General features: G+C 49.2%; 2 protein-coding genes across 2 annotated transcripts; one reads left to right on the plus strand and one right to left on the minus strand.

Annotated features, from left to right (window-relative positions):
- Positions 1-22,387: 22,387 nt before the first annotated feature.
- On the minus strand, positions 22,388-43,691 carry FAM167A (family with sequence similarity 167 member A). The gene is made up of 3 exons (XM_063423253.1): positions 43,489-43,691; positions 35,596-36,139; positions 22,388-25,636 (listed from the first exon to the last, which is right to left on the minus strand). The coding sequence occupies exons 2-3, from the start codon at positions 35,971-35,973 to the stop codon at positions 25,373-25,375; spliced, it is 642 nt and encodes a 213-aa protein (XP_063279323.1). The 5' UTR covers positions 35,974-36,139; positions 43,489-43,691; the 3' UTR covers positions 22,388-25,372.
- A 6,457-nt stretch (positions 43,692-50,148) lies between these two features.
- Positions 50,149-100,221, plus strand: BLK (BLK proto-oncogene, Src family tyrosine kinase). Its single transcript, XM_063423267.1, has 13 exons — positions 50,149-50,449; positions 68,740-68,839; positions 71,101-71,149; positions 78,059-78,152; positions 79,131-79,229; positions 80,323-80,426; positions 86,903-87,052; positions 87,681-87,833; positions 88,720-88,899; positions 89,435-89,511; positions 92,612-92,762; positions 96,461-96,592; positions 98,051-100,221. Exons 2-13 carry the CDS (start codon positions 68,741-68,743, stop codon positions 98,257-98,259), a joined length of 1,497 nt encoding a protein of 498 aa, XP_063279337.1. The 5' UTR covers positions 50,149-50,449; position 68,740; the 3' UTR covers positions 98,260-100,221.
- The last annotated feature ends 41,785 nt before the right edge of the window (positions 100,222-142,006 follow it).

The following is a 142,006-nucleotide window of genomic DNA, read 5'->3' on the forward strand; positions in this document are numbered from 1 at the left end:
GGGCTGTGCTCCTGCTCTGCACCTGCTCACCCCGAGCTTTTGGCAGAGCTTTGGCCAGGATGAATCCCACTCACCCAAACACTCACTTTATATTTGCAAAAGGGGGTGGTGGACTGAAAATAATGGGGGTTTAGGGGAAAAGGAGGATTTTCCTGATGACACCTGCAGAGTGTCAGGGTGGAGATTAAGAATTTTCATAAAACCTGTGGCTGCCCCATCCCTGGAAGTGTCCAAGGCGAGGTTGGATGGGGCTTGGAGCACCCTGGAATACTGGAAGGTGTCCCTGTCTATGGCAGGGGGTGGAATGAGATGAGCTTTAAGGTCCCTTCCAACCCAAACCATTCTGTGATCCTCTCTCTACATCACAAGCATCCTCCTGGGGTGAAAATTCAAAGATAAGGATGTGCAGCCATGTAGCCAAGCAGGGCTAAAGAGGATTCTTCAGCCTGTGGCATAGGAAACCCAGGGCAGCTGGGGCAGAAGGTGAGGGGCACAATGTGGGTGTGGTACTGGAGACCCTCACGTGGATGTTGCCAGCTTGGATTTATGTGTAATTTCTGCTCCCTCAGGGCAGGGAAACAATCAGAAAAGCCTCTCAAGGCACTTTGCAGATCTCTTTATCTGCATTTCTGAAGAGCCCAGCAAGCCTGCTAACCCACAGGCTGACCCTGCCTTCCACTCAGCCAGGCAAAAACCCAGAGATGAGTGGATAAGGGAGCAGAGGGGGAGACTGAAGCTCAGGGCACAGGTCATGGGAGCCCATAACAAATAAACAAGGCTTGTTTAGGAGATGATTTATGCTGCACTAACATTGTCCCCAGTCTCCCACTCATCACTGAGCTAATTACCTTTCCTGGAGCCATCAGACTTCCCTTTGCATTTCCATGTGCTGTGCAAAGGCCTGGACATGACCTGGCAGCTGGGGGCTGGGGCTGACCTTTCTGTTTCGGTTTCTTTCAGCTTTTCTGCTATAATTGGTCCCGCAGTTCCACACCAGTGAACTGTGTCCTGGCCTCTGAGGAGCTCTGAGTCCCTGCCACGCTTCCTTCAGAGAACGTGGGCTTGACAGGAGGTGAAGTCCCATACAAATCTTCTATATCTGTGCAAATGGACTGAAGTGGGATTCATTATTGTGTTTGTGTCAGCAGAGAGGGCTCCTGCAGGCTGGGTGAGGGATGTGGTGGACCACAGACATCTCCAGCTGGGTTGTGATACTTCCTCACATGGTTTTGGTCCCACTGCTTGCAAAATAAAGGGGCTTTGCATCAAATCCTGAAGGGAAGGATGGTAGAGTGTAGGAGAAGGGAATACAGGTGACCTCACCCCTGATAAGTCAGAGCTGTGTTAATTACCCAATACAGCCTTGCCCCTGGTGAGTCACAGCTCTGCCCAATGAGGATGAGTGAGATAAAAGAGGAGGTGAGCTGGGAAGGGGAGGATTATCATGGAGGAGGAACCTTGGGGAGTGTGAAGGAGAGACTGATGAAGCAGGATCCTGGGGAGAGAGAATCATTGCTGTGAGGTCAGTCTGGGTCTGCAGTCAGAGCCTGTTTGGAACCTGCAGTCACAGCCTGCAGACTCCTGCCTGCAGTCAGAGTTCAGCTGGAAATAACCAGCAGTGAGAGGCTGCAAAGGAAGCCTCCAGCAGGAGCTTGCTGCAGCCAGAGTCAGGGAATTTTTGGAGCTAAGATGCCTGAGCTGTAAAGATGAGTAAACCAGGATCCATTTTATGCTGTATTTACAAGAAGTCTGTGCCTCAGCTCATTTTTACCCTCTAATAAGAGAGCTGCTGCAACAGTGGAGAGTCTGGAACTGGGACTCCTTCCCCATGGATGGTCTGTGTGGTGTCTCAGATGTGGAGCTCCGTCTGCCAAGCCAGGACCTCACAGAGTCACAGCGTGGCTTGGACTGGAAAGGACCTTGAAAGTCCTTTATTCCAAGCCCCTGCCATGAGCAGGGACACCTTCAACGAGACCAGGACCTGCCTGAGGACAGACACATTTTGTGATGGAGAGCAGCAATCCTCACTGTTTGCTCTCTTTGCCCTTTAACTTGGTCCAAGCCCAGGGCTCCTTCGGCCACGTTTGCCATGTGGTGTCATGGCATGGAAGGTGGGAACCTGAGCAGGGAAGGGTCTGCTTCATGTCAGGCTTCCATCAGATGGGACCAGTGGGCCAAATTCCCCCCCAAAATCCGTCCCATTGGAAAAGGTCCCCCTTTCTGACCTTAACAACACCCCATAGCTTTAAAAGCTTGATTTCCACCAACCCACCATGGTCCCAGGGCCAAAGACTCCTGAAAGCTTGCAGGAAACACAAAATTCACAGAGTTTTTCTGTGTCTGCAGCTGAGAGTGGTTGATTTTGGGTGCTGGAGGGGCAGCCCTGACCCACCTCACTGATGTGGCTGCAAGGTATGACTGGAGGAGAGGAGCTTGCACCAACCTGGAGAACATCCTTGCTAATCCCAGGGATGTGTTTAGCCCTGAGCAGAGGACATTGGAGGATTGTAAATATAATCCCAACCTCAGTTTAGCCCCAGTGCAAAGATTTACTTAGAGCAGAGCAGGGCAGATGGAGATCAGGTGCATGGAGACATGGACGAGGCTGGTTTCCTTTGTGGTGGGATACCAGGAGGAGGCACTGGAGTCTCTGGAGTTGCATGAACTGATCTCACCACTCCCAGGGAAAAGCTGGAGCCAAGCACAACTGAGAGCATTCAAATGTCTCATTTGGGAGAAATTATCCTTATAAAGACAAACCACAAAGCCTTGTTAATAAGAACAGACCAGGCAAGGAGTAAAGGGCTAGAGAGTTGTGGAATCATGGAATAGTTTGGATGTGAAGGGATGACCCTTTTAAAGGTGATCCTGCCCAAAAACCTTGCCATGGGCAGGGACAGATTCCAGATTGTTCTGAGCCCTTTCCAGCCTGGCCTTGGACACTTCCAGGGATGGGGCAGCCACAGCTTCTCACCTTTGCCAGTGTTTTACAGCCCTCATTGTGTACAAAATCTGTCTTTATCTTATCTAAATCAACCCTTCTTCACCTTAAACTCATCACCTCTTGTTCTGTCACAACAGGATGAGGCAAAACTAAAATACCCTTCACCGAGAAGGGTTTGGCTGTGCCTCAGAATATTCCAGAATTTATCTGTTGTTTTTGTCTGCTCATTTACCAACACTGATGTTCACTGGCACAAAATAATCCTGCATCCCAACAATTTCATATCAGCTTTCAGCAGGAGCAGCACCTTGCAGCAGGGAGCTGCCACATTTCTGGGAAAGTGAGTCCATTTCTAAGCACTTCCCCAGCTGAGTTGAGCCTGGGTGGAGAAGAGGGTTCCAGTCAGTCTCTGGGAAATACTGACACCTCCTCCAACTTCTGGACACAGCGTTGGCTTCTGTCCCTCGAAAATGCTGCTGCCTCTGAAGCAAGGATGGGGACAACAGATCCTTTCATACTTCAGAGGAGAAGGAAGCAGGGCCACAATGCAAAACACCCAGATTTTCCACATTTCTGGGCCAGACAGGTGGAAAACAGGACTGCCAGCAAAGCAAGGAGGGAAACACAAACACCTTGGGTGCAGCATTTCATGGTGCTCCAGCCAAATTTGAAATTCTTGCCCCTGAAGTTTTTAAAATTGCTCTTCCTGAGGCTGAAGATTGATGGGTTCATTCCCCTTCTCAAATGTAATTTCTCTTATTCTGACCCTATTGTAGCAGCTCCAAGTGTTTAATGTCTGGGATATTTTCCAGGTAGTTTAAACATCAGCTTCAAGGGCTGCCTTGATGGTTTCCTGCTTCAGTTCATGCTGCAGGAATGGATGCAGGTGATTTCTGTCTGCATTTCTCCACAGACCAAGAGGTTTCCATGGAAAGATGTGAATTTGCCCCTCTTCAGAATCCACTTTACCCTTTCCACCTGTAACACCTGCTTTGCTTTTGGAAAATTGCTCCAGTATGAAAATTGCTCCAGTATTGCTGAATCTGAACAGCTCCCATGAGATCTCATTCCCACCTTTGCAGAGCCTCCTGCAAGGCTTTGCCAGGGCCTTTCGGGGTGAGTGGTTCCCATTTATTCCAGGTATTGGTGTCACTGATGTTCAAAAATGATCTGGAAAAGTTTATCCTAAAAAGGAAACCAATCAGATGTAGCCCCTGGGGGTGGAACTTTTTCCTGGCCTGCTGACTGGTAGTAGTTATTTCATTAATACAAACCATAGCAGCAATTTAAAATCATGGAATAATTCAGGTTGGAATGAATTCATGGAGCTCATCTTATTCCACCCCTTGATCAGTGCAGGTCTAATTAAATCAGATCACTGAGGGCTGTGTCCAGGTGTGTTTTAAACACCTGCAAGGCCATGAAGGAGGATGAACAAGGGCCTGGCCATGTTGTGTGAAGCTTTGGGGAAGGATGGATGCCTGTTCCCCATGTCTGGCACAGTCTCCCTGGTTTAACATGGAGCCAGGCAGGGGCAGTGGTGAATAAATGCAGCTCTGCAGCTGAGGCACTCCTGGAATGGGCAGGGAACAGTAATTTCCATGCTCTTCACAGTCCTGGGCTTTGGAGACTTGTCCTGAGAGAGCTGGGGGTGTTCACCTGGAGAAGAGAAGGATCCAGGGAGAGCTCAGAGCCCCTTCCAGAGCCTAAAGGGGCTCCAGGAGAGCTGGAGAGGGACTGGGGACAAGGGATGGAGGGACAGGACACAGGGAATGGCTTCCCACTGCCACAGGGATGGGATATTGGGAAGGAATTCCTGGCTGTGAGGGTGGGGAGGCCCTGGCACAGGGTGCCCAGAGCAGCTGTGGCTGTCCCTGGATCCCTGGAAGTGTCCAAGGCCAGGCTGGATGGGATTTGGAGCACTCTGGGATAGTGGAAGGTGTCCCAGCCTGTGGGAGAGGGTAGAACTGGATGAGATTTAAGGTCTCTCCCAACCCAAAACATGTTGGAATCAGACCCCACGGGACTCCTATTCCTGATGGGAAATATCCCCTGGTGTTTGGCCGTGCAGGCACCCTGGGGCTGGACAGGCTGTCCCAGAGCTCTCTCTGGCAGGATTGATTTCCAAGGCCTGTGGCACAGGAAGGGGTGTGAGCTGCATGTGCTGGATGGGAGCCACCAGCCTCCAGCCAAAGGACACGTTCTGCTTCACCAATCTGTTCCCTATTTTTCCTCATTAATGCTACTTCCCTGCTCCACAGTTGTGATTGGAATAATTTGGACTGATTAGTGTTTACACAGCAACATTGGGAGGAAATGAAACCACACCAGAGCCAGCAGCCAACTCAGGGCTCTGAGACACCATTTTTGGGGGGTTTCTAAAGAAAAGGGCCCACATGACCTGCAGACCTTGGTCACTTGCTTGCCTGCAAGTTTGGTCACCTGAAATAGGTGACAAATCACAGCCATGTCTGATCTGGGGGTGCAGCACTCAAGGACAGGCAGTTTTTGGAAGGTTTTAAGTAAAACTGGTTGCTGGCTGAAGGACAGGAGATGTTTCACTGTTGGCACTGAAGGAAGGATGGGGATGGCAGTGCCTGAAATTGTTTATATTCCTTAAAGCACAGATCCAGCAACCAGGATGTGCCTCTGCCCTCTTGCTCAGCACCTGGAACATTCCAACAAGGCCAGGACAGGGGATATCCACAGCCAGGAGAGCAAGGATGGGCAGCAGACAGGGTCAGAGGAGAGAAATCAGGGGAGAATTGAACCTGGCAGATGAAACGGACTTGAGCAGAAAAGATAAAGGTTAAGGGAATATCTTGGAGTCTTGTGTGAATGGATAAAAGCAGCCTTGGAGCTGTGGGACACAAACGTGAGCTATGTAGAGAGTCACCCATTTCATGGAGGTCTTTTTGCCTTTTTCCTGATCAGAGGCCATTTTTCAAAGGTTGCTGGGGATGCAGAAACCCTTTCAGTGAATCCTCTGCCTTCCTCCATCTCTGCAGGCAGAGAGGTCTTATCAGACCTTCCCTTGGAATGGATGTCCTGCTCCCATCTCCAAAGGTGCTGCTGGGAACTGTGATCCTTGAAAATGTTGAGTGCAAAGCCAGGAAGGTTCTTCCTTCTTGCTCTGCTTTTGGCACTGGCCACTTCTGCTTTTTCCTGGTTTTCTTGGGGTTCAGCACTTGGTTTGAGCTCACTCGGGTGATCCCACAAGTGTCCCTGTAGATCCAAATTGGGGGTTTTCACTTGGAGAAGGATCCAGGGAGAGCTCAGAGCCCCTTCCAGGGACTAAAGAGGTTCCAGGAGAGCTGGAGAGGGACTGGGGACAAGGTCTTGAAGGCACAGGACACAGGGAATGGCTTCCCACTGCCAGAGGGTAGGGATGGATGGGATATTGGGAAGGAATTCCTGGCTGTGAGGGTGGTGAGGCCCTGGCACAGGTTTTCCAGAGAAGCTGTGGCTGCTGCTGGATCCCTGGAAGTGTCCAAGGCCAGGCTGGACAGAACTTGGATCCACCTGGGATCCAAGGTGTCCCTGCCCCTGGCAGAGGGTGGCCCTGGATGAGATTTAAGGTCCCTTCCAACCCAAACCCTTCCATGGCTCTGTGAAACTCTCAGGGAACACTTGCAGGGGGGGAATATTTCAAAGCTGGGAGGAGAATCTGAATAACCTCAATGGAGCTTTTGAGCTCCAGCAGTTCACTCAGTTTGAGCTCTGGGTACAGCAGCTCTGGTGAGATTCCCTGCACAGGATTCCCCCCACAGAGGGATGGGGTGAACACGAAGATTTGGGGATCTTTTGTGCTTTGATTCCTGTTGTATTTTCTCCTCCAAATCTACCCTGCAACCACTGACATTCACCTGATGAGAGCATTTCCCACCACCCTCCCTCTCCTGTAAGCTCCAAAGCAAGCAGGAAAAGGAGAGGATTTAACAGAAACTGAAATCATCAAACCCCAAAATCCTCCAAAGCTGGTATTTTACCTGAGGAAGGGAGCAGCTCCCGAGCCCCCTCAGTGCCTGCTGGGAGGGTGATCCAAGCACTGATATTATCCAGGGGATGTTCTGATCTCTGTCAGTGAGCTGAGGGCAAAACTCCGGGAGAACTAAAGAAACCTCCCTGTATTTATTTATTTATCTGACACTGCGTGCATGGGCAGGTTTGTTTGTGTGTGTAGTGATTTCTGAGGGAACACAGTCTTAGATTTCCTTGCTGGCTCTGTTTGTTTTTCTTGGAGGTTTTTTTTTGTTTGATTTTCTTTGAAAAGAAGAAATCAGACTTCACACTCTGATTTAGGAAGATCTGAGTGTTGCCAGTGACCAGAACCTCCCCCAGTTGCTTCCTCAGTGTCCCCGTGGATGGCTGAACAGCCTCTGGCTATGGCTGCATGTCCAGGTCCTCTCTAAATGAGGGAAGAGCCAAAATTCCTGCCTTTTCCTCTCCTGCCAGCACACGATACTGCCAAGGAAATGCAAAATCATCCCTTCCTGGCTGCAAGGATTAATAACCAGCTCATTGAGACAAACTACATCAGGCTCTGCCTGGTCATGGCTCAGTGAACACCGGCGCTCCGCACGTGATGCAGACGGAGCTGGAATGCTGCTCCCTGGGGAAATTCTCATCCCTGTGAGATCTCAGCTTCCTCAGTTTTCCAAGGTCTCCTGTCAGAGTCCAGGACATCCCTCTGGCTACCCTGGAGGGTTTGGAGACTGGACAGGGGGATTTGGGATCTGTATAAGGGGGTCAGCCAGCCTCACACAGAGCCCAGGAGGACACTGCTCTGATCCCTGGCCATGGGAGTGAATGGCCACATGTATGAAGAATCACAGCTGAAAGAATTTTAAATAAGTAATAGCTAGTTTATCACAGAGAGTAAATGTAGAATCCGGGATTTTTAGTATATGGGCTTGAAGAGGCAAGATGGAGGAATTGGGGAGTGGCCCCTGTGCTCCTTGTTCTTGCTCTCGTCCCCCATCTTTTGCTGAGTTGGATTTTAAGGATTGGTTTAGAGTAGACATGACATGTTAACATGGGTAGTAGGTATTGGCAAAATTCTGTAAATAAAAAGTTTGTTTTGGACGGTGGTTGGGTCAAGGGTACCGTACATAAGGTCCGGGACCCTCTGATCCACCCAGTCTGCCGCGTGTCCTGCTCTGCTGGGGACGCCTGGCAAAGCTGGGAGAGAACTGAGATAATGAAGAATAAACAACCTTGGAAACACGGACTGGCAGACTCAGCTTGTCTTCTCTGGCTCCGGTGTGGAATCTTTAGGGCTAGAGAAGCCTGAAAACCTTATTACCTTGGGGAACAGCAACCCCGAGGAGAATCTCAGGGAACAGCAACCCTGAGAGTCTCCCTCCCTGCAGGATTTCTGGGCACTGTGAGGTGCCTTTGCCTTGCCCCATCTGCCTCTTGAATGGACTGTGGGGTCCCTCAGGATGGGATTCCACGGCGGTTTGGGCAGAGGGGCATCAGCCCCCAGAGGGACTGACGGTGAGGATCAGGGTGGTGCAGGCAGGAGTGGGTGTAGGGAATCTCTCCAGGGTCACAGCACTGTCCCTGGAGCCCACACTGGCCAAAGAGATGCTTTTTATGGTGATTTTGTTAATCCATGGGCAGGAGCTCTCCATGGGCCCATCCCTGAGTGCTTCCTTAGCCTCCTCATCCCTGGAGTTAGGGATACCAGGGAGGACACCCCAGCCTGGTCTCTAACATTCATTCATGGTCTTGTTGCTATTTCTCACCCTTTCCCCAACATCCTTATATTTTCTGATGCCCACTGTGCCAAGAGCTAATTTGTGTTACTGATTTTGAACTGATTCCCTGGGGGTTTCATCCCTCGCTTCCCAGGATTTGGGGAAAGATGGGTCTGTAGTTATCGTACCCAGCTCCTTCATGACCCCTTGACACAGCCAGGGGACAAATCCTGCCACTGGTCAGTTCACTGGTGTGGTCGTAGTCTGCGTCCAGCCTGTGTTAGATCCTCAAAACATGGAATATTTTGGATTGGAAGGGAAAATAAAGATTGTCTCTATATAACCCCCTGACATGGGCAGGGACACCTTCCACTGTCCCAGGTTGCTCCAAGCCCTGTCCAACCTGACCTTGGACACTTCTGGGTTGGGGCATCCAACTCTTCTCTGGGAAACCTGTGCCAGGGCTTCTCTCACAGGGAAGAATTTCTTCCCCACATCCCACCCAAATTTCCCCTTTTCCAGTTTAAACCCATCCCCCTCTGCCCTGTCCCTCCAGGCCCTTGTCCCAAGTCCCTCCCCAGCTCTCCTTCAGCCTTTTTAGGCTCTGGAAGGGGCTCTGAGTTCTCCCTGAAGCCTTCTCCTCTCCAGGCTGAACAACCCAACCCTCTCAGTCTCTTCTGGATAAGTGCACTGACGGAAAAGCACTTGAGAAACGTTTGTGGGAATGTGACATCTCCGAGGTTCACTGCTCCATCAAATCTGGCCGGGATGAGGAGGTTCCAGAGTTGTTTGGGGAGAGAGGGGGTGGGTGACAGCAGGATGCACAATCAGCATCATTCTCAAGTGTCTCAGGAATAAAACAAACACTCTGAAAGCAGCTTGTACATCAGAAATCCAAACTGATACCAGGAGAAGGGGAATCAGGACAAGTGGGAAAATTCTACAAGGCGCAATTAATCAGATCCAAAAAAATAAACCACAGCTCTGCGTCTGAGGAAGCTAGAGAAGCAGAAAACAAGGCTGAGCCTCTCCCTCTCCCCACACCCAGCATGCAAATCCATCCTGAGCAATTTCTGGAGCAGCAGAAGGTCAGTAATTGATTTGGAGACCCGAATTCCTGACGACATCACCATGCAGATGTGCTTCCCAGCCCGGCTGGCGGCTGTGCAGCTCCCACTGCAGCAAATGAGCTCGGAATACCAATGCAGAGGGGAAGGAGCACTCTCTTCCCTTGACAGGGGAGCAGGCAAAAACCTTTCCATGCTGAATTAACCCAGTTTTGTCTGGTTGCAACCCCCCTTCCCTTCCTCCTTCCACTCCTCAGAGCAAAATGCCAATTCAGGGTTCCCTTGCTGGGGTAAAAGGGAACTGGGAATGCTGGAGGAGAAGAAGAAGGAGCAGGGGATTCACCTGGGGTTGTTTTTAACTTAGCCTGGAAGCTGCTGGCCTTGGAAATGATGGTGCTGTTTCCCTCTTCTCAGCCCCACAGCTCAGGCATCCTCAGGGAAGCACTGGGGGTACAGTGAACCTCATTCCAGGGATGAGTCCGGGGTGCTGTTGGGGGGAATGGCTGCTCCTGGCTGTGAAGGCTGAGCACTGGCCCAAGAGTCTCATCTGCCAGCCTGAATTTGAGCAAAAGCCTTGAAAACCTCCTCCTGCCTCCTGGACAGCTGCATCCTCGCCAGGGTTGTGGAGATTCAAGGAAGGGGTGAGAGAAGTTCATGCAGGGTTGGACTATCCAGAGGAATTGAACGAAATCTTACTCAGGAAAACCTCACACTGATGTCAGAAGCTTAAAAGTGGGACTCAGGGTGAAGATGACATCCTCCAAAATGAGATCCTGGGGAGGCACGATGCCTTCATCCCTTCCCACTGAAATCCTGTGCCTGCTTGGCCTTTGCCATGAGAAGGATTACCCCAGCTGATGGGCCAGTAAAGGCTCTTGGGATGCTGCCACTCATCTTGCAGGACCTGGATGGAGAACCATGGATTCGTGCAGGGTGATCCAAACCTCTGGGTTTTGGCCTTTGGCACCTGAACTCCACAACCTCAGAGTGCAAAGCAGCTGCCCACGGAAGTGACGGTGTTGGGAGATTTTGCTGCAGTTTCAATAAGTTCAGAGGGCCTCTAAGCCCAGCTTTGTGGGTTTTAAGCCCAGCCTGGCTCGTTACCAGCTCTGGATTGTGCAGAATTGAAGGAGTATCTCAAGAGCCATTATGGAAAATCCAGGAATAAAAAGGAATGTGGTGCTCAGAAGAGCTTTGGGCAGTGTAGTCTCCAGCCCTCACCAGCCTTGCAGTGCCAAAATCAGCTCTTGCTTGCTGCAGGCTTGGAGTTGGCATGTCTGTGGTGCTCCAAACCCCACAGCAGCCAAGAGGGATTTCCTGGGATACAGCCAGTGCAGGATGAGCACTAAATGGAGCAGAGAAATATCTGGGAACACAACTCAACAGCAGAGCAAGACCAGCACAGCTATTCTTTATTTCTTCCTTAATTATGTCCTTTCTTTTAAAGAGACCCACAGTGATACAGGGGACAGATGGGCTGGGCGAGCTGAGACCATTCTCTACTCCCCCTCATCCTTGTCTGTACAAAGAGATGCTGCAGGGAAAGGCAAATATTTGACTGTGTGGGATGCTGAGGAAAGAGAATTTGGAACGTGAGCCAGCAAGCAGCTCCTTACTCAAGCAGAGCTTGCTGTGGCATGGATACAGCCCTCAGAGGGGCTGGAGCAGGGGGTCCTGGAGGCAGGGGCAAGGCAGGATGGAAAAAGGATATCTGCATCCTTTTCAAGCCTGTGCCCTTATCTCAATCCCACAGCTCAGGGTGTTTCAGAGGAAAAATGGTGCTGGAGGGGGTGCTTGGGAGGGGAGAGGAGGAAACCTCCCTGGGAGACAACAGTGCAAAGGAATAGGCTTGGAATGCTGGTGTAAAAGGGATTTGGGAACGAAATAAGCCACGAGGATCCATCCTCTGACAGTGGTGTTATTTCAGTGCCAGAGAGATGCCCTTCACCTGCTGTCCCCAAGGACAGCCAGCACAGATCTCCTCCCTGCAGCCTGCCTGTGCTGGCACAGGCTCCCGGGAGCAGCGGGGTTGTCCCCTGTCCCTGTTGGACTGCTGGAACCCTGGAGGCTGAGAATTTCAGGCTTTGTGTGCTAAAAGGTGCTGACGCTCAAGCAAGCACCACATTTGACTTGAGGCCTTGGAACAGGCTCCGGAGATTGAGTGATAGCACAGGGGTTGTGGGTGTGTGGTTTAAACAGTATTGTGTGATCTCACAGCGTGAAAAACTTAGATTTAAGATTTTAGTATATAGTAATACATGTGAGTCAAGATGGAGGACTTTGGGTATTGTCCGGGTTCTTCTTCCTAATCTTCTTCCTTCTTCTTCATGGGTTTGGGTGGTTTTCTGTAACTGGGTGAAAAAGGTCTGCATTGCAGGCCTTGGGTGGTCATTACTGGGTCAAAATATAAATAATATAGGTGTCATCTCATTATTGGGTAATTAGCACTTAAATAACCTTGGAAAGGGTCAGAGGTGCTCCATTTTACCTCACCTCTCCAATGTGCTAGTTAGAGCTCACGGCTCATGAGTCTGTAAATAGATTAGAAACAATAAACATCCAACTCCGAACACAAAGTCTTCCTTCCTTATTCATCCTGACCTTGGCAGAGGAAAAGAAGCCAGAGCTGTCACAGGGACAAGGTGGCTGAAGGTCACAGACACACTAGACAGCCCACGGGGGACAGGTGCCCAGCCCCACCCCAGAGTGTGGACACGAAATCACAGAATCTTCCAATTATTTAGGGTGGGAAAGACCTTTGAAATCATCGAGTTCCCCCAGCACTACTGAACCCACCACTAACCCATGTCCCCAAATGTCACATCCACACGGCTTTTGGACACATCCAGGAATGGTGACTCCACCCCTTGGAAGTCTGTTCCAATTCTTCTCACAGAATCTCCGTGCATGTCAACAGATGTCCCAAAAAGTGCTCCAGGGAGAGAGGGAGGGTTACAGGCTATTGAGAAATTTGTGTATTTTATATTTTTCAAGGCTACTGGGTAGCTTGTCTATTTTCTGTTTTTCATGTTATCTGGATTGTAAGGATTTGTGGTTTGTTTGTTGTTTGTGTTTGGGTGGGTTTTTTAATATATAAATCCATGTCTAAGAGACTGCAAACATGAAAAGGCACTCTGAAGTGGATGAATATTGGAAATAATTTATGTTGAAAAAGAGCTTTAAAATCTTTGAGCCCAACCATTCCTCCAGCACTGCCAAGGCCACCACTTACCCGTGTCCCCAAGTGTCACATCCATCTTTTAAATATCTCCAGGGCTGGGGACATCAGCACTGCCCTGGGCAGCCTGTTCCGATGTCTGACCACAGTGACAATTTCTAAATGTCTAATTTCAGTGGAGAAATCATTCCTAATGTTCAATGCAAACCTCCCCTGGTTCACGTTCAGCTCCAGAGCCTGGCTCTGCCTCTCTGGCCTGTTCCAGGAAACATCCTGAGAATGGAAATGGAATGTTGTGGGGAGCCCCAGGCATGGCGCCAGCCCCACACAGGGGCACAGCGAAGCACACACGGCTTTCCACACCCAGTGCACACTGACAGGAGGGCTTTGGAGGCTGATCTGGGCTCTGGAGGGGTCCCACAGCTCACACAGGCACCCCAAAATCCTGCCCCTGCCGTCCTGTGCTGTGAATTTCCCCTTTCCAGTACCCACAGCCCAAGTGTGGCACGATCCGGGCAGCCCTGCAGGAGAGCACGGCCAGGTCCGAGCCACAGCCAGGGACATCACCTCCCAAAATATCCTGTACCAGCCAATCTTGGCCCTGTGCTCTGGCACATCCGCTGGGCAGATGGTGGCAGGACACGGCTCAGGTAGGGAGGCAGCTCCTGCATGCTCAAAATCCTCCCTTTTCCCTCTGCTTCCCGGCAAGAAAGGGGCTGATTAGCACAAAATCCATGGCAACCCGGCCAGCAGCCTCAGAACCAGCTCCCCGCTCCCTCCCCTGCTCGGAAAGCTTTTGTCTGCTGCTGGCACATCTCTCAAGCCCTCACTTTTTGCTCTCCTGGATTTTGGAGGGAGCAGCCTCGCTCTTTTCTTCCCCTCTGGGCAGAGCTGGCTGGGGAACAGAAGATTCAGGTTTCCCCCTTACCTGTAAGGGATACTTTTACTCCATTTCCTATTCCTAGGGATTTTCTGAGGAAGCCAGGCAAAGTATGTGCCCTCAGGATTCAGGCTTGTCCTAGAGATGGGTAAATACCCTGGGCTGATGCCCCTAAGGAGATGATTTCCACCTACAAACAGCACAGGGGAAAAAAAAATCACTGTGACAGCAGAAGTGTTTTCAACAACCACCTGGCAATTACAGATCAGGGTGTTCCCCTGAGGAAAGACCCTACAATAACAGTCACGTGTGGCCTCCTCTGGGGTTCAGGGCATTCTTGGAGCAGGGAAGCAGCATTTTTTCCCTCTGGAACTCTCAGAGCATCCTGGCTAAAACCAGCCTGGAGTCCGGTCCGTGCCTTGCCTGAATCTGAGGATCAGATTCTATATCTGAAAGTGCAGCCTGCTGAGGATAAATAGGAAGAGGGGAATTTTCCTTTCCAAGCAAAGCCAGGCTAGAGGGAATCCTCCAGACCCTCTCTGATCCCTCTCACCAAGCCCACTCCACACATGAAATCCATTTTAAAAGCAGCCCTTGAATCCACCCACGTCCTTCCTGGAGGGAATCAGCCCCTGCAGTGCACGGAGCCCTCCAGGTACCCGGAGGGGTGAATTGACCCTTTACATCCCACACGGACAGAGATTCCTGCTGTTCCCCCTGCTGGCAATCACTCCAGGAGACCGGGGTGAGCCCCCGAGGAATCCTGAGCTGGCAAGAACTTCCCAAATCCTGGCCAAGCAGCCCAACATCCCCTGGCTGGAGCCAGGAAGGGATGGCAGATGACCACAGCAGCACAGGAGCATCGTCCCCTCAGCAACTTTGGGTGAAAACATGGAAAAATGGGCAATTCTTGGCAGCGGGGACTGGGGCAGGGAATTTTTTGAGTGCTGCAGGAGGGCCTCGGATGCCTGGCACGATCCACTCAGCGTTCGAGTGGTCCTGCTGAAGCCTCTAAAGCTGGCTCTGCCTAAAGATAAGGCTGAGCCTGCAGCTCGGGCTGGCTGGAGCCCAGGCCGGCACAAAGAGGGCTTTGTGCGGGCGGGATGCTCAAGGGGATGGGGCAGAGCTGCTCTCAGGGGATATTGAGGGCCCGGAGACAAAACGGGGAGAAGCTCAAAAGGGACCTTTCTTTCTTTGCAGTCCGGGAGGTGGAAGGGAGCCGCAGATCGGGATTAAAAAGCCGCAGGTGATCAAACCCCCGCAGCCGCGGAGCGGTGAAAGGGGAACAAAGGGGCGCAGGGAGGGAGTGGGGCAGGCAGAGCAAACACTCCACAGGGATGTGATGGGAAAGAAAGGAGCTGGGAGGCTGAGCAGCCACGGCCCCTCTCGGATCTGCCAGGCCCGAGCTCGTTAAGAGCCGTGTTTCCTCTGGGGATGCCAGGCTGGAGATTGTTATAAATGCCAATACAATATTCCAATTAAAATTATAATTTTGGTTTATTAACAAAAGGATCGAATTACAGAATTTCGGCAAAACCACCTGCAGCGGAGATACTTGACTATTTTTACCCGGGAAAATGTCAAGGGTGAACCGGGACGCAGTACCTGGCCGTCACCCCTAGGTTCATGAATTGGCTTTGTTTGGGGTTTAGTTTTTATACACTTTATTCCGCCTCTGGCAAAAATTTCCTCATAGTCCCTTTGTGTCCAAGCTAGTTATTCAAATTCATAGTTGTCTCTGGCTTAGCTGAAAAGAGTTCCTCCTCTCCTGCGAGGTGACAATTTCTGGTTTCCCATGAGTGTATTGACGCCCAGTTTGATGAATGGTAAAAGTTCATCTCTGGAGATGTGGGTGATGGTGGTCCTCCAATGGTGGTGTTCCAATGTTCGGATGAGGGTGTTGGCTGATGATGATGACTCTGCCATCCAGGGAGGAGAAGACTGATATTTTATCTTAATGTGTCCTCTCCTGATGCTGAGGAGATGGCCGGTTTCCCGTAAGTCCTTTGTCTCCTTTCTAAATGTTAAATTCCAGGGTGGTGCCTGCTTTTTGTTTAACAGATTTTCAAGGCAGACTGAAACTTACATTCTCATATAACACATATATACAGTGATTTTCATAGTTTTAATATGTCATAACCTATAAGAACATGAAATAACATCCCATATTTTTCACAAGATGATGAAGGATGAGAGCGGGGCGGGAGGAAGGCAGGGGGATAGCAGGGAGAAGTGTCCCTGTGTCCTTGGCAGGCTGGGATGGGTAGGAGCACGGGGTGAGCTGGGGTGGGCAGAGGGGCCGGCTGAAGGTCCCCGTGTCACCAGCGCCGGCTGAAGGATTGCAGCCAAACTTCGGGCAAGTGCAAGAGCCCGGCTTCGGGTCACAACCACAGAGGGGTTTGGGCTGGAAGGGACACTGGGAGTCAGCTAGTCTGAGGTTCCACCAGAGCAGCTTCCTCAGAGTTGTGTCCAGATGGCTTTTAAAAATCTCCAGGGAAGAATAAACCCAGAACCTGATGTCAAAATAAATCCAGAATCCAGAATGTCAGAATGGTTTGGGTTGGAAGGGACCCTAAAGTTCATCCAGTTCTACCTCCTGCCATGAGCAGGGACATTTTCCACTATCCCAGGTTGCTCCAAGCCCCTTCCAGCCTGGTCTTGGACACTTCCATGGATCCAGGGGCAGCCGCAGCTTCTTTGGGCAACCTGTGCCAGGGCCTCCCCACCCTCACTGGGAAGAGTTTCTTCCTAAAATCTAATCTAAATATCCCCTCTTCTAGTTTAAAACTGCTCCCTGTGTCCTGTTACTCTCTGCCAGTGTAAAAAGTTGTTCATCCTCATTTTTTTATGAGCCCTTTTAGGCTCTGGAAGGGGCTCTGAGCTCTCCCTGGATCCTTCTCTTCTCCAGGTGAACACCCCCAGCTCTCCCAGCCTGGCTCCAGAGCAGAGGGGCTCCAGGCCTGGAGCATCTCCGTGGCCTCCTCTGGACCTGCTCCGATGATTCCATGTCCTTGTGCTGAGACTCCAGAGGTGGATTCAGCACTCCAGGCTGGACATCACAAGGGCAGAGTACAGGGAGAGAGTCCTTGGTCAGTTCCTGCCCACATCCAGCAGAGAGACCTGCTGTTCATGAAGGAGGAAGAGCAGAGGACAGCTGGGGTCAGGGGTGGCAGGTGGGGCTCTCAGAGCTGTGAAATAACTGGGCTTGCCTGGACAGAGAAGCTCTAAACTGAGGGCTTTGGATTTCAGGAGAGTTGACTTCAGCTTTTTGAGGAACTCTGAGGTTGTTATGAAGGGGAGAAGGTGTCCAAGACAGCTGGCTGATTTATTTTTAAAGAAAACCCATTCAGAGCTTGGGAACAAACCCTGCTTTTGCTCATGAAAATCAGGAATTTCAGCACAAAGCCTCCTTGGCTAATTAAGACACTTCTTAGCGAGCTGAGCTGTTAAAAGGGAGCATACAAGAAATGGAAATAAGGAGGGGAAGTGAAAGAAGAGTGCAAATGCAAGGCTGGGGTACTTAGGGATGAAAGCTGGAGGGCTGAGAACCAGCTGGAGCACAGAGCGGCCAGGGATGCTGAGAGTGACAAAAAGGGAGGCTGCAAAGTGTTTTAACAGCACACTCCAGGGAAAATGTGTGTGGGTTGTTGGATGGGAGGACAGCCTAACAAAGGGTGATTTTGGCAAAGGTTGAATGCCCTTCTTTGCCTCAGTTTCTGTAGGTCAGATTTGTTCCAAGCTTCTGCACACAACAGCAGTGTTTGGGAAGGAGAATAACCAGCAGCTGGGGAAATAAAATTTTAGGGGCTGTTTAGTGAAATTACATGTATTTACATCCATGAGACTGGATGAGAGTGCTCTAACAGAACTCTGTGGTGGAACTGTGGAGCCTGTCATCTATAAAATCTCCTGGTGTCTGATCTCTGTCCACACTCAGGTGCCTCCAAGGTTTATACACTCCTTAAAAAAGGGGAAAAAGGAGGATTTGGAGAGCTCTAGAAGTCAACCCCACCTTAGACCCTATAAAAACCATGGAACGTGTCCTCTGGGAATTAATTTCTGGACATGAGAAGAACAGAACTCACAGACTCCAGGCTTAGTTCTCTGGAGGCTGGTGCATAAGGTGCTCTGCAGAAATGGAATTCCAGGTGAGAGGAGGCACACAGAGCAATCAGCCTTTCTTCTTCTGTGGCAATAGCTCTGAACTGGGCCCAGCAGGAAGGCTGGCATTTTGAGGATGTGAAGAAACCCCTTATGAATCAAGTCCTGGTGCTAAATCCTTTCCTTCCCTGCCAGAAGTGGGAAGAAATCAGGAACAATAAAGCGAATTTCAGCTCACCCCATGGCACGTGATGAATCTCAAGGTTTGCACCAAGATCAGTCCCTGTCATTGCTCATTCTGAAGCTGGGGTGGGAAAATGGTGAAAAACTCCAAAAAGGGCTTTTCCCAGGAAATTTGGCCAGGTATATACAGACAGCCCCTGGCCTGAAGTGTCCCTTATAGCTCAGGGCAGGGGCTCAGTCTGGCCTTGTGTGACATCCTGCTTTTCCCCACCCAGGGGACACACAGAGGATTGTTTGGTGGCTGTTTTTTGCCCAAAAGAGGATTTTTCAGGAGCACCACAGCCTGTCATGCTTCACAGGGGTGCTGGAGACTGCAGCTCCTCCCAGCAGAGCCCTTGGGACATCCTGCCTCTGCCATCCTCTCCTCCTGCATGGCAAGGAACTCTGATAAATAATTCCCTTTTTATTTGGCTGATTGCATGCTGTTACTAGGAAGCCTCCTGGCATCCCTGGGACTGTAACTCGGAGCAGGCTGGCAGCTAATGGAGATAATTAAGATTTTATAGCCACCTTCCTGAACGAGCTGGTCACCCCTTCCTGTGGGGGTCTCAGAGGGTTAGGATCCTCTTTCTGTGCTGAGTGGGCTTGGAAGAGGCCCATGGAAGGAAAAATAACTTCTTCAGGACTTTGCTGGTGTCAGTGCTGGGGCTGTACTGGGGCTGGGAGCAAACCAAAAAGCTGAGGAGCATTTCCAGGTGCTGGATTTCAATGGCCATCACAGTCGTGGGTTAGGCATGGCCAACAAACCCCAGGCAAAGCTTTCATGGGTCAGAGACATTCCTAAGATGTAGTTTGGTGTGGCTGCTGTTGTGTAATTAATAATATGGACTTGATCAGATTGGGCACCTGGCCTTAGGCCAGAGGATGGGTCCTGGCTGCTGGTGAAGACACAGCTCCTTCTGTTCCCATCCAAATGAGTAATTCCACTACTGGGGGAGAGGTCTGTGTGTCACGAGTCAAGAAAACTTTGTCCCTGCAGCCTGGGCTTAAAAATGCACTGGGGAATTGTCCCTTTGCAAGACTTCTGAGTCCTCAGTGATTGCTCTCTGTCAGGAAGGATATTGCACTCTGTCCTGGCTGAGTTTCCTCAGCTCTGTGGGTCACTCCTGTGCCCAGGAGGGCAAAATTCCAGCTGGCACAGCCCAGACAGTTGGTATGGTTAAACCCTCCTACCCCCAAAGAGGCAGCAGCACCCAGGATGGCAGTTTGGGATGATCCCTGGCTCCCACAACTCCTGAACCCAAACCTGCTGCTTGTTGGAGTCAGTGCTGGTTGGGCTGGACCCACACCATGCCAGGAACCTCGTGGAGCAGGCAGAGCCCACCCTTGGCAAGCCACGTGCCAAAGGCACCGAAGCTTTGGCTGGAATTGGCAGCCTGGGAAGGGGACAGCACGCTCTGAAAGGCTGCTGCCTTCACAGGGTGAGTTTGAGAGAATTAAGAACTCGATCCCTCTGATCTGGTTAGAAGCCTTGCAACAGGCTTTGAGTTTTAATTCATCTGCAGGACAAGATTTTCTCCAAAATCCCAGTCCCAGCAGCTTCCAGGGTGGGATGTGCTGAGGTGTTCACAGCCGGGAGTCCAGGAGGTGCTCAGCTGCCTCTCTGAGCACCCACAGCGTGGGCCACCCCATATCTCATTTCCCACCTTATAATCACAGGATAATCCCTGGAGTCATCTTCCTGGAGTAGCAGGAAGGAGCTGACCTTTGCAGATCTCCACAGGGCACTGTCAGCAGCATTCCTGCTTCCCACTGAGCTGCCTCCTTGGCTACCCAGGCTGGGAGCTGAAGCAGGGGAGGGCAACTCCCTCTGCCCCCCTCTCCCCATCCAGGAGAGATCCCCTGGTAGCTCACGGCATTTCTGCAGCAGCTCCTTGCTACCCCCATTGTTCCTGGGAAAAGCAGACAATGATCTAAGAATGCAAAACTCCTGAAACCCCTCCAGAAAGCCGAAATTTATGAGCAGCCTGTTCCAACTGGCAGAGGGAAGCTGTCAGTGGAACAAAAACATTGTGTAATAACCTCCCTCCTCCCCCTCGTCCCCCTCTGGGGGGAGCTGAGACAGCCTCAAGGGAGAGGGGGGGTTGGGGAAGGATTGGGTTGGAAGGGAAAATAAAGATTATCTCGTGCCAACTTCCACCTTCCACTAGCCCAGGCTGCTTCAAGCCCTGTCCAGCCTGGCCTTGGACACTCCCAGGGATGGGACAGCCACAGCTTTGGCACTGCAGACCCCTCACAGTGGCTGCCCCAGAATATTTTAAAGCACATTTAGGTGCTGTCAGCTACAGTGACCAGAATGGTTTGTCTGACCACAAGGACTCTGTAATATTCACCTTTTGTGTAACATCCACCACACCCCAAGCATGGAGTCGTGGTCCAGGTCTTGTCTGCTCTGAATGATGGGTGGGTGAAGGTGGTTTCTTGATCCTTCTTCATAAAATAGTTTGAAAAGATAGGAGAAGAAAGGCTGAAATCAGGAGTTTTCCCCATATTTGATCAATTACCTTAAATGCCACATTTGCATTTCACCTTCACTTCCCAACCATTGGAACCTGGGGCTCCCAGGAGTGAGTGTGATCATCCAGGACTCAGGAATGTCCTGTGCCTGGAGAGGAGAGGGCAGTGCTGGTGCCAATCAGCTTCCCAGATTTCCCAGGTCACACGGAGATGAGCGAGGGTTTTAGGAGTGGTTTGCACACCTTTGGGTGCTGCTGCAGGGCTCCTCTGGCCAGCACCTGGTTTATGAGTGATGCCAGAGGGTGGTTTCTCCCGGGATTTTGGGATGTCTCACTCCCGTGTGTGCATCCCCTCAGACTCAACGCTTGGTTGTAAAATGTGCAGCGGGGGAAGCGAGTCTGGCTCCGGCTCTGCTGTGGAGCCTGCCACCTCCTCCTTGCAATCCCTTGTTTTCCCCTTCCCCCTCCTCCTGTCTGCCTTGATCTGAAGGAAAACCCACTCAGCAGACAGCGTCAGGCTGTGAAATAAACCCACGAGGTGCTGGGAAGCTCCAGCTGGGATTTTTTTCTCAATACATATCCATATCTACATCTATAAAAAAGGTTAAAATGTGATGGTTGAAATCCTGTGTAGCAGAGTCAATCTGAAAACTCAGTCTTTAAGTCCTTCACTGTGTCATTCCTTGGCTTTCCTGGTGGAAGGAGACACAGTGTGGCACTTCTGTGACCGAATTTAATTAAGGTTTTATGGGGGTGACTGTGGGAGACCTCGAATCACTCACTGATTATGGGATAGCACTTCCCAGTGCCAAAAGTGTGAGGAATGAGACACTTTCCTGGGAACAATGACCCTTTTCATCATTTCTGCTTGGGGCTTTGACAGAGGAGCAAGGTCCTGTCCATTACTAGGTCGTGGGGCAGCCCATGCCAGGGAGAGCAGCCAGCTGATTGTGAAGTAAAATGTACAAAATTGCTTTGTGCTTCCTCTTAATTGAACCAAAGGAAGTAAAAAGAAAAAAGAAAGCTGGGCCAATTAATTTTTAACTGATTTTTTCATGGTAAAAATGTAGAGCTTTGGAGTGACTAAAACTTCAGGGATTGGGTCTAGCTGGAAAAGAGAAAGTGGAAAAGTTTTATTAAGGCTCCTTTCAAGGAAAAATTTTTAACAGTTAATAGCAAGACAATGTTTGAATGAAAATGAAGTGTTAATGTCTCAGCTGTAATTTAAAAATTTTAGAACTATTTTTGCAGAATCCCAGAATAGTTTAGGTTGGAAGGGATCTTAATAATTAATCAGTTCCAACACCTAGCCATGGACAGAGACACCTCCCACTATTCCAGGTTGATCCAAGACCTGTCCAACCTGGCCTTGGACACTTCCAGGGATCCAGGGGCAGCCACAGCTTTTCTGGGCACCCTGTGCCAGGGCCTCACTGCCCTCACACTGAAGAATTTCTTCCTAAGCAAAGAATTTTAAGCAAAGTGTTTACATTGTGAGTAAAAGCAAAATTTATCCAATTAAAATGCTAGACTGACCCCCTCCCCCAACCCTTAAAATTTGCATTGAGCTTTTGGGGGCAAGGAAAAATAATCGGAAATTTTATCTTCCAGTTAGCCTGGAAAAATCCACGGTTGTCCAGCCTGCCCACCTAAATTAAAAATGCAGTTAATTATCCCCATGGATTAGTCTCAAACTGGCTCTTTCACTTCATGGGGAACGTGTCTCACTGCTGGATGGGTGAGGACAACACTGGAATCTGTGCCCAGAAGATTCCTGCTTCCAAGAGATGTAGCAGCAGCCACTGGTGCTGCTCCAGATGGAGATGCAGCTTTGATTTGTTGGTCCACAAAAAAGCATCTTTAGGATGGACTTCAGCAGGACCAGCCTTGATTTCCACCAGATTTTCTCTCCAGACATCTGGGAAAGGGAATGTGGCTCCAAGCCACAGGAGAGGGACCAGCACACGAGGGTTTGAATCCTCTCCCTGTGGACAGCTGAGACCTGCAGGCTCCTCTCTGGGAATTTTGTGGTGGGAGCAATGAGTTGTCCTGTTTCTTGAATTTAACCCAACATTTGGATGACTTTTTATTTTAAGCAAAATTCAGCAAAAATCAGACTTATTTTTATTTATTTATCCTCCCTAACCTGATATATTTGAAGTGCCTGGACCCACTTTTCACTCAGTGGCAAACTAACATAAAAATATTTTTTATTTTAGTTGCTTTCTTTCCCATGTGTTTTTGTCCAAATACACCATAAGTGCTCCCACCTTATTTTCCTCCCATCTCTCCTGGATTGCCAGGTGGAGCTGATGGGTGTGAGTGGATACAAAAACCTGCCAGGAAAAAACCTGGCACACCTGTAATCCTGGAGCACACCATCCTGCAGCTTCCCCAACACAGTGAGAGACCAGAGGCAAAAATCAATACAGACAGAGGTTTTATAATTAAAAAAATTGTGCATTTTGACAAACAGCTGGCAGTTACACCCATCCGTTGTCCCCCTTAATGCAGAAAATACATGTTTGGAGCCCAGACATCCGATTTTCTGATGCCACGTGTAATGACTCACTAAGACTGTATTTGAATTAACCTCCTGCTTTTGGCTACCAGACAAGAGCCCACTCTGTACTCGACTCCAGCTGACCCTAGAGAGAAGGAATCCCCCTTTCCAAGGCATTATTTTCATGGAAAAACCATCATTTCTATCTTCTGATTGAAAACGCCTCTGAAAATCAACATGTGAGACACAAACTGATTTATTTTTATGAAAAAAGTAAACAAAGAAGAATTTTAATGAAATGAGTTTCTTTTTTTTTTCCAAGATGTCCATGGGGAAATAAGGCTGCTCCTAGTAAACTGAACGGCACTGTGGCTGGTTGTCTTGTCCAGAGGCCAAGTGACGGTCTGGTCACAATCCAAAATAAACTTTCCTCACCTGGGGAGCACAAGATTCAGCACCCAGGCATGGTGCTGACGGTGTAGATAAAGCTCTGGTGCCTAAAATTCCTCCTTCCTTGGCAGAAGGAAAAGATCAGGGAGCTTTGGAGTTGATGGGGAGGCATCACCCAGGGGCTGTGGGGGATGGAGTCTCAGCTCCAAGTCCCCACATGTCTGTGAACCCCTTAATTTGTCCCAACCCCGCACACCAGTGGAGGCACATGAATTATTTGTCCTCTCTGCACCAACCCCACACTCCCAGTGGAGCCCCAGGCCTGGAAGCCCCCTTGCATCTTCCCAGGGGCGTCGGGGTCTGGCCGGATCCCGTTTCCCGTCACGTTTTGGGGCAAACCCAGCCCGGAGCCTCCCGGGAGAGGCACGATGCACACACACAGCGAGTGACACACACACACACAGAGCTCACAGACAGCTACAGGCACATCGACACGTTCCAGAGCAGCGGGATTGCTGCTCCTGCTCCTTGCCAGGCTGACACAGCCAGGCCTGCTCAGCCAAGAGCTGCTCCTGCTGGGGCACGTGGTGAGGAGCAGAGTTGGGCTGAGATCGTGGAATGGTTTGGGTCGGACAGGACTGTAAAAATCGTCTGGTTCCAACCCTCCTGCCACGGGCAGGGTCACCATGAGCAGGATTGTTCCACTCTGACAGGGTCAGGAGCGGTGTGGGCACAGGAGGGAGAGCCTGAAGGCATCCACGCTTGATCTGTACTGTCTTGGGTGCTAGGTGTCCCCAAATTGCCATGGCGAGACCCCTGGAGTCCCTTGCTGGGCCTCTGCCCCCGTGCCAGGTACAGGCAGCTGTGTGCACTGAAAGGCAAGAAAATACAGCATCCATCTCACATTCTGCTGGGCAGGGAGGGAACCCCCTGTGTTGCTGCAGGTCCAAAGCTCATCATAGCAATTTCTCCCTCTAATTTTAAGTCCCACTTTGAGTTCATTACCCAAAAGTCCCCTTTCTCCTCTTGAAGTTCCTCTCTCTGATGTGTGTTGCTTCAAAGTATCCAGGGTTTGCTGGTGCTGCTGCTGGGGGTGTCAGCCTGGGGATCTCTCTGACAGGAGATGCTTTGGGTACAACACTTCCTTGTCTGCAGGGTGAACAACAGAGTGTCTTGTGGCTGACAACGGGATCCAACAGGATCAGAAATGTGTATTGCTCTGGGCATGACTTCCAGGAGACTTCTGGTCAGCTGGAATCTCTGTGCCCATGGAGAATCCATAATCTATATCACAGGCAAAATGAAGCTGTAGTGCCCTGGACTCTATGGAGCAATCCAACAAACACATCTTCTCATCACTTCTTGGGGCTGATACCATTTAACCCACAGTCCTTTGCTTGCTGGGAGGCCTCTTTCCCACTGGAAATCAACTTCCCACCCGAAACAGCCCCATGGATCCCTCACTTGGAGCAGCAGAGGCTGAGGGTTGGTGCCCAAGGGGACATCCATGGAGGTTGTTGCTCCAGCCTGGGAGGAGGGGAAGGGGAAGGGAAGAGGGATTTCGCTTTGTGGCTGATTTTTGACCCCTCCTTTGATTTTTGAGCACAACCACCCACACCGAGCTGCGTCCTGTGGGAGGCAGAGGAGGAGAAGGGACTTGGCAAAGGATCTGAGTGATGTGTTGGGTCTGGATGCTCCCCAGGCTCCTCCCATGCAGGTCCTGCCTTCCCCACGAGCATCCCCGGGCCGCTCCAGTGCCCACCTCTACGCTGCCACCAACACCAGCGGCAGGCTCCCTGTTTTCTCCCCTTCCCTCTGCTCCTCGTTGGCCTCTCCTCACCCAGCCACGAGGCAGAGGGAGCCCTTTCCCTCTTTCTCCCCCATCCTTCCCTCTCCGTCCCGCCTCGTTCAGCACAGCGAGAACCGGCGGGAGTTGATGTTCATCTTGGTGACCCCGATGAGCTTGAGGGGCGTGGAGAGGCTGAAGGAGCTCACGAGGGGGAAGTCGCAGAAGAGGTCGGCGAGCTCGTCCCTCTCCTCCAGCTCGTAGGTGGCGTCGTTGAGCATGCGCTGGTGCAGGTGGCACGTCTGCTCGATCTTCAGCTTGTTGATGTCGCTGCGCAGCCGCATCAGCTGCCGGGCCAGCTGCTGGTCCTGCAGGCGCATTTCTGCCTGCAGTGGGGAGGGAAGAGGGGGTTTAGTGGCAAGTTCTCTGTGGACGGGTGTCTAGGGTTGAGAAATGTAACCAAAAATGTGTATTCTATTTTCATCTGTTGAAACTGGTTGGGAGATATTGTTCTTTATCTCTTGTAATTCTAGGGGGGAAAGAGGGCAGATGCCTTCTGTTAATGGGACACCTGATAACACCAGATAAGGCAGGGCCTCCTTATCTCTTTCACTGACTTTTTCTCCCTCTCTGGGGGATATCTGCTGTTAATGGGCCATTGAGGCTCACCAGTGCCACCACACATTCCATCATCCCACTGTGAGATGCTCCAGCCAGTGGGGAGGAGCCAGTCATTCCCTACCCAGATAAAATGGGGACACAGGGACTCCAGAGCAGCCTGTTTCCACTGGATTCCCAGAGGAAGATTGGACCCTTTTCTTGAAGATCATCTCTACTCCAACAGAGCCACATCTGTCACTCTGGAAGGACTTAATTCAGGCTGCTTCCAACACCCTGACCAACAGGGTGTCAGGTTTGCATTCTGACTCTGTCAGTGGTCCTTTGTACTATTGATTTTATTTTATTTTATTTTATTTTATTTTATTTTATTTTATTTTATTTTATTTTATTTTATTTTATTTTATTTTATTTTATTTTATTTTACTTTACTCTATTTTATTTTACTTTACTCTATTTTACACTATTTTACTTTATTTTACTTTATTTTATTTTACTTTACTTTATTTTACTTTACTTTACTTTGCTTTGCTTTACTTTATTTTATTTTTACCTTTCTTGTTGTTTGTTCTTCTCTCTCTATTAAATTGTATTTCTGACTTGGAGTCTCACTAGTTTTGCTTTCAAACCAGTACAACATGGGACAGAGAGTCAAACAGACTTAATTAGCACATCTGGTTTGATAACCAAGATGCCATGGCAGGAACAAACAGAGCTTTGAAGATTACAGAGGACGGGATTAAAACCTGCTAACGGGAAGAGAGGAGGTTCAACCCAACTTCTGCAAACAAAAGATGTATGAGTTGTCTGTATGATCTGTAAGCTGGTTATTGCAGTAGAAAATGATTAGCCTTCCTGAAATGGTATATAAGCTTTTGGAAAATCTGAGTAAAATTGAGTTCTGATCACTGAATCAGTGTTCCCTTCTCTCTATCAATTGTCAATAGTTTGCTGCCTCCCTGCCCGAGGCTGCTCCAGACCATGGGGAATGGGAGGGTGTTTTGGTGCTTGAACGTGTCCAGAGAAGGGTGATGAGGCTGGGAAAGAGTCTGGAGCACTGTGAGGAGTGGCTAAAGGAGCTGGGAAAGGGGCTCAGCCTGGAGAAAAGGAGGCTCAGGGGAGACCTCATCACTCTCCACAACTCCCTGACAGGAGGGTGCAGCCAGGTGGGGGTAGGGTTCTGCTGCCAGGGAAGCAGCAACAGGATGAGGGGACACTGCCTTAATCTGCTCCAGAGGAAGTTTAGGCTGGGCATTAGGGAAAAGTTCTTCACAGAAAGAGTGATTGGGCATGGAATGGGCATTGTGGAGTCACCATCCCTGGAGGTGTTTAAAAAGGCTGAATGTGTCATGGTCTGGTGGACAAGGTGGTGTTAGTTCATAGGTTGGGCTCAATCTCAAAGGTCTTTTCCAACCTAGCTGATTCTGTGAACTCATCTAGAGGTGCTCGATCTGTGAGGGAGACAGGGATCTGCCAAGCCAGCAATGCATCCCAAAAAAAAATACCAGCTTCGAGGGGGAATTTTAAACAATCGAGAAATCCCATGCCTGCTCGTGTTTTCAGGAACACCAGGAAACTGGAATTAAATCAGTGCCAAAGCTGTTGGCTTGGGTATCTGTCAGGCTTCAGAGCCTCCATCTCAACATTAAACAAAGCCCAAATTAATTTTGCTCATAAGGCAGCAGCCACAGGGACACAGAGCAATTAGAGGTGGAAAGGACCAATTAAAAGAACACCAAATAACTGATCCCCAAATACTCAGCCTGGGTTTCCAGCCTGCATAAATCAGAGCTGGTCCATGACAGACTCCACCTTCCCTGTGGTTTATTTTATCTCGGTGATTTGAAGTGGCTCTCAGGATGGGACCTCCATGGTTTCCCAGAGGACAGAGAACTACAACCTCCAAGCTAATGACCTAAGTGTTTTGGTGGTATTTTTTGCTCCCCTGGATGTGCCTTGGGAAGGTGGAAGATTCAGAAGTAATGAAATGAAAGAGGTCTTTTATTTAAAAAAAAAAAAAATCCAACTCATAATTAAGAAAATTCATTGCCACAGGATGCTGTGGGTAGTGAAGGAAAGAGGTGAACCCTTGGTATGGGAATCAGCCTGGCAAACAGGAGCAGGCAGGGCTGGAAAGGCAGATCAAGCCAATTCCCACTTCCCACCCCACCTCCCTCCTCACAGAAAAGCAACAAAACCACAAAAGTTACAAAGAAAAGAAGCTCAACGGGCTCACCAGAAGGGGTTTGGCACAGGATGATCTCCAAGGTCCCTTCCAACTTAGCCAGTGCTAGGACTCTGTGAGTCTACATTTTGGGATAAACTTCCCTTTCCTGGATTTCAGCAGCATGGATGTGGTCAGACCATATCAGTTTCCAGGCCTGAAAATGAGCTGCTCAATTTCTGGGTACAGATGTAGCTCCCAGGGAAGGGAGTAAATTATTCCTGGCCTGGTGGTTTGTGCATGAAGATGCACAAGGGAAAGGAGGAGGGAAAGTTCCCCTTGAGAGACCCCACAGAGACCCTGATATTCCTACATGAGACCTTTCCCTGCCTGACACAAGGGCTGCTGCAAGGAGGCTGTGAACCAAAGCAGCCTCGGGGTTGCTTTATCTTGTGCCATAATCCCTCCTCCTCCAGGCAATCAGAGAATCTCAGAATGGTTTGGGCTGAAAGAGATCCTAAAAATCATCCAGTTCCACCCCCTGCCATGGGCAGGGACATCTTCCACCATCCCAGGTGCTCCAAGCCCTGTCCAACCTGGCCTTGGACACTTCCAGGGATAGGAACCTGTCCCAGGACCTCACCACTCTCACAGGGAAGAATTATTTTCTAGTATCTAAGTCCCTGCAAACCCAAGCCATTCTGATTCTCTGACACTACAGAGGCATCCTGGAGGAGCTTCCCTGATGCTCCCAGCCAGCAATAAGACTCCAGCTTGGCTGTCTGAAGAGGATTAAATCACCTTTGTACCAATCTCTGAGTGAATCTCTCTCTCTCTCTCTCTCTCTCTCTCTCTCTCAGGAAATCTCTCTCAAATTGCTGTCAGGCTTGTGGTCATTTACCTTTATCAAAAACCCCCACTATTTCCTCTCAGACCTGTGCCCCCAGCAAAGCAATGCCACTTGGCAGGTTTTTATGCTCCCACCTGAGTCACAATAATAATAAAAAAAAATCACTCTGTTCATATTTTTCCCTGTCTCACAACAAATGCTGCCTTTTTATCAGGGAGGTGATCACAGGTGTTATTGAAGTGACCCTGGGTCATTCTTTCTTCTTGGTGTATCAAGTTACCTAAGAAATGGCATCAAAGGCTTTCACTGAATATTTGGAGGAATGTAGGATTAAAAAAGCCTCTGCTGCCAAAAAAAAAAAGACATTCAAAAGAGAATTGTGAGGCCATTGTGCAGAGGGGTGTGAATTATAGGTGCTTTTTTTCTCTTGCAGACCAGCTTTAGGTTTTTTTGACTGGTCCTTGTTTTCCTTCTCTTTTGAGGAATCAGTTTGATTTCCTGTAAGCTGGAAGGCAAAGACCTCCAGAAAATAAATATAAGGAACCAAGCCTGGCAATGGTTGACTAAAACCATGTGGATGTGGCACTTGGGGACACGGTTTAGTGGTGGCCTTGGCAGTGCTGGGTTAACAATTGGACTGGATGCTCTTCGAGGGCTTTCCCAACCTTAACAATTCCATGTTTCTATGAGAGGATGATGCACACCAGGAGGAGATGGAAGATGGGCTGAGGGCTGTCACGGCCTGTGCTCCTTGGAAGGCTGCCTTGTCTTCCCACGGGCTTGGGAGTTCCTTGCCTGGTGACAGGTCCTGTGGAGCCAGCTCTGTGAGGTGACAGCCGGGCTGAGGGTGGAGCATGAAAGCTGAGCTGCTCTGCAGGGCACGAACTCTTACTCCCCACACTCATCCCTGGGGCTTGGCTTGAGATGCAAACCCCTGCCCTGCTTCCATGGAGTTGTCCCATTGAACACTGCCCTGTTCAAACCCTTCCAGAACCCAGAAATCCTCACTCTCCTTCCCTTTCCCAGAGGCTCTCCACAAATACTAAAACCATTCCCCCCATCCCATGCTGAGGACCAAACAATTGCTGGAAAGGATGAGTGATGTCCCTTTAAAAGCAGCACTCTCGGGCCAGCAGAGCTCCACAAAGCTGCCTGGGAATGAATAATGGGATTACAGGGGCCACATCACGGGAAGCTGTGGGGTTTTGGTTTGCAGAGCTCACCCACGGGGCCATCACCACGAGGTAATTCCACACTCCAGTTTATCTGTGTGAGGTGCCAGCAGGATCCCACACGGGCAGCATCCAGCAGAAGCCAGGCTTTTGGTTTCCTTTGATCCTCTCACAGCCAGGGCAGGAAGAGCCTTAGGTACATCTTGCTGATAAAAACCAACATTTTAACCCATTCTGCCTCTCTCTGCACACCCAGCCCCAGCTGTTTCTCACCAGCATGGTTGGGGAATGTTGGGATGGACAGGAGGCTGGGTTGAACTTCCCAGGCTGGAAGGGGGCACCAAACACAGGTTCACTTCCTAGCAGTGAAGCAACTGCTGGATTGAAATGCAAAGCTGGACCACCAGATCTTATGAACCTCGGGAGGATTTTCTGCTTGGATGGAGCCTCAGAGTCTTTCAGGGATGTTTAATATGGGTGAGAAAGAAAAAGCTTTGCGTGCATCCTTTCCTGTTTTCCAGTCTAGGTGGCTCATCCTTAATAGCTACAAGCAGTGGCCTTCAATTTTGCCTTCAACAGGCAGGAAGGCCAATAATTTTCCCATTTCCAGCAGTCCATCTTTTCTCTGCATTGCTTTTGGGGGATTTTCAGCAGACAGCACCTCAAGGCATGGACACGAGGAGCTCTTTGAGATTTCCCTCTCTTCTAAAAAGAGAAGAGTCCCATGGATAAGGTCCCAGCCTGGTCCATGAAGCTCAGGGGGATGCTCTGTGGAGAGGCAGCTGGTCCCACAGGGCCAGCTCTTTTTATTTCCAAAAGATCAAAAGGAACTGAAATGTGAATTGGCACTTTCCTGAGTGCAGCCACTTGGATTCAAGCACAAAGAAGCACAGGCCGCTTGTCAGATCCCTGCCAAACCTTTCAGACAAGTCCACACTGTCTGTGTGTTGGTTTGGGGCTTCTTCAAAGCTGCTCCCACACCACCCTGTCATGGCTCATTTTAGGTGCTCCCACCCTTGTGGTGCAACCCACAGCCCCAGATGTGTTATCCCAGATCCTTCTGGAGCACCTGGGAGTTACCCACCACCAAATCCCAAGAGATCTTTGCCAGCTGGACCATGCAAAGCCTGTCACGGATCCCAAACCTCACTCTTCCTCAGAGCTGTTTAGGCTGTGTTGTCTCTCTCTCTCCCCAGAACAGGGTGGCTGCACCCAAATGGACCCTTAGGGATCATCCTGTTCCATAATAAATCCTGAACTCCTTCCCTTAAATTTCAGCAATTTAACAGTAGAGGTCACAGAGTCACAGAATGGTTTGGGTTGAAAAGGACCTTAAAACTCATCCCATTCCACCCCCTGCCATGGGGTTCCACTATCCCAGGCTGCTCCAAGCCCTGTCCAACCTGGTCTTGGACACTGTCAGGAATCCAGGGGCAGCCACAGCTTCTCTGGGCACCCTGTGCCAGGGCCTCCCCACCCTCATAATGAAGAAATTTGGTGCTGCATCATTGTTTAAATTCACTCAAGCACTTATTCAGCCAGTATGAGTATCCCAAATGGAAATAAAGGCACTTAATATTTAATAAAAAATAATCTGACCAACAGGACACGGGTGTTTAATGATTTCCCAGGAGGGATCATCAGACATTTGTGTTCCTTTTCAAGTCTTTCCTGCATTCTGGCTCACACCCCTCAGATTTCAGTGCCAAACTGGTGAATTTGAGGTAGTAAACTTGTTTTTCCTAAAAGGACAAAGAACTGTTCTAAGATGTCCCTGTTCATAGGGTTGTACTTTAGCCATACTTAGGAGGGAGAGGACTTTGAGTGCTTAACTTTATAACTGGTAAAACCTGGCAAATTTCAAAAACAAAGAGCAAAGTGTGACCCCTCCAGCCCTTGAGTCTGTCACCCTCCCTGGGCTGGTGACGTTTTTGCCCTCAGCACAGACGAGGAGCTGCCACACTTGACAGTGCAAAGGCAAACACAAGGGCAAAGAAGAGGCAGGAGGAGCTGGGGAGGGAAACGCTCCAGCCCTGGGGCAGCTCAGCACACGCTGAGAGCTGCAATTTGCTCCTACACCTCCACAGAGCCTCCCAGCACACAAAAACAAGAGCAGTCTGCGTGTCTGAATAAATCAGCTTCTCAGGGCCAGGTCCTCAGCAGGGCCCCGCTGACGTGGCTGAGGCTCTGTGGGGTTTTGTCAGCCCTACAAACCCGGGGCAGGGCCTGGAGTGCAGAACCAGGGGCTGGGACAGGTCACCTGAGATGACAGGCCCAGAAAAGCAGATGGACAATAAAGCCTTGGGTTTGTATTTTTTTTTCACCTCTCAACATGAGCAGCCTGAACCTGGCTTGAGCCAAATCAGGGCAGACTCTGGAGACAAAGAGGAAAATTTCTTGCAGTGTCAGATGATGACTTCTGTGCAGATTGGGAGTAACAAGAGATAGGGCAAGAGGAAATGGCCTCAGGTTACACCAAGAGAGATTTAAATTGGATATTAGGAAAAAATTCTGCAGCAAAAAGATTGCCAGCCTGGCACAGCTGCCCAGGACAGCAGAATCCCTGTTCCTGGAGGAATTTGGAAGCTGTGTGGATGTGGCTTGGGGACTCAGTTTAGTGCTGGCCTTGGTAGTGCTGGGGAGTGGTTGGACTCAATGATCTGAGAGGGCTTTCCCAACCTAACCCCTTCTGTGACAGTACCAAATTTACCCTCTCCTGCCTCTGCTGCTTTTGGCTGGGATAGGGTTAAATCCAAAACTGGGTGGTCCTGTACCAACTGCCTGTTGGGAACAGTCCCCAGCGTGTGCAAACTCCTGAAGCTCCAAGTGCTTGGCAGGATTCTCCCTGGGACAAGCCAGAACCATTCCAGGGTGATGCTGTTGAAACAGCCTGAACACGCTGGGAGCTGTGCTGAGGGCTGGGGGTGATGGAGCTGCATTTCATCCCGTAAGGACAGGGCTGCTGCACTTCTTCCCTGCGTGGAAAGAATCCCACATTCACCAGCTTTTGCCCTTTCATTGGATAGGTGAATCTTCCAGACCCTAAATAACCACATCAAGGAGTCACAGAATTGTGGAATGTTTTGGGTTGGAAGGGACTTTAAAGATCATCCTGTTCCTTCCTGCCATGGGCAGGGACACCTTCCACTAGCCCAGGTTGTTCCAAGCCTTGTCCAACCTGGCCTTGGACATTTCCAGGAATCCAGGGGCAGCCACAGCTGCTCTGGGTGCCCTGACCACCCTCACAGGGAACAATTCCTTCCCAATATCCCATCTATCCCTGCCCTCTGGCAGTGGGAAGCTATTGCCCCTTGTCCTGTCCCTCCAGGGTCTTGTCCAAAATCCATCCCTATCTTTCTTATAGGCTCCTTCAGGAGCTGGAAGAGCACAATTAGCTCATCCCAAAGCCTTCTCCAGGCTGAACACTCCCAATCCTCTCAGTCTTTCCCACAGCAGAGCTGCTCCATCCCTCTGATCACCCTGGTGCCTCCTCTGGATCTTTCCAGAAGCTCCAGGTCCTTCCTGTGCTGGGTCACAGCTCTGCAGGTGGGGCAGAGAGAGGCAGAGGGGCAGAATCCCCCCTCCCCTGCTGCCCACACTGGGGCATCAGCCCAGGATCTGGTTGGTTTCTGGTCTTCCTGATGGCTTTGCTACCACAACATGAGGAAAAGCAAGGAAAAATCTTGTCTGAGTTGGGATGTTTGGAAGCTTGTTCCTTTATTTCACAAGAAACTGGATTTCACCCTTGAAATGTAATGTGAAATGCACCTTTTGGTTCCAGCACCGTGTGATGGGCTGGCCTGGCTGTGCTCCCTCTGCCTGCTGGCAGCTCTTACCCACACTCGTGCCTCCAGCACAGCTATTTCACCCTGTGGTCAGTCAAAACTTTGCTCTCTCTTTTTGGGAAATTGTTCTAAATTACCAGTCACATCCAGATCCAGCAAGGACCCGTATAATTAAGTGGCTGAGAAATGGAAAGTGAGGAACAATTAGGGTTTGCTTGGCCTTTTCTCATCTTTAATTTAAACTTTCAGGTTTTGACAGATGGTGGTTTAGATACCACACCCCCCGTCTGAGGGGTAGAATCAGACTCTAAGAAAATTTGTACTTCCATCATGGGCAGGGATTGAAAGAAAACCCCAAATCTTTTAAAATCCAGTGTTATGAGAAGGAAAATCTGCTTCTTACTCTCTTTGATCATCTTGAGATTCAGGGTTTACATCAAGTGTGGATTTAAGATTGCACCCAGATTCAGGTCACAGATCTGGAGCTGAGGTTCTCCAGAGCACTGAGGGGTTGTAGGGGATCATCTCAAAGCTGTTCCTAATGGTCCTGAATTCCTGAAAGCCACAATCCTGAGAAACAAAGTCACCAAAGTGCAATATCCAGAACCACCTCTGTAAATAAATCCTCAGGGGATCAGGGAGTAGGGTGAATGCAGCAACAGAGAGTTGACAAATCAACATTATCTGAGGCAAAGTCACAAAGAAACCTTTAAAACTGTTATTCAAATTTGTCAAAAGTTTTCACCAAAGATTTCAGTGCTTCTCAAAAACAAAGAGTCTGCACAGGAACATTTTCACAAGTTTTGGCTAAAAGTGATGTCCCAGCCCCCGCTGCAAATATTCCTGCTGGGACTCACAGGCAAAATTCCAACTGGGCAACAGAAACAAAGCCACGTGTCATGAGTCACTTCCAGTGATTTGGGCCAAATAATAAAGACTTTTCATGCCAGGGAGGAGAAGGGAAGGATCACTGGGAAGTGTGCTTTTGGTGTCTGATTGCTTCTGCTCTTGTGAAGAGCACCTGAACTCAGTCTCCAGCTCTGACTTCAGCTGCCCTGACAGGGACATATCCATCCTATCGACCTCCAGAAAATCACAGAAAATCACCCTGAGCTGGAAGGGACCCACAAGGAACATTGAATCCAACTCCTGGCCCTGCACAGGACAACCCCAAAATCACTCTGTGTGCCTGAGAAGGTTTTCCAAACATTTCTTGAACTCTGTCAGGCTTGGTGCATCCTCCTGGGAATTATCCCCTGGCTGTGCTGACTCCTGAGCTTGGCTGGGAGCTGGGTCAGGCCCAGGAAAAAATTGTGATAGCAAATTTTTGATAGCAAAGTGACAGAGAAAAGGTGAATTCCAGTCCTGTGCCCTGGCTTTCTGGATTTTTCTAGTACAAAAAAGACAAAGCATTTTTGTCCTCTCCTTCTCTGTGAAATGTCCAGCAGAAATAAACAGATGTGTGAGACAGGGCCCAAGGCTGGGATGGGAGGATGACTGAAATGTGGACTGGATTTGAAGAAAAAGAAAAAGGTAACAAAGAAGAAAGAGGTAACAGAAAAAGAAAAAAGTAACCTGGAAGAGCCAGGTGTGGAAAAACACAACGATGGAAAACACAATGAGTGATGGAAAATACAATGAGTGATTGCTGCCTTTCCACCTGGGGCTGAAGGCAGGTAGGAACAAGGAGCTTCCCCACTCCTTCTTTTTTATCCCCCTTGAAAATCTGTGCTAAGAGGGACAGGCAATCACTTACCAGCTCCTTCCTGAGCCACGTCAGAGCTTCGTCGATGCTCTCAAAGCCGCCTACCCTCCCTGAGGTGACAGTCCCCTGGTCCTGGGCAGGGCTCCCGTTGAGGTGCAGCTGCACCTTCCTCATGGGGACAGTCTCCCCCGGGCTCTTTTTGGCCTTGGTGGCCTCGTCTTCCCCGTCTCCCTCAGGCTGGGGGCTCTTCCAAGCCTGCTCCTCCAGCTTTGCCTTCCATTCCAAGTAGGAAGGGCGCCTGGTCTCCAGTCTCAGCTTCTCTGTCAATGCCTTGAGGGTCCTCAGGTGATCATCTGGAGGAGGAACCCCCCCAGAGCCAGCATCCGTGCTGTCCAGAGCCTCTTCTATTTGGATTTGGGGCACAGACATCCTCCCTGGGGGTCCAAAGGCATAGAGGTGGGCTGGAAAGGACCAAGGATGGAGATGAGAACCCTCAAGGTTTGACCAGGTGGCACGAGGTGCTCAACACAGCTCCCTGGAGGACAGCTGGGGTGTGGGCCCCTGCTCAAGCACCAAACCAGCCTTGGATGAACACCTAAAAAGAAAAAAAAAAAAATATTGGTTTTGAGAAGGAAAAGGGAGTGAGGAAAGAGAGACAGCTCTTGCTGGAGCAGGGGAGTGAGGTTTTTGGGAGAGGCTCAGTGCCAAGGTGCTGCTGGGGAGGGTGGCCTCACCTCAGTTATCTGAGTGCTCTGGGGCAGGAACAGACAAGCTCTGGCTTTTAGCAAAGCTCTGGTTACCTACACCTCCAATCTTAACCCAAGAGGCCACAGAGGGCTTGCCAAGAAGGCCAGGACACATTCCCAGACCCCAACGTCCTCTGGAGACAGCAGGGGTTGATGCTGGATGTTGGGCTGTCTGGTTTTGCTGATTTTTGGCCTGGCAAACCCACATTTCACCATTTGGGCAAATCAGGTCCAGATGAATAAGGACAACCTGAAAGAGGGGAAGTTTGGATTAAACATTAGGGAGAAATTCTACCCTGTGAAAGTGAGGAGGCCCTGGCACAGGTTTCCCAGAGAAGCTGTGGCTGCCCCTGGATCTCTGGAAGTGTCCAAGGCCAGGCTGGACAGGGCTTGGAGCATCCTGGGATAGTGGAAGGTGTCCCTGCCCATGGCAGGAGGTGGAATGAGATGAGCTTTAAGGTCCCTTCCAATTCAAAATATTCTGTGATTCTGTGAAGCCAAACTTCTCCCAAGAGTTTGAGTCAAAAGGAGAACAGGAAAGAGGGACTTATCCTTCCCCACACCACACCCCCCTCCAGTCTTACAGGTCTGGACTTAGTTCTGGGTTTGCTAAAGCTGCGGCCTGAGGATTCAGCTCCCTCCTGCCCCTCTGGCTCCAGTCAGGAACATGGTCCCAGCCATGTCAGGAACCAGCTGGGGTGGTGGCAGGTTTGGGTTCAGACACCCAGGGAGACTCAGATTTGTGGTCTCCATCACTGGCCACGTCCAGTTTGTCCAGTGGGAATGGTCCCTTGTAAACACCCCTTAGGAGCAGCAGCACAGAGAAGCCAGGAGCTTCCTCCCCTCTTCTCCTCCTGTCAGCACTCATGGAAGCTGTGCCCAAAGCTGATCTGACAAACCCTGGAGGGGCAGAGGACTCAACTCTTCAAGAGTTAAGCTCAGGCAGATTCTGTATTCATTTGCCAGCAGGATCAGACAAGAGACATTCTCAAGGTCGTGTGCTCATCTATAGCTGAGCTAGGAATAGATCCAGAGCTCTCCTCTGAACGTCAGGCACAAAACAAAACGCTTTTCTGCCTGCCTGGTGAGATGCCTGGAAAACCAGGCAGGATGTGTGCAGCTTCCTAGAGTTACTCAGCCATTCTTCTCCCTGCCATTTCCACAGAGGCATGTGCAGCTCTGAAATCCAGACCATAATTATACCTCTCCAACATTTTCAGTAAGAAGATTCAATTTAAAATAAACACTGAGTGAGAGCAAGACTTATCCCAACAATTGTGTGGGGGCACATGAGCTGAAGGAGGAGCTGATAGTGTACACACAGACAGTGTGGGGGTGGAGAATTAGTCATCTTGTGGTCTCCTTCCTGCTCCTATTTATGTTAATGAGAGTTTTACGGGGAGAGGGAGCACTCACAGGCTCTGTCAGGTTGAAGCCAACAGCTCTCGTGCCTGGAACAGCAACAATTTTCCTTCTTCTGTTGAAAAAGAGAGGGGAAAGCCGTGGGTTGCCCTGTTGGAGGGGTGCTCTGAAGGGCTCAGGGCATGTCGATGAATTCACCTTTCTTCCACCTTTCCTCGCCCACTCCAGCCTCCCCAAATCAATAAAGGGAAACAAGTAATGACTTTAAAAACACTGTTTCTGAGCGTTTTGGTTTTTTTTTTTCTGTCCTATGAGACCTCTGTGGAGATTGCTGGGGGTGGCCCAAACCCGGCAGTGCAGGAGTCTGCTGCAGTTCCACACTGGGCTGCTGGATTTGCCAATCCCCAGCAAAGATCATATTTTTATGGTTTTCTGAATGCCACAGCTACAAAACAGAGCCCCACACAAACTCTTTTGTCCTGTTCCTCAGCGTGTATGGAATCCTCAGGGTGGGAATGGCCCCTGGTGTTTGAGCACTGGGCACAGCTCAGTTAACATTTAGAGCATTGGACCATGAAAACAGGACAGCAGCTTGGAGCATCCCCTTTGTCACAACCCTGCTGTCATTCCCCCCTCCCTGTCATCACAGCTCCCAGCAGCTTTGGAGGAGATTTGGTTTTTCTGCCCTAAAAGCAGCATTGATCCAGCCCATCCTTCACTTTCTGGTGGAACATGAATGGTCTCGTTCGCCCTGCAGGGACACCCCCTAAAGTGGCAGCTCTCTTCCCCAGCCTGTCCCAGCTCTGAAGTGACAGAAGGGAGCCACCTCTAATTTCCTATCAATGTCTTGGACTTGGATCAAAGACCACTGTGGAGAAAGAGATCTGAAAGCTGTGAGTGTGTGAAAAATGTCCTTGTGCTGTAACACAAACCCTTTGGTGCCTGAGAGTTACCCAGTTCCCAGGAACAAACCTGCTTCTGGCTCAAATCCACATACTCCCAGTCTCCCCCTGGGCTGGCCTGTGTGAGGGGATTTAAGTGATTAATCCTTGATTTGTCTCATTATCACACTTGCCACAGGGAGTTCCTGCCACCCCTCATTAGGGGTAAGGAGTTCAGCCCCAAAACAGGGTGAGGCTTTGCTCACACTCCACTAAAAACCTCTGCTCAGGGGTTCCCCCCTCCCCTTAGATGAATCCTGAAAGCACAGAACACAACAGATCACTGAGAGAACAACAAAAAAACCCCTTTTAATTTCTTTCTTGGGTTAAGTTTCCCTTGGAGAAGTCAACTGACCTACCCCAAGGGATCAGCAGAAGCACAAGTCTGGGATGGAGAAATAAGAGGAATGTTAAACTGGGAGTTCAACAATTAGCCAAGGTGGAGGTGTGGGGAGCAAATTACTCTTCTTCCTTCACTATTCCTGTTGTACTGTGGATTTCTGTAACACCATTTGGGGAGCAGCAGTGACTTCAGGAGCCTGTGTTAGAGGAATTCTGCTCCTCTGGAGGCTGAGAAGAAAAAAAGCCTCGATATGAGACAAAAACTCAGCTGACAGAAGCCCTTTTGCCTGCACAGATCATGGATGACATTTCTGGCATGGAGCAAACAGGGCAGAGGCAGTGGTTCAGCCTGTGCATGACCTTCAAACAGCACCTCAACCCCTTTGTGCCTCAGTTTCCCTCTCACTGAGAAGTCAGTCCGTGCAACTGGCCTTCAGGGAAAAAGCTCTGAGGATTTCCAGAGATGTACAGAATCCACCTCTGGTGTCTCCAGGTCCAATCTGGGTGCCCACACTCTCACCCCACCCGGTGCAGGGACACCCCTATGATCCATGGAGTTTGGGATGGGGTTCCCCTGATCATTGGCTCTGGAGGTTTGCACAGGGATCACCCTGGACTGTGCAGATACCCCCTGATCCTACAGAGGAAATCCCTGGGGTAAATCCAACCTGCCAACACCACCATCCAGCTCTGCAGCCCCCAGCAGCAGGGGAGGACCCCGAGCCTGGAAAGGTGGGATGAAGGAACACCGAGGTGGAGCGAGGGGTGGGGGACAGTGCCTTGTGTGCAGGGAGAGCTGTGTTTGCCTCCCTCCTTGCACAGCAGAGACACAGGGATGGGGTGGGGGTGACTGACCTCCTCCCCCAGAGGTCTCTGACCCCCCCCCTGGGTGTCTGCTGCAGATTGGGAGAGGGGCAGAGAGGAGGAGATGCCTGTGAGAAGGGGTTGCCATAGCAATGGAGTAAGGACTCCAGCTGCTCACGGAGGTGGATGGATGTTCCGGAGCATCCTCAGGGCAGCAGAGACTCAGAGGCCTCAGGAATGGGGTGAGGGAAGGAGAGACCCACCAGGATCAACATGCAGCTCCCTGGGGCTGGTGGTTCCCTTTCAGGGTGGTTGCACATCACTCACTCCTTTTCCCAGAACGAGCTCTGTCAGGACAGGAGCTGCTGTGCTGGGTGCATTTGGTGAGCTGGGGGCTTCCTCAGACTGCCAGAGCCCCCCCATCCTGCTGCTCTGCACAGGGATCCTGCAGAGAGAACAAATCCCCGGCCATGCCACGCTGGTTCCCCTGGATTTTATAATTCAGTGTTTACCCACCCAATCCTTTTCTATAGCAGCTGAAATCCTCTCCTGCAGAAAACCAGCCTGGTCCCAAAGTGACCTTCAGCTTCCCTCCCTTCAAAAGGACAAAACTCCAGCACCATGAAGAGCTGTCTGAGCCCAAAGCCAGGCCAGGTTCCAGGGCTGGAATTGGTGCTGTCAGGATCAGGAGCTCCCTGCCTGCTCAGGAGGGGCAGGACAGGATGGAAAGGGCTCTGCCCATGCTGGAGGAGTCACAGCAGAGCCCTCAGTGACACTGAACACAGTCCACATGGATACCTTCCAGCCACCCTCCTGTCTGAGAGCTTGCTCCTTTCTCCATTGAAAAATGACAGCACTGACGAGATCAAAATGGGCATTACAAGCATAGATGTGGACATGGCATCCACAGGAAAATGGGGAAAAGGGAAAAAGAGGGGATTTCCATTCACATATGGCCTGGAGAAAGATGAGGGTTTGCTGTGGCTCATCCTCCTGCTCAAATGCCTCCAGAAAGAGCCCTGAACACTGCAAGGGAGGAGGGGGAGCAGTGAGGGCTGCAGGAAATCCATCAGAGGAGTGAAGGGATAGGGAGATGGCTGCCCCATTCCTGGAAGTGTCCAAGGCCAGGCTGGATGGGGCTTGGAGTGACCTGGGATGGTGGAAGGGGGTGGATGAGCTTTATGGAAGGGACCTCCCTTCCAGCCCAAACCATTCTGTGATTCTGTGAGATCAGAGGGGACCAGTTCGCACTCCCTGCCCCAAGGCGCTTCTCCCTGGCTGATTTCCAGCATCACCGGCAGAGTCAGAACCTGTTTCAATAAACACATCTGCACCTTCCTGCCCGACTACACCTCATCCCTCCACACAGCTCCTAGCAGGCTCCTGCCGAGGCAGCAGGGCTGAGGCTGCTGCCTGCTTCAGATGGACCCTTGCAGCTCCATTTTCAGGCCAGTTAGGCTCCCCTCCATCAGCAGATCTCCAGGCTTTGTGTGGAAATCCTGCATGAAGAAGTATTTGGCATTCCAGCAAACCAGTCTTCCAGTCAGCTGGAAGTAGCTGCAAACTGGGGAGCTGAACGGGGTCAGTGCTTTCAACCCATCAGCCCAAACCAGGTAGGATTCCTCTTGGGAGGAAAAGGATTAAGGAGCAGAAGCAAAGGCAAGTTTTCAGGCTCTTGGTGAAGTCACCATGTTCACCCTCGGTTGTTCTTCTGTGGATTCATGGATTATGGGCATGGGTTTCCTCTCCACACTCTCCTCAGGCTCCCAGCAGGTTCTGGAGCTAATCCCAGAGGTGGCACAGCTAGCCTGTTCCCAAAAATGCCCCCAAAGGACTCGTGGTGTGGCACAGGAGGTTGTTCCCCTTTTTTCCTGCTGCCACTCCAAGCACGGCTGAGTTTCAGTGAGGAGAGGGGGGACCTCTGTTCCCGTGTGCCCAGGGTAATGAAAAGGGCTGGGATTCCTTGGGAATGAGCCAGGACAGGCTGAGAAATGCTCTCTTCCCAGGAGACTAGGATGGGGAGTTATTTTTTCCCCAAATGCAGCATGCAAGGGTGTGTTTTCAGAAAGCAAAAAATAAAACCTAACCTTTTTATTTTTGTTTTGTTGAGCTGCAATCTGCCCAGCACCGAGCTCAGCCCCTGAAGGGACAACGCCAGGGCCAGCTCTCGCTGGAGACCCCCAGGCTCCAAGTTAACATGATCAGGGGAGTGGGGTCAGCCCCTCAGTGACCTCCTAATCCCCTTTACATGCCCCCTGTCCCATCCAATTATCCAAACCGTGATCATCCAGCCTCTGTCCTCAGACCTGTCTTCTCCCAGTGCTGAGCTGCACTGTGGGATTTAAAATCATTTAAAATCTGCTGGCTGCAAACAGACCCTCCTCTCCCTCCCCCTAGAAGGGCTACACTGCTCTGAGCCTGATTATTTTTATATTTCTTTTTTTTTCTTCTTCCCTGCAGTGTCTCTGCTACATTTTGCAAACACCTAATGGCTGCAGGGCTGTTGCAAGCCCGGAGCCCGGCAGAAGCTGGATTCCTCCCGTTCTGCTGGATTTTTGTGGTGCACAGACCACCCCCCCCCGAAGGATGGAGGGGACTCTGATGGGCATCTGAAAGCAGAGAAGAGCTGGGATGCAAAAACCAGCAGCAGCTCCCGTGAGCTGAAATGATGGCTGGCACAGAGCAAACACACAGCAGCCAAAACAGGCTCGTTCCCGCTGGAAAGTGGGGAGTTCCTCGGATACAGGCGATGAGCAGACAAAGCCACAGGGATCACTGGGCACAGCTCCTAGCTGGGAGCCACAACTTGGTTTTCATCCATTTCCCCCCCTTTTCATCATCCCCCTCCTCCCTCTGCTGAGGTCCCCGATGTAGAAAAGCTCCGGAGGGTGCAGGATTGTGGAATAACAGGGGGAGCATCGCAGGGAAACAGGGAGGGGTGTCCTCAGAGAGGTGTCAGCCTGCCCGGGTCCGGGCTGCAGGATGGGGATGGTGCCCTGGTGTGCAACACCCCGGGGCGTTCGGGCTGGGCTTGCACAAACACTCGTGCTGCGAGGGGTGTGGGCCGGCGCTATTATTTTAACAATTAGCCCCAAGCTGTTATAAAAGGCTCTGAAGAAGTTCTGGCTGGGTGGTTTTGTTTTTCCACCCCCCTCTCCTTGGTGTAAACGTGAGCTGCGAGGGCCAGACCCGAGCAGGTGGAAACCTGCTCTGCTCAGCACACGGTGCCTGCTTCAAAAACCCGAGGTAGCAACGCCCTGCGAGGCCACCGCGCTCATCCCACCATGTCTGCACTGCACAGCCCCACAAACCTTTCCGGGGCTCCTCTCTCGGGCTGGGGGCTGAGGGAGCAACAGGTGACTGTCCCGAAACCCGGGCAGCCTCTTCCCTGCTACACCCAGGGCGGAAAAATCCTCCTGGAGCGGGCGGGTGAGAAGCCCCACGCTGCTCCCAGCTGGGAGCAAAATCCACCAACATCATCGGAAAGGAGGATTCAGGCATTCCCAGTCAATGGGGAGCCACTGTGCCGGCCATCCCCAGGGAATGTCGGCGAGATTGCGGCAGGGGGGGAACACTTTGCAAAGCCCAGAATCAGCAGGAGCAGCACGGCAGTGCCGAGCTGGTGCCCGGTGGGGTCCCCATCACCCCTCGCTGCTGCTCCCCACGTTCGTGGGTCCCCCCACAGCTCCCGTGCCCGGTGTCCCCGGGGCGGCTCTGTCCCCCCAAGCCACCCCGAGCACGGAACTCACCGGGGCTGGGGTCACAGAGGGGATCGCACGGACATCTTGGCTCCCTCCTCGCACCTCGGGTCCCCAAGTTGGTGTTAGTGGAGCGGTGTCACCAGTTCCTCCCGGAGTCTGGCTCATCCTCCTCCTCTCTGTCTCGCTTCAGAAATCTGTGTGTGTGGTGGTTGGTTTGTTGGTTTGGGGTTTGATTTTTTTTTTTTTTTTCATTTAAGGGACTTTTTTATTTTTTTTTTCCCCAGCGGTTGCGTCAGGGCTGTTGCCTGGAGACAGGCGAGCTATTCCAGTTTGAGCTTTTCAGTGCCGATTTCCTCTCTCTCTTTCATTCATACCACCGAGCCCTGAACCTACCTCCCACCAAGCAATAACCCTGGAGAGACCTGAAAGGGAGGAGCTGCGCAGCCTGGGTCCTAAACATCCTCCGGCACCCAGGAGAGGGAGGAACATCGGCGATGCTTTCGGCGTGGCGAGCAGGGATGGAGCGCTCCGGTGCAGGGCAGGTACCCTCAAGGCTTGCAGGAGATGCCCGGAGAGCTGCTGTGCTCCCGAAGGATGCAAGGATGCAGCAGCGTCTCTGGGAAAGCTTCAGGGAGGTGTCTCGCGGCATCCTGGCTGGTACCATCCATCCCCGGGCAGGAACCAGCTTAGGAACCAGCCTGTGCCTGAATTTTGTGCTGGGGGAGCTCCTGTTGCTTCCACAGCTGCCCCAGTGGGGCCAGGAACCATTTGAGCTGCTTCTGAGGAGGGACTGAGAGAGGCAGCGCCCCGGCTGCCGGCTGAGTGGGGTCCAGGATCAAAGGACGGGGACAGAGGGGGTTTCCTTCCTTCCTTCACCACAAGTTGGAGGTTAACCCCTCAAAACCTGGGGACCGCTCTCCAAAGCGCCACACACATCACGCACACATCTGGGGGCTCAGAGCCACCACCCGTGCAAAGCTGGGGCTGCGAAGGGTTAAACCTTGGCCGGCGACCCCCAACCATCCAGGCCCCTTCCCACATTCCCACATTCAGCTTTTGTGAGAGAAACCCCTTCACAGCCTTTTATTTTCTTTTTTTTCACCCTTTTTTTCCTTCTCCTGCCTGAAGTATCCCTCCTCCCCCACCGCGGGCAACAGGGAGAGATTTACAGCCCCTTCCTGAGCTCCAGCATGGAAGGGCTGGGAATTCCCACCTCCCTTGGAATGCCCTTGGTACCCCAGACCCCCACAGCAATTTAGAGGCTGTGCCTGCACAGGGTTTGGAAGTTTGGAGTACAGAGAAAGGAGGTGCAGCGATGCAGACTCGAACAGCAGCATTTCCACGTTTCTGATGAGAGCGCAATTTTGATTTTTTTTTTTTTTTTGCCAGCATCCATTTTTTGTCAAATCTCAGCTCTTCATATGCAAACTCAGCCTGGTGATCAGCTCTCGCTGTGCTGCAGGGAGGCACCTGAAGGCTGCTGATGATGGAGAGGCACCGAGGGACATGGAAGAGCTGTTGGCTGCATGTTAAAACTGTCTGAGCAAGAACTACAGGAGCTTTCAGCAGCAAAAGGAATCCCAGAATCCCGAGATGGGTCAGGTTGGAAGGGATCACAGTGGGTCAACTGGTGCCACCTCCCTGCTCCAGCAGGGCCATCCCAGAGCACAGGGCACAGGGTTCTGTCCAGATAATTCTGGAATATCCCCAGTGAGGAGACTCCACAGCCTCTCTGGACAATCTGTTTAAGGCTTGGTCACTGCACAGGAAAGTTCTTCCCCATGTTCAGGTGGAATTCCTTGGGCATCAGTTCCTGCCCATTCCTGTTATCCCAACTGTTGCTGGGTTCCACAAAGCAGAGCCTGGTCCATAAAGCACGTGGAGATTCAACATTTTCAGCAGCCTCTCATCCAAATCAAAACTGTGCCTGTGCCCATGAACCAAACAGCACCAGGGAACAGACAGGCACAGGGTGAAACAGCCCCTGGCCTGGTTTTGGTGTGGGATGAGCAATCCCAGAACATGACTTGGGAATGACCAAGACTGGGGCCCCTTCCTGACAAACAAGTTGGATTCAGCCACCCAAATTTGACAGCCAGGAGCGCTGAATCACAGGGACGTGGCCAGACAGGGTCAGCTGGCCTCAGGGCCAGAGCCCAGGTCTAGCAGGATGAGTTTACAGCAGAGGTGCTGCTCTCCAGGCTGGATGTCTGTCTGTCTGTCTCCTCACAGGAACAGACCACACACTGCCACACGCTCCCTCTTCTGTAAATGTTTATTTTTAATTCGGTTGCGTAATGGATTTCAAATGAGCTGCCACAAGATAGCAGTGAAAGGCTGCAGCCACGTCCCTCTGAAGCCAGTCCATGGGGTTTGAATGTTTTTTGGCCTGGATTTATCTTGGATAAATTGTCTTCATCCAAAAAAAAACCAAAAAAAACCCAAAAAAACAAAAACCAAAAAACAAACAAACCCAAAAACTGGTGGGGAGCTGCTGAAGAAGAGTGGTGCTCCCACTGGTGATGCTCGAACATCCACCACCAGCTGTGGACACTGAAATTTGGTGTGATCAGACAAAATAAACCTGTGCAATGCCAGCACTGTCCACGCCTATGGCTCAAGGTTTTTTTTTCTTTTCCTCTGACACAAGGAATCCTTTCTGTTTCCCACAGAGCTCCAGAGAATGCGAGTTCCCACAGCATCCCTGGGCACAGGACCTTTTCCAGAGGACTGCTGAATCCTTGGGAACACCCAGATGCCAGCCTGAATTTTTGCTGGGATGAGGTTTTGCAAAGCCCAAGCTGGAAATTGCTTGCTGTAGTGGTATTTTGTAGAATCATGGAAGGGTTGGGGCTTGAAGGGATCTTACAGATCATCCAGTTCCACCCCTGCCACAGGCAGGGACACCTTCTACTATCTCAGGTTGATCCAAGCCTTGCCCAACCTGGCCTTGAACATTTCCAGGGATGGGGCAGCCAGACTTCCTTGGGATCCCCTGTACTGATCTGAACACCACAAACTCTGTCAGGTGCCTTAGAGCCCCCTAAATCTTGAGTTGAGCTGCCTCTTAACACCCAAAATGGGCAGAAATGACCATTCCTTTATCACTACAGCAGCAGCTCAATTCGATTTGGATTTAAACCTTCTGCTTCTTGCTCTTTCTGCTGGATTTGGGTGATTTCTGCATGCAGGTATCCTGCTAACAAAGCATGGAGAAACTGGATATCCTGGCAGGGTTGTGTGGCCATTCTGTGGGACCAGTGCCGGAATATTGCAAGAGCATCAATGGTTTCTTCTCAGCTGGTCCCCAAAAAAAGGTTTTTCTCCTAAAGCAAAGTCCCTCTAAAGAAAAGTTCCAGAATTACCTGAAGGGAACATACAGGAAAGCTGGGACAAGAACATGGAGCAACAGGACAAAGGGGAAAGGGTTCAAATTGAAAGAGGTTGTCTTTAGATGAGATATTAGGAAGAATTTCTTCCATACGAGGGAGGAGAGGCCCTGGCACAGGTTGGGCAGAGAAGCTGTGGCTGCCCCCAGATCCCTGGAAGTGTCCAAGGTCAGGCTGGACAGGGCTTGGAGCAACCTGGGATAGTGGCAGGTGTCCCTGCCCATGGCAGGGGGTGGAACAGGATGGTCTTTAAGGTCCTTTCCACCCCAAATCTTTCTGTGATCCTACGGTTCTTTGGGGCTCAGCCTTCCAAGGATGGGAAAAGGAGGCTGTGGTGTTCCCAGCCATCATCATCCCATCCCAGCCAGGAGCAGCCTCCACACCCTCCACAGGGACTTGTACCAGGAAAATCCTCTGGCATGGCTGGAGGAACACCTGGGAGCAAACCAACCTGGAAGGGTGGCAGAGGCACCTCCAGAGGGCAGCAGGTCTCCAGGTGATGCTGTCCCCTGCTGTCCCCAGGGGCTGCAGAGGCCAGCTGTGGTCACCTGGCTGCTGCTCATCTCCATGGATCACTGGGGGACCTGGCACTGGCCTGTTTCAGTCCTCACAGAATCACTGAATGGTTTGGGTTGGAAGGGACCTTAAAGATCATCTCATTCCAGTCCCTTGCCACGGACACCTTCCACTAGATCAGGTTTCTCCCTTGGGTTTTCTACTTTATTTTCTCTGTGGGTTTGTCCCAGGTGAGTCAAACATCAAAGACCAAACAAAGGACAATTGTGCCTGAAATCCTACCAGTCACAGAGGCAATTTTCACCCCTTTTTTTTTTCAAAGATAAAAGCAGATCCATTAGATGATTCCATAACTAACTTTGTAAATGTGTGTATTGAGTTAGTGAATTATCCTCCTATCAACTCAAAAAAATTCCCAAGACCTAGAATTTATTTCCAAATAAAATCCAGGCCCTTTCCAAAGATTTTGACTGATTTGTAATGGCTTTCCTTTAATAAACCTACTAACACAATTCATTGCAGCAATCCATGAAATAAAAAGCATATAAAATCTCAGGACTGATACATGTTTTTTCCACCTCTCTTTTTTGCTGGAAAGAAGGGATTTCACTTTTTCCACTCAAAATATTTGTTGTAAATTAATCCCAGAAGTGTTAGTGAATAAAAATTCCTCCTCCAGTCTTACCTGTCCACCCAGTAAAGCTTCATCACCAAAACCCACAGGACTGGAGGGGTCTTTAAAAATGCTGTAATTGCCCTGGACTAATTTCCTAGGCTTTGTGAGGAAGGGAAAGGTAAGAAAACCTCATCTCAGACTTCTGCTTTAAGTTGGGGTGACTGAAGGGTGGAGTCCAAGCTGCAGCTTCCCTTCCTTGCCACCCCAGAATCACTTCCTGCTCACTCCTGCAGCAAGAGCTGGGTGGAATTCCCTGAATTTGTAACTGATTTTCAGGGAACACAGCTCTACTTCAGCAATTAGTGGAGTGACAAACTGAATCTGGACAATCTCCTCAACCCAGGACAAAAGAATGAAAGACCGGTAATTGGATTTTTTTTTTCTTTCATCTGAGCTGTTGTAATTTTTTTTTTCTATTTCTGAACCAAACTGACTCTTTTGGGGACATTAAAATGTGAACAGCACTTGAAATGTGTTGGCTAGTTAGATTCCTCTGTTTTGCTGTTTGTTCAAACTGATAAAATCAAATGCTTGCAACACTCCTGATGTCCACTATTCCAGAGAGATCCATACTTTGGAATCTGCCTCCAGACAACTTCCCCTGCAGAAATCCATCAGAAGAAGGGTGTTATCTCAGCCAGTGGTGATCCTTGAAACTGCAGGACCAAGAGTGAAGTTCCAACCTTCTCTTAAATAATATTTTCATCCCTCATCTCAGAAAAAAGCTGATCAGCATCCCATTGCTCAGCCAGTCTCAGCCAGGATCCCTGGTGTCCTGTTTGAGGAACCTTTGGCTGGTTTTCCTTTCTCCTTGTCTCAACATGCAGCGGCTTTATCCAGAATCCAGCAGGATCAGGAGGTGACACTCATCAGCTTCCTGGCCTTCAGAGGAGTTGGTGGGTCTGGAACAAAAGGAATGAGCGTGAAAATGAGGATGATGGAGCTTCACAGCATTGCACGGTAAAACAGGAAGGACCTGGAGCTTCTGGAGTGATTCCAGAGGAAGCCACGGAGATGCTCCAAGGGCTGGAGCCCCTCTGCTCTGGAGCCAGGCTGGGAGAGCTGGGGGTGCTCACCTGGAGAAGAGAAGGATCCAGGGAGAGCTCAGAACCCCTTGCAGAGCCTAAAGGGGCTCCAGGAGAGCTGAAGAGGGACTTGGGACAAAGGATGGAAGGACAGGACAAAGGGAATGGTTTCCCACTGCCAGAGGGCAGCAATAGATGGGATATTGGGAAGGAATTCCTGGCTGTGAGGATGGTGAGGCCCTGGCACAGGGTGCCCAGAGAAGCTGTGGCTGCCCCTGGATCCCTGGAAGTGTCCAAGGCCAGGTTGGATGGGCTTGGAGCACCCTGGGATGGTGGAAGGTGTCCCTGCCCATGGCAGAAGATGGAACAAGATGAGCTTTATTTTCCCTTCCCACCCAAACCATTCTGTGATTCTCTGGTGCCCAAAGACCCTTTGGAATGGAAGGCACTGAAATCCTCCAGTGCAGGGAGATCTGAGCTGGGCCTCTCCCCCAGCAGCTCCAGATGGGCCCTGGGTGCTCAGCACAGGCAGAGCTTTGTGCACTACCACAAGAGTTAATTGCACAAAACAGAGGGAAGGCATATCTCACAAAATCTCATGCACAAGTGATAAAGAGATACCAGGATGTGCTGCCAGCTCTCTCCTGTGCTGTTCCTCCTATGCCCTAAATGGCATCAGCTGTCTTTACTTGTTGAAGAAAGGAGGAAGAACATGACCAGTCTCTAGGTGAGGTCTGAAGCGGAAACAGAACCTCAAATGGAAAGTGAGTGAAGTTAGAGCCCCGTAACCCAGCTGATTACAAAAAAAGAAACTTCTCAGACTCGAACCTGACTGGTGATAAGCTCTCTGAAAGTCAAGTGCATGCAATAAATAACCCCACCCCTTCCATTGGCCCAGACTGCTCCGAGCTGTGAATGGGCCAATTTAGACAGCTCCAGACCCATATTTCTCCTCCCATTTTCAGACCAGCCTTATACCCTGAGGCTCCAGGGGACGACTTTCAGCTCACCCCAGCCTGAATGAGGGCAATTCGGGGCCCTGTTTGCAGCAGGACCAGACTTCTTGAGGAGCCTTTGTGGGTTCTTCTAAGGTAGACGCCGTTCTAATATTAGTAGTGTGTGAGAAGTGTGGTCACACTGCCGGCCCTGCACTGCTATAAGTGTAACAAACCAGCTCCATCTGCCATTCAGCTGCTGACAACAGGAAACCACCAACAGCAACTCAACACACACACACGACAACAAGAAGAATTAGGGTTTTCTCTGTCTGCGTGCTCCAAGGATTGGAACTCACCAAACGGAGCTGATGGTCCCGAGCTGATGGTCTGGAAGGGGATTTTCAGCTCTGGTGGACAGCTAAGATTGAGTGGGATATGATTTAATCTGAACACAGGACCCTCAAGGTAAGTGCAAATGATTTTCCAGCAGTTTTCCCTCCTTCCTGCTGCCTGTTTGTTGTCTGGTGCTCCGCTGGGCATATTCCCTTAGGGTATTTAAAGCTTTAAAGGTCCATCTGTGGACCAGTGATTATTAAAGCCTTTAGGGTGGGATGTCCAATGAGCCAAACTGCTGTTGTGGACCAGGAGAGGGGGTGTGTCTGTCTTTCCTTCTGGCAGCTTCCCAGTGCTGGGATTGGGAATTCTCTGAGGTGGGACTGATGCTCCAAGGCGGAGGCTCACCCAGTGCATTCTCTCTCAGGCACAAGTCAACTTTTTTTTTCTCTTAAAAATCGTGAAAGTAGATGACAGCCAGGAGTGAATGAGTTTCATCCAACTGCATTTCTTGGAAACGAGAGTGACAGGAGAAAGTGAAATCAGGGACCCAGTTCTGAAGCTGACGGGAGGTGGAAGTTTGGGTGCTCAACCTTTGGGTGCTGCGGACAGTGTGGGGAAGAGTTGAATCTTCAATTCCCCATTTGTAGAGATGAGCATTTGGGAGTTTTGAGAGTTTTTGCCTTCTTCCACCCCACAGATGGTTTAAATGGTCTCACTGGGTGCAATATTTTGTTTTCAGCAGCTCCTCCACTGAATCTGGTAAAACCACTGCAAAGTTAACGCTGTTTGCAGACAAAGCTTCTGGCAAAGTTGGAAATCTCCAACGGAGCTATAGGAAGAGTGGACTTGCTTCATCTACCCTGGTCACTTCCCAGGATCTGCACTAAGCCTATAAATTTCATTCCTGATTAAAATTTAGGTCAGGCTCAAAACTCCAGAGCTTTAAGTTGGAGCATGGATATTTCAAGATATCCGTGCTTGCTGTAGCACTTTTGGGAGGGAATAGCATTTGCTGTCTTGTAGGGTATTTGCATCTCAGACCTCCTCAGGTGTTTCCTCAGGGCTTTGTGGCCCATTGTGCCCCACTGAATGCTCTTCAAAGTGTTTTAGTTACCCCAGTCATGATTTGAGGCTATTTCTTGCCTCTCATGACGGGCTGCTCTGATATTTAATAGAACTTTAACACTGCCAGCAGTGAGGGTTCCTGCTGCATGCAGAGCACATGCACATGGTCCCAGCTTGGGTACGTGCTGGAGATGGAGAAGGCAGATGGAAACGAGGAATAAAAAAAAGGACAGCTGCAGGGCAGCCCAGGCACCCTCATTAATATGCTCGGTCAGTCATTCTGTCAAGGTTTAGGTCATTTTTATCAGAAGATTTGAGGGCTGCAGAGCTTGTGGTTTCTCATTCATATTCTGCTTTCTTCTCCCAGACCTCCTGCAGCGCTTTCATTATAATGGTACCCAAAAATCAGTGAAAAAAAACCCTTCTGGCCCATTCTTGTTTTGTTCTGCCAATACAGGGCTATTGCTGCCCCGTGAGGATTGCAAAATCAAAACCTGAATTTTCTTGTGGAGGAAGAAAGACCCAAGGCATATTTAAGTGAAAATTTTGCAAAGGTGCTGCTGATTATTCCTCATCTTCTTTTCCAGTGAATTCCCGTGTTCGGTTTAATCAGCGTGGGGTGTTCTGGGATGCTGTAATACCCCAGGCTTTCAGCTGAGATGGTGTGCTCCCAGCTCCTCTTAACTAAACCCACAATAACCCAGGATGGGCATCCCATTCCCTCCTAATTTGGGCTGTGTGTCCCTTTCAAACACAGCTACCAGCTCCTTTATTTCTGCTTTGGGACTTTCCTCCTGACTGACCTTTCAACCTTTAATTCTCTGTGGCGCCTTGATGGGCACATCAGCATCCCAAAAGGCCTTGAGGACATTTTCAGGAACAGCTCAGGTTTTCTGTCATCTCAAGCAGGTGTGGAAAGGGGGGGTTCACACGGATGGATTTCACAGGGATCACAGGGATGTGCTGAGCAGAGTAGGAGTAAATCCTGGGCACAGTTACTTCATCATTATTCGCCGTCCTTCTTTCCCCTCATTCTTTCCATTCCATCTGTGTTAAAAAAGGAGTTTCCTCACTGCTCCTCCTCGGTTCATGAGCCTCTGGAGGCAAGCAAGCGTTGCCTCCATGTGGGTGAGTTCCCTTGTAGCCAAACATTTCCTCCTGGGGTTCTATCACGGGCAAAAAAATCTTTCAGGACACCCGGGGCTAAATCCTACAGGAATCCTGACCAGCCCCGAAGTTTCCATCCATGTCTTAATCCCGTGTGGTGCAAGTCAGCTTTTTTCATTAGGCTGACACCGCGTTGCAAGATCAGAAGTAGCTGTGGGGGGTAAAAAAGGATGAAATTCCCCCTTGCAGAGGTCTTGGCAACAAATTAAAGCCCCGGGGTCCTGATGCTGCTTGTGGAAGGAGCAGTTGCACCACTGGACATCACTGGACAAAACAGGCTATGCAGGGTCACAGTTCTTGCTTAAAAATAAATAGGAATGTAAACCAGAATTCCAGTGTTTCATGCTGGACAAGACATTTGCTTCTCAGAGGTCAGCCCGTTTTCCATATCAGGTTTAAATCCATCAAAATGTCCAGACAAAAAATCTCCCCCACCACCAAAAACCAAGATGAAAGCACAGCAGCGCCTTGTTTAGTAGTAAAAAAAAGAGGTTTAATTACAATTTTTTCCAAGAAAAGGTTGCAACTGAGCAGTGTTCCTGTGGTTTTACGGAGCAATTTTGTCTTTGTTAATACTGGCAAGTTTTAATTTCAAAAGCGTTGTGGCCTTGCCTATTCAAACTTCCAAACCCAGTGATAAATGCCTGAAGGAGAGGGACACAGTTGAGCAAAGGTGTGGGAAGTGTGAACTGTGTGGAATTACTGCAAGAAATGATGTTGCTTCATTTGCTGGAGAGACAGCAAAGAGGGAGGGAATAAACTTGCTGTCCTCGATGGAATCATGGAATGGTTTGTGTTGGAAGAGACCTTAACACTTAAGGATCAGCTCATTCGAACTTCCTGGTATGGTCAGGGACACCTTCTACCCAAAAATCCCAGGTTTTTCCAAGCCCTGTCCACCCTAGACTTGAACACTTCCAGGGATGGGACATCCACCACGGGCAGGACAGGCAGTCATGAGTCTTTCAGTGAAGGAAATTAGTGGTGGTCATCAGGAAGTCATTTTAAGGCTATGGGAATTGGAGGGCTGGGATAGACTGATAGGAAGCAGTGGGAATTTCCATCACTGAAAGCTTTGAAGTACAAGTTAGGGGGGGTCTCTGAGATTAATGACTTCCGTGGTGCCAGTCCCACATTTCTGCCACCCTGTGAAACACAAGCGGCTTCTGAACTGGAATGTGCTTTTCAAACTCATCCCCCTGCATTTCTCCCTCTTTATTTGTTTGCTTACATACTTAGAAAATAGTTTTCCAAATCTGACCCAACCTCACTGACCATTTCTGCTCCTCTGGAAGCCGTGGAATGTGTTACTGATCAAAAAGCAGCGAGCAGCACCCCTGGGGTCCTGTGTGTCAGGCACGTAGGACACACAGCAGAAATAATAAACACATGGCTCACAAATGAATTCTTTGCTACTTAACGAGCAGAGAAGAATGAAAAATTACTCAGTGTCTGAGATGTCTGGTCTGCCTTGGTGATGGCAGAACAGGGAATGATTTTGGTGGATGAAGGTTGGGTGAAAAACTCTTTGTCCCTTGATAAAGGGACCTTACAGCCAAGAGGAAAAAGAGGAGCTTGGCTCCATGCCCAGGCCCCCATGGTCCCAATTTACTACAGGATGGTGTTTCCTCCTTCATGGAAGGTCCCTCTTCTCCATGAAACCTGGGCTGGGAAAGAAAAACCATAACAAAATTCCTGGTGCAGAGGAGCTGCTGGACTTCTTCCAGCCCAGACAGTTCTGTGCCCAGCACCTGAGCCATGGTGGGATCCAGGATTATGTGAGTGACTTGGAACCCCGAAATTTGGGGCAGAACATCTCAAAATGTGTCTGTGGGAGGATGGTGCTTGAGAATTGGGCTTTGAATAGAGGCTGTGGAAAAATCAAGATGCCACCTGCAATGAGTGATTGAAAGAGGGAGAAGTGATGTCGTGCTAAGCATGTAGAGAAGTTGATAGAAAAGCTTTAAATTGACTTTTATCTCGACATTTTTTCCTGGCTGTCTCTTGCATATTTGGCCTTGACCATTTTAGAAGCAGAGGAAGAAGAGCACAGCTGCTTGAGGCATTAACAGAGCAAACTTGCACAATTATTATTCTTTTTTTCCAGTGAAAGGTGCCAATATTTGTGGTGTTTCTGTGACAGAACCTCTTGAAAAGTGGTGATTTCCTATGGAATGCTTTTCTCCCCCTGAAAATTGTGGTGAAAAAGTTGGAAAAAAGCATTCTAAAAGTCACTGAGTGGTCTGCCAAGGAATAATAACTGTGAGTGGAAGGGAATTGTGAATGTGGGACTCTGTGCAAGACTGGTCCTAACCAGGTGAGAAAAATTCTGGTTGTTTTAGTGCAGTACTGCTGATGCCAGGCAAAGCATGGACACTGGCAAAGCAAGAAACTTTAGGAAATAAGATTTATTCTGGCTCTACAGCAATAAATTAGGTCCAGATCAAATGTGGTGTAACCTGAGAGCGGATCAGCCCCATCACTTCAGTGCCATAAATAATGACTTGCTGTAACAAACCTGGTTGTGAGGTTTGGCTTTGTTCTGCCACATTTCTGTCTCCTTTGAGCACTACAAGGATGTTTTGATATTATTTTAATTCTGAAAATCGAGTTAATCTTCTAATTTTGGATAAAGAATTAAAAAGTAATGAGTTCCTTCTTTCTTTACGAGCATCAGAAAGGAAATAATATTGAGACAAGGTCTTGGCTGCTGCAAGTAGCCAAGAATAGTCACGTTGTGAGTGTAGGACAAGCCTGGCAGGGAGGACTGGTCTGGGTAGGAGTCACTTTTTCTGTCTGAAAAGGCTTTTCCTCACGGGATCCAGACAAAAATATCTTTGTGGCAATTACTAGCAGAATACCTCCCAGCTGCCATCAAGAAAAACCTGCATTTTCATCCCACTCCCTGGAGATATCCCTGCAAAACCAATGGGATTTAATAATAAATAATGGAAGTGAAACAAGAGGGAGCTCATCTTCACCCCGCACTCGGGGTGATCTGGGGCCTGTGTCATCCCAAACACAGGGATGGGATCAGGGAAAATCCTCTGTTTTCCTTCAAACCACTAAAAAAGAGATAGCCTGTCTCTTGGAAAGTAGAGAGCCAACAGCAGGGCTGGTGAAATCAGCATAGACTTCAAATAAATGTAATTAACATACATGGATAAATAGAGTCCAGGAGCCACCATAGCTTCTGGGGACCACCAGGGGCTTGGGTGCAGCCACCAAATATTTAAGAGTGGGAAAGGAGCACCAATATTGCCTGTTTTAGTAGTTGAGATGCTGCCTCAGAAAAGTCCTCGGAGAGCTCCAAAAATGGACTCTCAAAATGGAGTCTGGTGGGTTGGTTATAACACATCAGCGTCTTCCAAGAGCAGCAGGACACTGTCAATAAGCTTTTAATCTGCCAGAAGAGTGAGAACAGGGAGGTTCTGATGGTAAAGGAGACTACTCATTGCTAAAAGGGAAGAGAAAAGCTTGGCCAGCCCATGAAAACAAAGTCTGGAGGAAATGAGCTGCCAGCTTTTCCAGCAGCAAAAGGACTGGGGAAGCAATCCTGGGGGCCAGCTGGGAAAGCAGAGGTGCCTTTATCGTTCTTTGGAGCAAAGAGGAGTTACCTTGGCAGCTGAAATCCCACCAGGAATGCCTTTGGCTCAGTGTGAAATGGATAAAATGCCATGGGATGGGCATTGCTGCAGGAAGAGGCTGTGCAGAGGGGTGGCTGTGGGGTCATCCTGGGGGGCTGTGGGGTCATCTGGAAGGAGGCTTTCCCAGGAAAGGCTTCAAACTGACAGAGGGTAGGTTTAGATTGGATATTAGGAAGAAATTCTTCCCTGTGAGGATGGGGAGGCCCTGGCACAGGGTGCCCAGAGAAGCTGTGGCTGCCTCTGGATCCCTGGAAGTGCTAAAGACCAGGTTGGACAGGGCTTGGAGCAACCTGGGATAGTGGAAAGTGTCCCTGCCCATGGCAGGGGGTGGCATTGGATGATCTTTAATGTCCTTTCCAACCCAAACTATTTTGTGATCCTGTAATTCCGTGATTTCACACTCGTGCAGGGGCCTGCAAAGACACTGGAGAACATCTGAGGGCTGACGTATGAGAGCAGGGTGGAAGCCACCACCAGAGAGACCCTGCTAGGCTGGGTGAGACCACAGCCTCACGAGGGAACAGGGACAGATGGAGCCCATCTGGAGGGACTGGGAGCTGCAAATGAGAGGCTTTCTCCCTTTTTGGTGCCCCTTTTCACAACCTTTCTCAGGGTTCCCCCTCCAGCTGCTTTCAGAAGACACCCCTGGGCTGCAGAAGTAAATTGTCCGGGCTTCTGGACTCCAGAATCTCCATCTCATGACCACGAGATCCCCAGGCTGGAGGAAACACAGGAGGCCTCAGGATGAAGGGATGTGCCCCAGGTGACCCACAGGATACCTTAGATACCAGAAAGACCTTCCTGGGATGCAGTGGGCAAACTGCACCACATCCAATCCTTTTTATTTTTTAATTCTTGCTTTTGAGCTGCGGCCATCACTGGGAGAGCCTTTGCAGCATCTGCTGGGTTTCCCTGCTGCCAGCAGTGCCTCAGATCAGAAGCAGGTTTCTGCCTGGAGCTGCCATGCTGTCTCCTTGTTCCCAGGATGACTTGGCAGACGCTGCTTCAGTGCTCAGCCTTTGCTGCACCTCGTGGTAGCTCCTCCTTCCCACCTCAGCCGTGGATGACAGCAGCTTTCTAAAAGAGCAACTTCCCTTTTCACAGGGATAGGAAGTGAAGCTCATTTAGCAAAGAGAGGTCACCCACCAAATGGTGAGGCCCTGTCCTAAAGCTCAAAGCACTCCAGCTAACCTGACACTGTGCTCTTCTTCCCCAGCCCCAAACATGAGCAGCTCCACCTCCATCCCCTGCCCTTAGCTGGAGGAGAATTGGGAAAGGAAAATGCCAGTTGGCAAGGGGGAGGTTTGGCAAATCTGCAAGGGCTTCCTCATTTCTGTGTCTCTAAGAGCAGGCACACCTGGCTGAGGCCTGCTGGGCTCTGTGTCTGTCCTGATTGTCTTCAGTGTCACCCAGGCCTGGAGGGTGTCAGGGGATGGTGCCAGGCTCTTTCCAGTGGTGCCCAGCCACAGGATGAGCAGAAATGGACATAAAAGAAACCACAAGAAGTTCCACCTCAACCATGATGAAGAAATTCTTTATGTTGAGGGTGTCAGAGCACTGAAACAGCTGCCCTGGGAGGGCGTGAAGTTTCTTCTCTGGAGACATTCCAAACACACCTGGTCGTGTTCCTGTGTCACCTGTTGGAGGTGATCCTGCCTTAGCAAGAGGGTTGGACTGGGTGATCTCCAGAGGCCCCTTCCAATCCCGAATCATTCTGGGATTCTGGGATTCTGGGATTCTGGGATTCTGGGATTCTGGGATTCTGGGATTCTGGGATTCTGGGATTCTGGGATTCTGGGATTCCTGGATTCTGGGATTCTGGGATTTAGAGATTCTGAGATTCTGTGCTGACCCTCCAGGGTGCTGGACTCAGTGTGACCCCCAAGGACTTGCAGGCCCCTGTGTACGGCCTTGCAGCCCTCTGTGGGGTTGTCTTCCTTCATCAGGAGCAGAGCCAAGGCTGATTCCCATCCCGTGTTCCCAGAGGTGGCACTACCCACGTGCAGCAGCCCCCCCATCTCACACACCATCGTGTCCTCAGCCACCCTCTTGCTGTCCTTGTGTCCTGGGGCTGATAAAGGTCTTCTGCCACGACCTCAGCTCAGATGTGCCCCGTGAAGCTTTCCCTCCTGTAAACAACCCCACCAGCGTGGGGTGACCTTTAGCTCGTGCATCACACCCCGCAGATGTCGGCCGTGTTTGTGCTGCTCAGTGGGGGCAGCTGAAGTGTCAGCCCTGTGAGGTCATCCCAGCCTCGGGCTGGCTGAGACCCAGTGTCCTTTTCCCTCCTGCTGCCACTTACAACGCAGAGATGACGCCATGCAATTACCCAAAGAGGCCACCACAGTGGTTTTTGGGGGCCTCGTGTTTGGAACATCTTAAGAAAATACGCTGAAAACACCCCAGAGGAGCCAGCTCGTTACACACCCACCACGGGAAGCCTCTGTAGAAATAAATCCTGCTTCTTATACAACGTGTGTCTCCCAGGACAGAGTTTCAGGCTCTCAATTGAACATGCTGAGGCAAAGTGAGAAAGTCACTTCCTCAGAGCCACCCACAAGTCCCTGGCCAGGTCTGAATTTGTTAGACCACGCTGCTATGGTTGAGTAGGTTCGTAGAGGGATGGGTCTGGCTGGAACATGATGTGTTTCATCAGTAAAAGGGCTTTTTTTAGTCACAGAAAGAAAAGATCATTGCAAAGCCAGTTTGTTGGGTTGTTTCCTAGAATTTGGTGGTTTGCATAGTGGAAGCACAATCCATTCACAGTAATTTTCACTGTTTTTAACAACAGCTGTTAATAGCCTGCGGCATTTGCTGGGGTTTGTGTCTGGATTCTCTTTGTGTTCCTTGCCTTCCTCATTGTTTTTTTCATTGGCCAGGTTGTCTGGGAAGCGCAACTCCCACCCCCTCCCAGGTGATCATTTTTATAATCAAAATAGAGCAAGGAATCCTTAGAGGGAGAGAAAAGAGTCAGTTCTGACACAAAGACCTGATTAAAAAAAGAAATCCCATTAAAAGCATTTGCAAAACCAGGCTGCTCCTGCGATCCGGGGGTGTAAAGCTGCTGGTCTCACGGATGGTGTGGATGTGGTGGAAGCCAGGGGCCTCTGAGAGAAAAATTTGGGAAGGGCCTTCAGCCCCATGGAGCATCTGTCATGGGTCCGACCAGTGGCTCGCGCGTCCTCGGAGCGTGTCCCCAGGAGCAGCAGCGTGGGCAGCAGGCAAGTTGGGGACATCCCACCCCCATCCATGTTCCCTGGAGGGTGGGGAGAAGTCCAGCAGGTTTTTCTCAGCCTCCATCCACTCTCCCATCCCTCCTTATGCTATTTCCTCTCCCCACAATCTGCGGGTTAGAGAGATGGTGGAGGTGCTTCCCAGCGCCTGCTGGATCTGGCACTGAGGGATGGTTTGGAGGGATGCTGTTCCCTCTGTCTGCTGCAAAGGGAGGGGAGGACAAAGAAGTGTCAGGTGTGCATGTCCTAACACTCCCATCCTCCCCATTCTCCCAGGGCCTGGAGGGGAAGAGAGGATTTATGTATGGGGAAGGCTGACAGGAGCTGGATGCAGCTGGGATGAGTAGGGAAGTGTTCTGTTATCCCTGGAGATGCAGCTGGAGGTGTTCAGTGAGGAACTGGAGATGTGCATCCTTCCCTGCAGCCCTTTGCCTCAGCTGAATGTGATGGGAGGGAGCATCACTCCCTCTGAGACCCGATCCAAGGAAATGAATTCCTGAGCACCAGCCTGCCACCAGGTTCATTTCTCCTCTGGGTCCTATGAAATGCTGTCCTCTTCCTAGGAAAAGTCATCTTCTGGGATGCGGGGCCTCCAGGAAGGGCCTTTCCCAGGGCAGAAGTTTGGGTGGCCACATACAAGGGAGTGGAGCCTCATTTCCTCATATTCTCAGGGCTGGGAGGGCCAGGACCTCCCTATATCCCTACAGATTCCTGTGATGTGTCTGCCAAGTGCTGTGGAATGCAGCATCAGGGATTCTGTGCCCACTTCCATGGGGTTTGGATGCCAGACAGGGTTGGCCTGCAGAGGGGATTTCTCCCTGCTGTGTCCCAACTCACCCAGGACCCACCCACGGTTTGGCCCACACCAACATTGGGCAGAAAGAGGTTTGAGTCGAAATTTGGGTTGAAATTCCGAATTTGAAATTCCAGGCTCTGCAGGAAGTGCTGTTGGGCAGTGCAGTTTTGTCACAAAACCTGTCCCACCTGAAGAACCCCAGAGTGTCTGGAGGTACCCAGAGGGATGTGCCTCATTCTCCTGGACCCACCCTCCTCCTTGCCCACTCCAGTGCAGCCCACTGCCCCCAGGTCCTGTGGAGACATTCCCAGCACACATCCCACCTTGCTGCCTGGGCTGAGCTCATGAGGGAAGCACGAAGGGAGGTGGGATAAGCAGTCTGCCCTCCTGCTTTTGCCCTCTCCAAGGCCCTGATCCCTGGCTCTGTTTCCTGGCCTGCAGCCTCCTGCAGCCCAGCTGAGCATCTGTCGGCTTCCAGCGGGATGCAAAGCTCAATGTAAGCAGACATTTTTCCTCCAGACAGATGTTTTGGTTAGGGAATGACATCTCTGGCAACAGGAGGCTGTTTTCTTCTTCTGGAATGAGCAAGAAGCTTTTATTATCTTCTTCTCTTTATTTTTTTTTTTAATTCCCTGTCAAAAAACTTTCTGTGTCTGCTTAAACTCAAGGTCCTGGAAATCTGTGCACTCCCACAGACCCCCAGCCTCACACAGCCTTCTCCCATAGATTGTCCCAGCTCTTCAGGAAGGCCTGGAACAGATGGATTTTCTGCTTGGTTTGCTTGCTTGGGCCAGGTTCACCTGCAAAATCATGGCCTAAGAAAAATGGTAGATTTAGGGCAGATTTAAATTGTAATAGAAATGGAAAGCTGGCTTAGACTGTAGCAGGAGATCCTAAAATAAGCCAGTGGGCTTCAGTCTCTTTCCTGAAATGTGTGCCCCTCACTTAGGGATAAATGACAGGACCACAAAGCTCCTGGATTTGCTGTCTGTCTGCCCTGGGCTGCCAGGGAACAGATATTTCCAAGATTTCCAAGATATTTCCAATTTGGCCACACTGGCTGTGCTTGAGACTGGGACCAAGGCAGGGAGCTGGGATGCACTGGGATGGGGAAGGAGGAGGATGGGGCCAAGAGAAGGAGGCAGCTACAGCTGCTTTGGGGTTCTCTGGGTGTGAGAGGTTTTATGATGGATCAGCCCCAACACCAGCACCTCACCTCAGCAGGAGAGCCCAGCTGCTCCTGGGGGTTCTTCACCTTCCCTTCAAGGACCTTTGGCATGGACCAGAGTGTTTGACAGAGTCCTCATTGCACAAATACAACCTGGTATCCATCAAAGATCACACTGCCAGCAGGATATTCCCAGTTCTGCGGTGAGGATGCCGCATGGAAACCCAACACTCCCCAGCAAGAACCACAATGCTTCTTGTTCTGGGCTCTCCAGCTCTTCACAGGAACTTCCTGCAGTGCTGGAATCATGGAATCACAGAATGGTTTGGTTTGGATTGGGAAGGACCTTAAAGCCATGGGCAGGGACACCTTCCACTATCCCACGCTGCTCCAAGACTCATCAATCCCTGGCTTTGAACACTTCCAGGGATGGGGCAGCCAGGCTTTGGCCACCGTGTCCCAGAGGATGGCTGCAGCCTCCACCCTCTGCCTCTGAGAAAGGCCTTGCTCATGGTTTCAGGGCTCTTTACAGCATGGCACGTTGGTTCAGAGTTGTTTTCTTACCTCCTCTTAGCAACCAAGCTGCAAATTATTTCAAAATATGAGCTAAAAAGGACTTGACCGAAACCCAGCAGAAGCAGAAAACTGTTACAGCAAAAACTGCTTCAGTAGCAAATCTTCCTTCTTATTTAAGGAGCTGATCCACCAAGATCTTCAATAATTCTTCAATTTTGTGTCTTTCAAAGCAATCCAAGGTTGCCAGGTCAGGAAATGTTCTGAGGAGCTATTTTATTGAGGGAAAAGAGAATTGAATGCATCTGTGATGTTCTCAGAACTGGAGGAAAATTTTTTTTACTGAACTTTTTCGCTCCTCACTGATGCAAAAATGCAAATCTGGAATACTTAAATTATTGCATCTGAAGTGAATTGATTTCAGCAATTCTTTCAGGACAGGGGAGGACTTGCAAAGAGAAATTCAGCATTTAAAACCCTTCACAGTAGGCTAGATCTGCATTTTCAAAGTGGTTTTTTTAGGGGTTTTGAACCCATTTCCTTTTAAAAATGTATTCTTAAAAAAAGGAAACATCCTTAAGTTTTAAAATGAATGAAAATATCTGATCTTGGTGAACTATTAAAACTCTTTGTTGCACCCACCACAGAATCTGGTTGGAAAGGGGGCTCATTTTGTGATTTCAGTAGGCTTAGGGGGGTTTTTTTGGAGCTGCCCTCAGAGTGAAACTCTATTGGCTTACTTGGGTTTTAACCTCTTTTTCCATGGCAACTTCATGGGGTTGAGGCAAGTGGTGAGCCAAGACTTCTGCTTTTCTGCTTGATTTGGTTTCCTTTCCTGTACCTGCCCGTGCAATCCCAAGGCTGCCCGTCAGTGTCCTCCACACCCCTTTTGCAGAAAGTGCTGGATTCTCATCAGAAATTACTCAGATCTCTTTTGCCCTGTAGAAGAAAGCAGCCAAGAGCAGTAGGTGATGCAGGGCTGCTCACAGTAAAAATTAGATGGGCAAAGCTTTGAAATGACAGAACCCGGGGCAATGGTGGGAAACTGAGTCCAGGGAGGTTTGGGTTGGATGTGAAGGAAAGGTTCTTCCCCCAGAGGGTGTCAGGCACTGAACAGGTTCCCCAGGGAATGGGCACAGCCCCAAGGCTGCCAGAGCTCCAGGAGAGTTTGGACAATGCTCTCAAGGATGCACAGGGTGGGATTGTTGGGGGTCTCTGTTCAGGGCCTGCAGCTGGATCAATGATCCTTATGGGTTCCTTCCAGCTTAGGATATTCTATAATCCTATGATGTTCAGAAGAGCTCCTTTTGACCCATTCCTGCAGAAACACTTGAACCTGCATCCACCTCTTTGTAGCCAAAATGCCACCTCATCCACCTCTGTGCAGGCTGCTAAAATTGCATTCTGTCATTGCCCCACGTGGGCACCCAGCCCATTTTAGAGGTTCTGTCCATACATCGAATGTTCCTGTGACCTGCACATCTGTCCCACGAATTCAGGGCTGGCTGCACCACAGAGCTCATTGTCCTGGTGTCTGTTTGCTTCTTCAGCTTGGCTCTTCCAGGAACATCTCTGCATCAAATATTTTTTACTCATGACCTGGCAGCAGCTGTAGAACTGTATAAAACTGTAGAATATCCTGAGTTGTAAGGGGCCCATAAAGATCATCAAGTCCAGCTCCTGGACCTGCACAGGACCACCCCAAGAATTCCATCATTTTGTTTCTAAAGCTGGTTTTTGCTAATTTTTTTTTATGCATATAAAATCATAAAATCCCAGAATGGTTTGGGTTGGAAGGGACCTTAAATCTCCTCTCATTCCACCCTCTGCCATGGGCAGGGACACCTTCCACTATCCCAGGTTGTTCCAAGCCCTGTCCAGCCTGGCCTTGGACACTTCCAGGGGTCCAGGGGCAGCCACAGCTTCTCTGGGAATCTGTGCCAGGGCCTCACCACCCCTTGCATTTCTTCTGTATATCAGACCTAAATTTCCCCTCTTTCAGCTTAAACCCATTACTCCTTGTCCTATCACTGCATTCCCTGATGAAGAGGTATATGGAAAAAACTTCCTGGAAAGTTCCTACAAAAAACTTCGTGTTGCCTTAAAACTTTTTCTGTTCTTCTTGTTCTGCTTTGATTTTTGATCACTTTAAAAAAAACTTGTTTTATTAATTTAGAGGTGCAAGGAAAAAAATCCCCCCTCTTAGTTATCAAATAAAACCAACATTTTTAGATGTGAAAAACTATAAATTCGCAAAAGGAAATTTCCATGAATTTCTGAGTTATTGCGGTCTCCCCAGCTCTTCTTTCCACTGGAAAAAAAAAAAAAAAAAAAAAACAAAACTGCCAGGGTGGGAGAACTACTCTGAGTGGTTTTTCTCATTTGTTTTTTCTTGCGAAGGCAATTTTTAAAACCATTGATCAGAAGCGAAACAGGTTGGTGTGATGTGCACTCAACTCAGCCGCCTTTATTTTTGAAAATAAAATTACTTTTTAACAGTTGAAGGATCCACCAGCTGTGGGCTGGGAGCTCACCAGCAGCTTTCTGTATCCAATAACAATATTTTGGGTTTTGTAAAACACCTGCTGACCCAAAGGATGGTGGCTTTCATGGCCAGAGCTGTCAGAGGCAGCTGGAAGAGTGGGACTGGTGGATTTTGTGAAAGCCCAGAGCTGTTCTAACCCCTTCTGTGCGTGGGTGGGAGTGAGTGGCCTTTGTGGGAGGCTTGACTCGAGGTGGGCTGTGTTGTTCCCCTCTCTGAGCTGCTTTTGCACGCCTGTGTCTCTGTCCTGTGCGTGGGGACAAGGCTGAGCCTCTGCAAGGCTGCAGAGAGGTGTTTCCAGTCTCAGCAGGGTGCAGAGAGGGCTGCAGTGTCCCCACAGGTCAAGTCATGGTCCCCGCTCCTCTCAAACCCTGCCAGAGGAGCTGGGATGGCCCCAGCCCCTGGTGGGACTTGCTGAGGTTACTCCAGGCCTTTCCCACCAGCGCCGTCACCAAAACAAGATTCTTGGCCTCTCAGGGTTGCTTTTCCCTGAGATTCTCCTCGGGGTTGCTGTTCCCAGAGGTAATAAGGTTTTTCGTCTTCTCTTTGCCCTAAGTGTTTCACGCCGAAGGCAGAGACGACAACCTGAGCCCGCCAGTCCGTGTTTCCAAGGCTGTTTATTCTTCATTATCTCAGTTCTGTCTCAGCTCTGCCAGGTCTCCCTGGCAGGGTACCTTATCTTAGTTCTTTCTCAGCTCTGCAAGGCATCTCCAGCAGAGCAGGACACGCGGGGGACTGGGCAGATCAGAGGGTCCTGGACCTTTTGTACCATTTCCCTGATCCAACCACAATCCAAACCGTACTTTTTATTTACAGATTCTTACCCATACTTACTCCCTATGTTAACATGTTATTTCTACTCTAAACCAATCCTTGAGATCCAACTCAGCAGAAAATGGGGGACGAGAGCAAGAACAAGGAGCACAGGGGCCACTCCCCAATTCCTCCATCTTGCCTCTTCAAACCCCTATACTAAAAATCCTAGATTCTACATTCACACTCTGTGATAAACTAGCTACTGCTTATTTTGAATTCTCTCAGCTTGTGATTGTTCACACACTGTGGGCATTCACTCCCATGGCCAGGGATCAGAGGCAGTGCCCTCCTGGGCTCTGTGTGAGGCTGGCTGAGCCCCTTGGACAGACCCCAGACCCCCTGTCCGGTCTCCAAACCCTCCAGGGTGGCCAGAGGGATGTTCTAGACTCCAACATTGGCCCAGTGGGAGAAGTAGGGCACAGTGATGATGTGGGTGGTTATGATTAGATTTATGGCTAATCAATATTGCCAATGAATATCTAAATAACAGCTCCATCATCTGTTGCAATGGCTATAGTGCCACCAGGTTGTAATTTCTCCTGTTGAGTCGTGAGACCTCCTCATTTTCTGAACTGCTCAAAGAAATCCAAGCGTGGCGCACTCCACTTAGCCTCAGATTTGGTCAACAGGCTATGGCTAAAGCATTACAACATCAGCAAGTTCAGCTAGAAATGTACAGATTTTCAGTCTTCAGCCCTGCAGAATCCACAATTGAAAAACACCTATGGAGCTACTTTGGGATCTATCTCTGTATTTGACCAGAACTGAGAGCTTTTACTCACCCACCCAAAAATGAGTGTTCCCCATCTTTGGGCTGGATGTCCTACACGTGTCCCTGCCAGGGTGAGGACCCACTCAGGAGCTGTTTTCCATCTTGGAAGATCAGTTGGTCCAGTGGATCCAATCTCCAACAGCATTTTATACCCTTTTGCAGGCCCCAAAATCATTGCAAACATATAATAATAATAATAATAATAATAATAATAATAATAATAATAATAATAGCAAACATAACAACAACAATAATAATTATTATTTATTCATTATTTATTATTAATTCCATTAATTATATGAGCACCCAGTGTTCTTATGATTGGACGAATTACCTTGCCCTACACTGAGCGGAAGGGGAGAGGGAGGATAAGTGTGGGAGGATATATTTGATGGCCCAAATATATTTCATTGCCATCAGTTATTGAGAGCAACTGAAAACCCCAAAAGAAACATCCATGAGCCCGTGGATGATCTGTCAATCCTTTCAGAAGATCATCCTTGTGACATGACTGGCAGTCAAAGCAAATTGCTGACTCGTGCTGTGTCTCACATTCCCTAAATCTGCCGAAAATGTGGCACTTGCATGAATTATCTCTCATTTGGGAGCAGAGTATATGAAAGATCCCAGGATTTTCCAGTGAGACCATAACAAGAACAACAAATCAATGTCAAACATATAGATGATTTTCTGTCTTTCACAGCTGGTAGTGAATGATAGCTAAAACTTAATCACCATCCAGCCTTGACTTAAAATGATACCTTGCTGTTCCCTGTGTAAAAAGAAAATTCCGGCCACTCTTGTGGCAAAACCCCCACGATCCAGAATCTGAAATCCTGGCACAAAGTTGTGAGTGGAAGAGCAGGAAAAGTTCCCCCAATAAATCATGTACCATTGCACCACCAGATCTGCTAAGCAGAGCAAGCTCTGGGTGTGACCTGGAGGCTGCCAAATGAAAATGAAATTGCTGCAGGGACTGCTCTGGTTGATTTAATAGGTGAAACTCTCCCCCCAACCATGCTGTCAGTGCCTGGAGCAGAGCTCGGGGCTGGGGACAGATGGATGGACCATCTGTAAACCCAGGTCAAAGGAAATCTCAGAGATGAAAAAGTTTTGGATAGGGGGAAAGTGTGTATCAGGCCATCCTGATATATTTCACCAATTCCTTCTATTTTGCACATCTCATCAGTGATAATAAAAAGAAAGCAGAAGGGAGAAGACATTTAAAAAAACCCTTAAAAGACTGTGACGGCTCCATTAGAAACCTCATTTCAGAGTCCCAGATTTTGAAATATTAGATCTGTGCTAGAAAGCAAAAGAAGTTGTTTTTACTGGAATATTTTTCCCTGTGATTCTGACTTGCTGGGAGCTTTTCTGAGCACACTGGTTGGAGTCTGACTACCAAGACACAGTGCCAGACTGACATTTGGGGGGTGTCCCTGGACCTGAGGTCCCTGATCCTCCATGATCACTGCAGAGCTTGAGGTATTTTGGCAAGAATAGGAGTCAATGTGTCTCTGCACAGCTATGAGTATTCAGAGTTTGAATTTTGGGGGTTTTTGGGCATGTAGCCCACACCTTCCAAAGCCTTTGGTTCAAAGTAGGAATGGGGCAGGATTTGGCACTGGATGTTGTACTTCAGCAATGCTGGCTTCATCTGCTTCTTCATTTTTGAGGCTCCAAGCAGAGTTTGGCCATTTTGGCTACCCAGACCCATTATTATCCTTGAATTCCTGACCAGAGCTGAAATTACATTTCTAGCATGAAATTCAAACAGTCCTCAAGCCCAAGTTTGGAAACCTTAATGCAAACCAGGTGATGGCCCATGGAAAGGGTTTGATTCATTTGTGTCTGGTGATCCTTGAGGTGCCCAGGAGGTCTGAGACATCCATAGGATGTAGGAAAACCTAATCCATGATTTCTGGGAGAGCCACACCTTGTGGTGTGAGCACATCAAAAAGCACCAGATATTGCAGATGGATGAGACAAGCCCTCAGCCCACACTTTGCAGGCAGGGCAGATGCAAGTTGCACCACATTCCTTAAACTTCTCACAGTGTTCCAAAGGTCCAAAGAGGTCCTGTGGCTTCCTGGACAACGCGAGTGTGAGTCCGTGCTGCTGAAACGTGAGGAGCAGCGGGACGGGTTCCACGCGCGGCCACATCCGCGCTGCCCTCGCTGCGTGGGAGGGACACGAGCTGCAGAAAGCTCTGAGCAGCCTGAGGTGACTCGTTCAGGGCCAGGGACTGTGTGACACTCCTGAAGCCCTGGTGCAGCTGAACAGCTCAGCACAGGGCTATTGATAAATCCATCTTCATCCCCCTGGTATCTCCCAGCTCTGGAGCATGTTCAGTATCAGGTGGGGATCTCGGAGCTGGAGAGGGGATATATCCAAGGCAGTCATTGGAACCTCTTTTTTCTGTTTTTTCTGGTGACTTATAGTGTCTATTTGAACCTCATTTGCAAAGTGTGAAACACCCGAGTCATGTGGGAACAGAAACCATGGGGCTCACAAGGTCCAAGGCAGCAGGAGGACTGGAGACAGGATGGGTTTTGACTTCTCTCTTCACTGTCCCATCGTCCTGCATTCTGAACTTCTCCAGCTTGTTCCTCATGAATGCAAAGACTGTTTTGCCCCTCAGTGCCTGCACCGTTCCCCAAGAGCAGTCTCATTAAAAACCATTTCTGCTCTTCCTTCCAGGATGGGGTTGTTTGGCAGCAAAAATCAGCTGATGCCCAATGAGAAACCCACTTCTGGAGGCAACCCAAAAACCAAGAAACCTCCTCCCGCCCCACCCAAGGTAAGCCTGCAGTTTTGTGTCCTTTGGGATCCCCCCACAGCTCAGTTGGTATCTGGAGTGATGCAGGCAATATTTAGAATCACAGAATTATTTGGGTTGGAAAGAACCTGAAGGCCCATCCAGTTCCACCCCCTGCCATGGGCAGGGCACCTTCCACTATCCCAGGTTGCTCCAAGTCCTGTCCAACCTGGCTTTGGACATTTCCAGGGATGAGGCAGCCACAGCTTCTCTGGAAAACCTTTTGGACAGGGATGGGAAGGGCTCCGAGGAACCTCTGTATATTTAAACCCCCTAAAAAATACAGTGTATTGGCACTTTGAAATATCTTCTCATCAGCACTTTGAAAGCCAAGCTGATGTTGCTGACTTGCAAGATGGGTCAGATTCAGGCTAAGATTCAAAGTTGCAAACCACAATGGAAACTTCACCACTGTGAGTCCTCAACGGGTTCAGTGAATGGGGTCTGCAGCCAGCCTGCGTGGGGTGAGCTGAGAACCAGAAATGTTGGACATCTGCTGCTCCCTTTGCACTCCCTCAGCCTCTGCTGGCATGGACACAGAGCAGGAAGGAACTGGGGAAGGATTTAGGACACCTCAAACGACAAACTTCTTGTTTCAGCTTTGTAAGTCAGTTCACCTCTGTTGCTGTCCAAAGGACAAGAAGTTGTTTTGCCTTCCCTTGCCCCTGCCAGCACTGCAGCCAGCAGCCAGCACAAGAGAAACTCGAGGTGCAGCTCTCATGTGAAAACCATCTTGAGCCCCGGGAGAGGGGAGGAATTGCCAATCATTGCTTTTTATGACAGCTGGAGATGTTTTTCACTCCTTTACTTTCATTTCTGAGCTCTCCCGTGGCTATTCAGTCCAGTTTTCATGACAGCAGATGTCAGATTGACCAAGAAGATGTTATTTTCCTGAATTTCATTCTCTCCAGCTCACTGGAGAGGAGCCACTATCAGTATAAATACAGTATCATTGACCACCTTCTGCCATTTGCTATTTTTTGCCACAGGCACTCAGCTCTCACTTGTCAGGGGAAATCCAAATTTCTTCCACTTAAATGAGAAATGGCAGTGGATGAGCAGCTCTCCCACGCCACACTGCTGTTAAGTTGGGGGGCAAAGGGTGGTGCAGGCAGAAAACACGAGGTGTTTTTAGTTCTGTGTCTGTATTTCACCACTTTTGCACGTGTATAAAAATACCTGATGTGGTCAAACACCCTCCACAGGCACTGTAAGGTGGGTGAAGGCCAATTTCAAACTGTTATCCCCCAAACCAAGGTGGTTCCATCCCAGCTCTTTTGGAATGATCTATGGACAATTTGCCAGTTCCAGCAGCAGGGCCAAACCAATTTTAAAATTGTGCCCAGCTGAGTTGCAGTGACTTGTTGCTATTTAATTTCACAGTCCACAATTTCCTCCTGAGGGCAGTGGAGGGGCAGCTGCTATCTCTGCTCCCTGTGACCAGTGCCAGGACCCAAGGGAAGGGCTGGAGCTGTGTCAGAGGAGATTTAATCTGGATATTGGGAAAAGGTTCTTCCCCCAGAGGGTGTTGGGCACTGAACAGGCTCCCCTGGGAATGGGCACGGCCCCAAGACTGCCAGAGCTCCAGGAGTGTTTGGACAACGCTCTGAGGCACAGGGTGGGATTTTTGGGGTCTCTGTGCAGGGCCTGGAGCTGGATCAATGATCCTTGTGGGCCCCTTCCATCTCAGGAATCATAGAATCATTGAATCATAGAATATCCTGAGTGGATATCCACAAGGACCATTGAATATTCCATGATTTCTAGAGTTGTCTGAATAATTTGCTGTTACAGTCACTGCCTCTGTTTTTTGAATGTAACCTTGAGCAAAGGATATCATATACCCACGATCCTTGGGACAATTATGGCAGACAATATCTCTGATTTTCTGATTCAAACAATTCTGCAGTTGCCATTTCTCAATGGGACCATTGATATCTCATCCCTCACTGATCCGAAATCTGGCATCAGTGAACAGGGCTTGGATAGAGCAGGCTCCAAGTGAGCGGGCAGCAGATTTCTGCTTTAACTCAGAGGGAAGCCAAGGGTTATTCCAGCTTTCTGTGAAGACAGCTGTGAACTCCTCATGGCAAAATGTGCTAAAGCCATCACAACGGGGGCTGCTGACTGACTGCAGTGATCTCTGAACCAGACTCCTACTCCTCTGTGAAGCTGAAATCAGTTCCTCCTGAAACACAGCAAAGTAATAAATATCGCCATTTTTCTTTCTATTTCTGTCACAGGGGAGACAAGTTATCAACAACCCTCATCTAGACCAAGCCTCCACACAAGGTAAGGTTCTGTTTTCTTTGCCTCCCCGTGGGGTTTTGCAGGGTGGTGGTCCCCAAATGTCAGGGTTGAGGATGAGCTGTCACATCACCGGGGTGTGGTTTCTGTATTTGCAGCCGTGCCAGGCAGGGAGTTTATCAGAGTGGTTCAGAAAACTCAGTTTACATCCCCAAGTCTTTGTAGCTGCCAATTTTCCCCTGCTCATCAAAGAAACCGAGAGGGAAAAGCACTCCCTCTCCTTTGGAACCAGGGAATCTTTAAGGTCCCTTCCAATCCTGTGATTCTGTGGTTGATGGAGCAAAGGGAGACCTGAGACAGGAGCTGGGTGAGATTTCTCTGCCCTGCCTGCAGAGTGGCAGGTCATGGATGCTTTATCCAGCCAGCTGAATATTTCAGAGGAAATAGCAGGCATCAGAGAGCACAGAGAGAGCTACAAAGAGAAGGGGAAGAAAGGGAAGAGCATAAAATAAGGATACACAGAGCCCCTGCCTGGAGACGGGCTGTTGGCTGCATCCTCCTCTGCAATTACCTGCGGGTCACAGATGGGTGTTTGGAGATTATTGCCATTTACAGGGAGCCCTCAGCTCCCTCCCAGCCTCCAACAGCAGCTCCTGTGTATTTCTGTCAGAGAAGTTCTGCAGATTAAGGACAGAGAGAGAGGTAATTAGAAGAAGGGGGGGAAAATAGAGGATGCTTGGAAGAGGGCAGTTAGCAACACATGGAAGTTCTTCAGGTGGATGAAAGGGTGGGATTAGGAGAGGTGGTGTGAGGGAAGAGAAAAGGGGGGTGGTGAATAAATGGGATGGGTGGAATGACAGTGTGAGCTGTTCTTAGGTCTTATGATGGTGATATCCACAACCTACCACGGGCCAAGCACAGGAATTCCTCTGACATCAAAAAATATTTTTCAAATTTGGCTTTTGTTATGGAGATCAAATTTGTGGGAGGTGAAGATCCTCAACCACGTGAGTTGGGGCGTGTTTTCATGGAAATAACATTTTCCAGAAACTACGTTTGCTTTTGCAGAACTGTTTTCATGGCACATTTCCAAGTGGCCATGCTCTCCCACCTCCCCAGCTGAGCAGGATTGGCAGTTTTTCACAGGATTTTTATCACAGGGGTTTTATCACAGGATTTTTATCACAGGGTTTTTTCCACTCTGGTCAGAGTCACAGCAGAAACTGTGATCAGGGAGGCAGATTTTACTTCTCCTTCATGCCCAAAGGCAGAAGTGAAAAGATGATAGAAAATGGATTAAGTATAATATTAGCCATTTTCAACTCTCAAAATTAATTTTGTTCATTAGATTCACTTCCAGTTCTGGAGGAATATTCACAGACAGTCTGGAAAACTTCTTATTTTTTCTCTGCCAGTGTCTGAATTTCCTGAAATGATGGTACATCTGACTGTCCCCTGTGTGGCAAAACAGGCTGATAAGAACCTGCAAGATATTTGAGATACCAGAGATCTTTTCCTAAGTGACAGCAATTCAAGTGAATCGAAATAGAAAGCACAAAATCCAGACAATCACATCATATTAAAAAAATAAATTCAGTGAGATGAATTAAATCCTGTGGGAGCACTTAAAATTCAATAAGGGAAAATTATTGGCTATGGAAGCTTGGCATGTTATGTAAAATCAACCTTTCCTTTCCTTTCCTTTCCTTTCCTTTCCTTTCCTTTCCTTTCCTTTCCTTTCCTTTTCCTTTCCTTTCCTTTCCTTTCCTTTCCTTTCCTTTCCTTTCCTTTCCTTTCCTTTCCTTTCCTTTCCTTTCCTTTCCTTTCCTTCCTTTCCTTTCCTTTCCTTTCCTTTCCTTTCCTTTCCTTTCCTTTCCTTTCCTCTCCTCTCCTCTCCTCTCTCTCCTCTCCTCTCCTCTCTCCTCTCCTCTCCTCTCCTCTCCTCCTCCTCTCCTCTCCTCTCCTCTCCTCTCCTCTCCTCTCCTCTCCTCTCCTCTCCTCTCCTCTCCTCTCCTCTCCTCTCCTCTCCTCTCCTCTCCTCTCCTCTCTCCTCTCCTCTCCTCTCCTCTCCTCCTCTCCTCTCCCTCTCCTCTCCTCTCCTCTCCTCTCCTCTCTCTCCTCTCCTCTCCTCTCCTCTCCTCTCCTCTCCTCTCCTCTCCTCTCCTCTCCTCTCCTCTCCTCTCCTCTCCTCTCCTCTCCTCTCCTCTCCTCTCCTCTCCTCTCCTCTCCTCTCCTCTCCTCCTTTCCTTTCCTTTTTTGTGAAAGTTTATTTTTTTACTCTTCTTGCATTTTGAATGTTTTGTCTTTGTTTTTTTTTTCTGATCTCGAGTTGCTGAAATTGTCTCACACTTTCCATCTTTCACACCCCTGTCTCAGAAATCATTTATTTATTTTTTTTAACAGAAGCCTAATTCTTCCTGACATTATTTATCCTCGTGGAAGTAACACAAAGGCAGGCAAGGGGTGCAGAGCTCTGGATTCAGTGTGGTGCATGTGGCATCACCAATCCTTTTTCACCTGGGGTGGTTCTTCCATGGTGTGAGTCTCCCACCCATTTTAAACACTGTTCCCTGAGCAATCAAAAATTTTTTAAAGCTGGTTTTAAGTCTCTGTGGAGTTAAAATTTTAATTCTGGACCCCTGGCACAGCAAAGTCCTGGCCCATGGTGGGCCCCAAACCCAAGAGTCCCATGGTGGAGCTGCTGTTTGCTTGCATTGGATGGCTAAGATATAGAAAATAGGTGGAATAACCTCTGCCCTTGCCCTGCCGGCTGCTCACAGCTGGATTTAAATCCACTGATGGAAAGAGCTGGTGGGTTTGGGTTCTCATCCTCAGGTGTTTTAATAACCTCTAACAGCACAAGGAGTTGAATTCTCTGCGAGGTCATTCCTTCTGGTGAGGAACCACAAATTCTGCCACCTCTTCACTTGCTTCTTGTTGACCAAAATGTGAACAGGACTGAGTTTCTGGGTGTGGAAGCTTAGCATGCTCTGGAACTTGAGCTCTTTTGCAGCATCTAAAAGTTAATGCTGAAATTCTTGGTCGTTTTTATTGTTGTTACTTGAATGTGGTTTTGAGTTTGAAAGGAATGCTGTCCAAAATGTGAGTTTGAGCTGAAGTGGGAAAAGGAAGGGTTGCTTCTACTGAAAAGGCTGAGTTTTCAGTGAGGAATTAAAACTTCTCATCAGAATGTTTATCTTGATCTGGAGCACATCTGAGGAGGAGAGGCTGAGGGAGCTGGGGAAGTTCAGCCTGGAGAAAAGGAGGCTCTGGGGAAACTTTCTGAAATAGATTGTAGTCAGGGTTGGCTCTTCTCCTTGTGAAAAATGAAAGTACAAGAGCAAATGGCTTTAAGCTGCACCAGGGGAGGGTTAAATTGGATATTAGAAAAAAAATCAGAAAAAGTATTACCAGTCTTCAGATCTGGCTGCCCAGGCAATGGAATCTCCATCCCTGGAGGGCTTTAAAAGCCGAAGGAATGTGGCACTTGGGGGATGTGGTTTAGGGGTTGCCTTGGCAGTGCTGGGTTGATGGTTGGACTTGATGGCCTTGGAGGTCATTTCCAAGTTTAGGGTTCAGTGATTCCAACCAGCCCATGCCAGGCTGAGACAGAAAGCTGACCCCATTTCCAGCAGCACTGACCCATAGCTGAGCACACCCAACGTGTCCTGCAAGTTGTCACTGACACCATGACCATCCCAAACGGGCTCTAAACCAAGGGATGACCCGCTGGGACACCCTGGCACAGTCTCAGCCCAGCTTTGTGGCCAGGGGGTGGTTGCAAAGGTTCCATTCAGGACAAGCCAGCGGTGGGAGGATTGGTTGAATCGCTCCTATTGAGCCACCAAACTGGCACTCAGCCTCTGCAAACCCTGCTGGTATCAGACTTTCCTGACAGCAGCTCTGAGCCAGGGTGTGTTTGGCTCCCAATCAAAGTCCCGGGGCTGGCAGCTTTGTCTGAGAGCTCCTCACAGCCCCGACGAGCCTCTTGTGGCCAGAGTGGATCAAACTGGCCAAGGCAGTGTTATCCATGTGTTTCTCCTGGGGTGATGGACTCAGGGACAGCAAGAGCCCCTTTCATCATGAGATGGCAACTCCTGCTGGCTCTGGCAGAGAGAGCTTTTCTTCTGGCTCATTTCAGTGTGCAGGCCTATTTTGGGATAAGAGGTGATAAAGTATTTCTTTCAGCATACAAACCCCTTTTGTCCTCGTCGCTGTATTCCCTCTTTTTAATTTAATTTATTTTCCCTTACGTCAATCGCTTTGAGATCAAAACTCCATTTTCATTTTCTGGAGAACACAGCCACTCTGGGCTTGAAGATATTTACACACTTGCTCCTGTTTTTCCAAGCAGGAGTGTGATCACTGCAATATTTCTCGTTCAAGAGGACCAGGAGGGGCTGTGTGTGGATGGCAGGCTGGTTGTGGACACCCTCGCAAGAAGCACAAGCCCCAAACCCTTTCATGTCAGAGCAGATGTGTGATAACAACTTTCTCGAGGAGGCAGACAGAGTTTGGGTGCATTGCTAATTCGAGCTGCCTCAAGGGGAAGCCCCCAACCGTGCCAGCTATTTTCAGACTTCAAAGCCTTCTCCCGTGTGACTGATCATCCTTTTCCCATCCTGGGAGAGAGGCTCTGCTGGAAACCTCTCATGGATCTCCGATTTCCTTCTCAAAAGCCTGAAGGGAGCTGCTCGGGGCTCTGCTTTCCGAAGCTGCCTTTCCTCCCACGCTGACCCTTTCTCCTCGCTAACAAATTGCCATCGGAGCAGCGGCCAGCCCTGCACAGGCACGAACCCCAGGCTGCCCCAGGGACACGCTTATCTCGCTGTGACAAAGGGCCAGTCTGGCTCTCTCGCTGGTGGCATTATTTGAAAAGGTCACCCGAAGACAGTGGCTTGACAGGCTGTTTTGAAAAATGCTAATAATAGGCTGTCCATCGGCCTCAGTGCATTAATTAGGCTGAGCACAAGCTGAAGCCTTGCTGCAGCACAGTTCCCATTCTTTTTTCTTCTTTTTCTTTTTTCTTTTTCTTTTTCTTTTTCTTTTTCTTTTTCTTTTTCTTTTTCTTTTTCTTTTTCTTTTTCTTTTTCTTTTTCTTTTTCTTTTTCTTTTTCTTTTTCTTTTTCTTTTTCTTTTTCTTTTCTTTTTCTTTTTCTTTTTCTTTTTCTTTTTTTCTTTTTCTTTTTCTCTTTTTCTTCTTTTCTTTTCTTTTTCTTTTTCTTTTTCTTTTTCTTTTTCTTTTTCTTTTCTTTTTCTTTTTCTTTTTCTTTTTCTTTTTTCTTTTTCTTTTTCTTTTTCTTTTTCTTTTTCTTTTTCTTTTTCTTTTTCTTTTTCTTTTTCTTTTTCTTTTTCTTTTTCTTTCTTTTCCTTTTTCTTTTTCTTTTCCTTTTTCATTCTCTTTTCTTTTTCCTCCTCCTTGTCATTTTTCTCCTCCTTTTCCTCCTCCTCCTCCTCCTCTTCCCCTCCTCCTCCTCCTCCTCCTCCTCCTCCTCCTCCTCCTCCTCCTCCTCCTCTTCCTCCTCCTCCTCCTCCTCCTCCTCTTCCTCCTCCTCCTCCTTTTCCTCCTCCTCCTCCTCCTCCTCCTCTTCCCCCTCCTCCTTCTCCTCCTCCTTCTCCTTCTCCTTCTCCTTCTCCTTCTCCTTCTCCTTCTCCTTCTCCTTCTCCTTCTCCTTCTCCTTCTCCTTCTCCTTCTCCTTCTCCTTCTCCTTCTCCTTCTCCTTCTCCTTCTCCTTCTCCTTCTCCTTCTCCTTCTCCTTCTCCTTCTCCTTCTCCTTCTCCTTCTCCTTCTCCTTCTCCTTCTCCTTTCCCTTTCCCTTTCTTTTTCACCACAGTGTTTTGGTTTGATTTTTGTGATCCTGTGGAAGTGCTGTTTTTTTTTATAAATTTTGATTTGCCCCAGAATAGCTGTTCTTTTCTGCTTCATCAGCTCTGAGCGTGCAGAGCACAGGGGAAGGGTTGCAGCGCTTCCCCGAGAGCAGCCCCGGCACCTCTGGGGTGTGCAAACCAAGAGATTCAGCTCCAGCCCACAGGGATCAGCCCTGGCTGTGTCAGAGCATCGTGGCACATGGACAGGACTCATGAAAAGGAGAGAGAGGAACTTTTTTTATGGGCAGATAGTGACAGGACAAGGGGAGCAGTTTTAAAACTGGCCCAGTGCAGGTTTGGGTTAGATGTGAAGAAGTTATTCCCTGTGAGGGTGGAGAAGCCCTGGCACAGGTTCCCCAGAGAAGCTGTGGCTGCCCCTGGATCCCTGGATCCCTGGAAGTGTCCAAGGCCAGGCTGGACAGGGCTTGGAATAACCTGGGATAATGGAAGGTGTCCCTACCCATGGCAGAGGTGGAATGAGGTGATCTTTGAGTTCCTTTCCAACCCAAACCATTCTGGGATTCATTCTATGATCTGCAGGGAGAAGTGTTCAAGAGGGAAGGATGACAAGATACCGGATGAGCACAGGCCACAGACCATGAGCCCAGGGAGAGCTAAATCCTAGAAACAGCGTCAAATAACAGAAACTGCAATGACTTTATACTTTTTTTCTATCAAAATCCCTGCACCATTTTGAGTCAAATTCCACAGCCACCCTTGGAAATCTTGCAGTTTTCATTTACCACTGTGTTAAACTCAGGCTGAGCTCTGACAGGTTATTTATGACCCTTCTATTTCTACACAAACCCCTTTTTCTTGTTGACACTTTGTGTTTTGTGGATGGGGGGGTTGGTTATGTACTGTTTTCAAAATACATACACAGGAAAGGCTTTGTTGAATCAGAGTTAACCCCTGAGCAGATGTTGGGGTGAGCAGGAAAGCTGGGTTGGTGGAAAGGTTGGATTTGGGGGTGGGAGGGTGACAGAGCCCTGTGTTTAGTGGCTGAAATGCCCCACCATACACCCAGGCATGCATCGAGCCACTCAAGGAACAGCCTGGATTCAAAGGAGTTAATTCTTCTTCCAGATCACTTGTTTGTGGTTGCACTGTACGATTTTCCTGCCTCCAGTGACCGTGACCTGGAGCTGGTCAAGGGAGAGAAGCTCCAGGTCCTCTCCAAGTAAGTGACCTGCTGCCAGCAGGAGGTTCAAAGATGAGCAGGGGGAGGGAGGCAAGGAAAGGGGAGACCTTGGGGACAGCCACCACTTCTGACCAGAGCTGAGCCTGTGCCTTGGCTTTGCTTTGCTGTGGGTGCCCTCTTCTCTCTGCACGGTGACACTTCCATGGGTCTCAGCTACTCTGGGGCTGGATATTGTCCCTGCCTGGGTGGTCCTGGGACCCTCTTTGCTGTCAGTGCCCGTGGGTGTAGAAGTAGCATAAATAACAACAACAGAAAAAACCCAGCTCCTGACCTGTGTTTGTGCTGATTCTGCTTCTGCAAAGGATGTGGGTTGGGTGTAGTCAGAGGAAAGGACAGAACCGAGCCAGACACTTGTGAGGTTTCATTTCAACTTCTCAAACTCACAACAGAAGAGGACCAGTCTATAACAGGGCAGAGGTGGGCTTGGGGACCCCAGACCCTGTACGGCTGCTCCATCGTTGACTGCTCTGTGAAGTGGCCTCCAGAGGTGACATTTCTCACCCAGACACTGAGGGTTAGGACCTGTGGGACAAGGAGATGGAGAACCCCCTACACGGGGATGGCTTTGGGTCACAGCTGGTGGGACAGCAGTGGGACAGCCATGTGGGTGTCTGGAACACAAAGGAAGGAGCAGAAAGGACCCCAGTGCCCCGTTCAAGAGACAAAATAAACCCCGTGACCCAGATACCACTCCTCTCACTCGAGGTGTGTGGCAAAAGTTTGGGTCTGTGGTTGCTCCACATTCATGGGGAGAGATTGTCACCTCCCCTAGCCCCTGAAAATCAACAGCCTCCAACCTGGTTTTGGTCCTGGGGAATCCAGAGGGAACTGCACTGTGGATTGTGGAGTCCCAGTCCATCTGCAGTGCTCAGACCCCACAATCCACATCCTCACAGCCTCAGCTTGTCACAAAACCTCCTCTGGGCACTCACACCTTCTCCTCTGCTCCCTCTGCAGCGAGGGGGACTGGTGGCTGGCAAAGTCCCTCAGCACTGGGAAGAAAGGATACATCCCCAGCAACTTCGTGGCACAAGTGGACAGTTTGGAAGAGGAAAAGTAAGTGGGAAAGCTTTTGAGAAGCCAGCATGGATGCAGTGCCCTGGATCTCAACAAGCTCCAGAAGGAGCTTTATTGATGGCAGGAAATGTCACTGCTGGGCTGGATGGCAGGAGGTCTTTCCTCATCCCAAACAATGCTGCCCAAAAGCTCAGGACACGTTTTGAAGCATCATATTGGTGTGGAAAGGGAGGATGAGATTGCTATGGGGAAAGTGGGAAAAGGTTCTTGTCCCATTCATTGCACCCACTGTGGAAAATGAGGATTTGGGGGGGACAACAGAAAGGTTATGGTGGCAGTGCCAGGGGCCATCCTCTGGTCCCACAGGGCCAGTCCATCCCCATAAATGGTGTTAAACCCCTTCACCTTCCTAGAGAGAATCCATAAGTAAACTGGGGATCTCTGGATGGGGTGCACTGATCCAGGTCTTGGATCTGCCAGGGACCACACCAACAATTTAACAAGACAGAAAACTGAATGCTGGTGCCCAGACCCACAGTGCTGTTTTTGAAATGAGCCCAGATGCAGCCTCCCTACAAGGAAGATGGAATGAAAGACTGGAGTCAAATGAGCTTATTTTGCCTATAATGCAAACAGAAGGATTTTTTTTCCCATGAGTTATCCTCCTCTATGGCATTCAGCTCTAAATGCTCAGTCCTGCCTGCAATATCTTCTTGGAGGGACCCAACCATCACTGAGTTCAGCAAATACTTAGCAGCACACAGAAATGTAGCTGAGACATAAAAGCTCTTTGTGTCCAAAGCCTGAACTTCTCCTGTGTATGGGATACTGTACATCCCATCTACTCCCCACACTGTCTGAATTTCCAGGCTGTGAAACAAGCCCAAAGTGAACCAAATCTGGTGTTAATCTACCCCAAACAATCTATTACTGCCACTTTCCAGCAGATTAAAAAAATACTTGCCAATAAAAACAACCCTTAGTTTCACAGTGTAACGATTAAAAAAAAAAAAAAAAAAAAAAAAAAAAAAAAAAAAAAAAAAAAAAAAAAAAAAGAACTAACTGGAGAGAATTCCGTTTTTTTAAGAGTTTTTCCTGTCCAAGCCATGATTTTGCCTTTTCTGTCTCCCAGGTGGTATTTCAGAACTCTGAGCAGAAAGGATGCTGAACGGCTGCTGTTGTCCTCTGGGAACAAAGTTGGCTCTTTCCTCGTCCGGGAGAGCGAGAGCACCAAAGGTGAGATCCGTGGAGCAAAGGTAACTCCTCGTTCTTGCCCAGGTTTGGAAAACCCTCAGTGGGGCTCTAGGAGTGAGCTGAGGGTTTGGAGGGCAAAGATTTGCTCATGGTGCCACTGAGATGTGCAGTTCTGGCTGTGGTGAGAGTGGCTCTTCCACCAGAGTTCATGGCAGAGACACAGGAACACAAATAAGCAGATTTTCCAAAGCACCTTAGGGATTTTCTTTTCCTTTTCTTCCCAAGGAAATCTCTCTCTCTCTTTTATTTTTTTTTTTTTAAGATATTTCTACACACTCTTGAAGGAGTATTTCTCCCGTTTGCAACAGAAACTTGCAGAATTTTGGGAAAAAAGTCATTTTCCCAGGGGAAATGTGTTTTTCCTGATAATCTATAGCAAGGGGAATTCACACAAACCAGAACTTTTGGAAGGAGAGTTACTGGAGCAGGATAGATGGATTTCATCCACTTTCTTTCCATATGAAGACGTCTGACTTTTGAGAAAATGATCCAGTGAGGATGGAAAGGCCAGGGCATTGTGACCACTCCTCTTGGGCAGTGGATATAATTACTAATCATAATGTAAACCCATGTAATTTCAATTTCTTTGTTCTGTGCTAGTAATTCATAGAGTCTGGAAGTTAGTTTAGGTTGTCCTATGGGAATTTAATATTATTTCTTTCCTACTTTTTTCTCCTTGCTTTCTCTGGGCCATCATGTGTGTTTACAGCACAGAGGAAATGATGCTCGTGGTGTTCCCATGGTTCTGCTCTGAACCAGATCCATGGAGTAGTTCAGGAAAGGGTTTTCAGTTTTGCTGTCATTTGGCTCCTTTCCTTTCAAATTGATGCATGAATCTTTCCTTAACACATGGAAAAAAGGTGCTTTATGTCTTCCCAAAGGAATCAAGGAATTATTTAGATTGGAAAACATCTAAGATCATGGTGTCCAACTGTTTCTTGTTCAGTAGAGAGTTGGAGCATCCACCTGAAATCATATGGAGCCTTCTTTTCCTTGACTTGTTTCCCAAATAGTTCCAAAGGCCCAGGTCAAACAGTGACAGAGGGAACAGTCTGATTCCTCCATCCTACAAATGGCTCTTGACTACTGTAGTGTCTCCTTCTTCCTTTCTTGTCTCTTTTTCCCTCATATTCATAAGAGAGGTCTCCAAGCATCTGATCCTTCCACCATGGGTTGTTCCTTCCACCACTGCCAGAAAATTAAACAGTGCCAGGATCTGGGGACAGCACCTGGAATCTCATCCTCCTGTACCTGTCCCCCTCAGCCACCAGGCACTGGGGCTGTGTCAGACTGTGGCATCCTACTTTGAATTTCTCCCTCTGCCCCGTGCCAGGACACACCTCCACACATCCCTGCCGAGCTGATGCCAAGCAGAGCTGCTATCCATAAGGATTTGCAGCTTTCAGAATTTTTAGGGAACATTCAGTTCAGGAAACATTTAAGAGATTTGTTTCTAAGCATTTCACATTATAAGTCACTTTTTCTGCTGCATCCCAGTTTCTCTGCTACCTTTGTGGTGCTTTTGCAATAATCAGGCTTGGACTTATGAGCATGAGCTGCTCTTCTGTTTATCCCATTCCCCCTCTCCCTTTGTTTTCTGGGATATTTGGGGAGCTGCTGTGGTTGTTCATTGCACACAGGAAGGGCAGGGAGCAGCACAAAGCAGACACTCGTGCTGTGTCTGAAGCTCTGCCCACACAGGATCCTGGTCTTTGTGGCATCTCTAGGTGCCACACATGGATGGGATCAGACCTTTCCCTACACTTGTTGAGGACAATTGTCCCTAACTTCTGCAGTTGTCTGGAGTCTGGGTGGGTCTTGGTCACACAGGGCCCGAGCAGGGGTGGTGGAGCCCTGAAATCCAAGGAGAATTGGATCCTTAATGGCCTGTCTCTGGTGCCAAGAAGAACGAGGTGTGGGATATTCTGCATCAGCAGATGTGGGTTCCCCTCCATGGAAGTCCCAAGTGAGTCCCAAATGCTCAGCTGTGTCTCTGGCCTGTGCCTTTTCTGGTATTTAGGATAGAACATGAGTGTTATTCCTTCAACACCTCATTCCCTGAATTATCCTGTGTGCACAGCTGCTACCTGAGCACTCTGTGCTTTGGGCTGCCTGAATGACCTTGCTTGATCCATCTGAGCCACAGCTTCCTCCTCCCTAAAGAGGAAGGGAAAAGACAACCCAGGCATCTCCAAAAGTGCCACGGAGCTGAATTCCCTGATGTAAAGCACCCTGTGGCCCACCAAGAGATGTCCAGAGCAATGCCATGGTATTAACCCTGCCCTTGCAGCCCTGCTGGGTTTTTTTCTGTTTTCCTTCCCCATGATGTGTGTTTTCATTCACTTGGCACATCTCCAGCAAAATCTGATCAGCAGGGACAAGCACTGGGCTGAGCTAACCCTCACTAGTGACTTTAACTGGGAGGTGGTTGTCTCATACTGGGATGTCTCAGGCACAGGAGAAGCACCTATTCCCAGCCCATCCTGAGCAGAGTCTCATTTTCCTCATGGTTTGAGATGCAGAAACTCTGCAAATCTTCAGAGCCAACATTTCCCAGAGTCCACAAAAGGCACATCCAGCACCCTGGGAAGATGGGGGCAGTGTGGGAAGGCGGTGAAATCATCGGCGGAGCACTGTCCTTGCTGAAGCTGCTGCAAATAAACAAAGTCCCCCTGATGTAATAATCATTCCCAAAGCTGCAGGAACACATTCCCCCAGCTGTGCTGAGCCACGGGCTCCTGGCTCCCGGCAGGATTCCTGCATCTCTGCTCCCAGCAGGAGGGACCTCCTGAGCTCAGCCTCTGCATCCAGCTGAGCTCCTCTGCTTCCCATTGGGAGGGATTTAAGAGCCTGCTGAGAGTTTTAGGGGCAGGAAATGCACTAAACCATGTCCCCAGGTGCCACATCTATGTGGCTTTTAAACCCTTCCAGGAATGGAGACTCCATCACTGCCCTGGGCAGCTGTGCCAGGGCTGGACAACTTTTTGATGAAGAAATTGTTCCATAAATTCTGTACTCTGGACTCTTCACCAGCCCAGGTCTGTGCCAGGACGTGGTGCAGGACTGCAGAACAGGTGAATGTCCCTTGTGACTGAGGAGGAAGAAATGCTTTTGTCTATCCTGGATATCATCAGAGGGAATTAGGAGTCAATGATTTTCATTTTCTGCTGTCACTGGGAGCAGGGACCAAGCTGGATGGGGCTTGGAGCAACCTGGTTTAGTGGAAGGTGTCCCTGTCCATGGCAGGAGGTGGAACAAAATGAATTTTAAGGACCTTTCCATTCTGTGATTTTGTGAAGGAAGAATTGAATCTTTCCATCTTCAGTGCATTGCCTCTGCACAGCAACTCCCAAGGGAACAGGCCAGGGAGAATGACAGGGACGTTCCACCACGCTCCCTGCAGCAAATTAAACTGTGACTGGGGCTGAGATGCAGTCATTAGCTTAATGACAGAGTAAGAATTAACATTGGCAGCTGAGAGATTGGCCCTGTCTCTGCTTGAAAGGTGCAGGAGGGTTTAAAGGGTTGGTGGGGCCTGGGAAGGAGATCCTGTGGGAGAAAAGGATTTTGGGTGCAACCCCACTGGCAGACAGGGCAAGTCTCCTCTTCCCTGCTGACTCTCAGCCCCAGGCACCCCCTTGCAGATGTGTTTGCCACCAATTCCTGGATTTTCTTCTGCAGGATCATTTGGTCTCAGTGCAGCTGCCTTCAGACCATGTTTGGTTCCTTCCCTGAGCTGGTCTTGCCCTGTAAAAATCCCACACAAACCCTAAACCCTGTTCCAGGCACACCAAGCACCCTCTTGGTCTCGTGCCACATGAGCCCAACTCTCTTGGGCTGCACCTGGCCTGGGCAGTGTTTCAGTCTCTTTGAATTTAAAACATCATCATCACCCTCAACAGCAATTAATGGAAGTTAATAATAGTAAATAGTAGTAATAATAATTATAATAATGATATATAGTTGTTGTCATTGTCATATTCTTCTTCACAGAATCACAGAATCATTTAGGTTGAAAGAGATCTCTTAAGATCATCAAGTCCAGCCTTTGGCCTTGATGTTAAATATCATTAATTTGGAACTTAGGGCTACATGGGTACCACAGAGGAGCCACCAGAGCCATTTCTTTCCCTTGAGGTTTTATTGCCCCATTGGAGATGTTTCAGGGCTATTTCTGAGTTGTTCAGCTGCAGGACTGATCAAATTAAAAGGGCTTCTCAATTTGTCTTCTGCCTGACATTCATGGTGATGGAAAGAGAATCAGAATCCTCTGCTGAGGAGATCACCACGTCAAATTTGAGGTTCTCTGGCTCTGCATTTAAACCACCAGGTTTTTCCATGAAGTTTACACCACCAGATCTGGTCTCTGCAGGAAGGGAGTCCCCTCAAAATGATTGGGAAAACTTTAGACTCTTCCAGACTCTGCTTGTAAAGATTTATGATCACTCCAACACAGCAATTATCCACAGAGATGGGGGGTTTTTTTCTGCTTTTTATAAATGCAAATGGTTTTCAGGCACAGTGCAGGGAAAACTGCTGGTCCTGGGATGGAGAAACCCCAGCCAGTGAGGATTTTATGTTACTAAACTTTCCCTTCACATGCAGGATTAGGGTTTCAGAGTTGCTGTGGATGGCCCTGCTTCTTTTTATGATCCTGCATGAACAGACACACACTCTTAAACATGTTTAAACTTGCCTTTTCATTTAAAAACATCAAAAATGGGCAGTTTATCAGCCCAGGTGACAGACTTAGAACAGCCCAGCAGGCTTGTAACAACTCACTTCAGAAACATGATCCAGACAAAAGGGGAAAAACCCCAGTGCTAAGCTGCGTTGAATCACACTGAGACAGGCTGGAAATCCAGCTCTGCAGCAACATCTAGTGATGCTTTTGTGCACTAAAACACAACCTCTTGGTCTAGTTTCTCATGGAGGGAATAGCAGGTTGGAGTGGTGGATGGCTGAGCAACTCCCTTGAAGCCCAAAAGGGAAAAGATTCCAGTTGGGAATCTCTAGATCTGGTTTAGTGACAGTCACAAGTTTGTGGCTGAACAAGACAATTCTCCTGAATTCCCCTTCTGTACCCCTCCAGCTCAGCCACTGACATTAGCACAAGGTTTCATAACCAGAGGATAATGGCTTTAAATGGCTTTAAATTGAAGGAGGGCAGGTTGAGAATCGATTTTAGGAAGAAGTTATTCCCTGTGAGGGTGGGGAGGCCCTGGCACAGGGTGCCCAGAAAAGCTGTGGCTGCCCCTGGATGCCTGGAAGTGTCCAAGGCCAGGTTGGACAGGGCTTTGAACACCCTGGGACAGTGGAATGTGTCCCTGCCCATGGCAGGGGGTGGCACTGGATGAACTTTAAGGTCCTTTTGAACCCAAACCACTCTGATTTCACGGTGCTGAGGTTGGCAGAGCTCAGATGGGAATATGGAGCTGTGGAAAGACCATCCTGACCCAGGGAACATCTGTTTGCTCTGCCTGGAGAGGTGCTGCTGATCCCCACAGTGCTCCCATGGGGCTGTCGGCCACAGCACAGGCAGGGGTTGCTCCAGGAAGCCTGGACAGGACCAGTTAAACTCTGATGAACTTTTATCCTGTCCCCTTGTCTTGCAGAGGGAGAAGTGTGCAGATGTAACTTCTGGGGAACTTGCCCTGGAAAGGCATCGGGCAGGGCTGGTTTGCAGCTGTAGACAGCCAAGGGAAGAGGAGGCAGCTGCTCCTGGGGCTCTCAGGGCTGCTGTTCCCTGAGATTCTCCTCGGGGTTGCTGTTCCCCAATGTAATCAGGCTTTCAAGCTTCTCTTGCCCAAAAGGTCTCACGCTGGAGCCAGAGCAGACAAGCTGAATCCGCCAGTGCATGTTTCCAAGGTTGTTTATTCTTCATTATCTCAGTTCTTTCTCAGCTCTGCAGGGCGTCCCCAGCAGAGCAGGACACGCGGCAGGACTGGGTGGATCAGAGGGTCCCAGACCCTTTGTACCATTCCCTGACCCAATCACCATCTACAAAGAACTTTTTATTTACAGAATCTTACCAATACTTACTACCTATGTTAACATGTCGTTTCTACTCTAAACCAATCATTGTGATACAACTCAGCAGAAAATGGGGGAAAAGAACAAGAACAAGGAGCACAGGGACCACTCCCCAATTCCTCCATCTTGTCTCTTCAAACCCATATACTAAAAATCCTGGATTCTACATTCACACTCTGTGATAAACTAACTATTACTTATTTCGAACTCTCCTGGCTTGTGATTGGTCATACAATGCGGGCGTTCACTGCCATGGCAGGGATCAGAGGCAGTGTCCTCCTGGGCTCTGTGTGAGGCTGGCTGAGCCCCTTGTACAGATCCCAGACCCCCTGTCCGGTCTCCAAACCCTCCAGGGTGACCAGAGGGATGTCCTGGACTCTGACAGGGGGCAGTTTGTCCTCACAGCTCCCTCTCTCTTGCTCCAGACTCCTATTCCCTGTCCGTGAGAGACAACAACTCTGCTCACGGGGACGTCATCAAACACTACAGGATCCGCTCCCTGGACGGCGGCGGGTACTACATCTCCCCCAGGATCACCTTCTGCAGCCTTCCAGAGCTCATCCATCATTACAGCCGTGAGTTGTCTGCCTTCCCCGGGGATTTGTGTCCTGAGAGGACGGGGGCAGAGGGAGGATGGGTTTGGGAGGCACCACAGCTGCTTCGCCTGCCCTCATGGTGGGATCCTATGAGCAGAACCCATGTCCTGGCTTGCATCCTCAGGAATTGAGAGGGTGAGCTCTGCCCCCAGCCATGAAGCCAGGGAGAGTCTCCCATTAGGAAAGGAAAGAGGTGAATGCTGTTGGGATAGATAGGAGGGATGCATGGGAAGCAGGGTTTGGAATAACTGGGCAGGATGATTTGCTCCTCTCTGGCTCTCTTTGAGCTTTTCCCTTCGATTGGGTCCATTCTGGGTGCCTTGATCCCTGTGGCTGAAACTTCTCATGAAATCATGGAATTATAAAGGTTGGAAAAGCCCTCTGAGACCACTGAATCCAACTGCTCCCCCTGAAATGCCAAGGCCTCCACTGACACATGTCCCCAAGTGCCACATCCACAGAGATTTTAAATCCCTCCAGGGCTGGGGGCTCCACCCCTTCCCCGTGTGGCTGTGGTGGTTTGGTTTTTCCTGGCAGGTGTGGATGGAGGATGAGGAGGTTTTCTGTGCCATCCCACTGAACTCTCCTGTGCTTTGTCCTCATCCAGAGAAAGGGGATGGGCTGTGCCAGCGCCTCACAGCCCCCTGCACATCCGTGGTGCCCCAAAGACCCTGGGCCCAGGACGAGTGGGAGATCCCTCGGGAGGCCCTGAAGCTGGTGAAGAAGCTGGGCAGTGGGCAGTTTGGGGAAGTGTGGATGGGTAAGTGGAATTCCCTCCATTCCAGGAGAAAAAAAAAAAAAAAAAGACATAAAGACAGGAGGTGGAAAGCCCTCTTATTTCCCTAAGGCAAGACCATTCTGGGAGTGGGGATCCTTAAGGATGAACACATATTTATGGGTACGCACACAGGAGTAGCTGCAGGATTCCTGGGAAGGACTGCACAGCTCCAGTGTTTGCACAGATCCGTGGCTGAGCAAGGATTTCACAAGGGGATGGGTGTTGAAGTCACTATTTACTCATCTCTTGGGATATGCACTCATTCTTCCTGGGAATCATAGGCACAGCTGTAGTGATGCCAGTGGTCCTGTCACACCCAGTAGGGTACCTGCGTGACATTTCCCCACTTTTTCTGCCTCCCTGTTCCACTTTTTACCCCAGATCTCCATCCCTGATGCCTTCCTGCCTGCTGCTAATCAGCAGGAGAGGAAGTGGGGGGAGCTCATCTTCCTTTGCCACGCTCTTTGTGGTTGCTGGTTGCCTTGGAAATCGAGATTGTGGACAGGACCAGGCTGAGCTCATGTGCTGACTGCACAGCCCTGCCTTTTTGGATGGTTTTTGGACAATTTGGGAGCCCAGCTGGTGGGAGGCCCCAGGGTTTTCATCCAGAAAGGGTCTGGGAGGGTTGTGTGAGGATGGGCTCACTGCAGGGACAGTCCCTGCTGCAGCCTCATGTATTGACAGCTGTGACATGAGTGTCCCCTCTCCTCTCACACCTGCTGGCTCTGGGATTTACCACGTGCTTCTCTGGGAGGGATTCAAGCTGTTACTGTGGTTTTCTGCTCCATGACCTCTCCTTCTCCTACACAACCCCACAGAGCCTGCAGAGAGCCCAAAATTCCTCAAAACACCATAAATCTCTCTGCAGGCTACTACAAGAACAACATCAAGGTGGCTGTGAAGACCATGAAGGAGGGCAGCATGGATCCTGACGCCTTCCTGGCAGAGGCAAACCTGATGAAGAGGCTGCAGCACAACAAACTGGTCCGGTTGTACGCCGTGGTCACCAAGCAGCCCATCTACATCGTGACAGAGTACATGGCCAATGGTAAAAACCCTCCTGGAGCTCTTTGCTGGGCTTCTGCAGAACCAGTTTGGTTGTGTGGCCAGTGCTCCCATGCAGAATGAGGGGGGGCAGGAGGGGTTGTACCAAATCTGCAAGAAGGTGACCCAAAAAATTTGATTCAAAAAATTTGATGCAGGAAGAGACTTCCTGGGTGATGAAAAAACTATGGTGATGCTCCATTTGAGGAGTATTTAAAGTCTTCCACTGTTCTCCCTGGAAGTTTGTTTCAGGTTTTTACTCCCCTCATGGTGAAATTGTCCTTTCTTTTTCCCCTCTTGTTTATAAGAGTTTAAATGATGAATACGCCAAGGTTTGCAACAGATCTGTGCCAAAGAGAGGGGAATTGGGGCTTTTTGGGAGCTTTCCTAATGGAAGATGCTCCAGTGGACCTCTGTTCTTGTATCTCAGATTTTCCTTAGGATAGAGGCAGATTTGTTGGATATATTCAGCGAAGCACCAGGAAAAACAAATTTATAGATGATTCAGAGGAGTTACAGCAGTGCCTTCTCTCCTGCAGGGTGTTTGCTGGATTTCCTGAAGACAGAAGAAGGAAGCCAGCTGAATCTCCCCAAACTCATTGATATCTCTGCTCAGGTCAGTGAACAGGCTCTGGGAAAAAGATCCAAGATTTGTTATTGCCTCACTGGAATCCCTGCAAGTCTGGCGTCAGTCAGAGCAAAGATTTCCTGGAGAAAAACAGCTCCTCCTGGAGTGTTCTCTTAGGGATTCTCCTCATGCCTCTCGTATCCATGCTCATATCAGTTCTGTCCTTAGGGCAGCCCTCTGATAGCTTAGTGCAGGGCTAGAGATCTGGAGTTTGGGGTTTTTTTGGGGGGTGGTTGAGTTTATTTTGGTCTGATTTTATTTATTTTTATTTTCTGCCTTGCTCAGTGGGAAAAAAAATGGGGTTTTTTTGTTTTTTCTTTTACCAAAAGAGAAGAAAAAGCTCAACAAAGAGACTCCCATTGCAGGACCAGCAGTTCTGCCCTGATGATGAGGCATAAAGGATGCTCTGACCCTCAGATCTGGGAATATTGCTCTTTAGGAAAACAAAATTTTAACTTCTAAGCATCCCCAGGCTGCAAATCTTAATAGTTGCAGCTGCACTGTAACGTTTTTGTCCAGAAGTGCCTCTAAACACAAATAGGGGAAAATAAAGGAAAACATATGAAGAATGAGAATGGCAAAACCACTGCACTTTGGTCCCAGCCAGCTGTTGACAGAATTTGGCTCGTCCAGAGCAGAGTTAGGCTAATTATGAAATATTGGGGGGAAAAAATTCCTGAAGCATCAGGCTGAATGAAGCCTGATCAGCCTGAATAAAGCACCTGGGATTTATCCATAAAATCATTCAGCTTCTCTTGTCAAATTGGACTTGAGGAAAAAACGTGCAGTTTGCTGGTCCCAGCCCTCATATAGAGTTACTTTTTAATGAATTAACAACTAGAGAATCTTAATATTTGAGGAAATGTTTAATGATAGTAGAAGACTTTCCTTCCTGCCTTAACCAGGATGAAAAGATTGAAATTCTTTGAAGCAGTGCCACCTTGTGTCATTTTTACTTTGAACTTTCCATAGGCATGTAGAGGAACCTCCTTCTGTTCCTTCCTTCTTCACTACTGATAAATTCTCCGTGTCTGCAGCTTCATCTTTGTTGTCTGTGAGATATTATGGGGACAAATTCACTCTCCCTGTTTAGAGTATTGGACTTAATTACTTCCTTCCTTCTCTCCTCTCTTGAAATCCCCACTTCCCTCCCTCCATCTTTCATTGTTTCATTCCCTCTCTTGAAACTTATAGCCTGTGGTTTGTGCTAAATTCCAGAGGATAAGGAAAATGATCCCAATTAATCCATATTACAGAGCCCTTGGGTTTAGTGGGAGCATTCCCCAGAAATTGGAGAGATGCATTTCGTTGGAGGAGGAAATTGCTGAAGCCAGAGCAATCTCTGGGTGACTCAGAGCAAAGATTTTGGTCAATGTTACAGAACTCTGGAATCACAGAATGGTTTGGGTTGGAAGGACTTGAAAAATCATCACATTCCAACCTCCTGCCATGGGCAGGGACACCTTCCACCATCCCAGGTTGCTCCAAGCCCTGTCCAACCTGGCCTGGGACACTTCCAAGGATCCAGGGGCAGCCACAGCTTCTCTGGGCAAACTGCACCACACAGCAGGACCAGGATAATTGAACACAGACCAAACCCACACCCCAATCATGCAAAACCCGCAGGAGTCACCCTCAGGCTGGGGTAGTAAGGATTTTACCCATCCCTGAGGCACTGGCATCAACTGGAAGAAGAACTTTCACCCTTCCCTTTCCCACCCCACCACCACCTCCCCAGGGCAGGGACTCAGACATTCCCTGGGTATCTCTGGGAGGAGCAGCAGGAGGAAAGGGCAGTTTGCAGAGCTGTTTTGCAATCTGTTTATCTGTGGTGTTGGGGTGACATCAGAGCCCAACAGGCGCCCAGCCCTCTCGAGCGCAATTTCGATCCGATGACATCCGTGCGAGTTAATATTAGAACAGTCTGGGCTGCTGCACTCCATCCTGTGGTCAGTCTTGAGGTAAATGCTTGAAAACACCCTGGGCTGGGATGGGCCGAGCACCAGGCCCTATCTCATTAACATCAGGAAAGGAAATTACATCAATTCTTCCATTTTCCACTGCAGAAACCAGCCCTTGCACTAGAGGGGTGTTGACACAGGTTAGAATTGCAGCACTGGAAAGTACGTGTGAGTATCCTGTTTGAAACCACATGTGAGCTCTGAGGCTCATGTGAATCTGCATGGAGTGGAAAATTGCTCTGCCCTCACCCACAGGGGCTTGAAAGCTTTAATAGGTGCCAGTCCTTGCTGGCAGGTGCTGCACACATCCTCTCACCTTTCCAATAAATTACCCAATCCAAATCTGAGACTCAGCCTGGCAACCTCTGTCTTCTGTCAATGTCTGTTTTCAACCCACAGCACTCATCAATGAAATAATGCTGCTGTCATTGATAGAGGCTCATCACACACCAGGTACCTCAATTAGATTTTAGGAATAAATTCTTCCCTGTGAGGGTGGGGAGGCCCTGGCACAGATTGCTCAGAGAAGCTGTGGCTGCCCCTGGATCCCTGAAGTGTCCAAGGTCAGGTTGGGCATGGTTTGGAGCAACCTGGGATAGTGAAAGCTGTCCCTGCCCATGGCAATGTGTTGGAATAAGATGATTTTTAAGGTCCTAAGGTGTCTTCCAACCATTCTATAATTCGCTAGTTTGATTTTTTTTGTGGTTTTCCTTTTTCCCCTTTTCTTAATTCACATATTTAACCTGGAATATTTATGACTAAATTCCCCACTGGAGAGGAGAGACTTGTGGCAGAAACTGGGAATCCAGTGATGTGGTTTTAGCTTTTGCTGCAGACACGACTTGGGGCTGTGACTTCTGAGCAGAACAGAGAGTGGTGCTTCTGTTCTGCTTCACTTGGCTGCTCAGGCTGGCAAAGCTGAATATCTGCACCTGTACAAGGGAAATATCTATTTATTTACCTGTCTGCTGCCCCACCTGTCCATCCATGGGGAACATAGGCACATCCATGATCACAGAGAGATTACAGCAACCCTGCAAAAATGCTGAGCTTTGCAAAGGTGGGTGAAAACCAGCCAAGATAAAAGGGAGAGGTGATGATGAAGATGGGCTCTTCCTCCCTCCCAGGTGGCAGAGGGCATGGCCTACATCGAGCGCATGAACTTCATCCACCGGGACCTGAGGGCCGCCAACATCCTCGTCTCGGAGTCGCTGTGCTGTAAAATCGCCGATTTCGGGCTGGCCAGGCTCATCGAGAACGAGTACCTGGCTCAGGAAGGTGGGTGTCCTTCCCAGCACTGCTGTGCTGGTTTGAAAGCAAAACCAGTGAGACTCCAAGTCAGAAATACAATTTAATAGAGAGAGAAGAAACAAACAACAACAACAACAACAACAAAAGGGTAAACTAAAATAAGACAAATGCTGTAGTACAAAGGACCACTGACAGAATCAGAATGCAAACCTGACACCCTGTTGATCAGGGTGTTGGAAGCAGCCCGCAGTGAGTCCTCCCAGAGTGACAGATGTGGCTCTGTTGGAGTAGAGATGATCCTCAAGAAAGGGTCCAGTCATCCTCTGGGAATCCAGTGCAAACAGGCTCCTTTGGTGTTTGGGATTGCAGGTTTTATCCTGTTGGAAAGGCTTTGGCTCCTCCCACTGGGTGGAGCATCTCCCAATGGGATGAGGTGATGTTATCAGTCCTGTGAGAGCCTTCAATGGCCCATTCACAGGGGATGTTCCTCGGAGGAGGATGGGTGGAGGAAGAGATAAGGAGGCCCTGCCTTATCTGGTGTTATCAGGTGTCCATTAACAGAAGGCATCCACCCTCTTTCTACCTCTAGAGTTACAAGAGATAAAGAACAATATCTCCCAACCGATTTCAACAGATGAAAATAGAATACACATTCTTGGTTACGTTTCTCAACCCAAGACAACTGCCCTCATCTCCCACCCTCCTGCCCCCAGTGTCTTGGTTTAGGAACACAGGTATCTGTCTGGGAAAGCTGGAGCTTCCCTTGGAATGGAGAATGTAAACCCCTCCGTCCAAATTATTATGATTTTGAAATTAGGGGGCTTTCAGGTGAAGATATGGGAATAGAAGTAACAGTTCTTTACTGGGCATATTAAAAAATGAAAATGTAGCAGTACAAAAAACAAACAGAGCAAAAAAAAGAAAACACTGACAGCGTCAGAATACAACCTGACACCCTGTTGGTCAGGCTGTTGGGAGCAGAGTCCTCCTGGAGTGACAGATGTGGTTCTGTTGAAGCAATGATCCTGTAGAAGGGTGTAGTTTCCTTCTGAAGGTCCAGTGGTGATGAGATGGGTCCAGTCTTCCTCTGGGAATCCAGTGCAAACAGGCTGCCCTGGTGTTCTGAATCCCAGATTTTATCCAGGCAGGAATGCTGGGCTCCTCCCCCTGGGTGGAGCATCTCCCATGGGATGATGAAATTTTATCAGCCATGCAGTGAGCCTCGATGGCAAATTAACAGCAGATATCCCCTGGAGGGAGGATGGGTGTGGAAGAGATAAGGAACACTGCCCCACCTGGTTTTATCAGCTGGCCATTAACAGAAGGCACCTGCCCAACCCTGGGAATAGAATACAGGCCCTTGGCCACATCCTGCACTGCAACCCAGGACACCCAGGAATGCCAGGCTGGCATCGGGCACAGGGCCCATGTGGCTGCTGCTGTCAGCACCAGGCAAGAGGCAGAATATTATCGATGCCTTAATGAAGGGATGGGACCACTGTGGGGCTAAAAATGATTTATTACTCAGATAAACGTCAGCCTCAAAGGCTGTGAGATTATAGAGGAGCAAGAAGTTGGCCATAGCTCAAAGCAGTCACAAGTTTCTTCACTACAAAGCAATATATAACATTCTAATCCAATGGAAAGTTGCCACAGAGTTTATTTTGGTTTTTTGACCTATCATGTTTGCTTAATTTTGCTGTACTGCATATACTTCTATCCAATGGGCTACTACTACACGTACACACGTATATTTCTATTATAACATCTCAACTCTTAGCTTACTCGATAAAATTACATTATTACACTATAAAATTCTTTACTGCCTTACCTATTACAGTTTCTTACGTACTTAAAGTATATTCTTACTTGCAACTATAGAAACGTAAGTTTGTAAATTTTCTGCCTGATGTTTGTGTACTTCTATTTTTACCTTAATCCGAGCTTCTCCCAGTGCTGCAAATCAAACCCTTCAGTAACTGTGGAAGTTTCTATCTTTCCATTTCCTACAGCAGAGAAACAGAAACACCCAAAAATCCCATTCTGGGAGAGTCAGCAGTGCTTGGGGACTGTAAAACCAACTGAAAACTGCAGAGCAAAATGGGGAAAAAAACCTCTTCTAGTTCTGTTTGAGGGAGTCCTGCTGACCCTCCAGTCGTTTGCAGAAGGAATTTGATCTCTGTTAATGGAAGTTGCTGCCTGTGGCCAGGTTTTCACAGGGATTCAGTCCAGAGGGAAGGAAATAACAGAGCTGGAGTCACAGATCTGGATCCAGCAGCAGCTCCCAGGTGTGCCAGGCAAACCAAGCCCTGAGCACATCAGGTCCCTTCCACAGCAGAGGGACTACTCAGAAAACAATAAATCACAGAATTATTTAGTTTGGAAAAGGCTTCTGAGATCATCCCTGTATTGAGCTCTGACTCTGAGGTCAGGTATGAGATCAAATCATCCAGACTGCAAAGGGACTCTACAGAGCATCAAGGAAAGCAGAAGTGACTGAAATAAAATAGTTAAGTCAGGCTAAGTGGCACTTACCAGAAGATTTTCACATTTTGGAAATCTGTCCTCTTCTAGAGTTGGGATGAGATTAAATTCCCCTTAAAATATACTCTGAGGAAAGGAAATTTAATCGGTTTTGTGGGGTTTTTTATTATGATAAGAAACATTTCTTTCAATTTCCTGTCCCAAAAATGCTTTTTGACACAAATTATACCAATTTCAACATGCAAAACTATTTCAGAGAAGTAAAAGATTCCAAATGTAATTCGGAAACTGCCATGAAGGGGAATTTTGACTTAGCTGCAAATTTTTAAGGCAGATTTATCCTTAAGAGAAGCTTTGATGAAATCAGGATAATTCTGTTAATAACCAAAAGAGCTGCTTTTCCAGTGGCAAGCTGCTCCCATCAGCATTTTTCCAGCTAGCTTTGCTCTGGAATAACAGCTCCCCTCTATCTGCTCTGAACAATTCTCACTTCATAGATTGCATTTCCCAGCCTTGTCACTCAGAGTGTGATGTGCAACAACTGAGGCGCTTATTTCACACCCTGCAGTTGGATTTCCAGTCCTGCAAGGATGTGTATAAATAAAAATGTGATTTCCTCTGAAGCATAACATGATCAGTTCTCACTTACCAAGGTGGTTTTGCTGTTGGTTGGGTTTTTTGGTTTTTTTTTTTGTCTTAGCTCAACTGAAATTGCAACCTTATAGTGATTGCTGTCCTCAGTGGGTTAAGCAAGAACTTGGTAGACAAAATAAAATTAGGCTTAGTTTGGTTTTAATAAAACTATGCATATTTAAGGGCTGGAGAAATTATATTTGCTGTAATTTTTACGCACTTTTTCTAAAAACAACCCCCTTCTAATAAGTTATTTCACAGAATCATGGAGTAGCAGGTTGGAAGGAGACCTCAAGGATCATCTGATCCAATTTTTCTTGGCGAAAACCAAAGCAATTTTATACAGATAAAAATCCTACTGTTGTAGTCCCATAATAAATCTGCCAAATTGGTTTTGAATATTCCATCCAGCTCTGGGATGGAGCAGGTCCAGAGAAGGACATGCAGATAATCAAGGGGTTGGAGCCCTTCTTCTAAGAAGAACCACAGAATCATAATCCACAGCCCAAAGGAACCAGGGATCATTTCTGAGGAATTCTTGTGCCTGTGACAGGTGAGGGAGATGCTCTAACTCCAAGAATTATTTCCTTTTGTTTCCTTTGGGACAGGTGCCAAATTTCCCATCAAATGGACAGCTCCAGAGGCCATTAACTATGGGGTTTTCACCATCAAATCTGACGTGTGGTCTTTTGGGATCCTCCTGACAGAGATCATCACCTACGGCAGGATCCCTTATCCAGGTACAGCATCTTTTATCCAGGTACAGGATTCCTTATCTGGGCACGGAATCCCTTACCCAGGTACAGAATTCATTATCCAGGTACGGGATTCTTTATCTGGGCACAGAATTCCTTATCTAAGTACAGGATTCCTTATCCAGGTACAGGATCCCTTACCCAGGTACAGAATTCATTATCCAGGTACAGGATTCCTTATCCAAGTACAGAATCCCTTACCCAGGTACAGAATCCCTTACCCAGGTACAGAATTCATTATCCAGGTACAGGATTCCTTATCCAAGTACAGAATTCGTTATCCACATACAGAATTCTTTATGTGGGCACAGAATTCCTTATCCAGCTGCAAGATCCCTTATCCAGGTACAGCATCTTTTATCCAGGTACAGAATTCCTTATCTGGGCACAGAATCCCTTACCCAGGTACAGAATTCCTTATCCAGGTACGGGATTCTTTATCTGGGCACAGAATTCCTTATCCAGGTACAGGATTCCTTATCCAGGTATAGAATCCCTTATCCAGGTACAGGATCCCTTACCCAGGTGCAGAATTCATTATCCAGGTACAGGATTCCTTATCTGGGCACAGAATTCCTTATCCAGGTACAGGATTCCTTATCTGGGCATAGAAATCCTTACCCAGGTACAGGATTCCTTATCTCGGTACAGGATTCCTTACCCAGGTAGAGGGTGTATATCCAAACACGTTTCCTGGGAATACAGGATGAGTGTCCAGGCACTTCCAAGGATCCAGTGCTGCTCCAGGCTTGGAGGCACTCACTGAAGTGTGCCCAGACACACACAGCTGTCTCTTGGAATCTCAGAATTGTTCAAGTTGCAAAAGGCCTCTAAACTGAATTAACCCAGCACTTCCAAGGGCACCACTGATCCATGTCCCCAAGTGCCACATTTACATGTCTGGTAAACCCCTCCAGGGATGGGGACTCCACCACTGCTCTGGGCAGCTGTGCCAGGGCTGGGCAGCCCTTTCCATGAAGGAATTGTTTTTAATATCTGATCAAAATGTCCCTTGGTACAACTTGAGACCATTTCTTCTCGTTATCTGAGAGCAGAGCCCGACTCCCTCTCAGCTGTTCCCTCCTGTCAGGAGTTGTGCAGAGGCAGAAGGTTCCCCCTGAGCCTCCTTTTCTCCAGGCTGAGCCCCTTTCCAGCTCCCTCAGCCTCTCCTGGTGCTCCAGCCCCTTCCCTGGACACACTCCAGCCCCTCAATGTCCCTCTTGTCACAAGAGGTCCTTCCAGCTGGCTTTCCCTCCCTCAGTTACACCTGTGCAAAGCCGAGCTTAGAGAGGGGAATCGAGGACAGGACAGAGGGATGGAAGGGAGGCACAACCCTGAGGAAGGGACGATTCCCAGATCCGGGAACCAGCCCTACCCGGGCGGGAGCTGCTGCGAGCCCCTCTGGGTGCCGAATAACCCCTGTCGGGCTGTGTTCCCCTGCAGGGATGACCAACCCCGAGGTGATTCGCAACCTGGAGCGGGGCTACCGCATGCCCTGCCCGGAGACGTGTCCCGCCGAGCTCTACAGCGTCATCCTCAAGTGCTGGCGCAGCAACCCCGAGGAGCGCCCCACCTTCGAGTACCTGCAGTCGGTGCTCGAGGACTTCTACACCTCCACGGAGCAGCAGTACGAGCCCGAGCCGCAGCAGTGAGCCCCGGCCCCGCCAGCTCCGGGGGACGGCGCCGCGGCGCTGCCGCCCCACCCGGCGGGGGCTCGGGGCGGGCGCTCCCCTCGCTCCCGTCCTCGCTTGGAGATGGGGAATGCGAGAGGAGGGAGGTGATGGAGGAGGATGCTGCCGGCTCTGTGGTTGTCGCAGAGACTGAGGAGGTGGCACAGTCCTGCCGCATCCGCCTCGGAGGGCTGTACCCACCTCGAAGGACAGAGAACTCCTCCTGGACAGAGAAAAACCCCTCGGCCCCGCAACTGCAGCTCCGGGAAGAGGGGCCAGCTGCCGGGGTGATGTTGTGGGGGTGAAGAATCTCTGCCCCACTCTGGTGCCACTGCTACACCCCCTCCGTGCCGCGGGCAGGGGCAGGAGCGTGTCCTGCCCGCGCCTCCTTGGGCCGCACCAGCTCTGGAGCGTTCCCGCCAGGTGATGCCCCCGCTCTGCCTCAAGTCGGTAATAAAAAAACTGGATACGAGGATTTTCCATTCTTTATTGAGGCGTCAGGGTGTGGGAGAGCCCGTGTTCCTCCCGTGGCCACCGCCAGCCCCTGGAGGAGAAGGGAGAGGCCGGGGGGTGGTGCTGGGGTGGTACCCGGGGAGGGAATGGGGGGATGCCCGAGGAGCAGAGATGTTCGTGCTGTGGCCGCGAGATGTCCCTCCTTCCCAGCGAATCTGGGCGGCTTTGGGGAAGTAAAAACTCATGTAAAAAAGAAAAAAAAACCCCTTCAGAAATAAAACCCTTCCTCGCTTGGCTGAGCCTTCTCTGCACAAGCTGCGGGTGCAGCAGCACGGCAGGTCCCGCTGCGCACCCAGCGCCCGGAGGGTTCAAATGCCATTTCCCTGGTTTCTGGTGAATCTCCCACCCGGGGGAGTGCCCACAAGAGGCTTCAGGCTGGTCCCCAGTCAGGAGTTTCACTGGGCTGAGGAGTGGAGGGCAAAGAAAAGGGCCCAGCTGGCCCAAGAGAGGATTGTGAGGGCCACAGGAGTGAGCTCCAGGCTGGGGCACTCCAGAATCGCCTCCCCAGGGTGTTTCATCTGCTGCTTTCTTCTCCACGAAGTAGATTTTGAGTCCAGCTGTAGAGGGTGCCTTTCACAGCGGAAAAGGGATGCTATGGGACAGAAACAGCAGAGATGGAAAGAGAAATCTCCAGTAGACCTTAAAATATTCAAATGGGGTTTGTAAGAAAGATGGAGACAGACTTTTTACCAGGATCCGTTGTGATGGAACAAGGGGTAATGTTTTTAAACTAAAACGGTAAATTTAGACCAGGTATAAGGAAGATTTTTTTTTTTTTTTTTTACAATAAGGGTGGGGAGGCCCTGGCACAGGGTGCCCAGAGAAGCTGTGGCTGCCCCTGGATCCCTGGAAGTGTCCAAGGCCAGGCTGGACAGGGCTTGGATCATCCTGGGATAGCGGGAGGTGTCCCTGCCCATGGCAGATGGAGCTGGATGAGCTTTAACAAGGAAGGACCTGGAGCTTCTGGAAAGAGTCCAGAGGAGGCACCAGGGTGATCAAAGGGATGGAGCAGCTCTGCTGTGAGGAAAGACTGAGAGGATTGGGAGTGTTCAGCCTGGAGAAGGCTTTGGGGTGAGCTAATTGTGCTCTTCCAGCTCCTGAAGGAGCCTATAAGAAAGATGGGGAGGGATTTTGGACAAGACCCTGGAGGGACAGGACAAGGGGCAATGGCTTCCCACTGCCAGAGGGCAGGGATAGATGGGAAACTGTGAAGGAATTGTTCCCTGTGAGGGTGGTCAGGGCGCCCAGAGAAGCTGTGGCTGCCCCTGGATCCCTGGAAGTGTCCAAGACTAGGTTGGATGGGGCTTGGAGCAACCTGGAATAGTGGGAGGTGCCCCCACCCATGGCAGGGGGCTTAGAATGAGATGATCCTTAAAATCCCTTCCAACCTAAACCACTCCAAGATTCTATGCCATGTGAATCAGAAAGAACACCCAGCCAAGCCCAAGACATGACACAGAATTACCTGTTCATGGCACTGCTGCACAAGAGCCTGGGAGAAAAAGGAGTTGTCCCCCTGTGGGGGAAAGGAGGATTTAATAACAATAAATGATCTCCCAGACTGAGAAAGAAGGGACTGGCTGAGATGACCCAGTCTCAGAAATGTTAGATCTAGTGCAGGAACCCTAATGTGTCTGGGATTTTTCCATAGGGATGGTGGATGGAGATCTATGGGAGACCTGCACCCCTCTAGGACTGCACTGGGGCTGGATGGGAAACCTTGGGCTGTGGAAAAGATCTCCATCCTCAGAACCTGAACCCTATGAACTCAAGGCTAGTAAGTCCTAGAAATAATTTAAGATTAATCAGGCTCAGTCCAGTTCCTTCGTGGTTCCCAAGGGACGAGTTACATGTGCTATAATTACAAAAAGTCCATTTTAAACCACATGGAAGAAAAACCATTTATTCAATAACTTCAGTAGGGCTCAAGGAAAAGTCTTTCCCCTTGCTTGAACTCCAGCTTGTTGTCTCCCAGATCCCAGGAACTCCATGCAGAACCAGCAGATTCCTGTTAATGAGATGATAGTCAGGAAATAAATACAGATGAAAGCTATTTGACTCCTCGGCTGTTAATATTTTATTGAAGAGAAAACTGTGGATTATTTGTGCTGGAGCAAAGCAGGAAGAAGGGCTGCAGGGTGTCTGCTGAGCACTTGTACATTGCATTATCGCCCAAGGCCAAAGTGTCAAGTGTTGTAGCTCAAATTAGAAAGGAAATGGATATTTTTATGGCCAGCAGCAGCACGTGGCCAAGCCCAGGGTGAACACAACAAGAGGCTGTGAGCTGAGCTTCCTCTGCACTGGACACCATGGTCCTTGCTGTTCCTGCTGAACAAACACATTAAATTTGTTCCCTGGGGCAGACCTGGCTCCATGATCTCCTCCATGAAGCCACTGGAAACTCTTCCCTGGCTTTGGGGAGCAGGCTGGGTCTGTGCCTCCAAGCTGATCCTCTCCAGGGGATGGAGGGAGAGCGTGAGCTCCGTGAGCAGCCATGGCTTACAAAACACCCACAGTTTTACAGAATACCCACCAAAACCACTGGGAAATGGGCCCTGCAGCTCCTCCACCACAGCTGGACAGAAAAGGACCTGCCCTTCTGAGCATGGACGTCAGGGACTGCAGGCACAATCCCAGGTGAGGGGTGGGGTGCTGTCCTCTGTGACCTCCAGCCCGAGGTGTCTCGAATGCCATCAAAAGCTCTGAAGAACCTTTTCATCCCCATTCCAACCTGGCAGCCTAAGAGGTGAGCTCCAGCCAGAGGCTCACAGGGGAGTCTTGGAGCAGGAAAAATGTGATAAAAATGATCCAGGCTCTCAAATTCAACCTACCCAACAAGAACTTGTCGAGATGTGCAAAGGTATTTTACAAGATACGAGTCAATTCCTGCCACAGACAGAGCATGAACCCCTGAATGGCCCAGACAAGGATTAAAAAGATTATCAAGTGATGTGTATCCTGCATAACATCCAAGATAATCCTTTCACTTCTTCCCTGGGTGCCACTGGAATGGTCTTTCCAATTCTCACTCTCAAAGATTCAGTCCTCCATTATTGGTCTCTGCTTTCCCGTGCAGCCTGGGTCCTGTTACTGCATCCCCATCTTCTGTCTGAAATTTCATCTCTGTGTCTTTAATGTCTGATCTTGTGCTGAGTTCCTTGTCATTAACACCCTGTTTACAAGTGGTTTGAGGCTTTGGAGAGAAGGTTTTTGTGGTATTTCTCAGTTCTTCACCTTGTAGAACCGAGGCTGCAGAGTAGCACTTTCTCAGGGCAATAGCTGTGCACTGTGACACCTTGGCAATCTGGAAACTTGGAGCCAGCAGGGGAGACAGGCATGGAAAAATCAGCAGGTGCTGTGGGAAGAGGTGGGAGAGGGAGGGAGAGCGAAGGAAAACCAGTGAGAGGGCAGGGCTGTGGGGAGCTGCAGCACTGGGTGGTTTTTCTGCTGTCTTGTATGGCGTGAGCTCCAGCTTTCCTCAGAACCCAGGCACTCCCAGGAGCGTGGATTTTCTCATGTCTAATAAAAGATTCAGCATAGCACACACTCCGTCTGCAGCCGGACCCTGGAGCTGCAGGATGGGCTTGGTCAGCTGGGGTAGAACAAGAGCAAAGCAGCATCAAAGTCCTGTCACAGAGCCATGGAATCACAGAATCCTTTGGGATAGAAGGAACCTTAAAGTTAACCTTGATCTTGGATCAAGGCAGGGACACCTTCCACTATCCCAGGTTGCTCCAAGCCCCATCCAACCTGGCCTTGGACACTTCCAGGGATGGGGCAGCCACAGCTTCTTCACAGTCAAAATTTTCTTCCTAATACCTAATCTAAATCTACCCTCTTTCATCCTAAAGCCATTGCCCCACATCCTGGGGAAAGGGATTTTATTTCAGTGCCATCCCATGCTGGGCTCTCTTTTGGAGCAGGACAGCATTGGCAGGAACAGCTCATCCATATGCACACTGCCACATTCCAGGAGCTCAGGATCTCTCCCAAGGGGATAAAGGGAGGTTCCAAGTGTCTCCACCTGCTCTGTGCAGGACAGGCTGCCTGGGGCTTGCCTTGCTGGCGCTGCAAATCGAGGCTGTGTGGAAGGGAGGTGGTGAGGAGCCCTCACCTTGCTCTCTTTTATCTCCACCCACACACAGCGGGGTAAATATTCCCTGGCAAACACTGCAGAGCAAACAAGGGCATCAATGTCCTGCCAGGCTGAGCTCTGGTCTCCGAGCTGCTCCACCAAAGGGAACAGTGACCACTTTTTCCAGCAGGGTGCCCTCCCTGGCCAGGCTGCTCAGTAGCCCAGTGCAAAGGGAGAATTCACAAGCTTGCTTCTCCGAGGAGTCTCGGTTCAGAGCATCTCCAAGGGCGGTGACACTCTGGGCTGGCTCTGAAAAGCTTTGTGGCCATCCCTGAGCACCCCAAACCAAGAAGCAGCTGGGTCCAGCCAGGCTGTGAGGGTGGCAGAGAGCACAGGTGTGTTCCTGGTGGGAAGCAGAGACAGAACCTGCAACAAATCAGCCCAAGGGAAGTCCTCTCCATCCCCACTGGCTGCTCAGGACAACATTCCATCTCTTCCAGCAGCCAGGAAAACCCTACAGGGATAGCAGGGCTCGAGGGAAGCATTTTCCTTAGTCACTCAGACTGCCCAAAGAGGTTTGTGTTGGGTTGCAGGCAGAGGGCTGGGACTGTTTCTCATCCCTCAGGGGGCTGAGCCAGGTGTTACAACACCATCCCTGGCTCAGGAAGTCTCTAAATCAATGATTTTCCTTGTTCTGCTCTCCCAGGGCTCGTGCTGCACCCTTCCCCATGACATTGGAGACTGCCCACCACTGCAGACAGGCTGTGACCTGCCATGGGTTCTTCTTTCCTAGGCTGCTTCCAGACCTCCTTTCTCCAGGGTTTCTTCCTCCCTCAGTCTGCCCAAGGTCACTCCCAGCTAAAATTAGCAGTTTGTCCAGCGTTGGAGAGAAGGGATGGCCAGCTGCTGTGGACTGCTCACCATCCTGGGAGCTGGCAAAGGGAGATCCAGCTCTGACTCCCCTTGGAGAGGAGGATGGCCTTGCCATCCTCGTGGTCACAAGAAAAGGATTTGCAGCCAGCTTGTCCTCTCACCTTAAACCTGAGCTACAGGTCTCTGTCAGCAAAGCAGGAGGAAGGAACCTCTCCCTGGAGCCACCAATCCCTGCCACCATCCTCTAAATGCCAGATGTCACCCTGATTGTACCAGAGCCACACATCTTACTGGCCATCACTGTCTCTGTGACAGCAGGAGAGTCCCCTCACCCTTTCAAGGGTGTAATTAAATCATTCTCACCCAAACCTTCTTTCTGACCTTGTCTTTCCTCTTTTCTTTCAAGGGTAGGCTGAAGCCACAGGGTGGAGACAGTGGAAAGGCAGAGGTGGCAGGGTGGTGGGAGTTTTCTGTGGTCAGCTCACTGCACCTGGGGTGCCTGGGATCATGGTCAGAAATGGGAGTTCAAACCATGTTGATGTCTGGAGATGAGGGCACCGGGATGATGTCTGGGAAATGAGATAACAGCCTGCCCGGGCAGTGGCTGAATCTCATCCTGGAGGGATGAAAAGACCTGTGGATGTAGCACTTGGGGACACGGGTGAGTGGTGGCCTTGGCAGTGCTGAGGGATTGTTGGACTGGATGATCCCAGAGGGCTTTTCCAGCCTGAATGATTCCATAACCACAGGGGGCCTCCAAGCCACAGGGATAAACGTGATTGGGGATTGTGCAGGGGGATCTTCAGCTGCTCTGAACAGGTAAAGGTGAGAGGCTTTACCCCTGTTTCCTTATCCAGATCAAACCTCCAGAAAAACTGGCCTGTTTCACCCAGGAGATCAGAAATTAATACCACACCTTGCCTCTCCCATCTGCACCTGACCAACTTCCATAAAATCACAGAAACACAGAATGGTTTGGGTTGGAAGACATCTTAAAGATCATCCAGTTCCAGCCTCCCTGGATAGGGACACCTTCACTAGACTCTGTCATCTTCAAACAACGACCTCAGGGTCCTTCCTTTGGCAGGACAAACACTGCCAGGGCTGCTCTGTCTGGTGTTTGCTGTCCAGTACCTTAAATGTTGGCACCTAGTCAGTACAGCTGTTGTTGTAAACAAAAAAATACAAGTTCTTTCCCCTGGTCATGAGGCCAGTTGGTCAGCTCTGGTCATGTCCATGCTATTAAACTCTCCCAGCCTCTGAGACAGTGTGGGCAGATCCAAAATATATTCTGGGAGTTGTTCTTGATGTGAGCTGTCTCCAGTCTGATGCCCAGGGATTGTTTGGATTTCTAATAGTTTCTGGGAAGAGTGCATTAAGAGTTTAGCAGATGACCAGATTCCTGGCTGTGTTGAATTTTATACTACAGACACATCCAATAAACACAAATTTGCCTGAAATCACCAGCGTTGGTTTTCATGTGGTGGACAGATCCCCCTCTCTCCATGAGCCAACACCACAGAGAACATCAATCAACCCAACTGGTCAGACTGGAAAAAGTCACTTCTGCCCTCCGTGGACTGGCAAATGTTTATCCCAGGTGTTCAGATGCTCCTATAGGTTCCCAGCCCTGGCTCTACAGGGGCCAGGAGCCCTCTGTATCTCCAGATCTCCTCCCCTGGAGCTGTGCAGCGTCTCCCCACAGCTCTCCTGGCACCCTAGGTGGTCCTGCAGCCCCACCGCATGGTCGCTTCCCCCTGATAACTCCAGGGTCCCAGAGGTCACCCCAGGGGCAGCGGGGGGACATGTATCAACCAGCCCCGACACGCTGCACTCCAGGAGTAGCTGTGTTTAGAGCCAGCCACTCTCTGATCTTCAATAACCTGGCAGCAGCTTGTAAACAGTGCGTTTGACGTGATAGCATCCTCCGTGAGCCATTTACACCCTCCCCCCCAGCCCCCTGCTCTCTTCTCATTCCCACCTTGGCTGCTCAGAGCCAAAATTGCTGGGAGAGGCTCAGCCTGTGGCTGAGTGTTGGATAAAGTGGGTTGGGGAGCTGGGGAAGGCTGCAGGGTGGGAGCCCTGGGGTGTGTGTGTGCTCTGCTTGCACATTTTGAGTGTGCTACAGAAGCACTGATGGTGTTTCTGTAGCATTGCCTTGCTCTGTCTCTTATGGATTTGACCTGGAAAGAGTGGGACAGTGGAACACTGCAAAGCATGGACCAGCGACATCCCAGCGCCAAGGTGTGACACGAAAACGTAAAGACATTTGCTGGGAACAAAGCAACACCCACCTGCTACACTGGTCATCTAAATTCACCTCCAGTTTCGTAGAATACTTGAATGCTTTGGGTTGAAAGAGATCATAAAGATCAAATTGTTCCACTATCCCAGGTTGCTCCAAGCCCTGTCCAGCCTAGCCTTGGACACTTCCAGGGATCCAGGGGCAGCCACAGCTTCTCTGGGCACCCTGTGCCAGGGCCTCCCCACCCTCACAGCCAAGAATTCCTTCCCAATATCCCATCCATCCCTGCCCTCTGGCAGTGGGAAGCCATTCCCTGTGTCCTGTCCCTCCATCCCTTGTCCCAAGCCGCTCTCCAGTTTCCCACCCTCCTTGTACACAGGTAAGGAAGGCCTGAGCCCTGGGGATGGGCTTGTTTTACTCAGAGGGGTTCTCTTGGCCTTGTCCCACTTGGATCAGGATAATTCATGGCAGGGGAAAAGCCTAACCAATGTTTGCTCTGAAGCAGGAGGAGGTCAAAAAATGGATGGAGGATGGAGGGAAAGGGGATGACCCCATTGCTCTCTCTCTCCTAGAAACAGGAAAAAAACCCTTTGAAGCTCCACCTTCTAACACTCAATCCTGCTTAGTCTGGCACAGATCAGCCACTGACCCAGGTGAGTCCCAGGCACAGTTTGGGGTTTTTTATGAGCCAGACACCATTCCCAAATTCCCAATAATCATTGTGAGCCTGGCTATCCTTTTCTGAAGGTGAAGAGACCTTAATAGGACGGACCCAACCCACGCTGCAGGACCAGAGGGTCCTTCCATCTGGGGACAGAACAAAACCTGAGAGCAGGAGAAACCAAAGAGCTCTGCAGCCGCATCTCCCCTTTTCCTGCTGGCAAAGCAGCAGGTGAAGGCCACGGCACAGAGCCCAGCTGTGCCGGCTGCTTCCAGCACAACCTCCCACAAAATCCCTGCTGCCGGCCCCGCTCCTTTTCCTCCTCCTCCTCCTGCCTGGAGCAGGACGGCAAAACAATCCCTTCATATCCCTGCTGGCTGCAGAGCCGCTCAAGGTGACCATCCGTGTGTGTCCCCACGGCCACCCTCCGGAATGTTCTGTCCCGGCAGCGGGAGCGTCACGGGGGGAGCCGCCTGCGTCAGGCCCTCCTGCCACCGAGACCTTGACTCCTGCCTGGGAACGGGAAGGACAGGCCAGGAGTGACTGGGGGTGGCAGGCGAGCTGGCAGGCGAGCTGGAGTAACGGGGTTGGGGCGCAGGATGCTCCTGTGCAGGGTCCCCTCCTGGACATGGTGGCTCCAGGGTGATGCTTCCACAGAAAGTGGTCAGATACCCCAGCTGCAAGTTGAGGAGTCCCCGTGGGATCTTTTTTGGATCCTGTTCTCCTCCTCCCCTCAGGAATAGGGTCGCCCCTGACAAAGCCCAGGTGTGTTATTTACAGTTTTGCCAGTGTAAAATCGGGTTTTCTTCCTATCCATGTAAACACTCACTCTATTTTCATATGGATTATAAGTCTACGATGACTTTGACCCCATGGAACCAGGACTTTCCCTGGTCCACAGGCCCAATCCCTTGCTAGTGCCAATGGCCGGGATCCAAATGAGGACAAGGAAATATCAAAGCCCTGGAACGCCTGGAGATGAGATGCAGAACTGCACTGGAACCTGCACCCACCATGCACAGGGACAGTGTTTCAGCCTTTGCTGCTGTCCTGGTAGCCCACCAGTATGGATAGCGTGGAAAAATATCTTTTCCATCTTAGAGAGAAATCTGTTCTTGGTCAGAGAAGGTTTCTCCTTCCGTGGTCATCCACGGAGCACAGCCAGCCCAGAGGAGGTCAGGTCTCCTCCTTGTGCCTTTCCTCCTTTAGCCTTTTCTCTGAGGTGCAACATCTACAAGGTTCAGAGTGCCCAGCAAGATGGAACCAGTTCTTCCTCCTCCCTTCCTGAACAGGAGCACTGGAGATACTGGAAGCTCAGCCATCCATGAGCAGCACGTCCCTGAGAAGAAAACTCAACACCAGGAAGTGCCACAAAATCTCAAAGATAAAGTGATGCCATTTTGGCTTTTACATTTTCTTTCTTTTATGTATTCTCTGTATTCTTTACACATATTTTTTTTATGTGGGAAGACCTTGGTGGCCACCAAGACAAATCTGAGCCTCCCAAAACCCCTCACTGCCCTGTGCATGCAGCAGAGGAAAGATCCAAACCCACCTACAAACACACCACAACTGGCAGTCTGCCCTCTGAGGCCCTTCACACAACACTCAGCAAGAAAACAACAGAATTTGGGTGAAACACAAAGTCCAGTCTGCCCAGAAATTTTGTTCCTGCTCCTTCACCTCCTCACATTGTTTCAGGAGACATCTCCATATCTGTCTGGTTTTTAGCTGCCTTTTCTTGGCACAAGCCAAGAGCAAGAGAGGTTGGCTGCCACTGATCTGCTGCTGCTGAGGAGATTTGAGTAGGCAAGAAATTGTTTGGCACCAGGGCTGACATGAACAGCTCAGGCTATTTAAAAAGTGTGATTTAATCAGCAGAGGTATTTCTGCCCAGCTCCCTGCACAGTACATTTGGCATTTTGCTGGAATCAGACCAAGGTGTTTTATCAGGAGCAGTGAGGAAGGGAAGGGCAAAGCAGATGTGGGTGTAGATGAAGCAAAAAAAAGAGGCTTCCAAAGCTCTTCTATATAGAAAAGCAAGGAAGAGAAAACAGAGTTTAAAATAATATTATGGCATGTTCTGGGCAGAGATACCAGCATCCTAGGAAAAATACAAGCCTTTATTTTTTTGCCAAGAGGGAAATAAAAGGGAGGATGAGGGAGGATGCTGAGGCTGTTCTTTGATTTGAAAACGAAACAAGGCCAAAGAGTAGAGACAGTCACTGGCATTTTTCAACAGAATCTGCATTTTACTGCTAAAGCTGAAGCAAACTGGGCTTGAACCATGCCAAGGGCAGGAATTTGCTCAGAAGAAGAAGGGTCAGATACAACCCTGTGCCACCAGATGTTGGTCTCAAAGTCCTGCAGAGAAATGTGTGCAAATCCTTGGATGGGGTAAATGGAATTAGTGTGAACTCTGCTTTTTGCTTTCAGTGGTTGTTGGTTCAGTCCCTTTTGCTGTCAAGAACAGCCATCACCATCTAAGCATGAAGAGCCAAAGTCATCCAAGAATTAAGTAGTGACTCTCCATCATTTGAGAGGGAGGTAGGTACATGCATTCCTTTAAGGAGCTAACCATAAAGGCTTGTCTGGAAAGACTTTTGCACCATTTTAACTTTATCTCTTCAAGACAGCTCTGGGTTTTGTCTCAGCTGGCTGAAATTTTTCATGGCCATCATTAATTCACTCAAAAATGCAGGTTTTGGCAGATCAAGTCTCTTTGTAAGTTCAGGGCAAATTTGGCAAGTTCAGAAAAAAAATCCAAAACAAACAAACAACAAAACAAAACAAAACACCCTAAAAAAACACAAAACAAAAACATGATGCATTTGCCCTGAGTTTCAAAATGACTGAACAATGCCAATTATCTCAGCCTTTTTTCTAACAATTTTCATGGCTTCCCATTTCTTTCCCACTGCAATCATAGGAGGAATCATTGCAGCCAGGACAGCTAAACCCCTCTCTTTGTATCCCACTGCCATGTAGACAACAGGGAGCACCAGAGCTTTTCTCTCTCTGGCTGACCTTTTCCACAAGCAGCTCTTTGGAAGAGGGCTCCCAGTTTCTGGTGCCTTTCCCAGACTGAATTTGCTCTTTGTGGCTTTGTAAACAAGGAGGAAGTGCAGGCATGGACTGAGCAGCACAGCTTGGAGAAGCTGAAGGTCTCTGAAAATCTGGGGGAAATGAGCAGAGCAGCCACTCAAGGCCATTTCAGGTTTGGCCCAGAATAAGAAATAAAAGATGTGGCTGCACTTCAACAAAAAATAACCTTTGAACATCTCTTCAGGAGGAGTTGTAACTCGTATTTCTTTCCCTGGTGAATTGGATCACTCAGATCAGTTCACTGATACAACATTGACTCTCACTGGAAAATCCCAAGGGAAATGCCAGGCCACTGGGATCTGCAGAAACTACTGGGTGTCTTTCAAGAAAACCTGCACACCCTGAGATCCTAAATAGCCCCAGAGAGTTGCAAAACCCATTAAATGTGGTCCCATAGGGATTCCTCACTCATTTCAGCCAACAACAGCTGTGCAGGGCACCCTCATATCAGCTCTTTGGTCCATAAATGGTGATTCTGCTCCATTTTCAAGCATCCATTGCTGCTGAGACACAAAAGCTGCCCTGCCAGTTCACGGATCTACAGGAATTTTCAGAGTGCTCCTCCAAAGGATGATCAGAAGACAGGCTGGGTCACATGAAGGGGATTTGTTGGACAGCACAAATATCACTGCACATCTCCCCTTCCTAAAGGAATGGCACCACTCAGCATCAGAGCCAAAGGATCCCAAGAAATTATCAAAAATGTTTTTAGGCATCTGAATTCATCATAGTCCCCAGGCTCCACAGCCAGTGAAGCTCAGAGAGCAATTCAAATGGATGGAGGTGTCTGCTTCAACATGAGCTGAATCCTTGCAGGGTCTGCTGAGGGTGTGGGTGACACCTCCAGTGACCATCACAGGACACCCTCGACAGCCACCGTGAGCAAAAAGGGGCTGAAAAACATCTTTGCTGAGATATTTTCCATGCAAAAGCAATGAGCTGTTAAATCTTGTCCTTTGCCTGGAATCTGATCTGGAGGAGGTGTTGAGATGTGTAGGAGCCTTGAGATTTGAGAGGATCCTTGCAGGATTTGGTTTCACTTGGAGGAAATGGAAAATCCTGGTGGCAGTTTTCTGTGCTCATGACATAATTGTGGCAGAGAACAACTTGTGACAAACACAGGGGCAAAAATCCCTGCTGAAATCTTCACCTCCTGTTCCTTCCACCCACAAAACTCCTTTTCTACTTGCCACAGGTGCTTTGGGTGGATTTCTGTGTTCCAGGAGGGTTAAAGGGACAACCAGCTCTTGGTTTGCTCTGGAGGAACAATGTCCATTGCAGTCAACCCTCGGTCACAAGACACAGGAAGAGCAGTGAACGCTGGGGCAAACGAGGAAAATTTGAATGTTAAAAATGCAGAAGGACTGCCAGGAAACACTGGGAGGATATCTGGAAGGCAGCAGGGGAAATGAGATGGAAGCGAGGTCTAATTTAGGGATAAACTCTCCAGTTTGCATTTATTATCTTCATCCCCCACCCTGCCTTTGCTTTAGCCATTTTTAGATCCAGAACCCTTTTTTAGGCTCCCAGATATTCAGGATTGCTTTCATATTTAGTCCAGCCATGCAGAGGTAAATGATCCTGTGGGATTTGCTGCCTGTCCAGATGCCAGAGGTAAATGAAATCTGCAGAACAGACACACACAGCTCCATTGCTTCCAAATCCATATCTAGGGACTTCCTCCAGCTTGAGGGAAGCTGGCTGTCTCTTGACATGTCAGATCTTCTCCGTGGACTAAGTTACCAAAGGCAGGGGACCTGGAAAACTCACAGTTGAGCACCAAAAATATTTTTTCAAGATGTTCCTGCAAGTTAGGGTTTACTAATCACAATCACTTGGCACAAGCGGTGACAAAGTTTTAGTAGGGCCTGTTGTAACAAGGAGTGATGATTTTAAACTAAAAGAGGATAACTTTTGACTAGTTATAAAGAAGAATTTTTTTACAGTGAGGGTGGTGAGGCCCTGGCACAGGTTTCCCAGAGAAGCTGTGGCTGCCCCTGGATCCCTGGAAGTGTCCAAGGTGGGCTGGATGGGGCTTGGAGCAACCTGGGATAGTGGAAGGTGTCCCTGTTTACTGCAGGGAGGGTGGACTAGCTGACCATTAAATGTTCCTTCCAACCCAAACCCTTCCATGGTCCTTTGTGCAAACCCCAGAAGATCACAAGAGAGGGAGTCTGGGTCCATAAATCAGACTCCAGCTCCATCCCCACTGTGTCACTGCATCAAGGCAAAGCCAAAGACAGCACAGCCACCTGTGCAGGGGAGCAGCCTGAAGATGAAAGGCACAGCCTTCCCTCCCCTCTGTTACCTTCACGCTCTACAAGTCACTTATTTTTTCTTACAGACTCGGCCACCTTCAGCAGGAGGGCAGCAGGGGAGGTCATGGCTCCTTTCTGGGAACCAGATGATTTCAGTTTCATTTTCCTGAGCCCAAGAGGGGCTGTGGACTGAAATCTCTTCTCCTGAACAGCTCAACCATGAGGCTCCCCTGCACCTTCTGTGCTGTCACAGAGAGGGTGTCCACACTGGAACATGGTAGGGATGGAGACCCAAACTTCTCTCATTAGGAAATCCCTCAGTTGCCTTTCTAGAGGGAACGTGTCCATTAGCAACCAAACCATGAAGGATTTACATTTTTCAGCCATTCCTTCTGGTGACAGTCATTTCTACTGCAAAAGAAAGCATAGGACACACCAAAAAAAAAAAAAAAAAAAAAAAAAAAAAAAAAAAAAAAAAAAAAAAAAAGCAGAAAAGCATTAAGAAGAAAACTAAATTCTCAGTATTGACAGTATTTAGTATTATATATGCTAAATTCTCTCCTGTATCCCCCTTTTCCCTTCCTAAAACATTTCAAGTGAATAATTTCTGACTACTTCCACTGCAGTGTGAATGGAAGCAGCTGAGTCTGGCCAATATACTGCACGCAGGATTCCAGCTGGGAAGAACCACTGGGCACTGGGTCACAGATCCCTGCTCACTCATCAGCAAGCCTTGAAAAGGGATGGAAGTCACTGCAAAGAGTCTCACTGATTTGGGGGCAGGGGATGGGGCCGAATCAGTGTTTTCTCATAAATCTGGACAACGTGTATATCACTCTAATTGATGTCAAACTTTCAGCCTGACATGCTTTATAAACCCTGGGCAGCTTTGATCTCCTTGTCTTTGCCTATAAATGCAAGGATTACAAAAACATTCCGAAAAGAAAAGTCACCAAAAAATGTCTTTCACCGAGGTACTTTGCTCCAGCAGATAAGGCTAATAAGCAAAGAAACCCCAGGTATTAGGAAACGAGGCTTTTCAGGAACCTACTCTGGGGGGGAGAAGCAGCTGAAGGATATTGATGCTTATGCTGCCCCTGTCATTATTCCAGGATATTGTTTATATCCCTGGGATGTGGATAAAGGTAGCTGTCACTTCTGGCACCGCACTCCCGCCGGGAGATTACAGCGAACTGTGGCTGACACTGCCCAACGTTGCTCTGACTGACAGCCCCCGTGGCATGGTTACTGTCAGAGCCCTCCCAGGCCTGGGGGTGCCCGGCTCTGAGAGCCTTGGAAAAGGGAAGGGGGGTTTCCATGAAGGAATGGGCTCTGCTCAGCCTCCAGCACATCCCCGGGCAGAAGGAGACACCTCCTCTCCAGGCGAAGCTCAACGGTGCGAGGGGAGTTGAGGGGGAGGTGTTTTACCATCTTTTCCTCTGTACAAGGCTCAAATCCCAAAGCTGGGGTCCCTCTCAGGTGTTTCAGTGCTCTGCTCCCAGGGGATGCTCAGGGATGGAGAGGGAAGGGGTCCTGCCCTGCCTGCACCCAGCAGGGAAAGGGGAGCCTTTACACATGGAAAAGTGATGGGAATGGAGAAGGGAGATGTGAAACACCAAGGGAGGCTGTGAGACTCGGCATGCCAAATCAGGACTCAGTTGTGGATTAAGACTAATAAATTTCCCCAGGTCAGTGCCTTTGAGTGATCTGGATGTCTAAATTCCCTCTATATTCCTTTTATACCCTTAAAAAAAGATTCAGTTGGCCAAGCAGAGGCACTGGGAAGGTCTGAAAGCACCCAAGAAGTCAACAAAAGGCCAAATGGCAGCAGGACCTCAGACTAAAATGACCTTGGACATCCCTGTGGCAACCAAATCCCACCCTGGTATTGATGGAGGCACCTCAGCTCCTCGCTCCCCTCGGCAGCAGAGTCCAAGGCTTGGCCAGGTGGATGTGGACACTAAAATGTGGCTGTCTGAGATCTGCCTTCCCCAGTCTCCTTTCATAATGAGAACTCCTCTTCCCAGCCTCTGGGAAGTTGGGAAGTGTCTGAGCCATTGGGAAGCTCCGTGGAGTTACAGCATTATCTTTGAAGTCAGCTCTGGAGTTATCTCCTTGGAGCTGGGAAGGTCTCAGCTGGAGCCCTGGGCCCCCCTCCAGACTTCCAGGGAAAGAGGGGTCAGACTGGGGACAGCCCAAAAAAATGCCAAGAGAACGACTAAAGGAGCAGGAAAGTCAGATTAAGGAGGGAGCAGTGAAATTGGTTAGTCTGCAGAGACACTTGAGGAGTGGCATTCCTTCATGAGAGGTAAAAGAAGGGAGGGAAGGGACTTTTAATGGCAAGGACAGGGAAGTGTGGGAAGGAGAAACTGCCTGGGAAGCTCAGCATTGTTCAGAGCAGCTCTGGCAAGGGTAAGCAGGGAGGTACTGAGTGTTCTGGGGCAGGAGGAGAGGGGAGATCCCCTCAAGGAGTCCCTTCACCCCTGGGGTTCTTCAATCCTTAGCTGGGGCTTTGGCAGCTGCCATGGGATGGGACTTGTCCCGGAATCCTGGGATTTTGGAACAAGACCCATTTCTGAGAGCACCCATAGAAGTGTTTGGCTGCAGAGCCGTCCCCTCTGTGCCTGGATCTGCCAAAGGAGCTGATTAAAACCTCGGGGAAAAGCAAAACCCAGGGGCTGGGACTGGTTTGTGATGGCATTGCTTGGGTCACATGGGGTGAGCTCCAGGAGATTCCATCAATGGAAAAGGGAGCAGGGATTTCCAAACCTGGCAAACACAGTCCTGGCTGTACCATTCCAGTCTTGGCTATATTTCTCCAGGACCTTTTTCTCTTTCTCATTTTGTAGGCTTTTATTTGTACAAACAACCCCCCTGCAAGGTAGATTTCCTTTCCATGAGGCTGAGGAATGTAACTGAACTGCCTACATGATGGGTTTTGATGGCAATATGTGGTTCTGGAAAAAAAGTAAAAGGAATCAGGCATTTCTATGAATTAAATGACATTGTTAATTAGCATGATTTAAGATGGCAGAATATGTAGAGTGTGCACATTAACTCTCCTGCTTTGGGGTTGAAAGCAAGCTCCACTTTTTACAAGTCCAGATAGGTCTTCTTTGAGAAACGGGAATTTGGCTCCTAAATCAATTAGGCCTGGCAGCTCTACAAAGGGAAATTTATAACAGAGCACAGAATTAACCCTTGGACCTTGCAAACTGTCTGTCAGAGCTGCTGGGCCCTGCCTCTCGCCTCTTCCCCTGCTGAAGTCGCACGGCCCGAAGAGAGAAATTACTTTGCAGTAATGCTGTCAGAGACCAAAGCAAATCTGATGCTCCCAGACATGTGGAGGGCACAGGCCTTGACCTGGGACTGCAACCATCTGCAAAGAAAGGATCCACCCCTCTGAGCACGGGAGGAAGCCAAAGCGTGCGGCATCACCGCTTTTCTGAGGAGCGCCTCTTGGCCGGACCTCAGCTGGGGGTGTGGGGAGCCCTGGAAAAGTCCAGGGTTTTTCTAAGGTCCACCAGCACCCTCCTGAACTCCATACACATAAAATCCTGGAATGGTTTGGGTTGGGAAAGACTTTAAAGCTCATCTTGCCTCAGCCCCCTGCCATGGGCAGGGACACGTTCCACTATCCCGATTTCTCCAAGCCCCATGGACCAGCCTGGCCCACATCATCCATCTTCATGAAAGGTATGGTGGGGACCCTTCAGGGAAGTACGTTTTACCACTTTGTCTGTCAGACATCATGACCACAAAGACTGATGAAGGCGCAGTTCATGCCTAAACAATCTTGTAAATATGCCTTTGAGTTTGTTTTGAGGGATCCGGTGATCTCTCTTTTACAACAAACAGGTCACTCAACAGAAATCGTGGATGGCCAGTCAGTCTGACCCCAAGCCTGACTTTGGTGCCACTTCTTAACCTGCTCTAGTGGAAGGTGTCCCTATTTATGGCAGGGGAATAGTAATGGATGATTTTAAAGGTCCCTTCCAACCCAGATCATTCTGTGATTCCTTGATTCTTCACAGCTCTGTGTACAAGACACGATCAGCTAAGGCATCGAGAGCCTGAGTCATCCAAAGTGACTTTATCAGATTGATAAATCTGATGCCACCCCTTGACATCAAGCGCCATTTTAGATGCCCTCATCCTCCAGCTGCTCTCCAAGACCTGCACAGGCCTCCCAACAGATCTGTTGTCACATCTGTGTGACACCAGATAAATGTAAACATCTGAGAAAAAAAGCCTTGGAGTTGGAACTAGGTGGTTTTTAAGGTGCCTTCCATCCCAACCCATTCTGTGATTCTACAGTTCCAACCCAAACCATTCTATTCTCCCTTTCCATTCATTCCAGGCCTGAATCACTTGACCTCTTTCAGATCCTGCCTTAGTCTGACTCAATTATCCCTCAGAAAATGTGTCTCTCTTCACTGACTACAAAGTGAGCTCGGGGTGATTAGCTCAGCTCTGGATGTTTACAGTGCACACAGCAAAATTTGACCAGCAGACTCTCACCCTCAGGCCTTTGCTGTTCTGTGTGTCCCAGTGTCCCTTCCAAAGCTGAGTTTCCACCAGAAAAAAGGGAAAAAAGAAGGCCAAGGAGGCCCTCCCACTCTGACTCTGCTTACATCGTCCTTACATTAAATGGAGAGGATCCTAATAGGATATTTAGAAGAGGTTAACTCTTCAGAAGCCTCCGGCCCTGCCCTACATCCTGGACGCCTGCCAGAGCAAAGCCAAGGATAACAAACCAGCTTTCGTTCAAGTATTCTGAGCCAATTAAAAAAGACAAATTAGTTTGGCCTTATCTCTCCCTCCTCCTCCCCCTTCCCACCCGAGAGACAAGAGGGGATTCGCGGAGGAATGTTTCTCCTCTGTGATGGCTCTGCCTCGCTGAACTCTTCAAGGTCTGTGATGGATGAAAGCTCTCTCTTCCATTATGCTTCCGACGGCCCTCTGGGTCCTAATGGGACGGGGGGCGGGGGCAGTGCTGGGGGGACTGGAGTGGCAAACTGGGGGGAAAGTTTCACATGGAAAATCAAGGAGACGGAGCTAATGGACATCTCCTCCCCATCCAAGCCCAGCCTGAGGATCTCTGCAACCTTGCAAGCCCCAGTGTGAGATAAGCAAGAACTGCCCTGTGCAATCTGCCCTTTACTTCTGTAGTTCTTTATTCCTTGCATTTATTTTTGGCATGCAACCGCTGCTCTTTCCACGTGCTGCAAGCAGAAATTCTGGCATGACCTGAGTGTGGCAGGAATGGAAAAAGCAATTGGCAAAGAAGGTTTTTGAGAAGAGCTATCTGGTTCAGCTCTGGGTTTTTCAAAGACATCCCGTGCTGGTTTGACCTCTGCCATGGTCTAAGCTCATCTGCATGAAAAGCAGGGCAGAAACATCTGAGCAGCCGCACGGAGTCAGAGCAGAGCCCTATCTGCTCGTGGGCTCTTTCCCAACCCTGGCCACTTGCAAATGTTTATATAAAGGGTCTAAGAAGCAGCACAAGAGGAGTGATGCATCAGCTGGCTCAGCTGTGCTTGGCCACATGCTCCTTGCACCCACAGGGGGTTCATACAGGGCACCCCAAAGGACTGGATGTTCCACCAGGGCTTTGTCTGGGTGAAGCAGCATCCCTGTGCTCTGCTCTGTGCAGATTTAGAGTGGCAGTAGCTGGCTGGGGCCAGAACTGTGCCAAGCACCATGTCAACGACAGAGACAATCAAGTTCCAGTGTCTGCGTTTGGCACTGTTTTATTTGTTAGTGGAGCTGTGTCCTGTGACAGAAAAGATCATCTCATCCCCAAGATTAGAAACCCACTTGTTATTCGTGATAACAGGGAGTTCTCTTCATCCCTCTCTTGCACTGCCTCTGTCTCACAGCTGGGGAGAAGCATGATGAGACACTCAAGGAGGAGAGTCTAAATCCCACCTCACTTCCCAAACCAACACTCTACCCAGTGGATAACTAAATCTGTCCACTCAGGAAATCGCACACACTCTGGACAACCCTAAGACACTCTGTCCCCACTTCATGGACCTTGGGATGACGGAAGCCAAAATATCCAAGCAATTCAGGAGAACAAGACTCTTCAATTTCCATTCAGTCTCAGTCTCCCAGAGTCTTCAGGGCTTTTGCAACATCCTGCTTTTGCAACCTAAGAGAAACACCCCAGGATGACTTCAGAGAAACGCTGTGTCCTTACAGAAGGAGCAGGAAGGACTTTATAGAAAGGCCAATCCCCCTTGTGAAATATCTATTGGGAAGGAGTTGCATTAATTTGACTTTATTGTCCAACATTTGGGAACATGGTGAAATAGCGCTCGGCTGGGATGCGTGGGGACAGCCAGAGGATGGGCTCCCAGAGACAGAAACAGAAGGGAAATCACAGGTCCACAGAGAGAGGATGATGCTCCTTTGTGCTTTGGCATTTCCATGTGATTTAGGCTGAAAGTTGGGTTCAAAAGGCTGGGAAAGCAGCATGAAGTGAGGTTCTCCCTTCTCCCTATTTAACCCTCCTGACCAGACATTGCTGTCCATGAAAAAGGCCCAGATTTCCCACAGCACAAGCACCTCCCAGACACCAAAAGTGCAGGATTTCTCTTCTCACCCCACCCCTTGCCTTTTCCCCACCAGCACTACTGCTGTGGCAGGAGATCATTGCAGGGAGGGTGGCTCCTGATCTGCATCCCAACATCTGCCCTGGCAAGGGTAAAACCTCTGCGGAGGAAGGGGGCTCCTGGATTCTCTAGGAAGGGGTAGGAATAGAGCTCCTGGAAACAGGAGACATGCACAGCCAGGCAGTTCACACTGTAGAGAATCACAGAACCATTCAGGTTGGAAAAGCCCTCTATGATCGAGTCCAACCATGAACCCAGCACTGCCAAGCCCAGCACTAAACCACATCTTTAAGCCATAATGTGAATTTTTTAAGGACCTGGTCTCTGAATAGTGTCTGCAGCAGCAGCAGGGACTCTGCAGAGATGCAGACCAGCAGCAGCACAGCCCTCCCAGGGCAGAGCTGTGACGGTACCCCATGGGCAAAGAGCCAGGAGGGTTTTCTAGGAACCACTTAAAGGACCTGCAGGGCTTGAGGTCAACGTTGAAGCACTTTCACGCCAGTCCCGGGGACAGAGGGTAAAAAAGAGGCACAAGAGCAGCCCCTCAGAGGGGCTCTGGCCAGGCTATAAAAGGAGCTGGTCTCTCCTGAATTCCACAGGGAGGGAACACGCTGTAATTACCCTGGTGCTGTCTCGATCGACAGTGGCACAAACCAGAACCTTCCAGCTCTGCGGAGAGCAGCAGCCGAGAAAACGCCGGGTGCCCTTGAGAGAGGCAGCGTGCAAATTAAAGTTTAGTCTGAAGCTTCACTCCTCTGCAAGCTCAGCCCTGGCCTTGGGAAGGGGGTGTGCATGTGGGCAGCTGGGAGAGAGAAACAGTGGGAGAAAAAGCAGGAAAGGGAGAGGTGGAGGGGGAGACAGGAGAAGGAGAAAAGAAAGATTTAGGATAAACATATCCCAGCTGATAAGCAATCAGGGTCAAGACGGGAGGGGCTGGAAAACCTGCTCAGAATGAATGGAAAGGGTTTTTTCCCCTCTCCTGCCATTCAATGAAAGGTATTAGGGCCTCTCTCTATGCAAGAGGCTGCAGCCCCTCCCTGCTGAGCTGAGGGCTGTGTACACAGGGCACGAAATCCTTGATGCCCCAGAGGGCTGGGAGCCCACCTCCACCTCATGTGGATGGGACTGGCCTGACCTCCAAAGGGTTTGGATCACCACCGGTCCTGTGGGAGTGTGGGAAACCTGGCAAGAGGCGAACACAGTGCTCCCATATTGGTGTAAAAACTCCTGGGAGCGGAATGTTTGTAAGAGCACAGGGGAACCTCCATGAACAAAAATGTTGGGGGGGAAAGGTGGATTTAGGAAAGAGATCCTGCATGCAATAGGATGGGATGGATGGTGACCAACCACGGGGCAGCAGAGCAGGAGCAGAAGGGGGTCTGGATTGCAGACAGAGGCTGAGCATCCATCAGCTTGAGCAAAGGGCTTTTATTCCACACTGAGAGGCATAAACTGGCCCAAAACCCAGGATGGAGGAGGTTCAGCACAGGGCCCAGATCGGGCACCACATGGAGTTGTGGAGGAAATGCAGGAAACAGCAACAAGGATGAGGAGAAGAGTGAAAAACACAGACAGTGAGGAGCAGCCGAAGGACATGGAGTGCTCAGTTGTAGATAAGGCAAGGGGTAAATGTGATATGTCCCTCATTTCCCTGTCTAGGGAGAGAGGAGAGAGGAAGAACAATGTCTCCATCACCAGTGGTTTACAAGAACAGGCTGCACAAGGAGGAAAGGTTTGATCCAGTGTTTGGACTGACTGCGTTTTTCAAGGTCCCCTACCTGTCACAATGTCCTTCAGTCCTGTTCACTTTTTATTCCTGCACTGCTGAAAATTTGCTCAAAATTGGCTGAAGTTGCCCTCTTGATGCTCACACCTTGCAGCCTGTGGTCTAATTGGGGTTTTTAGACCCTTTCTAGCTGCTGGTGGCTCTACCCAACAGAGATTCCTGCTCAGAATAGCAGGCAGAGCTCAGGAAAAGCATTTTTCAAGCAACTTATTTGTTGAAAGTCTCTCCTGTAACTCCTGCCCAGTGACAAAACCGAACATTGATAAGGAAGCAGCTGGGAGTGAAATATGTGTTCAAAAAGAAAAAAAGAAAAAAAAAAAAAAACCAAAAAAACAAAAAAGAAGAAGGAAGAACAGGATAAGTATTAAAGAAAGGACAATTCCATTTTGAAGAGGTGAAGTACTAAATCCAACAGCCTCCCTGTTTGCTTATGACCTGCACACACAGAAGGATAAAGAGTGTAAAAACACCGGCAGAAAAACACAAAAATGCCCCACAGAGTGAGAGAAATTTTGGGTTGTAAAGGACCTTACATGTCACCTAGTTCCAACTCCCTGCCATGTGCAGGGACATCTTCCTCCATCCCAAGGTGCTCCAAGTCCCATCCAGCCTGGCCTTGGACACTTCCAGGGATCCAGGGGCAGCCACAGCTTCTTGGGGCATGCTGTGCCAGGGCATCCCCACCCTCACAGGAAGGAAGGAATTGCTTCCCAATATCCCACCTATTCCTGCCTTCTGGCAGTGGGAAGCCATTCCCGGTGTCCTGTCCTTCAGGCCCTTGTCCTAAGTCCCTCTCCAGCTCTTCTGGAGCCTCTTTAGGCCCTGGAAGGGGCTCTGAGGTCTCTCTTTGGAGCCTTCTCTTCTCCAGGCAGAACACCCTCAGCTCTCCCAGACTGTCTTCATAAGCAGAAACATTTCCTGGAGTACTCCAAGATTTCTCAGTGGAAATTCTAATTGGACTAGATTGAAAGTCTCTTCCAACCCTGGTGATTCTGTGATTCTCACTCTGGTTTCCTCATCACCTTAATTTGCTGAGCCATTGCCTTACCCCTGTCAGAATACCCCAGGAATAAGGCTGTGTCCTCAAAGGAAGAAATCTCATAACTCTCATAAACCAGTAAGCAAGGAGGTGCCAGATCTCCCTTTGCAGTCCTTCCAGAGCTGCTGAAGCAAATCCAGCTGGAATCTCCATCCATCAGAGTTCATCCCATCCCATTTCAGCACTGTGAGTGTGATATTCAGGTGCAGCTCCTGCCTGTAACTCAGCACCTTGCACCTGACTGAAGCATTGCTTCCAGGCATGCATCTGCTCCCAATTTAAAGATATCCAAGGATGAAGAACCTGGCCTGACCAAGTGATTAATTTTCCATTGCAGCAACCACAAGCCTGGGTGGTTTGGCTCTGTTTTGCAGCCAAGGAATGCCATTTTTTGCTAGATTAAAGATACTTTTTTCATCGGGCATTTTTCTCCCCAAGAAGTTCTTCTCCAGTCACTTCTCCATCTCCTTTTCTGATAAGCCAACCAGACCAAGCTTTCTGAGCCTGCCATGCCAAGGTCTCCTCTTCATTCTTCAGATAATGTCTGTAGCCTTTTTTTTCATGCCCTTTCTCATTTTCAGGATCTTCTCCAAAGCAGCACTGTGGCTTTCTCAGTGTCTAACCACAAACTAACTATCTCAGCATCCACTGAGAGATGATCCTTCTGGTTTCAGCCACATGACCTGCCTAGAAATGATAGGAAAAGAGTCAGGGTGTTTTATAAAGGTAAAGAAGTGAGGGTGTTTTCATCTTTCCTTCCTACATTCTGAGATTTGGTCTCTTGTCCCAGGCAACAAGAGATAGGGCAAGGGGAAACAACCTCAAGCTGTGCTAGGAGAAGTTCAGGTTGGTTATCAGGAAAAATTTCTCTTCTGAAAGGGAGGTTAAGCATTGGGACAGGCTGCCCAGGGAAGTGGTGGAGTCACCATCCCTGGAAATGTTCAAAAAACAAGATGTGGCACTTCATGGCATGATTCAGGGGCATGGTGGTGATGGGTGAAAGGTTGAAATTAGTGATGTTGGAGATCATTTCCAATCTTGATTATTCTATGGTTTCATTTCTATTTACAGTGAAAACTGATAATAAAAATCACTGCAGAATCTGTATTTGGGGGAACTCATCTATCTGGGGTGTGTAGGTGTGTCTTGTTTTGCATCTCCATTTTCTGAAAAGAATGGGGAAGTTTCAGAATGGGGATCACTCCCTGCAGATTCTTGCCTTTCCCCCAGTCATGGAAACAGGGACAGGAACACCCACTGGCCCACATCACCCACACCAATGGCATCAAAGTCTTTGCCACTGGCCTTTGCCCTTGGCCAACCTGCAGGTGAGCTCCCCAAAAAGCAGCTGAGCTTCCAAAGGCCTGACTCCTACCTGGAAGACACAACCAAGCCCACAGCAGCGCTGACCCTGGGCTGCAGGGATCTCTGAAAATCAGGCTCCCAAGAAAAGCTGGTTAATTAACCAAAGAACCAAAGTGCAGTGCTGGTGGGTGGTGGGGAGAGGTGAAGGAGGGGGAGAGGTGAAGGAGAGGGAGGGGTTGTGCAGATGGGGACAGGTGTGGGTGTTTTAGGGGAGTTTTCTTTACAGGTCCTGGCCAGGTCCAGGGAGGACCAGGACCACCTGGTTTAGAAGCAGAATCCCACTGAATGTTGGATGTGGGACCCAAAGTTGGTTTGGAACAGCGAAGGTTAAGGAGGTTAAGGAGCGCTGGGCTCCACAGACGGAGCTTTCCCCTATCTTGTTCTAGAGCTGAAACAGAACCCATGGAGTGCATAGAGGTGAGTGTCCCACCTCTCCTCCAGGAATGCTGTGGAGAAATACAAAATGAGGGCAAGGGCAGAGCAGCGCTTCCCCAACACCCCCTTCCAGCCTTCATCGCCTCTCTGCCACGTGACATCCTGAGCCACGTAAGCTGATTTTATGTTTAATCGCCCTCGATAGGACATTTTTCCTCCACCCAACTGTCCAGTTGCTTTCCTGAACCCTCATGAACCTCCAGCTTGGCCTGGAGCTGATCCCGTGCCCCGGGTGTCAGGAGGCCAAGCTTCTTGCAGACGTTTGAGGACGCCGTGGGGGCCAGAGGAGCCCTATCAGCCTTACCCACGGCTGAACTCCCGCTGACTCCGAGAGGAGCCGGCCAGACTCCCCGGGATGCTGAGCACGGGCCACGTCCCAAACAAACAGCAGGGGAAAGGCAGAAATTGGCCAGTGTGAAAAATGAGAGGGGGAAATAAGGGGCGCAGCGAGAAGGGAAACGTCTGATTCATTATGCGCTTGTTTGGCTTTTGTCTTCTCCGAGGAGGAAGAGGATGGAGCGCCGCCGAAGGCAGAGACAGAAGGATGTTTCCTGGCCCGGCCTGGGAGAGGATCAGATAATGGGCAGATAACAATAGAAATGATGACTGGGACAAAACCACGGCCACTCGCTGAGTGCAGAGAGAGCAGCCAGCCCACCTCGGGCTGAAGAGGAAGAGGCAAGAGCAAAACAGTGCATGAGATGGCTGGTCCAGGTAGGACCAGCTCTGCAAGCTCAGACCCTCCAGGACCTGTTTACTCCATGGCATGAGCCCTTCCACACATTTATTTGAGGTCTGAGGATGCAGCAGTCCCACAAATGTGGCTGGGGGTGGGCAGTAACCTTTTACCACGGCTCTGCCCACCACAGTTTGTGTTTCTACTCTTGCTGTCCCTTCAGCAGCGCTTCAGAACTGCCACCCAAGAGCTCTGTTTGAACTCTCTTGAGTCCCCATCACGTGGGATTCTCACTAATCTGACGGGTGCAGAGGAGAAGGAGCAGTAAATGAAGGAGCAAGAAATGAAATTAGCTCTGAAGGTCCTCTCAGAAAGGCCTGTTTTAGTTTCTCTGCTGCAAGTAAAATGTGTTGTGGTCATTACTCATCTCCAGGGCTCAACATGCAAACAGTCACCCAGGGTATGCAAACACGGATGCAAAAGTGCTGGTAGGCAAATGCCAAAGCCCCAGACTGAAACCTGTTTGGGATGGATGAAAAGTCCAATTGTTCCCCCAGCACTGCCAGGGCCACCACTGCCCCATGTCCCCAAGTGCCACATCCACAGGGCTTTTAAATCCCTCCAGGGATGTGACTCCAGCACTGTCCTGGGCAGCACATGAAGGTGCCACCCACCCTTTCCTCTGGGAGAGCAGTGTGTGAACGATGGCAGAGAGGATGAGCTCACGTGTGTGCACAGGATTTTCCTGGGACTGTTATTTGCAGTTCACTGTAAATTCCTCTGGTTCCAAGGATCAATTTTGAAGGGATGCAATGGCTCCTGAGTAGCTTTTTGAGCTCCATGGATGGCAGAAAAGCCTGAAATCTGACTGCTGCTAATAAACAGGAATGTAGGGGTCTACAGCAAGACATGTGACTGCTTGTTTTTCCACATCAAGCAAACCTGCTGAGCTGACCAGAGCTACCACACCATTGGGGTGATGGATTTGCAGCAGACACCTGTCCAGAGCCACAAAACACAGCCCCTCATCCACAGTGAGCACCCAGCAGTTGAACCCAAACTCAAAAATCAATGTTATCCTCTGCTTGATCAGCCTGTGGACGGGGCACCAGTGAAACACCAAAGCAGGAGCCAGACTGGGTCATTATGAATAACATAGTGGTGAAGAGGAGGCTCTAGGGAGACCTTTAAGGGGTTTATAAAAAGCAGAAAGAAGAACTTTTTCTGTGGGCAAACAGTAATGGGCCAAGGGGGAATGGGTTTTATCTGGCAGAGAACAGGTTTAGATGAGAAGCTAGGAAGAAATTCTTTACTCAGAGGGTGGGGAGGCCCTGGAGTAGGTTTTCCAGAGAGATTGTGGCTGTCCCATCCCTGGAAATGTTCAAGAACAGGTTGGGTGGGATTGGAGCAGCCTGGGGTAGTGGAAGGTGTCCCTGTCCATGGCAGGGGGTTGGAACTGGATGGTTTTTAAGGTCCCTTCCCACGCAAACCATTCTGTGACTCTGTGATTCTAATTCATGTATGGCTCTATGCACTTTATGAGGGCGTGTCTTGGTGGCAGCATCTTAACCAGGCCACTGGCTTGAGTGGAGCAGAATAGGAAAATAACTTCATTAAAAGAAGAGGAAACCTAAAAACATCTTCTGGTCCTACCTTTATAGGCAGAGCCAGGAGGAAAGGACAACCATGGAGTCCCACCAAGGAAGGGGAAGAGAGTACCTGATGAGGTTCACCCCCCTCACACCAGAGACTGCTCCAAGAGGGAGCCACAGTGGGCTTGGAAATTCTGGCTTTGGTCAGCATTTGTCACTGCTGACTTTGGCCAAAGCATGGCTGGGGGAGCTGAGTGAAACCAGGCCGTGGTGGTCACAGATGATGCTCGGATATGGCTGCAGACGTTCTCTGCCCTGCCTTGACAACCTCATTGCTGCTCTTCCCACTGCTGAATGAGCCAAATCTGCTGTGTTTGATCCTACCTGGCCACAAACCTCATGTTGGTGCAGTAACAGAGCTCCAACGTGCTCCTCTCTTCCTGTGTAACAGCTGAAGTGACCCTGTCCCTGCTGCTGTCACAAAGGCGTGTCCTGAGGGTTTAACATAAAATATCCTGAGTTGGAAGGGACCCACAGGGATGATCAGGAAGCAAAGCTGATGAGGCCACACCATTGTGTTATGACTTCATGCAAGAGGATTCATTTGTCGTTTCCATTTAGCCCCAGATTATTTTTTTAAGGATGCTCAGTTGCTGGCAGGATTTTGAAAATAGATGTTTAGAGATATAAAAAATCTGGGGGTAAAAAGAGGCCTGAGTGTAACAGCCAGTGAAAACCTGCCCAGGAGAGAGCTGCTAGGGATGGTCCATACCACAGGACACCACAGGGCTCACGCTGCCACCAGCAGCTGGGCCAGTCCTGCTGCAGAAAGCCAGGTCTGCACCTTCTGGGACTTGCAGAAGGACCCAGAGAGGACATTTATCCTGATGAGTGAGCACACTGATTAAAAATATTGTCTGGATGGGAGGAGCAGGAATTATGCTCATTAAATATTGCTTGTGTAAAAAAAAAAAAAAAAAAAAAAAGTCTGCTCAATTTGGGCTGGCAGCCCCCCTTCACCACCCAGCCAGCCCTCCCTCCCCGCTCCGTGCAGCAGAAGGGCTCCTATCTCCTGAGAATCCCGATAAACCCTCCTCTCGCACCCTCCCCTTCCCCCCCGAAATAAAAGTGAGCTGTCTTAGTGCTAGGATGCAGAAACCACTTCCAAGCCAGCATTACATCAACATTGCAGCTGATAAAGGGATGCACAATGGAGTGTTAGACTAATAGAAAAACACAGCTCAGATAAGGCAGGCTCCTGATAGCCTGGGCTGATGTAAAATGCCATTGTCTCCCTTTCTGTCAGCTGAGTCACCGGAGCGATAGGGAATTCCAGTGGCAACGGGCAAGTCAGGGGTCAGAAACCACAGACCCCGCGCAAGGCAAATCCCCCGCGGTGGGCACGGCTGGCACACGGAGCTGGGGTGGCGAATTCCCTGCGGCTGAAGGGACAGGGAGGAGATGGATGGATGGAAAGGGTCCAGCCTGCAGGACTGTGCCGGGCTCTGGGTGCGGCAGAGCTCCCTCAGCACCCCTGGCATGGCACCCACCGCCTTCCATGGCTTTTTCTTCCTGTTTCACCTCCCTCTCACTGCCTCATCCCTCTGTCGCGTTTTCCCCGCGTGTTCTGAAGTCAAGGGAGAGTGGGAAGCCAGCTGGAGGATGCAGGGGAGGGGATGCTGGCGGCACTGCAGTCTCCCAAGTCCTTTTGGGTCCAGAACATCCCTTCCACGGGACTCGAGCGGGCACAGGGGGAGCCGAATCTCGTCTCCAGCTGCTGTCCCACGTTAGTCCGAAAGATAAAGTGGGAGAGGCACGGAGAAGGACACGCTGCCCGCACCCAGCCGGTGCCAGGGGCCAGAGGATGTCTGTCTCCATCCCTCTGCGGACGGGAACTCCCAGAGCCCGCCGAGGGCTGCGATAGTGCCCTGCCTGGCGGCTCGGGGTGTTTTTCCCTCTGCGGGCTCCGCTCTGGTTTTCCTGCGCTGCCCTTTGATCTCGTCTCACTCGGGCTGCCCCCGAGGAGGAACTGCAGATTACGTGTCGGGGTTATGTCATTTTTCCAGCGGACGTGCTGGCCCGGCTCGCAGTGCAGAGGGCTTTTTTTAGTGCCGGTGCTGCTGCGCCCGTGGGGAAGGCAGGTCCTGGGGCAAGCCTGCGCTGGGGATGCTGCAAAAACCTCGTGTCGCAGGGAAAATCTGGGACTCAGGAACCAAATCTGGTCCTTCTGTGCTTGCTGACACCTCAGTGGGAACACGAAGGCTTCAGAGCCTGCCACAAGGCATTGGGTGCAAGATCAGCCCTGGCTGAAAACTCTGTGTAAAAGCAGAAAATGGGATTATGTGGGGAAAGGGGTGATGCTTTCACCCAAATCCTCAGAGGACGTTGCACATTACAGGAGTAGAAAGCACGAAACTCCACGGATGGGGAATGAAATCTGGCTAAAAAGCTTCAAAGATTGCCCTTCTGCTTCATCAGAAGGCTTGCAAACAAAAATAAAATTAATTTTTTTCCTACAATGTATTCTTACCCACTTTTCTTCTGAAAAACGTCTGAGTAAGACCTTTATCTTTTTCCCAGACCAGTGGACTTTCTTACCTATCTGGTCCTAACCTGGGGACACTTCCTCATTATCCAAAAATAGTAGGAAACCCCAAAATGTTGAAGAATGCAAAAAAAGAGGATGGAAGCCCATCATTTGTGTTTGTGAAGAAGCCAAGATGCCCAGGGAAAGCTGCTGAGGGTGGAAGATTGTGGAGGAGACCCTGTCATGTAAGAAGCTCTGACTCTTCCATCTCCATCTCTGCTCTCTTTGTTTCAATAAACTGATGCTTACCAAAAACACCCCATGAAAATCCCAATGAACCTCTTGTGGGTGTGGAAGGAGATCCAGTCTGGATCTGGTTTCTAACACCAGCTAAACAGCTGGAGTGCAATTTCTTGTCATAATGCCTGGATTTAGTGCTGAGGTGGACCAGGAAGGAGAGAAGGTCCTCTTTGTTTGGAAAAGAGAGGGATGAAGGCTCAAACCCCCGTGCTCATCAGCACTTCTGGGGGTAAGCTTGTGCCTGGTTTGTAGAGGTTTCTGGATCACAGAATCCTGGAAAAAATCATGTTGGAAGAGACCTTAAAAATCATCTCATTGCAACCCCCTGACATGGACAGAGACTTTCCACTAGACCAGGTTGCTCCAAGCCCCATCCAACCTGGCCTTGAGGCAATCAATATTTCAGAGGTTGACCTCTGTTTTCTCAAAACTGAATATCCTGGTGGAAATCCTCATTCCCTGAGGGAATTGCCTGAGGCAGATGTGGGCCACACTCTGCACACACAGGCATGGATGAGGGCCTGGGACAGAGCAGGAGAAGAGTCCTGGCTTTGCATGGAAACTCCAGGGAGATGCTCACAGGAGAAATTCATTGTCTGCTCTGGAACACCAATGAACACCTCTGTTCCCCTGTGAAATCTTTACAGATCGCGAAATTTTCCAAGGAGACAACACCATTCCACACAATGAAATGCATCACCCCTTCAGGAAAGAAGGAATCCCTGGAATCTTCTTCCAGAAGAATCCATGATCCTTTTGACTCAAGGCTACCTGAAGAAAAAGGGCTCTGCAGTGTTGAAGTGCAGCCCACAAAAGGAGGGTGATGAAAGCTGCTTGAGGATTAAAAATGCACTTTTTACCACCTCAGTGCTGACCCATTTCCCTCCCCTGACCTCACTGGTTCTTAGATCTGTCTGGAAGGTGGAAGTTGTGTTGGGTTAACTGGAGAAGTGCTTGGGGACTGGGGAAGAGGCTTCAGAAGCTCAGGGAGAAGGGATGTGTGAGGTAGATTTGGGATTTCAGGGAAGAGAACAGCCTGGGTCTGGTCTCAAATTCCTGCAGATGTCCCATGGCTGTCTTTTTTTCACGGAATCACAGAATCAGTAAGGTTTAGAAAAGACCTCCTAGATCCACAAGTCCCACCTTCCATTTTGGAAACACTTTGGTGGGAATAGTTACAAAACCCAGGAGTCTCCAGACCAGATCTCCAAAGACCTTCTGACACCAGTGGGATCTCCTGATTGATGGGTGTGGGGATACTGGGACACCTCCCACAGTACAAAACCTCTGGGGAGATCCTTTAGCTCAGGCAAATACACAGTGTTTCTCCACTGGGGTTTCTCATCCTGAAAGATTGGGATGGGATTCAACTGAAAGTTCCAGGAGCCTAAATTCAAGGTTTGAGATGGTTTTCCTCACTGAAGATGCACCAGAGCAGCCAAGATGCCCTCAAGGGGATGGAAGGCAAAGGGAACACAGGTGACTCACACTTTCCTGTCCAGCAACTGGAGATTGAGTGGAATATGAACTCAATGATCCCTGTGGGTCTCTTCCAGCATGGGATATTCCATAATTCTGTGATATCAAGGCTGGGACATGTGTTGGGAGAAGAGCTATGAGGAGAGGGCAGCTGGGCTGCTGCAGACAGTTTAGATCTGGAGAGGCAGGATCCCACCCTCATGGGATCCTCACCCTTTTTCAGGAGAGACAGAGACTGCTGAGTTTGTGCCGGGGAAGAAAAATACAGTCTGTCACTGAACCCTTGGAAGGTTTCCGGCCCTTGGATTACATGACCTCAGTATGCCTTTTCCATATCTGCCACCACAGATATAAGGCTTACTCGAGTCTGCTGGGAGTTCTTGGACAGAACTGCTCTTTTTCTTTTCTATTTTTTTTTTTAATAAGGAAAACCTATTTGTTTGGTTGGTATTATTATTATAGTTGTTACTCTTTTATATGGAATCATACTCATTGCAGTGATTCCTGTAAAAATTATCAGTGCTAAATGGAATTTCTGCTCAAAATTATCACATTTCTCACCCAATAGCTTTGAAGACATTTACAGGCCAAATCAGGCATTTAATTCTCTGTTTCTCAGTACAGGAGCAGTTTTGACTCTTTGGACATCTCATTTTACTCTTTCTCCATGACAACCCAAGGTTAGGCACAAGGCTTGTGCCTTGTCACTTATAATCAAATGTTAAATTATCTTGTCTCCCTTCTCCAGACCCTTTGTAGGTCGGTGGTCCTGGCATCCCATGCACCACCACAGCCTCTGAAGTAGATATGGGAAAGGAGGACAGCCGTGGTTTGGATCAAACTCTGGTGTGATCCCAGCTTCTCTCCTCAAGGGTTAAATATGATTCAGACATGAATCAGTTTTCTTCAGAGCAAAGGTGCTGTCACTTGCAGGTGGTGCCTTTCCACGGCCTCTGCCTGCTAAGGTGTGAATACAGATCTGCTGTGATGCTCTGTAATGCCAGGCTTCCAATAATTCATAATATTTATTATGAATTCTGGAATTGGATTCTTTATGGAAAACAGGCTGGCTTAAGAAGCTGGCTTTGTTTTGGAAATGATCAGCTCAGAATGCCTTGAAAACATCTTTGTTTTCATACAGCACCAAACACATTCATGGAATCATGGAATGGTTTGGGCTGGAAGGAGACTTAAAGCTGACCCCATTCCACCCCCTGCCATGGGCAGGGACACCTTCCACCATCCCAGGTGCTCCAAGCCCCTTCCAGCCTGGCCATGGACACTGCCAGGGATCCAGGGACAGCCACAGCTTCTCTGGACAACCTGTGCCAGGGCCTCACCACCTCCATCATAAAAAAATTCTTTCTTATATGTAACCTAAATCAACCCTCCTTTAGTTTAAAACCATTAACCCTGGTCCTGCCTCCTGCTCTGAGGCTGGAAAATTGTAAATTATAAAGTGGCCTGGAGTCCAATCTTCCCCAAACCATTACTGAATGTCTTGGCCCACCTCAAGAAATGGATTTTCCTGAAGGAGACACCTCCTGGTCTGATCATTGCCACCACCAACCTCCTGAGAGAAGCTGTGGGGTTAGGAGAAACGTCAGCAACCAGAATTCTACTTTTTGCCTCCAAATTGTGGCATGGAGAAATCCTCCATGCACCAATCACTGACACTAAAAACACATCCTTGTGAGAATAGGTGTGCAAGGATGCCAATGTTATATCTGAACACCAGCAAATTGAAAAGTCCAGGCTGATTTAGTTTGTTTTGCTTTTCAGGGAAGGGAAAGGAGTTTCGTTTTCCATCTGTGCCTTTGTGCCAAAGTTTGGACTTGTAATGACCACTTGTGGCTCGAATCGATTTGCAACTGAAGGAAAAGAAAAATTTTCACCCAAAGAAATTCTGAATCTTTTTATAAATTATATTTTGTGTGTTCTTTTTATAAATGTATTTTGAAGAAAAGCAATGACTCTCAGAGCATGCCTTTCCACGGGAGCAGAAGGGTTCATACGCTCTTGGGAAATATTGCTTCTGAATTCTCCTTTTTTTTTTGGTCCCAAAAATTCCATCCCCACTGCAGAAACAAACAGGATGGGACAACTACAGCATCACCTTGGGTTGTTCCATCACCCTGATGGGAATATCATCCTCAACTTCCCGTGCTGCACATGGGAAAAGGTCCTGGAGCTGGAGGTCCTGGCATGGAAGGTGACCAGGGCAAGCACGAAGAAGGAGGAGATGAGGATGGAAAGGGCAAAAGGAGAGGGGATGAGGATGGAAAGGGCAAGGGGAGAGGTGAGTTGTATCGATTGGTGTGTGAAAGGCTTCCCGGGAGCCCCGTTGCTGAGAGACAGCCCTGGGAGATGCAAGGCTGGAATTAATAACTGCTCCACTGGGGCCCTGTTTGCTCTCCTTGCCCAGAGCCCGAGGACTTTGGTCACAGCTTATCGCCCCGCCGAAAGCCCCAGGAATGCAGTCACAGGCAAATGTGCTCGTTCACACGACATCTATTAATCAAACGGCTCCCCCACCCTTTAACCCTTCGCAGCTCAGGGGAGGGGGAGGAGGAGAGCATGGCTCTGCTTTGTCTAAAATCAGGGTCCCAGGAGTCTCTTCAGAGCGACCAGAGATAGGGGTAGTTATTCCAGTTAAGATACTGTCACCTTACAGGGTTTTACTGAATTCTTGTGGAATTTGTTTTGGTACCTGCACAAGAAGATGTCCTTTTCCAGTGGGAGCTGAGCATCTAACAACCCTAAAATGCTTTGAAAGCCCCGAATATTGTCACTGAAAAACTATCACAGGTTTTTCTTGCTCTTCACTCTTGTTTCAGGTGCTGCTGCACTCACACCCCGGTGGTTCTGCAGCTCCCCTGAGCTGTGGCTCCTCTGCAGCTGGGATGGGATTCCCTCTGCTCTGAACAGCACAGAGCCCGTCAGACACGCTCTGGTGACACAAAACACCACAGGCAAACATCTCTGCTGCTGCTTGGAGCAGGTAGGATTCACCCCAACTGCACAGAATCACAGAATATCCTGAGCTGGAACTTGGCAACCTCCACGGCAACACCAACCACCAATTATGGAATCATGGAATCATGGAATCATGGAATCATGGAACCATGGAATCATGGAATCATTAAGGTTGGAGAAGATCTCTAGGATTATGGAGTCCAACCATTAACCCAGCAAGGGCAGGTCCTGAAGTGCTGTGTCCCTCTTGTCTTGCTGCCAGTTTTAGTCTCTGACGTGCAGAGAAGGGTGTTCCTGCCTTCAGACACGAGGCTGAGGAAGATTTTCAGGCTCTTGACCTGTAAGCAGTTGTTTAGCCAGGTAAATTAAGCAGACAGGCTCTGTAGGCCCTCTGAGGTGAGGGAAGAGGCAGTGGCACCTCCTGAGGACAATTTAGCTCACCAAAATTAGGCTCCTGCTCTGTAACATCCCCTGGAATTCATCACCTGCTGAATTAAGTGTTGTAAAATGGCCAGGGATGGACGCTGCTGCATGGGTTACACTGAGATGTCACCTCGCCCTTGTCCACACCCTGAAATCCATGGGTTGGATCAACAAGTCAGTCCAAAAATTCCCTTCAGGAAGGCAGCAGGGATGCTCCAGTGCTGTAAGACACATGTGAGCCTGGGAAATACCACTTGGGCATTCAAAGATGTCTCCTACAGAGGGTCTGGAATGACATCCCAGGAGAAGCAGCTGGGACAAGGATCCCTCCCACCCTACACACGGACTCTGAGCAGCCTCTGGTGTGGTGACCCGGAGTGGAGGCTGATGCTGCTCCTCCCTGTCCTCTGTCCCCTGTTCCTGGACAAACAGTGCCCAGCGATAAGGTGACCATTTGTGAAAGGGGTGGGGACTCAGCAGCCTCAACAAGCGTGGCCAGCTCCCCATCCCCTCAAGTTTTCCACCCTGGCTGGCATCTCCTCACCCAGTGCCACCCCAGGAGCCCTGTGGGGTGGCAGGGCCAGGCCAGGCCAGGCTGGAGGTTGGGGTAGGTGGCTTTTAGACTCCCCACACCAGGAAAGAAAGGTGGATTTTTGTGTGCCTGAGAAGTTTTTAGCCATGGGTCCTCTCTTGTTGGCCCCGTGTCAAGAAGGAGGAGCATGAGCTCAAGGATTTTGAAGGAAGGCAGAAGGCACCACACCAGAGGTGGGATCTGGGGCATTTTTAACTGCTTTTGGGTTCTTTGCCTAATTAATGAAATCTCAGAAGGCAAAGGTGCCACAACCCCCTTCTTGTCAGAGCAAGTTTCACCTGTTCATGACAGTGAGAAAAAAAAAGAACATCTTTATTATCTTATATTTTTAAGCATGCAAAGTTTGAGTTATTTCCTAGCTGTCAAAGAATGAAACACATCTTTTGGGATTAAACCAGTTCATTTCTGAAGCATCACCACACTCCAACCTGTTTTGAGCCTTCAACATTTTCCCCTCCAGATCCAACTGGTCCTAAAATCAGAGATTTCTTTTGGATGAAATCAACCCAAAAATGCAGTTCTGTTTCCTATGAGAAAATAAAATGTTTCCTCTGCATTTTACCAAGAGTAAACCCCTTCTGAACCACCTGCAGTGGGGAAATCACATGCTCAAGGCCAATATTTTGGCTGCTTTGTCCTACTCCTGTATGGCCACCTCTCCCTCTGCTTTTCCACAAGTTATTGGGTAGGATTTGCCATGTGTGTGTTCATCAAAGGGACCTGGTGGGGTCCCTGTGTGAAAGACAAGCACAATCAGAACTACCTGATTCCTCACCCCATTCCTTATTCCTAATGGATCAATGAACAGAGAAAAAGAACTATAAGCAGGAAAAACGAAAGTATTATGAGTTCTGCAGCTCAAAAAATCTCCAGCAAACACATATTGAGAGGGAAGAGGGAGAAAAATAGCCCACAAAGCAATTTGACCCTTTTACCTGTAAATAATTATTCATCCAAACTCCAGTGGTAAGGACATGATGCTCTCCAAGCAGATTAAGACCTCACTGGATTAGAAAACCATTCTTGCTTCCCCTCTTCCCATATTGTTCCCAAAGAGTTAACAGCAAAGCAGGTCTGCAATTACCCGGGAATAATGGGGTGTGATTGGGGCATTAAAGAGGTGGAATTGATTTTTTTTTTTTCCTAGGCTTTCAGCTCTAGAAGCCCCTCCCTGACTTCCTGGTAACTCATGACCAGCAAGGTCAATAGAGCAGAAATCCTTCTAAAGGGCCAATCTGTATTTGAATTATTTAAACAATGTAGTACAGCCAAGTTAAATGGGGCTTATCAAATGTTACACCTCTCCAGGCACAATTGGAGACAGAAGGATATGAACTGCTGAGCACTCCACCGATGGCATGGAGAGAGATGGACAAAAAGGGGGAGAAAAAATGGAAAAATAAAAGGGGGACCAAGGCAGGATGATTTGGACCAGGGGAGAAGCAGGTGCCTGTCAAGAGGTGTTTTTTTCTCCCATTTGGAGACCCTCCATTCTTATCCTGGAGATTGGCTTTACCATCCTAATAAACCCCCCAGTTTGGGGGTATTTAACTCCTTAATCTGCATCATCTCCTTTCCTTAGGATGAGCACCTGGAGGGATCTGGAGGACACAGGTCTTTTCTTCATGCTTCTGAAAAGGAAAATAAGGAAGGAGCTGTTTCCATGTCACATAGTCTGGGGTTTGTTATCCCCAAGTTGCACTTTGCCCAGGGAGGGCTGGGACAGGGAGCTGCCTGCAGGGCACAGTGGAAAAAGAAGCAGGAAAATAATAGTAGTAGTAATAATAATAATAACAATAATAATAATTGATGTGTAATTATATATAATTGTATATTCTGTAATCTTTATTATTATTACTATCACTAATAAGAATAATGTATATAATTATGTATAATTATATATAATTATATATTCTATAATCCTTATTATTGTTATTTATTATTACTACTACTACTACTATTACTACTACTCTACTACTAATTATAATAATAATAAAATTTCCTTCAAATTTGAGAGCCAGACAACAAACTTTCATCAGCTAAGAGAGGTTAAGGACCTTGCCAAGCAGCACCAAAAGGTGGCTGAGTGTTTTCTTTTCCCATAAAATCATAGAGTTTGCTTAGGTTTGGGAGCTGAGAATACATCCAGAAAAAGAGCTCTTGATTTTCTTATGAATGTGAAAGTAAACAAGAATCCACCTGGGTGTTTTCCTGGCCATTTATCCTGCTTTGCCCAAAAACTTTTTTGGTGTTTCAGGTGACTGGATGTGCACTGGGAAGCTCAGGGGGTCCCAGGTGGGATGCAGGGGGTAAATAGTTCACAGGTAATTCATGCGCTGACATTTTCACATGACTTATTTGACCTGGAGAGAAAACAAATGTGTTTGCAAGTAAGAAACAAACTGCAAACAGACCCCAAAGGGGTTTAAATTCACTAGATGATGTATGGATGGGTGAGAAATAATTTACCCACATACAGCTCTGCGGTAAGGATAGAGGGGGAAAGGATTTGCAAGGATTCCTGGATCAAAAATGTATAAATATTGGTTAAGTGAGCCATGAAGATTTCAGCAGAAAGCCTCAAGTTTAAAGTAAATGAGAAAAGAGGGGGGGAAAAGATTAATAACACTGGCTTAAGGACACACATCCTTCACTTGCACAGCTACTGTGCTGCCTCTGAGCTAATTAACCTGGTTAATTAATGGGGGTTCAGGTATCAACCTGCAGAGAGCTGATTTTTGTGGGGGCAGGGGATCTCTGCTCACCCTGATCTGAGCTGTCATGCCCAGGCTGGACCTTCAGCTGGAACGTGCAGCCAGAGCTGGCCAGGAAAACCCAGAGGGAAACATTTCCTGCTCTGAAGGGCTCTCCCATCCAAACTGGAACATTTCAGGAGACGTTGCTGATTTCACTGAGGTTGGGGTTTTTTTCTTTTTTTAAAGAAAAATAATGAGGGGAAGGAGAGGAAAGTTTTCCTGACTCTGTTCCATCCTTTTTATCAGAAGTTAGGACTATAAGAAGGTGCCTCGCGGCTCAAATCCAGCCCGGTGCTATCTCAGTATTTGACATTATTTGTCATTTGGGGAAGAATTTCAAAATGTTTAGATTTCGTTACGGTTCAGAACGAAGCCCCAAACTCAGCCTTTCCTCCCCCTCCTCGCCAAGCAGCGTTTGCTACCCTTCCCCAGCCGTGTTTTCAGGGGACTGCAAATCCCAAAATTGGGTTTTTTTGGGAGATGATGTCTGGAACGCAACCGGGCGCTGCCTTGGCTCACTCGGCCGTGTCAGATCCAGCCCAGGCCGCCTCTGCCTCCCCTCCACGGGGGAGTCCTGTCCCTGCCAGCTCTGGACGTCACATCTCTGGCTGGTTCTTCCACTTTGGACATCTTGGTGAAGGTCACCAGCCCCTGCTTTCGCACACCAGGCGATGCCGGGAGGGGATGGGACGCTCACAATATTGGGAAGGCTCAGCCCAAGCAAGCGCAGCGTTTATAAACTCCTGGCCTACCCCGCGGCCTGCAAGGTCGGCCCTTATCTGAGTTTGCAGAGGGTTTGCAAAGCGCTGGCGGCCCTCCAAGTATGTTTGGGAGGTTTTTCTGCTGGAGCCTAAGGCTGCCGGACTCCCACATCTGACATTTTCCGAGTGCCGCGGGACGGCGAGGGAACAATGCGCGATTATGGCAGAGGCTGGGATGGGGAGAGCAGCGGGCTCAGGCTCTCCAAGGGAAAACCTGGAACTTCAGCAGCCCTGCTGGAGCCACCCTCGTCAGGGATGCTGCAGGATGGAGGGGGCTTCAGGCAAAGCCAAAGCTCAGCCTTCAAAAGCATTTAAACTGCAGATGGAATAATAAATAATTGCAAAGGGGGGAAATGCCTTTATCTCTGCCTGGTTACCTCTGCTTTGTCATGTGGTGAGGCCCTGTAGGACCTCGTGTGCTGCTCAGCCCTGTTTTACCAAGAAATGAGGCAAAAAGCAGCCACACAGATGATTTGGAGTCTTAGAGGAGCTCGTGGACTTGAACCAGGGTTTCTCCTGGTCTACAGGTCTACATTAACCCCTGCATTGACTCTTCTTCCCTTTCATGCCTTAATAATTAATCCATGAGTAGCAAGGGCTCATCATAATTAAAGAGTTGTATTCATTAATGGATGTGCTCAATATCGCACAATAATTTAAATGAGCTGAGGTGCCTTAATTCTCAGCTGGGAATATTTCCATTATTTGAGGGGGAAAAGGGAAGAGAGGAAAACCACGCTGAAGGCAGATAAAAATACCAGCTCACTCCTTGTTTTATTTCCCCTTTTTCTTCCTTTTATCTCACTGAAAAACTGAGTGTGCAAGACAGGGAGTAAAAGAAAACAAAGAAAGAGGAAGGAAAACCAAAAAAACAAAAGTGAGTGTTTGTCCTTCTTCCTTAAGAAAACAAGTCCAGTAAATTTCTTCCAAAACTGTTTTTCACCCAACAGCTGCCTGCACTTAAAAATAAATTTTTTTTGGTGGAGGAATGAGAGGAGAGGAATGGCTGGGGAGAAACGGGATGTGCTTAAATACAAATTGCACTGGAAGTGCAAAGGGGGTTATTAGTCAGATAGGGAGGATTATTTTACATCTCGACCACCTCCACGACCACGCGTGCAAGCGCCTGCATGAAATGTTGCCTTAATCATCCTGGTCAAAGTCCTTTGGCTACAAGCAAGGCCTTGTTGTACTGGGGATTAACAGCGGGGAAAAATAATAAGGGATTCTATATATACAGTTTTCTGGCTTTGGTTGGAAACCCCAGGGTCAGAGCAAAGCTCTGATTTCAAACAACTGTATTTTGAGTGATCCTGTTTATTCCAAGTGTCTGCTGAGGCTTTGACTCTGAGCTATTAATACAAAATAAATAATTTTGGCACGAGCTATTCTTACCTCCCTTGCCAGAAAAGCGAAGCAGAAGCGACACGTGTGAACAGCAGAGAGGGAGCGAGGTGGGGCCGTGGCTTCTGGGGATTTTTTGGCTGCTGGATGACACATGGAGCACTGCTGGCTGAGGATACTGTGAGGAAGATCATCAGCCAGCCCAGCTAAAGAAGCTCCTGCAACACATATGGGATGGTGGGGGGTTCCCAAGGTGTGCTGGGCCATGGGTTTTATGGCATTTTAACTGCTGCTGTTTGAGAGAGGGTCTGAGCTGACCCTCTGTGTGCAGTGTGTGAGCCCAGGTGATGCAGATGTGCAGGTACAAGACCCTGGGGTGTTGCAGATGCATCCACAGGACTGTCCTTCTGCGGGGCTCAGGGAAAATGTGGTTTTTTTGGGAAGCAGCATCCCTGCACAGGCATCCCTCGAAGAGTCTCACTGCCTGTGGCATGGGACCCATCCAGGCTGGCTGGAATGCACTTGGACCCAGAGCATTTGGATGCTCAGGGCAGGGAGCAAGAGGTCAGGAGATAAAGGCAGGGAATCCCTGCTCAGCTGTGCTCCCAGCCAGGGGTGAGCTGTATTTGCACACCTGGGGCTGAGCCCCCTCCCATGCCAGTGGTTGTGCAACCACAGCCCACTCCCCTTCCCCAGCAGCTGCTTCCCTGCTCCACTTTTTGCAGGTTGATGTCTTGGGCTCACCAGGTCTCTGCACCTGGGTGAAGGATTTTGGGTCTAGTGATGGAGTGAAATGGCAGGGAAGTTCAAATGTGCCTTGTGCTCCACAAATGAGGGACTCAGAGACAGGAAAAAATCCTGCAAAGCCTCTGCAGAGGCCACTTGGCCTCCTGGGGTGCACCTGAAGGGCAGTCTCCTGCTACTGCTCTCCAAAAACCACTTTAAAACCTTTACCACTTGATGTGCACTGCATAGGGAAGGGGCTTCATGAAGGTTTAGGGGTCTAGAAATAAGGGTGGGCTTGTGGGCACCAGGAATGAGAGGAGAAGGCAGCTGGTGAAGGTGCCAAGTGATTGTCTCTCAAAATCCCAGCCCTCAGGAAGAAATTCTTCCCTGTGAGGGTGGGGATGCCCTGGCACAGGGTGCCCAGAGAAGCTGTGGCTGCCCCTGGATCCCTGGAAGTGTCCAAGGCCAGGCTGGATGGGGTTTGGAGCAATCTGGGATAGCAGAAGATGTCCCTGCCCAGGGCAGGGGGTTGAAATTGGGTGAGCTTTAAGGTCCCTTCCAACCCAAACCATTCTGTGATTCTGTGATTAACCTGTGTCCATGTCAGGAATTCAAATCAGCCTGGGAATAGATGAAATCCCTGCTCCCTGCTCCCACCATGAGCTCTTCCATCTGTGCTGGATGTGGATCAGGGAGGGATGCACCTGACCCCGGGGTCTTCTCCAGGCTCAGACTCACACAGGTACAAGGAAGGACCTTCAAAGCTGCTGCACCAAGGAAGGAGCTGGTGTCCAGGGCTCCCTCCAGAGCAGGCAGGGGAAGCAGCTGCTCCAGAGATTGGGAGGCACTCACTGGGGTCTGGGAGTCTGCAGGGAGAGCTGGAAAACTGCCTGGCGTTCATGCCTGGGTCCTGTCCCTTTGGTGCTGGGTTTGAAGGATCTATTGAGCTATGTATTGATCAGCAGAGAAAGCTACCTTAAATTATCAGGTCATAGAAAAATACAATTTTTTAAGCTATAAGGTCTCCAAGACAGGACTGTGTCCCACAGTGGTGTAAAATCCCTGGTTAACTACTGAGATGCAGAAGCCAGATTCATCTTAAGGAAAAAAAAAATTGAAGATAAGGATTTAAACACATTTATATTGATTCTTGTTCTGGATATGCAGGTGTTTCTAAAGGAAAAAAAAATTGAAGATAAGAATTTAAACACATTCATATTGATTCTGGTTCTGGATATCCATCCAAAAATATGTAATTTTTTATAGGCAGGGGAAAATCACTGCAAGATCAACTCTATCTCATTTTTTTCCACCAATATCTCCTTCCAGTTTGGAGGAAGGAAGTATAAGCACAGTTCATCACTGTCACAGGTTACACATTTCAGTTTTCCATGTTTGGAAAAGTCAGGGCTCAGCTTGAGCACCAAAGCTTGATTTCATTGTCACCCCTGGAGATTCCAGGTGGCACGGAATCCACCTGGATTTATGGATCCGCTTCCATAAGGCCTGGATCTCAACCACAGCACCTGGACTCGCAGTAATGTAACTAAATACCAATAAATTCACGTGGATCCTGCCCATCACTCCTGACACAGCTCAGCATCTCCAGTGTGCCAAAGGAAACCAGGAATAACCCAGAGCTGGGGTCCCACCAGCGCCCAGGCAGGAGAGCAGAGGAGCCAGCTGGCTTTCCACGAGCCACAGGCATCTATTAACAACCAGCTCCTGGGCTCCTCTAAGTGCACTCAGCCTGGCTTGGTTTTATTGGCATCACCCATCTCCCAGTAAATGTGATAAGAGAGGCTGATTAGCCGTGGCCATCAGGCTGGGCTCGGGGGCTGTCTGAAGGCTCCTGGCCACATGTGCTTCCCATGCCACGCTTCAGCCCCAGCAGGCCCTAATGAAGATTGTCCCTGGACCTCATTGTTTACTTTTAGGCCAGCATCAGAATTAAGACCAATTTAGCTGCCCCTTCTTTTCCTTTTTTTTTTTTCTCCTGGCTCAGTCTAAACATGCATCTTGAGAAAGAGACTTTTTTATTGCCAAGACAACACGTGATAAGGAAAGATCATCTGTCTGAGAGAAAATGACTTCTGTGGGGTTCAGAAAGTGGTCCCAAGGGGCTGATTCCAGCACAGGAAGAGCCCCTGGGGAACATTAAGGAATTATAACCCTCACGATAAGGCACTTTTCTTTTATAGTTTTTTATTTCATAGCCATAGTCACAGCTTAAAGATAAGGGCAACATACATTTTGTTTAACTAGGCTCTTGTTCCTTGGTGTGGGGCTTGGAGTGAGCTGGCATCCATCAAACTCTTTTGTGATTTACATGAATACCTGATTCTTCTGATAAGGGAAAGTGTAAGTCAACACAGTTCTGTTGTAATTGGGTGTTACCTGTTTAGATACCGAGCTGCTATCTCGGCATCAGCTCCACTTTACCTTTCCTTGCTAGGTGCACAGAGAATGTCTCCTGCTTCTGCACTGGCCCCAGGTGTTGCAAGAAGCTGCCTGGGTGCTTTTGGTCTCATGGAGGTGTCCACAGGATGCTGAGGATGATAAAAGTCCACAGCCATTCAAACAGTGACTGGAAAAAATGTCA

This window comes from Prinia subflava, chromosome 2, assembly GCF_021018805.1.
Source record: "Prinia subflava isolate CZ2003 ecotype Zambia chromosome 2, Cam_Psub_1.2, whole genome shotgun sequence".
In the NCBI taxonomy this organism is placed as follows: Eukaryota; Metazoa; Chordata; class Aves; order Passeriformes; family Cisticolidae; genus Prinia; species Prinia subflava.

Coding starts and splice junctions, on each gene's coding strand:
- FAM167A (XM_063423253.1), bottom strand. CDS start 35,973: ATGTCTGTGCCCCAAATCCAAATAGAAGAGGCTCTGGACAGCACGGAT. Junction 25,637..35,595: donor CGTGGCTCAGGAAGGAGCTG/GTAAGTGATTGC, acceptor TCCCCACTGCAG/GCAGAAATGCGCCTGCAGGA.
- BLK (XM_063423267.1), top strand. CDS start 68,741: ATGGGGTTGTTTGGCAGCAAAAATCAGCTGATGCCCAATGAGAAACCC. Junction 71,150..78,058: donor AGACCAAGCCTCCACACAAG/GTAAGGTTCTGT, acceptor TTCTTCTTCCAG/ATCACTTGTTTGTGGTTGCA. Junction 87,053..87,680: donor GCTCATCCATCATTACAGCC/GTGAGTTGTCTG, acceptor GTCCTCATCCAG/AGAAAGGGGATGGGCTGTGC.